Source organism: Thermobia domestica, chromosome 3 (genome assembly GCF_964235325.1).
Source record: "Thermobia domestica chromosome 3, izTheDome1.hap1.1, whole genome shotgun sequence".
Taxonomy (NCBI): Eukaryota; Metazoa; Arthropoda; class Insecta; order Zygentoma; family Lepismatidae; genus Thermobia; species Thermobia domestica.
Window position 1 is genome coordinate 69,559,801 of NC_137456.1, and position 144,179 is coordinate 69,703,979.

Consider the following 144,179-nt stretch of genomic DNA (forward strand, 5'->3'; position numbering starts at 1 on the left):
GGTTCCATCTATCAATCTTATGCCTCTGTTGATACTGGAAATAATAGATTTACCGTAGTTCCACAATTTGCAACGAAGCCTACTTGTTTGCATATTTCATTGTCAATTATGTTGATTTGCATGTTTTTATCAGGGCGGACACAAATCCACTTTCTCTTACGTAAAAGCGTTTTGTTTTGAGTAAAGCGACTTTGTGTCCATCCTGTATATAGCAACTTTATCTGGGAATACTATTTCCGTTAAGAGTCTTCATCCCGGCGAAATTAAAATACCGCTAATTTTACAGTAATTATGTGATATCTTCAAATAGATAAAAGATAATTGAAATATGGAACAAGAGCGCCCTAGACAATATTATTTTGCATAAGGCACCGTTACCACAAGTCACCTAGTAGCTTTCCGTTTTCAGCCGTTTAGAAACGCGAAAATAAATGCCGATTTTTAAAATGGCTCGAAATCGAAAGCAGATAAGTGAGTCGTAATAACGGTTTCTCATGTAAAATAATATTGTCTAGGGCGCCCTTGTTCCACATTTCGATTATCTTTTATCTATTTGAAGATATCACATAATTACTGTAAAATTAGCGGTATTTTAATTTCGCCGGGATGAAGACTCTTAAGACTTCCTCATGGGGAAATAGTATCGGTATTTCCAGCTTTGGTTGTTTAAGATTGAAGTTTGATTCATGTTGTTTGGATCTTGTATTGAGCTATGAGTTCACTTCTCGTGTAAGTCGCTGCTGAAACAGGACTTTGAACTATAAAAAATGACAACGCGATTAAACTAAGATATGTATTACGGGGTAAATTTTATACACTGTTTCAATTGTCATATCATTGTATGAGTTGCTTTCATTGGTTATTTCGTGATATGATATCTAAAATCAATGAATATTTTGAGTTATTCTAGCTTCAGGTGATCGAAAAATTCATGAAAGCAGTCACAAATTACTGAAGTGATCCAATATCATGTGTAGCGTACCCTTCTTAAGAAAAAGGAACAAATTATACTTGTCAACCACTCGGGTTAAGGAAGAAGAAATAATAATAATAATGGAGAAATGAGCAAATCTAGTAGCGTTATTCTGTTTTTGTTAAAGTGTTTGCAAGGATGTTGACTTTGTAAAACGCTACCAGCGTAACAAATTGATTCATGTGTCGTTCCCCGAGCGTAAGCATTCACATGCTTATTACCTTAATTTTGGAAGACTCACTTTCTCTAAATCCAGTTTTCGTTTAATAGCAAGCAGTATCTGTTTACTTAACGAACATGCTGCTATTGACAGGAAAACCATACTTACGACGACCCGTATCGTGGCATACATAAACTAGAAAATCCCTCTTTTGAAGCATATATATAGGGTTTGTCCGAAAAGTAACGAGCCTCATTTTTCTCTCACAATTTATTAATTTTACACATAGAAAAGCTTAATATTCCTCAAAGTACATGCCTTCCGCATCAATACACTTTTGCCAGCGTGATGCCCATGCTGTTTATGCCTTTTGAAAGTCCTCGGCCGGGATATCCTTTAGAAGAACCGTCGTGGTTGCTTGAATGTTCTCCACAGTGCCCAGATGGTGTCCTTTAAGCACCCATTTCAATCGAGGGAACACAAAGAAGTCCACTGGGGCCAGGTAGGACGTCGCAACAAAGGCATTGTGAGAGGGCACATTGTCATGATGCAGTTTTCATAACCCTTGGAGCTCCTTTCGGATTCTGGTGACCCTGGCGTTCAGTTTCTGAAGCGTTCCTTTGTAATATTGAGCAGCTGGCCAGTGGCGATAAACTCGTGGTGTACGATATCTTTTGTGTTAAAAAAAAAAAAAAAAAGACCATGGACATCACTTTGAATTTGCTCATTCGAACTTCCGTCTGGCACGGTGACGATAGCGTGTGCCATTCGGAGCTTTGCCTCTTGGATTCCGGATCATATTCAAAAATCCATGACTTATCACCAGTGATTACGTTGTTCAGGAAATTGGGGTTTATCTTCACAAAGCTCTTTCAGTTCCTGACACGTTTCCACGGAATTCACTTTTTGTGCGTCGGTCAAGACTTTCGGCACAAGTTTTGCACAAATTTTCCACATGCCAAATTCTTCCGATACTATTTCGTGGACAATGGTTTTTTGGCATGTTTAACGGTTCCGCCATCATACGAACACTAATGCGACGATCTGTGTTGAGCAATTCGCGCACACGGGTGACATTTTCTTCCGTGACTTGCTCACAGTCAAGTGGGCCTCGTTACTTCCCGGACAAACCCTATATAGTAGTTTGAGTTGAACCTAGTGATATTAGTGTAGATTTGTATCATTTTAAAACTATAGTTAAATGTATTATTGTAAAAGAAATTCAGATTTAGCACGTTCAAAAATCAAGATATAATTCGTAATATTAGCTTATTCTCACGTGTATAGGTTGGTTTTAAAAAGTCTGAAAACGTTTATTATAATTTTACGTCCAGGAGAAGTAAGTGAATTATTGTCAAAGGGTATCAACGAGAATATGGCCTGGCATCAAATCACAGACCTCTCGCACCAGAGATAAGCTTTGTTTATTGGAGTTAACGCCCTTTTTCAGTACCGAATAATAAATGTTTTATGAGAGGGGTATTTTCTCAGTTCAATATACAGTAACAAATAAGAAAGGTTAAAAGATTAGTCAATTCGAACAATTTTAAATTGAACAGGCGCAGTTGAATGATTAGTCTTGTCTCTTTAGATCAGGGGACACAGTGGCATAATGTAGAGCGCTTATCTCTTGAGCGAGGGTTTCCTGGTTCGATCCTAGGATATATAAGTTTGCGGTGAATAACATCGTGGTAGTAGGTCTTATTGGAGTTCTCTCGTTTCCTGATTTATTCTCATTCCATCAGTTCCTTTCATATCATTTTTTATTAATCATTCGTCTCCTTTAGCCTATAGTGCATAACCGTATGACGTAAAACTAAAATTCTTGCTTAAGAATCAGAATACCTCCGGTTCAGTTGATTCATTGATTGTTAGTTAATACATGTAATTCCTTTTCACTACTGAGATTATTAAGAGACAGGGCTAATTGCTTTAAGTGAGACCCGAATCACTATCCAGATTTGTATGCGAGACAAGCACTCTCACCAGGAATTCCCTAACCACATATACAGAAAGCATGCACGTTAACCATTTGAGCATGAAAAGGCACTTCCCGAATACAAATCGAAAGACGACCTTCCTGTTTTTAAAAAACCGGCTTTACAAGAAAGTTGTCGTTTTGACTCGTATGTTTGCACGAGGGAGGATCAGAAACTAAGGTTACAAGGCCGATATTTCTGGAGTTTCGTCTCTTATAGAGGAATGAAGAGAGTGGGGTAATTTTAATATATGGAGTTGGCAACTGTGCAGAATTTCAGCGACCGGCCATCTACGGCGCTATTTGTAAACACAAATGGGGACTCGTTTGGGAAACTAGACTCACAAAGAAGTCCGCTCAGTTATTCGATTTCTGAGGGCGAAACATGTAACCGCGGCTGAGATTCACCGGCACTGAATGAAACGGCCAGGACTTCTCACCGAAGGTGTCATCTTCCCTCACGGCAACGCGCGCCCGCATACAGCCCAGAAGACGACAACGCTGTTGAAGCAGTTTCCCTGGGATATCATTGATCACCCACCCTACAGTCAGGACCTTGCTACATGCAACTTTCACCTGTTCTCTTACTTAAAAGAGCATGAAGCGGAGGTCATCGTTTCGCTTCGGGCGAGGTGAAACACTTCGCGATAACGTGGCTGAATATTCAAGGACAGTATTTTTTACCAGGAGGGAATCTTTTAAACTCTTCCTTCGATGCGACAAGGGCCTCAGCCGATATGGAGACTATGTCGGAATATAACGTAATGTATGTACTGTCTGCTGTATTGGTTGTATGAAATAATATATACACGTTTTAGTACAGGCGGTGTAATTTTACGTTCTAATCACTCCTCGTATTTTTGTACGTAATAATATTCAGAACTGTTGGTCATATTGCGATGCGGAAATCAGGTAAGCTATTCCCAAGAAAAGTTCTTATGTGTAACATGTTTGAATAAAATTAATAGTTGATTTTAAAAATTCAAATAATTAATGCAACGCTTGATGAAAAAATATTATCCTAAAATATGTGGCAATTAGATATTAACAAAGAAAGGTGGGTTGCATATAATCAATGGGTTAAGAACATCTTTGTATCCAGCTTTCTCTAAATGGTTTAAACACTGTGGAGTGATGGATGTTAAGGTCATGGTCACACACTGCGAGTAATATCGTAGACTTCGAAATTTTCAGAACAGTTGTTTGGTGGGTTTTTGTTGCTTTTGATAACGCATCTTTCTCATAAACAATACAAATTTTCGGTATTAAAATAAAATTATAAAATGTAGTGAAGTTTTGCGGAAAGTTTACTTATCTTCACGATGCAGTACATTATAAGCATTCCAATACTTTTACATATCTACTAGCTTCAACTCTCAGCTGTGAAAAGATGTTAGGTCGTACCCGCTGCGAACCATATTCCCTGTGATTTGGAACACTAACGCTATCTTGTGTGGAAACGACTCGCTACTTTTTAGACTACGTGAGATTTTGATACGGTTTTCATTAATGTAATGAGCTATTCCCAAGGAGGTTTCTTAGCTATAGAGTGCACGATACCTTTACAATAGTAAAATATTTCGATAATTTTGACAATTATTACTTTTTTTTTTTTTTTTTTTTTTTTTGGCGTAGAGACTGATTTTATAGAAACTTAGGATTCTACCTTTAGTTTAGGTATCTAACTAAATTACTGGTGTAACGAAAATGAGAAAAGTTTAGAAATAAAAATAACTGACAAAAAACGCACTAGAAAGAAAATGAAGAAAATTTTATTTAAAGAAAAATAACCGGCTTTAAAAACACAATAAAATGCAAGAAATAAATAAATAAATTAAGAAAAAAATACAGACCGATTTCAGAAAAGTACTGAAAGGCAGAAAGTAATAAAAAAAACACTTAAAATAGGCTGTAAATAATTTGTTCGGCTTGACACGACTTCCAGATATTTTTACAGATAATAATAATAATAATAATAATTAATATTTCGTGTTTCCTATGTACTTTCTGTTTTTAGCACTTTTATTTTTCTGCTGTTAGTGTTTTTTTAAAAGTCGTTTCATATATTTTTAAAAGTTTTTACTCATTCAATATGCGTTCCTCCAAAAGAATGTTAGGATTGTGCTTCGAAATATTGATAATTTCGGAGGATTAATTTCATTTCTACTTTTATTTTTGTCTAAAATGGCTTTACAGTAGAGCTGTCCAATCAGTCGTTCGATATTTTTCAATTTATTCTATATTATCGATATTAAGATATTTCGATATTTTCCATTTTCTTATAAAAAATTGACTATTCCTGATACAAGAAACATTCCATTTCTCAGTGATTCAATAATTGATCAACATTTATGCTAGCTTGCTGGATCCTTTTTACTTTCGAGCGATTATAGGAGAGAATATAGTATATTGATTACGAAAGTAATCTAAGTCGAGATTTCAACAGATTCGCACATTTTATAGTTTTTATTTGTCAAAAGGTTATTGTCAGGTATTTGTCTGTTCGTTTTGATGTATTGAACTTCATTCGGGCTTTGCTATATTCAATACATCGATCGATAATTTTAAATATCAATTTTGTAAACTTAGTGATTGATGTATTGATCGTTCAGTATATCAATTCGCATAGTTTTATATCGATTTTCAGTATCCAAATTTAAATCTTTTAACCCTGTTTTACAACTATTCTAAACTTTTTAAATAAATAAAACTAGCTAAACCTGCACTCTCTACACAGCGCATCATTCACCTATGAGTATGAATCTCCTTGTAATTCCTCACAATATCTGTACAGACACAAGTGAAAGACGTCTTGATAAAAATCGGCAAGGAGTACCATAAAGGGGAGATTTTTTAAAAATATCTCGCAACGTTTGCAAGATTGAGCCTACTTGCGGTTGGAGTTCCTAATTCATGTATGATCAGTGGTTTCTTTCTTATTGCATTCAATATGTAATAAGTAAATACGTTACATACACAATTAATTATAATGTCAGTGATATATGGTGTTCATTGGACAAAACACTCCAAACAATAAAGATTCATCTTGGCCTGGAGAAATGGTTATCCTTCGTTTTTCATTATCATTTGGCCATGAATAAACACCTGAGAGGTATGCAACCACCTATACAATTATGTGGTGTTGGAATGTATATTGCGTAGGATAAGATGCTTTAGTTTTTTTTTTCTAATTTCGACACTTCAAGTGTACCCGTAAAAGTGTAATAAAGAAATAATGGCCATGTTTTTTTAAGTATTCAATAAGAACTGTACTATCTACATGGAAATTGCAATCGATCAGTGAAAACGTCATCTTTCTAGAGCCTGTAGTTTCCGAGGTGTCATTGTCGAAAGATTGGCCACAAACATATAAACATCCACAAACGTATAGTTTAAAAGAAATCCAAATATGGCAGCACAATTCATCTGCATTGATTTTGGAGCTTATTAAAATACAAAGGCTTTGAACAATAAATTAAAAAAGATACATTTTATGAAAAACGGGTCTATTTAAATAATGTATTTAAAGTACAAATACTTTAAAATATTTGTCTTTATTAAACGTGAAATCACAAATAACCGTAAATCAAAGGTTTAAAATACAAAGTCATAGGCTGGAGCTCAGGCGCCTTTGTTGCTATTGTAGCATTTTAATAGATAGAATAGATATCAATTTGTTTACTTCTCCGAGGACTACACTAAGGAGTTCATACATTTGAAACATTGAAACATTAATCAAAAGAAAATTAAGATAAATAATACGTTTCACACTCATAAAGATTTTGATTTTTACAAGAAAATGTCAATGTTAGTCTCGCGCAAAGCACTTTCGGAACTACACAGAAATTACTGAATTAAACGCAAATTAAGATAGTAAAGAGAGAAAATCCATTTTATTCATTCTCTAGTGTTGCCAATAGTTTTTCCACTAGGATTTTTTTTTAGCTCCACAATTGTGTTTTATTAGACAATGATCTTAATTGCGGTGCATCATAAAGCAAGTCTGAGGATGGATTTAATATTTCATTAAATGATGTGTTTATTGTTATTGCTCCTAAAATAAAGATATTTTCTTCCTCTGCTTGCATAGCTATAGCCAGTGTTTACATTTTCTGTGCGACTGATTCTACTCAAGAACGCATTTCGAAAGTTAATGTCTGTCTTGTGTTACACGCTTGTAGAATATTATTTTCATTTTTTTAAAAAAAATTAATTGATAAATGTGAATCATAACTCTTGCCTTCGTGGTATTGAATGTCACTATTTTTATTATCGCGAGGCAGGAGCAAACACTCCCCTCAACTGGAAAGAGCTAAGCTTTCACATTTTTAGTGTTTTGTTCCTTTTGGGAGTTGATTATCAGGGTAATCGTATGTTACGGCCTGTTGGCGTGGAGGGAAGAACGTTTTCGCACAAGATGATGTGAGTTTTAGGTCTGAGTCGGAAGGTAGAGGAATCATGGCACAGAGAACTCCTCTTGTAACATTTTCCGCATTGCTCGTTTCTTGTAAAGACGAATCCTAGCATGAAGGAAAAATGTTTTCTCAGTGCCATTTTTTGTTGTAACCTTCCGTTCTGAGTCATGTTTCTTTCGATTCAAAGAGCAACGGAATCATTCTTTTGTTCAAGACATCTTGATAGCAGGTGTGGTGTCTATTCATTGAACTAAATTGCAGTGACATCGACTGAGTGTGTTTGTTTATTTAGTATACGAATGGCATTTATTCTAAGCATGAATGTGAAACTTCTAGTAAACTTGGATTTTTATATTCGTCTTCAATCGTAGTTTATTACAAATTCGTTGTTGTATAAGAAGAATGGTGTACGAATCGGAGTTGACAAGTAAGTACAGCTAGTGGTAAAGTGATCCATGATAAATTCGTAAAATATTTCTTCGGCTCATGCTCTAGTTCTTGTAAATTGAGATTGACAAAGACGGGACACTCCTCATAACATCAAAGTGAGTAGTTCTTTCTCTGTGATGTATTATCGCGACTAACAGTGTGTCTGTCTATTTACCTCTCCAAGAACCGTTATTAAGTGTTAGATAAAGGTTTATGATTATGGGAGGTGTGAAATTCTTTCAGAGCCGGAATTAAAACCGGGATGAATAAAAAAAAAATTACGGCATGTAGTCTTGAATTACCAAATGTTGTTGCTAAGATCCATTTAATGATATTCCATTGAAGTCTGCCCAGTCTTTTTTTTTTTTTTTTTTTTTTAAAGGAATGTACACTTTTTCTCTAGTTAATGTATGTAAAGTATCCTTTCGAAGTGTCCATACTTTCTTTCTTCGGGTGGAGAGTGATGTTGGTGACTATGAATTAAGATATGTTTATCCATTGAACTTTATCACATTTATCAGAAGTTCTACTGTATATTCCCACGTAACGAAAATATGTCCAAATATAATAGATATGTGTGAATCATCATGCATAGTTTTCGAGAAAATCAAGAAAACAAATTTTTCGTAAACTTTAACGCCGTTTAGATGAAATTTATAGTGAAGTATACTCTCTAATGACATAGCAGGATGACAGTGTACCTTGTGGTTAATGAGATAATACAAAATTTTGATTAACTGTAAAAGTTTTATTTTTGTTTGGCTATAATATTGCCTAAGGATGAGACATTTATTTCAGTCGATAGATCACATGCTTGAAGGTTAATTCTTAAGCGCAGTTTTCGAGAAAGACAAATTTTTATGACGTGCTGAAACGTGTCATTTGTTGCCAAAAATAATTAGTACCGGTAGTTTGTATTCTACTGGAACATCGTTTATTAATGTACTGTATATGTAACAAAAGTATACTTTAACTAGCAGATTGTATCTGTTATTTGCCGTAAGTGACACACATGCTCCTAACAGTCACATGATATTACTTGTAAAAGAGACAAACAGTGCCCACCAATTTAATTTTAATGCGAAGCAGGTGATCGAGTACAGTTTCTTAATTTGCATTTACATATTAGTGCTGTGGAATCAGTTTCATTTCTGAATTAGTGATTTGTAAAGTTATTTTTGAAAAGTGAAGAGTATAGAGGTTTTATGTAGGACAATATAATGACGTTGATTTATTGTCACAAAGAATAATTACTGAAAAGGAGCTTACCTAAAACCTTAATATCAACTCAATTTGTGACTAACAGCATATCTGCAATCATGAGTCTATCCAACTGATGTGAGTTAAAGATACTTGATATTCGTGTTCATTTAATTTAAATGCGTTGTAATATATTGAAGATTGAACTTTCACTTGATTCGAACTCATGGCTACACATAGGCAAAGTAAGCATGCTAACCAGTCAATTACTCACAATCACAGGCTGTTGTTTGAGCTTTTTAGTCACATAGTTGGACTGATCAACCGAAGTCATTAGTAAGCTATTGCTGATTATCTTATGGAAGGTTAAATATTTGATTTCATTAGACGTTGAAAAACTTTAATGATTTTCATACATTTCAGTAAGTATATTATTGGCTCCTCTGCACTTGTAATTACACCCATCAGATAACTTCACTTTTTTTCTTCGTGATGATATTTACAAAGCATTGTGCGTGTAAGCATCGGTAAATGATATGACAGTTAGCTGGAGATCAGTCTTAAGAGTTCGCAAGTACTATCACAGTATGCACTGGGAGATATGTCGTTACTGTTGTTTGCAGTATGTGTATTAATTTCTAATGTAAGTTTAGTGTGCGCATCGTTCAGTATGGAATAACTGCCAGCAGCACCATAAATAAATAAATAAATTTTTAATCAGTAAATTCTAATTTTAATTAAGAAATTCATTTCCTGTATTCCAGTTCTAATATGATAGTTTGCTTACTACAACCGGATTGCTCACTCGAACAACTAGAGTACTTGAGATAATGGACGTACTCTCGGTCAGAGCAGAAAAAGATGTTTATAATAATAACTTTTAATAACAATCGCTGAGAAGTGTCATCAGTGACTATATAAGTAGAATCAGAAAAATCTTTATAATAAGCATTGTATTAAAATTAACTATTTTTTAGAATATGTTACTTTATAAATACTGGATCTCTGCACAATTAATCTTTTGTTGTAGTATTACATATATTTTCTGGCAAGTGTGAAGAAAGTTCGGTGCTATTAATATTTTTTTTTACTTGGTATAGTGAAGTTTTCAATGAATTGGTGAATCGGATGGATCTAGATAAAAATTGTATCATTCAAATCCTAATTTCTATAATCATAAATAGAATACTTACTGTTTCCTACACATTACAGAAGACTTCCAGTGAATTTCTCTTTCCTGAGATAGGTATCCCGTTAAAAATAATTCCTAAAATAATTTGTATCGTTTGGAAAACAAGTTCATAACAATTCCACCAAACGTGAAGTAAGTGAATGTTCCACCAAACGTGAAGTAAGTGAATGTTTTCAGAAGACATAGATGCAATCAATAAAAGAAAGCATGGTCGAATTCGCAAACAACGTAGACCAAGTATCATTTCAGTGATATTTCCCAAATATTTGGCGGGACCACTGTTAAGTCAATCAAGACATACCATTGCACCGGGCACACATTTTAGGAAACTGAGCTACGTGGATGATGTATTAATTTAAATGGAAAAGTGTTAGGTCAACTGCCCTTACGTAATTAGACGATCTTAGAGCTTAAAGTAATCGAATAGGATGTGATTATTTGCAAGTGTCCTTTACAGAGAGGTTGCATAAATATAGACTACTTACAGCTCATTGTAGTAATTGTGTACACCGAGCAGTAAATACATTAATATACAGGGTGTTAATGAACTACACCGACAAACTTTAAGAGGTGATTCCTCACATCAAAATAAGAGAAAAGTTCATATGGATCTATGGCGAAAAGTGCATAGTTTCAGAGCTAGGGCTGTCCAATGTCGCAAAAAATGCCAAATTTCAAGAGGCCCTATTTCGAATTCGAGAGACTGGATGGTGGTCTTTATCAGTGTAAAGGAAGTCACTCATACGCAATCCAAAAATGCATATTTAATTAATGTTCAATGAGTGTACAGAGTATTCCCTGCAGGGTGAAATTCCCAGACATGCCATCACCCGAATTTTGAGATATGCTCTGATTTTATGATTGGTCCAAAGTAGGCAAACGATAAGCCTTGTTAGCAGTGAACACGGAATCCTTTGGCGCGATGTGAGAAGTGTTAAAGATCGTCAGCAGCAGGGTCTCTCGTACTCGATAAAACGCATGGTGCGATGTTTTGTTTCACGGTTATAAGTGAAGAAAACGTGAAATATACCATGACGAAATACATATCATCACACGTTAATCCGAAAACAAAGAAACATGGAGCTGCCTGTTTCTAACACTTCTGCCTACCCTTCGAAGTATTGGATGTCTATTGTTGTCAAGGTTTACCTCCTGCCTACTTTGGACCCTCCTTGAAATCAGGGTATATCTGAAAACTATTGAAAACATATCTGAGAATCACACCCTGCAGGGAATACCCTCTACACCTATTGACAACTGATAAAATATGCACTTTTGGATTGTACATGCGTGGCTTCCTTTACGCTGATAAGAACCACCATCTACTGTTTCTGGAATTCGAAATAGGGCCTATTGAAATTCTGCTTTTTCGCGATTTTGGACAGCCTTAACTCTGAAACTATGCACTTTTCGCCATAGGTCCATATTAACTTTTTCTCTTATTTTGATGTGAGGAATCACCTCTTACAGTTTGTCGGTTTAGTTCATTAACACCATGTATAGATGTAAATATTAATCTAATATCAAAATACTGTTCTCAAGTGTTCAAATTACTAGGACGATGAGAGAAAAATGCACTTCTGTAAAGAAACGAAGGTATAACTGGGGGGGTGCTTTAAAATATATTGCATGTTAATTTTCTTCTCAAGTGCATGTCAACTCCCTCTAGGAAGAAAGAATTCAATTTCAGCGTATAGTTTGTATGTTCTGTGCAATGCTTCTTCAGAACGTTGACTTATGTCAGAGACACTTTATGGGAAAGGGATTTTCTTTCAATTATAGTATATCGCAGATTTGTTTTTAAATTGCAGAAAGTGTTTTCTGTGCTAAACAGTATGAACTGAGAATAATTCGCGTATGTGTCTATAAAATGGAGGGTTCTGTCCCGTAATAATACATATATTTTTGCCTTGACAATAATAATCATCATCATCTGTTATTAAGGAAGATTTCACTGTACTTCACTGAGAAAGAGGGTTAGAGAGAATATTCTAAATATGCAGACGTATAAATGTTGTTTATGTTTGATGTCTCGTAGAACGCTTGTGTTTTTAAGAAGCAGTCTTTTACATTGATTGTTAAAATGAGCTGCTAAACAGAGTGATAGTGCGAAACTGATGGGGTAAACACGAGTACGAGAAGTGAAAATGATCATATACCGTGATAACTTCCATACGGCGTTTTAGCATTATCATTATCAAACTTTCTCTATATTGCGTATAAGAGAAAGTCTTAATTAATGGAGGAAAGTGAAATAAATATATAGAAAGATCGGAGTTTGGTTTTGTTTCTCGTATATAAGAAATCCTTTTTTAAGAAATATTGACAGAATCATGTGTAATCACGAACCGATCAGTACCATCACGTACCTTATCGTTAGTTGATAATTACATGTTATTTATTACATCATAAGAATATGAATGAGGAATTTATGGTTGGCTTGTAGTATCTCGTAAATAATCTCAATAATCATGCTTTTAATACCAAATGGGTGAACAAACTGCTGCCTAATCTTATATCCTGGAGATCCACACTTGATGAACAGAGTTGGTTTTCCTTTACTCTGTCCCGCAGAATCTTGGAATAGTTTAATTCTGTGGCCTAGTGATAACTAGGGTTGTTAATGGTAACTGTCCGTAACCGATTTTCCCCAAAAAGCTATACTGATTTATTCTAAAGATTTCAGAATCGAATCAGCATTAATGATATTCATTGTTATGAATCCAAGTAGGGACCACGGTGATTTAGTGGTAGCTCATTTCTGGTGTGTTGGACCCCTCGTTCGTTCCCAGCTACCGCTAAGTGGGCTTTGTGGTAGATAAATACCGCGTCCGTGGGTTCTTCCGTTTCTTCTTACTTTCGTGATTACGCCATTATCATCCATGTCGTCATCATTGTCTCCCCTAGCCTTGATGCATAATTGAGGAACGTTAGCACTAGAACGAAAATGCCAAGTAGTTTCCTAATGATCTTTTGTGCTTTTTTTTTTTTTTTTTTTTTAAACGATGTTGCGTTTCTGTTTAAATATTCTACTAAAATGGTTAATATACGGTTTCTTAATCCTGGAAAAAAAAAAAAAAAAAAAAAAAAACGGAAGTCCAACATGTTCAGTGAAGTCAAACATAACGGGAGCATTGTAAAATGGTTGCAAGTAGTGTGTGTGTTACTGTTGAAAAAACACAATATGTTATTTAACAATGTATTTTTTACTTATACATTATATAAATAAATAATTTGCTACAGCAGAAAATAAAGTCAGTGTATCAGATTGGCAACGAACAGCACATCTTTTCACGCCGTAAGTATTAGTTTTTCCTCGATTTTCTCGGAAACTAAGTTTCAGAATTTACCCTTAGGCATGCCACTTCGTTTATATTGATGTGCTGTCGATTGATATTCTAACTCTATATATATATATATATATATATATATATATATATATATATATATATATATATATATATATATATATATATATATACAGGGGCGGATCCAGGATATGATCAAGGGAGGGGCTAAACCATATTTTGCCGTTTTATCCAGTGTAAAGCAGGATTGAAACCCATTTTATCCAGTGTATACCTCACCGTCAAGGGGAGGGGGGGCTATAGCCCCCCCTTAGATCCGCCACTGTATATATATATATATATATATATATATATATATATATATATATATATATATATATATATATATATAAATGATCGAAAATGACCGATATCGCAGAGCGTTTCAATAATAGTAAAAAGTGACTGACTAATGGAACATATTACTAATTGTTCTCATTTTAAGCCAGCGAAGCGGCTAAGTGACGCTGGCTTAAAATATAGTACTTGCTGATTATAAAATGTAAAGCTTGACTGTTATCGTTGGACAGTGTGATAGTTAAACAATAACTAAAGCTTCAGAGTTAATCGTAAATTTGAGTTATATCTCATTAACTATACTGTACTGTATACTATTGTCTTTCTATTCTCATAATAAAAAGCTTGATCGGAATATAATTCAATATCAGTTTCATCTTAATAACTGCCATGTTTATCATACAACATCAGTTTTTAGGTTTACAGAAATTAGCTTTTGGGTGATTTTCTTGACATCATGTACGAGAATTTGCATTCAGTCGCATCATTTTGTTCTTCGAACTTATTTTATTTTTCGTTAAACTCTAGTAATATTGTAAGATTTCATTACCTTTATGCTTAGCGTATGTTTGTTTACAATTTACTTTTTTTACTTTCTTCCTTTTCTGTATGTGAACGCATTCACTGACCTGAATGGAAGTTTTGCATGGATGCTTGCTTCATTCATGATGCGTTTCGAAATAAAATGTCGCGTTTCCTGATGAAACATCGTTTTTGTTCCATATTTGACCAGAACATCAATGTAGATAACGCTGTTTTATTTAGAGCAGTATGCCACAAATTTTTAATAAGCATAACTACTTTATATTTTAATGTTTTGGAAATGTATTCTTTTCTTTAAACGAAGACAAGAAAATAGTAATATAAACAACGTGATAATACATACATATATATTAAGATTCTCAGGGAGAGCATAACACTTTTATGGGTATTTATTTCCATATTAAAACAAATTGTCTTAAGAAGGTTCTGGTTGGCATGTGTTCATCATCAACATCATGGTAGCAAAAAAGTGCCCGTTCTTCGCATGGGAACAATAAGATTTATATTTAAAAAAATTAAACTGTATATAGTTTTTTTCGGCTCCAGGATACTAGTTGAAGCATATTCCTCACAGTAACGTATCCTATTTTCTTTCACTCTGCAATGATGAATTCACTTCATGAAATCGTAGCAAACTCCTATTTCATCCCCTTTTCCTTAGCAAACTCCTGTCTCATCCCCTTTTCCCTGAAACTTATTTATCTTGAGGTTCTCATAAATTAGTTTTCTCCAAAAGTAAAGCCAAGTAAAATTGGAATATTCAGTCTGTTTCGCAGTAGAAACTGGTACTCAAAATTCTTAGCTCCCAAAATAAATTTTCCGCAAGTCACTTCTAACGACTTTCTCCGGCCTCGAAGTTTTGTAAAATCGCCTTCTTGTGTGAAACATACGTGCACTTCATATCAAAAAATACCCTATTCAGATTTCCTGGCTTTACGCCAGGTGTTTCGAAAGAAATGCTTTAGTAATAATGGAAAACCTCTTTTTATCATCGTAACATAAGACCCTTCGAAGTTGAATTTCTAAAGACTCAGTTTTACCTAATAAGGAAAATATTTGTTCCAAATTTCAAATTTTTAGGCTGGATCGCTTCAGAAATATAAAGAGCGACAAAACGTTTAATCTCTACTTCCATCCTCTTAGGTGCTATTTCACAAATTCCAGTCTTGCCTATAAAGTTCGAGGAGAACTTTCGTACAGTTGCCGTATGCCCAACAGTTTTGCAGATCTTGTGACGGCAAATAAACGTTCAAGCCTTTCTTTCCCTTTTAGAGGTCACGCTTTGCAAAACCCATCGATGTACAGCATAGGTTCAAGAACAACATTTTACGAACTTTCAGTGTTCTTACCCCAACAGTTTCGGAGATTTGGTAAGCTTACAAAAAGCCTTTAAAGCAATCTTTCTCTATTGTGGGCCAACTTTCTCAAGACACTGTTTTATCACAGCCTACTGAAAAGAAGAACGAACCTATGTACGAAATTTCAGTTTTCTTCGCCCAACAGTTTTGGAGATCTAGCGAACGGCGAAACAGCGTTCCTATTCCCTCCTTATCCCCTTCTCTAGAAGTTCGGATTCACAAAACCGTATCCGCTGCTCGGGGTTCAAGAATATATTCTGTATACAAGATTTACAGTTCCTACTTGCAACGTTTTTCGGAGGTTTAGTTTGAAAACCTGTGATTTATTTGTTTACTCTGTACTGTTAAACGGATTAATATCCTAAGAGTATAACCGATTGAAACACAAGTTACTTGGGATGTTCCTTTTCTCAAAGTCCAGGACCTTCTAATGAAATCTGTCAAGTTAGTCGTAAGTTTTACTTTTTTCTTAAACCGTATAAAAATCCTAGTTTTGTGCTAATAATTTATTTTATCCCAATCATGCCACATGAATGGGTGAACTTGCACCGTAATGTGTTTCAATTAATCAGGGTAGTGGAACCAAGAAGTTCCAATAATTTGAGTGAATTCTTATTGAAAATAAAGGCTATAAGAATATATATATATATATATATATATATATATATATATATATATATATATATATATATATATATATATATATATATATATATTTGTTCTATTCAGCAGTGAATAAGTATACTCAAACAACTTGCCATTGTTCGTAGTACCGAGGTTTTTTGTAAATATTGAGAATTGCTTTGAAATTGAAAATGTGATTTTTTTGTGATGCTGGTATTCCGATATTGTGAAAAGTTAAGAAGAAGAAGAAGAAGAACAGTCCCAATCAAATATAATCATGCAATTTAGTAAATACTAGTAAATGTTCACGCAACAGATCACCTAAAAATGTATCTTTGTAGTAGGGGCGGCTCTACAAAATGGCTAGATGAGGTGTAGTTTCCTTCACCTAGAATTTTGCTACTCTATCTAGGTCAAATGTGTATGTTACTTGCTTGATTTTGTCTCAGGAGCCAGGACATTTATATTTGTCCCTACATTGCCATCAAAATTGATTTTCCTGGAATCTCCACTGCCTTGTAGTTGAGGGAATATTTGGTTCAATTACTGTGTATCTTATGGTTTATTGAAACCAATACATGATGACAGGTATAATATCAAGGTTATAGACTACAGTCGCTTAAAAAAAAAAAATCATACACACATAGCCTAGAGTTTCCATTAGGAAAATTATTTCGAGTATACGCAGTTGCAGGATGTTTACATTACCTGTATATGTAATCGAAAAAAAAAAGAAAGAAAGAAAGAAAGATAACTGTTCGAGTTTTGTGAGCAGGTGTTAATTACTCTTGTGGGTGGGTGGGTGTAATGAATGGATACATTTCATTCTTCTTGTTTTCAGTTCAAGGCTATGAAATGAAATTTCACTTCGTTTTTGCGTAGGCTACACGTATAAACAGTATAGACCTACATGGCAATTCACTCGATATTTACTATACTAGTACTACGTAGTGCATAAAAACTTATTCACTTTTAAGTAAATGTGTAGATAAACATAAAACATTCGACTATTGATATTCTGGTTCACGTGCGAGTTATTCATTAATTTCGTTTTAATTAATAATCGTTGAACACTTCAATGTTTTCAATACTAACATACGCAGAATCAGTCGACACGAAATATCCAATCATTAAGTTCGTAGATATTGAGTTAGTCGAGTTTATTTAAGCAATGAGTCATACTGAACTTCGTAAGCTGATATCAATAATTGGAAGTAGTTTTATCTAATGTCAAGTTCTGTTTATTAATGTATTATTTATATTTCTTGAAACGGAACTTTTTTTGTTGTTAAAGTTGTTTGAACTCTAATTATAAAGATTTTTACGACTATCTACGATTATACCATCTTCAGATAAATACTTTTAAAACAATGCGTGTAAACTCACTTCGTTCGAGTGAATAAATGTGCTTCGCATGCAGAAATAATTTTCTTCATATGATATTTCTTCTTTCAACAATTTGTGATTGTACTAACCACTGTGGCCATACTGTACGGCGCCTTAAATATGAGAATATGTGCTCTTTCATTTAGAGAAGATTATACCATTCATTCCGAAGTGTTGGGAAAGGAGTATAGTGTGAAAGAATTTACTGTTAAACACAACTACACTACAAAAGAAATCTTAAAAAATACAGTGTGCACATAAAATGTGTTATGTACTTTTGTCAGTTAATATATATTTAAATTTTGGACCATTGGACAGCAAGAGAATATCTTGTAACAGAAGAATCAGTAATTATGTAGGGTCTAATTGAGACGATTTGGGTTTAGCTTCTTAATTTTACTTTTGGGAATTACTCTCATATTCTTTTTGAAGTGTAAAAGATTGTTATGATATTTTCATATTGTAAAATAGTATTTCATGAATAAAATTATTTACTTAGTATTTTACAACTGTATGCAATAATTATACAGTGTGTTTCAAAACAACACCGACAACGTTTAGAAGGTGATTCCTAGCATCAAGATAAAACGAAAAGTAGAGACCAACCTGGATGTTGAAATGCTTCCTTTCATTGTTGTGACCAATCGAAAATTTGTCGAAAAAATGCAAAACCAGCCATAACTTGAACAAAATGTCGGGTCGGTCAACTTAAATTAAACCCATTTGGACATATGGACGTGGTGCAGGAGCGACGCAAAGTGCGCAAAGGTAAGCCCCAAAGAAACTGGAGAATTCAGTGTGATATTTTATGCAGTAAAGTTGAATGAGAAAAACAAGCAACAATCATGTATATTATTTCAACGAATACAAATCATTGTACATTATTCAAGTTAGAATAATTAACACTATCAAAATTCGAAAGATGTAGAGATACGCATTTTGGAAAAAATATGTAAGTGAAAAACTAGTGCTCACTGCAAATCAAAGTATTCTAAGTAGCGCTTTTGGAAATCACGGTTTCTAGCCCTATCATCAGCTTAAAACAGTTCGAAATGAATTTAAAAATATGTCACACACAACTTCTTGTCAAAGGTCAACACGTGTTACTAGCCATTTACTGATCACTGTTCATCGTTTTAGTGTTTCTTTCCAACCGGTGGAAATACATGATAAAAAGAACACTAAGATTGCATTTATGTGTCTTCTGTCTAAATTAAGTGCAGCCATCGGAAGGACAGTTCTTCCTTAGAGTTCATTTTTTACTGACACAAAGTAAATCAAACATATGCATCTCTACTTCTTTAGTTAAACAGTATTCTTCGAATTTGAACGATATACAATGATTTTTGTTCATCAAAACATTGCACTTGATTGTTGATTATTTTCCTCATTCAACTTTTAATTAAATACCCCAGGAATTTTCCAGTTTCTTTAAAGGTCAATCTTGTGTCGTCCTTACACCACGTCTAGTTATACATTAATGGAATCTACGACTAAAAATAATAGACATCCCCTTTTACCCGACTTTGATCCGACATTTTGTTCTCATGTAATGGCTGGTTTTACATTTTTTTCAACAAATTTTTCCCAGATTGAAAAATAGATCATAACCCAGATTGATCTATACTTTGTTGTCTTATCTTGACATCAGGAATCATCTCCCAAACGTAGTCGATGTTGTTTTGAAACACCTTGTATATAATGAGAAAAGTACTGAAAAATGAAATGTTGCTTATTAAATACATCATCTTGGAATCTGCTTTGATAAGCATTAGAACTTAATATGTGTGACCGGAAACACTCGATTCTTTGTTTTATCAGTTATTTATGCTCAGCATAGAATGAAATTTATTTAGTGTGTGACATGAAGGAATCCGTGATTATTTATTTTTATCTTATATATTATCAAATGCAAATAATTCATTGCTTATCTTATTTAAGGTGTGTTTCAAAAATAATCGGCCTGTGTCATTTTTAATATTTATCTTGGAAGTTATCGTTCTATCTATGTTTCATTGACTCGTTGATATAGTGAGGCTAAAGCGGTCATGAAACAGAGTCCTTGTTGTTTGTTGAATTTTAGCGTCTCTTTCCAGGTCCGCGGTTATATGAAACACGAACCTAAGTTTACGATGAAATTCGATCCACCACGGTGCGTTCAGATCTCAGTTCTCTCCTACCGGGAATCGAACCTTGGGCCCCGTGCTCCAAAGGCACTCACGCTAGGTAGACCAGCAGAAAGGGCTAAAGAGAGTGATGCTTAAAACATAGGATTTAAGGGTTTTAACTATATAACAGCATTCTATATTGAATTTTTCATCTAAATTTTGTGTTTGTTTTAATTCTGAAGTAAATTGGAGACGGAAGTAATGAGATTAGGGCAAAATAACACTTGCACTCACGGAATGTTCAAATATGTAGGATGCCTGAAGACATCTAAATTATATTCATGTTTCTGTTTCGTATATCAGTTTTGACAAAGCGATTTATTTTTAGTAGGATACGTTGATTACTTTTTTTTTTTTTTTTTGTCGGTACTTTTAGGCTGTTGATTTTTACATATCACTATTACGTTGAAATTGTAGTGGTTTCCAGGGTTGTTACACATCTGGTAACCGAGGAAATCCTGAAAATTCAGAGAAAACGAAATGATATGGAAAAAATCAAAGAAAATGATATTTAAACTGGAAATCAGAGAAAATTGGGGACTTCTGCTTAGCAAGTGAAACGTTTTTCCGTTTTGCTTATTTGTTGAAACGAGCCGATAGGATGACGTGAGGCAATTCTGGCAAGGTCCTGTAATTTCTGTGTATAATATTGAAAGGGGTATTAAGTTATTTGTCTGAAAAACGCAGTCTGGCTGTAATATTAGGCTTGGCTCAAAAGGATGATAACCTCTTGAAAGACATGAACCATATTGCTGTTAGGGAAATGATGTGACCTTTATGTGTGAAGCAGTCATATTCTATTATGCAGTCATCGTCTCAATTGCTTCAATTTTGTGTTCATTCCGCATAAGTTACTGAACTTTTTTTATGGCTACTGAAAGGAGAAGTGAAAAATAAGTTGTTTGTTTTTAATGTGAGTCATATTCATAATTTGATTTTGACGGTTATTCTTATTACGTATTTTGGTTAAAACCTTTAAGAAATTACCTAAGGTACTTTGTTATCTCGAAGCAAAGTATATCTTTAGTGGATCATGAAGTCAAATGGGAAATAAAATACTAGAATTGCAGTATTATGTATTTCGGGATTTTCAAAGGGAAGGCACGGTTGTTCAGTGATCACTCAGCAAAGTGTCTCTAAGTTTGTCCCTTGGTAATGTGAGTTGACGGTGAAAAAGATCCCCGTGGGCTCTCCTTCCGTTATTGATTACTTGTATCATCCATCCATCCATTATAGATTGCTTGTAAATATCATCTATCTCCTTTATCGTACAGAACATAACCATAAAACATTATGCTAAACATTTCATTTGTGTTCTGAGTGGGTAAAGTATTTTTTGACAATTTTCTAGAAACAAAATTATTCATTTTCGAAAAACACAAAAAGAATCAACCTTTACTCATTTGTGTGCTATTGTTTCTTAAGTTAAACTAAGTCTGCTTCACAAATAACGCACTAGAAAATTCGAGTACATCAAACTTATCATACTTCTGTATGTATTTCCCCATTTCAAATATGAATGACATTCTTTTTGCATTTATATATATCAAAATAGTAACTTGCATAATATGTATCGTCAGGTAATTCGTAGTAAGATTGCTTGTTCAGATATAATATTTTAAATCAGTTTGTGCAGGTTTCGCGCCAATCGTGGCTGAAACTTTGAAAGAAGTAAAGAATAGAGTAAATTAAATATGGATTTAATATAATGAATTAGGAAAATTCTATTAAAACTTTATATTTCGAAATTATGTACTTTGTATTTTTGTAATTTAAGACTGTTTTTTTCTGCCGAAGAAAATTGCTGAAGAAAGAAAATAAATACTGTTATTGTTATTTATCAGAAGTTAGCGGCTGAACGATGAACGCTATAGTAGATAACATTCAGTTGGAGATAGCGGTAAATACTAAAATCACTGTGGCGGAAAGTGGGCCATCCATCTTCATCAACAAAGAGAAGGCCCATGTCTCCTCAACCGTAAATACATCGAAGATCGGATTATTTCTCATGAGATTTGCATCTATAATAATATTCAAGCTGCAATAAAATACATAACATTTCGCTTTGTAAATAAATGTAAATAATATTGTGTTAGTGCTAATAAATTTCGTGGAAAGAGTACTCAGGGGATTTCTAATGTCTTCTTTTATTTGTAGTTAAGGCTTCAATTCAGTACAGATGATGCATGAGACGTCTTTACTTTAACATCTAATGACTTGTTGACTGAAAAGACGCCATTGTCTTTGTAATTTTCGGTGAAATGGTAAATAATATATCAGCTAAATTCTCAGCTCGGTGTGTTATGTATAGTTTCAAACAAATATAACATATTCATCTTTCAATGTACAGAAACTAAATACAACTTTCTTACAAGGCTGTCTATTATCTTTATTATAAATTAATTAGAAATTTATTTAGTTTGTGTTTAAGATGGACACAAGGCCTTTTCATCATAATAGCTTTCAATGTACTTTATTATTGTACTACTTTCAATGTACTTACGCTCTTTCGTAGCCAAACCTGGCTATTTGTATTTAGCATGTTTCATAATTGCTAAGTCATAATGTTCTCTGTTCACCAGGTGATATATAAGTGAAAGCTCGTAATATATATCATGTGAAATTATGGTGTCATGTATATACAGATGATGCATGAGAAAATCTTAATCATCCTCCTTTATTTAAAAATCTACATGCATGTCTAGTACAACAGAACTTCGAAGTCTACTAAGTCCGTTGTCCATTCTAATGTTAAAGTTAGCATCTTAAATCCATGTTTGTAACAATAGTTGTTACAGTGAGACCAGAGCTATCGTTCAGTCATTGATTAACGCTCTGAATTTGATGCATCTGATCCAGGCTTTAGTTCCCGAAGAGGACGCTTCTAGCCACCATCCTTCGTAGAAAGGCCAGTTAGATTGGACATATCTTGCGAAGAAATTGTCTTCTTCATAGCGCCATAGAAATAAAAGATGGAAGGAAATCGAGGAATAGGAAGATGAACACAAGTAATCGATGATTTGAAAAATAAAATAAAATATTTGGAGTTTAAAGAGGAAACTGAAAATCGAGAAACATGGAAGAAACATTTTCAGGCTCAAACTGAAAATTAAGAAGAAGAAGAAACATCCTCATCAGTCCCAGGATCTACCAAAAGGCAGAATATTTAATAATAATAATTTGGTCGCCTGATTCTAGCTTTAGTTCCGACGAAAGAATATTATATTGATAGCTCAAGAGCCAATTAGAAAGTTGCTTGAATAAAGAAGTAGCAAACTCGATCTTGAAAACTGGAAATAATAACAGTGAGGTCGATGTGCTGACCACACAATACCCGTCCTCCCCGCTGGTCTAGTCAGTAGTGCACGCACCTTTCGTTCACGGGATCCTGAGTTCGATTCCCGGTGGGAGAGCCTTGAAAAATGTTAATGAATTATGGTGGTTCGTTTTGGATTCCACCTTAAACTGTAGGTTCACGTCTCATGTAGCTTTCGTAGTGAAAGGGACGCAAAACTCCAATCCAACCGAACACACATCACCCAACTGAAAGGCATCCCCTAGCTATGGATTGGCGTTCGTTTTAATAATACCTGTCAATGTTTACGTACTACTAAGGCATTCAGATATGTCTTAGTGATTAGAGAAACCTTAGTTAATACGATTGAGGCAAAGATCGGGACACAAACTGATGAATAGTGTAAATATTTAAAAAGCCGTTTTGTATTTAGTGACTTAGCACTCCGGTATTAAGGAACTCCTTGGAATCAAGATGTAAAGATACTGGAGAAAGCTAGTTATTTCGCGCTGGTGTAAAATAATGCTATTATGGGAACACATTGTAATTATTTCCAACTGAAAGCCTTGATCTCAAACAGAACGTAATTTCCCTTGACACTGTAAACATTTAGAAGGCTTCTTCCTTTATTAACAACTTTTTATATAAAATTTGTAATGAACGTGTATTTTATGTGTGTCAAGTATTGCCAATTACTATATTCGGAACACAATTGCAGTTTTAAGCTTGCTATGAAAAGTTTTTCCTCGGTAAATTGCAATTATTACAAGATTAATCCACTGTCCGCATGAGATCGACCAAGGATTAAGAGGGCAAATTCAGCCGAAGTCGAACAAATTGTAATGAAACGTTTTGTTTGCATATTAGGTATTGTACTGTTTCCTCGTTTCCGTTCAAGCAAACAGCAATTTCAACAGAAGATCCAGTAAAATATCCATCGTCATAATTTTCTCAACTACCGGTCAGATTTTCAAGTCTTTAGATATTAAAAAGGAAAAGGGAAAGAAACGAAAATAAATTAGAATGCCGTTTTTTACTCTGTTTTTCCCACTTTCGACATTTTTGATCATTCATCTTGGTCGATCCCAAACATCATCCTCTTGTTAACCCTTTTCCTCTGTCCGTAGTCACACAGTCTTCCCACATTATTTTTGGCCTTCCTCTTCCGCCTTCTGTTTCAATTTTACATACTCTCTTGCCGACATAATTACAATTTCTTCTCATAACATGACCATGCCACTGTAATCATCTCTCTTGTACTGATAGTTTTTCAGGTGTATTTAGATACTTCTGACTCCTGACTTGGAATCATCATCAACTGCATGTCTTTTAAAAGTACCGTAGTTGTTTGTCAGCTTTCATGCTCTAAACGGAAATGAAAGTTCGTTTAACTTAAGTACTCGTACGTTGTCAAACAAGTAGATTGTATCTTGCGGATGAATGTTACATCGGGAATGAAGGCTTTACTCCGATTATTTCAGTTTCATTTATGTTCTGCTAACAAATGCACTTTTACTTTTTTTTGGAGGGAAGTGAACTCGGGAAGATTTTTTTTTTTTTTCAGTTCTTTCTTATGAGAAACTGTCTGTATATTGTGAAAGAGTTAGATGAGAATACATACATTGAAATGAAGGTCGTAAGAGATTTCATATTTCACATGTGGATGTTATGAGGGCACAGTATTTAAAGCTGTGGTGGCCTAGGCGGTAAGGCATCTACCTAGTAATTGAACAGCTCGAATTCGATCTCCAGTGGGCGGGATTTTTCTCGCTCTGTTCTCGTGTCAATGCGGTTTCTAGAACTGAGTAACTGGGAGAAGCAGCGGATCGGACAACACCTTGCTGTGCCTCTAGAAAATATATAACTTTATTTCCACTTAACCCATTATAAGTGATTCTGAAATTAAGCCTTTGATCTCTAGGTTTAGAAGCTGTCAATTTCTATATAACAAAAGTGATATACTCTACTTTTTCCTGGACAACTTGTATTCACTCCCCCACGCCGCCTGAGTTGAAGTACTGTGCATTTTATTTCGTATGTAGATGAAAGAAGAGCATAATATGAAAACAGTGAGAGCGTTATTATAGTAAATATTTACCGTAGAATAGATATTTTTATCGTGTAAATGGGGTCATGTAGAAATAGCTGAATTGTGAAATAATTTCCTCTTTCGAAAGGACTGAAGTTACAACCCTGATCTTCGCTTACGTGCATTATTTATACACAGGTGACCGATGAATTGAACTCTCCATTCTCCCTCCTTTGCTTGTCTGCTGTTAGGTGATTGCTGGTTGAGTGACGGAGAGAATGCTGTGTTGCCGTTATATCAGATATTGTAAAATAGCCGTTAGTTTGCCTCATCGATGTTGCAGTGTGCAATGTCCATTTCCCGCTTTATCATTATGAACTCCAATAGAATGGGAAATTTTAATGTGATATGTGCGGATGCAGGAGACAGACAGTTCATTCATATGTCTAATAAAGCTAATATTTAAACTTGTTCATGAGGTCCTTCGTGGCCGAGCGGTTAGCGTACGCGCCTTTGGCGTGGAAGACCCAGGTTCGATTCCTGGCGGGAGCTCATATGGTTCGGATTCCACGTTAATCCGTGGGTCCCGTCTCATATAGCTTCGCTGCTGAAAGGGACGTTAAACTCAAAAAATCAACTCTCATCAACCCAAACATGTTCATCTCTTTTGTGTCTATGTCGTTAGATTTATGACCCTTCAGCATGGCAGGCATAGGTTCGATTTCTGATGGAAGCTCATGTGGTTCAGATCGCACGTGAAATTATGGATTTACGTCTCACATAGCCTCGGTGCTAAAAAGGAAATTTACTGTAAATCAATCAACCATCCAATAAGGGTTGGAAAGTCACTATTTAAAAAGAAAAAATAATTTTTATTGATTTTGATATTTTTGTTTAACTCGGAATAGAATTTAAATTATATTCCTTTTTTTAGTTTGTAAACTATTGGGTTTTCGTTTTTTTTTTTTTTTTTATTACGTGACAGATTAAAAACGGAATCGACAATTTCCGGATATTTATGCTGCGTTTTTTTCAATACGCTTCCCACATGTGACAGTTACTCAGCAGCAGCACATTATTGTTCTTTGAACATATAAGTGGGCGATCACAGTGATCCTTAGAATTCACTTCACAGTAATTGTACGAAAAATGATAATTATGATAATCTTAGTAGTATGTATTTCTTTTTTAAGTATTTTAATGAGTAAAGAACCAAAATAAAGTATGCACATGTAGAGTATGCTACCATTTAAACTATTGCATCGCACAGCGAGTAGACCCTATATATCTTTTTAATCGTCGATAAATCGAATTTTTATTAATTCGAAGTAATGCAGTAAAAGATTTTTTTTAGTTGCAAACAGAAAATTAGTTTCAACTTTCAACTTTTTCCGTTATCCAGGGTCAGCCGTAGGGAAAAGAAGCTTCCGAAATGGTTGAAAATGTAAGAAATATGAGGTGCCACGAAATATTTGATAGTATGCTTACAGGAAATGTTAATTTTATTATACAAGTTGGTTGGTTTTAGGGGTTTTTGATTGCTTTTTTAAAAATTGATGTAGGATAAAAATTACATGCGCCTTTCGCGTGGGAGACCCGGATTCAATTCCTGGCGGGAGATCATGTGGTTCGATTCCCACGTTAAGCTGTACGTCCACATCTCATGTACCCTCGTGCTGAAAGGGACAGTAAACTGAAAATAGAATAGAAATACACCAAATCATACATACACCAAATCAGAACGGAATCTGAAATTGCGCATGCTAACTGCTTTGCCATATGAAAGTCCCGGTTCTCGTGATGAGGCATACTTCTGGGGGCCTCCCTCCTGAGAGAAAGCTAACTCTCGTTTCACTCTCCAAGAGCTAAAATAAATTAAATTGCTGTTACGTGACCCTCCTATGCAGATGTCTTTTAGCAAATAGTATCCCAGTGCATCCTCTTACATTTTGATTTCGCTCCCCCCTCCCCCTGACAAAATTTTCTTGGTGGAAGCCTGTATCTTTTCACTATTTCACTATTTAGCTGTCTCATTTAGTTCTTATTGCAACCAATAAAACAGTGTGTAAGGACATGCTTATTCTCTTTCTCTGAAAATACCACGTGACTCAACACGGAAACGGATGTTTATAGGTTGTTATTAATTCTTGCTTGGAGTAGGGGTGATTGGTGATTCATATTTCCGTATTTTCTTTAGGCCATTTCTGATACGTTTCCCAAGAATAAACATAGATAAAGGCAGCAAGATACGTGGTTGTTCTTTGTGTATTATCTTTAATGTTCTACGTAAGTAATATTAATGTAAGACGTACACTTCTACAAAAAATTTAGTAAATATTTATTTATCCCGTGCAAAATATACTAAATTATAATTTTACTGTATTTTAATTGATACATAAAAGTTTATTAAATTATTTTTTTATTTTTTAAAAGTATTTTACCTAAATCCACTCGATGCTACTGGAATCGTAGCTAAATAATAGATATCTCCCATTTATTTTCAAAAATAAGATCATATAATGCTAATATTCAATTTTAACGTGGCTATATGCTGTGTGTGAAACTGTATTAATATTATGTGACAGTTATTCAGTTTAGCTTCACTTTTTATGCTTTTTAATGTACTAATTCGGAGACCTTCCCAATTGAAATTCGAAACCTTTACCGAACTCGATTCTTAATCAAGTCTTACTATCGACAAGGAACACTATGCAAACTATTGGGCTGTTTGGTGTAAGATACCTCGCGGTGAATAATACATTCTGTTGTTCTCAAAGTAGGGTTCGCGGAGACTTGACAATAAGGAATTTCAATGAGAGAATTGGAAGAAAGAAAAAAAAAAGCTTAAAAGTGCTTAGCGTTGTTCGTTCAGAATCACTTCAGTTTAGAAAAAATAGTAATATTTCTATGCCATCATGTCGTCTATATATGAGTTCAGTATGTGTTTTTATTATTTGTTTTAGCACTTTCAGTACCGAGACTATATGATGCATTGACTAGCAATGAAAGATTGAATCCAAGCCATGGAAGTCATCGGAGATATGATCCGTTATACAGTTATTCATCCAAGCCCTCAATCACTTCCAGACTACTTAAGTATATACGAGATAAAAGAACATTTCAAGTCACTTATGTGTTTTAGACAATATTCCTCTCTCATTTTACTTTTTGAGCAACGATAGGGAAGAAAACGATCATGATGATCATAAAATAAATAAATAAAATTCCATAATTCATCAATTTCATAACCCTTACGAATGCCGAAAAAAATATTTATGGATGTATGTCTGTGTGCTCGTCCCAATATACAGGGTGTCTCAAAAGTCTTCTGACAGTGTAACCCTATTATTATCAGAGTTACAACAAAATGTAAGAGGGGAAACCGTCACAAATATGATGTTTTCAATCTAAAGTGAAGGAATGTTTTAAATCGGACGAGCCGTTTGGGCTGTACACTCTTTATGCGCCCAATGTTAAATGAAAATGCAATGTGGCCATTTACCTGGGCCCATAACACAAGTGAATGAAGTTACTGTCTTATACATTAGCATGTCAATGATAAGCCCACATTTCAAAAACTAACTTCATTCACTTAGGTTATGGGCCCAGGTAAATGGCAACGTTGCATTTTCATTTAACATTGGGAGCATAAAGAGTATATAATCCAAACGGCTCGTCCGATTTTTTTTTTTTTTTAATCGAAATTCGTTTACTTTAGATTGAAAATATAATATTTGGAGACGGTTTCCCTTCTTACATTTTGCTGCAACTGAGATAACAACAGAGTTATCCCTATGTCTAGGGACTTTTGCCATTTGTACAGTTACCTCAAGACCATATAAGTCAACATATCCATACTTACGTAAGGTTTCTCCAAGGAAGATTTCCGAATTTTCTCACTACCTCCGAAAATAAGGGAAGTTTGCTGGAAGGTGAAAAAAATTCGATTCTTTAGAAAACTGCTGTAATGATTTTGTATTAAGTATTTCATTAATAATCGTACAATGTAGCATAAGTAATTTCTCCTGAAAATATCAATAAAAAGTCATTTACTCTTGGTGGTAAGTTTCGGCAATTTTCTCAAAAGTTAGTGTTCGTTAGATGTTTCATTAAGGACTTTGTTATGTGGCGTAAGTCATTTGTCATGAAAAAAAAAGTTTCCTTTTTATTTTATTTTCATCTCTCTAAAAAACACATGCGATTTTCTGCAGAAACCCTAATAATATTCCGTTGTTCGTTTTTCATGAAAATGTTCACTAGGGTAGTTCACTAAACTAAAACGCATACCATAATTTTTGTCCATGTTTCATAGAGAAATGTTTCAATACTAATTGCATAATGATACAATTTAAGAAATAAGGAGTGAGAAACTTCAGTGCTATTGTCCATGTTTTTTTCTTTTCTTTCTTTTATGTAGTGTTCTTCCAATGCAGTTATTTTTTCCTTCCTGTGTGACCTTCCAGTGTCTATCATGTCATTCAGAATACAATTAGAATTTTAGAATTTAGATTTCTGGGCTTTCGACATCTAAATCCATTTACCCCGTCACGTTTGAGAGATTACGTCCCTCGGCGAGCACCTATCCGGGGAAAGGGAAGGAAGGAAGCGGCCTGGGACCTATAATTTAAGTACCATCCTGTCATTTGTCTGGTGTGAATGAGGAAAACCTCATTATGGATGACTGGCCTGAAAAAGCATTTTACACTTTTCGACCGAGTGCCCCCACCGGGAATCGAATCGGGACCGCTCGCACCGAAGGCGAGAGCGTTAGCGACTATACTTAGGTTTTATTTATATATTTAGGTTAACATATATTTAGGTGAGAAGAGCGTATATTTAGGTTAACATTTAAAAAAAAATGAGATATGAAAACTATATGTAATTACTCAAAACATGCATATTCGAATGAGATTAGTACATCTGGCTTCGGCTAAGTAAGTTCAAATATGTACACGGGGCTGCGGTGGCTCAGTGGTAGAGAGTTCACCTCTGGTGCTTGGGGTCCCGGGTTCGATCCCGCCAAGTAAACTTTGTGTTGGACAAACACTGTGTGTGGGGGTTTCTCGGGGTTCTCCCGTTTCCTCCCACTTTATTCATTCCACCATTTCATTCATTACTCATTATCACCGTCTCCTTTAGCCTAACCGGCATAAACGTGGGACGTAAAACTCAAAGATTTCATTTCAAATATGTACACATCTAAATGCTTTATTTAAGATATATGCATATCAAAAAGGCAAATTCGTTCAATTTTTAATATTACTAGTTGCTTTTGTTAGAGCATTATTTCGACGGATTCGGATTAAGACTTCCATCCCCCCACGTTTTTCAAGTGTTCTTTAACGGTAAAATAGTGATACACCATTTGCCAGAAGCATTCTCATTAAAGGAATCCGTTTTTTATTTATTTATTTATTTTACATATCTGTCTTACGTCATTATTATCTTTGCCTTCAATTCATGAATTAGTTCATTTAAAGGATGTCTTTAAAAAGTTGAGAATGAGACCCATTAGTTTTACATGAAGCATTTCCTGCTAATTTTCAGAGAAATGTGTGCGTATGCCTGTATATGTTGATTCATCAAAAATATTTCGTCAGTAATGTAATACTAGCGCTGTTTTAGTTTTACGCAAGATGAAGTATCACTTTCAAACACACACACAGGCGTTTCAATGTTGAGCCTGATGAGAGAGTGAGAGAGGGGGAGAAAACAATGAGAGATCATTGGGAAGTTGAATGCTGTAGGGCAGGTACTCGTATATCATTGCTGTACCTGATGATACAAAATTTGGCAACGTTGCAAGGAAGAAGTAGCGGAAGAAGCGATGCGTTTCGTGATGTGAAGGCAAAGTGTTGTCTTCAGATTCAGAGCCTTTTAAATTTCATCCCAGCTTCTTGCTAGAGATGTACTTTTTGGTTCCCGTGAAAACCCATTTCAAACATCATGGAAATGAAGAAAGGTAATGTTGCGTTTGTTGTAAACTGTATTTTCTAATATGCGTTAGTGTGTTGGAATTTCATTAAGGCATGTTTGATGATATAGAAAGTGTGTACATAGCGTGGAGGTGTTTGTGTTTTGGGGCATGCACATATAATGAGTATATAAAAAATGTATGAAATACTTTTCAGTGTATGTAAGGTGTAAAAGAAATTGTGAAGAGAGCATGACAACTAGGTTATTACACAGCGGCCGTTGAACTCAGGCATGAACAGTACAGTAAAGTAAGGTATTGTTTTTGAAAAGTTCTCCAGAGACACAAGTAATAGTGTTAGTGGTGGTGATTAACGTTTTGTGATGAGTTTTACTAATAAGCTCCCGTGGAGGCGTCGTACGCCCTTAATCAGGAACTCCAAGAAATCTCAAGATGACAAAGTTCGATGGTGGCATTTGTTCTTTGGAAAGTCGGAAGACAGAAAAAAAGCAGGTAATATTTAGCTGCCTGCTGCTCTTTCCTGATATTGAAGATGATTCTTGGAAGGTAATGGATATTCAGAAGCAATCACATCACAAGAATGTTAAAATACCAATGTAAAGTTTGATCGTAAGATTCCTTGATTATTTTGTAATTATCATATTCATTTGTGAAAGGATAATGCAGTGTAAGTGATATATGATAGTTGTGTGCTTTTTAATATATATTGCACTATATTAATATATATATATATATATATATATATATATATATATATATATATATATATATATATATATATATATATATATATATATATATATATATATATATATATATATATATATATATATATAATTGTAATCATAGTGCAAATAACCTACAATATTTTACGTTTAGTGTTTTTGTGTTGGTGCACTCGTGTTGTATGTTGTTCTATGAAATCTGTGATAACAGTGAGCGAGGCTTTTGCATTCTCCGCAGGAATTGAAGTTTCTCAAACATGGATTTTGTTCTGCAATACAATGAAATTTTCAGTATCATAATATGTATAACAAAGTGTCAAAGATACGTAGTTTCTTAACAACGATTAATGTCTACCAAAATGGGAAGAACAGTCTAGCAAGATATTGTTCCATGTATAGAGAATAACTATTTTAATTACAATGGAAAGTTAATATGCATAAATTAAGAAATTATGCATTAAAACTATTTCTAGGTCACCTTTGGGAATTGAAAATGTGTCAGATAACGCTCTTAGCTGTATTTTTCAGAGTTTATTGTTTCATGCAATTATCCATTAGACATAGTTCAGTACGACTATGTCGTAGTTCTATCTAGATTCTTAGCGGTGTCAAAAGGACAATTTTTTAGCCCCGCATAATGTAGTCGTTAACGCTTTCACCTTTGTGATACGAGCGGTCCTGGGTTCGATTCCCGGTGGGAGCACTCGGTCGGCAAGATGTAACAGCTTTTTCAGGCCAGCCATCCTGAGTGAGGCTTTTCCTCACTTAACATAATGGTCCCAGACCGTTTCCTTCCTTCTTCATTCCTTTCTTCCTCTCGAATTCCCCAGGTAGTGTGATCGCCAAGGGACGTCATTCTCATATGTGTGACGGGCCAATATGGCTGTAGATGCCGAAAGCCCAGAAATCTAATTCCTAATCCTAAGAGGACAATTTTAATACAGGAAATGATATAATACATCATACATCGATTCCAAAGTTAAGTAATACAGTACGCAATAGATGTGTCAAACTTTTCTTTGATACGTTTTGTATTCTGTGAGGAGGAAAGAGAGCTCGCTGTAACTATATGATAACGTTTCAAGACTTTATTGTATGTCATACGTCGTCATTTTCCCTCGTAACAAGTAATGACCTTAACAATGAACGAAGCCAAACAAAATTCCCACAGCATAAGGTGTTTGTATTGTCATGGTGTTACCTCGGAAAAAAGTCAGTTTTTTATAATCGTTCTTGGGATTATGTAAGGAACTTAGTGGAAAAGTAATAGTAATAATGAAGAGTGGCACGAACGAACGATATATCACAATTCGTAGGACGAATTTGTTGCTTTTGAAATGTGACTTTCAGTAAATTTATTGTGATATAAATTAATGTATATTAAGCCCGTAAAACACTTCATAGATGTATTTATTTTGGAGTCTTCCAGCTTGCGACCGTGCGATCTCCGTCCAAATTCTCTTGTAGTAAGATGACATTTCAAGGTACAGTCAGCTTTTTCAGCTGTAAGTTACGACCAGGCAGAATTTACTATAAAAATTTTAAGAACAAAATTTAAACTACGTTCACCAACAACAAAAAAAATACACAAACGCAGGACAACAATGCACATTGTACCTTCATGTACTAAAGTACACGGTCGCTCCTTACACTGTCATTTATTCTTTATTTTATTGTCAATGTATAGAACATAATCTACATTGAGATGGATAGAACGTCGGAAAAATTAACTAGCGGCTCTAAGGGAAGCATGAGAACTTTTTTTTTTTTTTTTTTTTTTTTAATGTGTTGGCAGAGTTCGGTATTGTGCTCAGTGCTAGTTTCAAAAAATTTGCGTAAGTAGAGACGTATTGGCGGTCTTATTTAATTACTTTTCTAAAGTGTTCCTATTTAATACGTTTACATTCAAGTGATAACGTTCGAACGAATTGCAACATTATATCTGAAAAGGATTCTCAATAACTGAATGGCAATCACTATCTAGGTTCAATCCATAGTGAGAGATTTTGTGGTTCGAATCGTTTTATTATTATTATATATATATATATATATATATATATATATATATATATTTGCATGTACCGTACATATCCGTACTGTTCACTGATTGCAATCCCAACAGCAGTAATTCTTTACCTTCTAAGAAAACACGCTTTGCTTCATACAAATCGGAATTATTATTATTATTATCTATGGCAATTACCTTGAAACATGCAGCCATAAGCAATAGATCTCATTGGGAAGCGTGAAAGATTTCTGATTTGATTTTTTTTTTTTTTTTTAGTTAAGCGCCCCTTTCAGCAGCGAGGCTGTATGTGAGTGGACCTACAGCTTAATGTGGAATCCAAACCACGTGCATTTCCGCTGGGAATCAAACCCGGGTCTCCCACACCATAGACGTGTACGCTAACTGCTTAGTCACGAGGGAGCTCAGGAAGGATGAAAGAAAGTATACTCAATGTTTAATGAAAATCATTAATGTACTTTCATAAGGTAGTATATGAAAGTACACCTCTTCCCTATAGTTAATTTCAACCCCAAACAATTGCAGTAAGCCTGTAATTTCAAACAAAACAGACTATTACCCGTAAAATTCCGTGGCTTGTTTTATGTTATTTTCGTAGACCCTGTTTTTAAATCGGGGAGGCAGGAAGGTATAATTCGCTTCCTCATTATTGTCCTATTTCAACTCCAAGCAGGGAGATTATTGCAAAGCTTGAGAAAAACATTGGGGATATTCCAATAAAAGTTTTCGTGGAGAATATTTTTATTTAAGAAGTTGAAATAAATTTGACCCTCATTCTTGACTTGATTTTCACCCTAAGCAGTAGGAATTGTAGAAAAGAGTCATTGTTTAATATTTATATTGTTAACATTTAAATTGTGTGTGTGAGAGAGAGAAAGAGAGGACGAGATATTTCACCTCCTTATTCTTGACTTTATTTTTAACGTAAATAATGATGGTTATAGAGTCTGAGGAAATACGTACGACATATTGCACAAAAATCAAATATATTTTTATGAAAGTTATTGTGGGGCCTTTTCTTAATGGGGGCACAAGGAGGAATGATTCAGCACTGTACTTAACATATTAATCCCAAGCAGAAAATCGTAATATATTATATTGCGTAAGAAGCGAAATTTCATGGGGCATATTTTTAAAATATCTGCAAAGGGATAAATACAGCCCCTTGCTTTTGGTTTATTTTACCTCCAGGCAGTGGTGGATGATTATGAAATCTCATAGAAAATGTGCACCATATATTATCAAAATTGAATAATTTTGACGAACGCTATCGAAAGAAATTATTTTCTTGTCATTATTTAAATAAGGAGCCTCCAACGTTTGTGATAACTTATCTCCCATTTTATCGGGAGCAACTGGATTGCGCACACGCTAGATCCCAAATTGCGCACAAATCTCTGTTGGCCTTTTTGAACAAAGAATTTTGTCCAACGTTGCCACAAAATGGTAGCTTTAAAATCTGTGCGCAAACAAGGTTTCCCTTCAAACTACGATAGAAACAAAAATTAGAAATAAAATACAATTATATTGCGAATTAACTAAAGTTAGTTAGCTGTTAGTTAGTTATCAGTAAATACAACAATAAATCAAGACACCTTCAAAACCAAGTTTTTGTATTTACAATCCACATGTTAAAATTTTCTTGGTTGCAATTGTAAGCCTACAATTTTTAGAAATTTAAGCCTCCTTTTCTCATACTCTGAATATGTATCACCGTTAAGCATCTTATACTGCTTCAATATGAAGTTATGTTTCTTCAAATCTTCCTTTCTTTATGTATTGGTATCTCTTTTCGCAATTTATCTTAATTTCAATTTTGTTTCTGATTGTATCTTCAACAAAGATGAAATCACCTGGTAAATATCTGGACTCGATGAACCAACTTTCTCAGTTCGATTTGTTTATTTATTTAAGATATCTCGTAGTATAACTCATATATATAAAATTGTTACTTAGTACGATGAGTAGCCTATTCAATGATTACACACTATTTTCAATCACTTAAATGCACTATATTTCAAAATAATTATTAATTGCTTCACAGCAATTCAGTACACTTCTATATTATATGGCGTCCTGTTAAATTATATAATATTATTGATAATTACTTATAAACAAATCTGGTAACAAAAGCTGTTACCATAACAACCGGCTCATTATCATAACGACGAATAAACAAACATTTACATCTAGCGACAGAAAAATAAAACCTTTACGAATCAACATTATTCATGACAACAATTATATATTTCTTCTTCTTCTTCTTCTAAAGTATAAATAGTACATACATTAAAGCACTTTTGCGCTGAATACTAAATAAAGTAAACGAGGTAAATACATGTTATCGTTGTATAGAATTGTTCATTGTCACACACATATACTGTACAAACATAACAGAAGATAAAATATTTTTCATTTGACACATTGCTTAATTTTTTGTGCGCAATCCTGTACATTATAATAGCTTGTCAACGGCTTATCAGATAAAACTGATAAAACCGGAAAAGTGTGCGCAATTTCATTGCAGCTGTCCGCTAATTGTTGACCAATTTCAACTGCAACTAATGACATTGATCGGAATGCCATAAAGAAAGTAAATATTATGCTTTATCAAACAAATAGCTTTTAGTAGATTATACTGAAAAGCTGTTTTGTATGCGTAAGTGCAAAAATTACAACATGGAATGGATGTTACATCGTTTTGTTCCCTTATTCTTGATGTAATGCGATCCCAAACAATAGGATTTTTTTTTTTTTTTTTTTTTTTTTTTGCAGTTTGAGAAAAGACACAATAGCAAGTTTCAATAAAATCGGATAAATTTTGTGTAAGTTATCGTTGAACAAATGGACGATAGACACACAAATGCCGATGGAGTTGAATGGTAGAAGCTTTGCTATTCTTGCTTCAATAATGAATCCTCACAAGACTAGTGAGCACAGACGAAAAGAAAAAAGAACAATATAAGGATATATTTTCACCCGACGAAGATAGACTGGAATATTTTCGGGAAAATTTTAAACTTCATTCCGTGATTTTGCTATTTATGCAAAATAATTAAATGAGTGAGTTGAAAAAGGAACACATTCCACAAACCTCAAGTTTCAAACACTGGGTGGAAGAATGAATACATTCCACAAATATGTTCGATTTTTCACTCATACGTTCCCGCAGACCCGAGTAAAGATGACCGAAAATTAATGAATGCGTAACTTGTTCCTCTCAAGCGATGTAGGTACATATGAAATGAATATAACCATCCCAGTTTAGCTTGCCTAATTTCTGGAATGTGAACTTTTTTCAACTCACTCATTCAATTATTGTTGGAAAATGAACGTTATTAGTAATTCAGTTTTCTCACACCATAAAGCTTTTAAATATCTGGTAATCTCTTATTGTTTTCTTCCTTGTTATTTACAATTCAACCCTCACTTTATCTCGTGTATTCTTACACTATCAAATCTTCTGTGTATCAACATTTGACTTTTAAGGTGGATCACTAGGTGTTCTCGGTGCTATGCTAAACACTGCTTGAATAGTGCGGCGGCGTTGCCAGGTAGTGTCGTGTGTGTAGTGGTGCCAGATAAAAAAGGAAGTAACCATGGAATTCTACGTGGATACTTACTGGAGAAATTAGTTTTCGACCCTTACTGCAATTCACAGCTAAGTTCCACTTCTCGAACGGCAACGCTTGAATCCAGGAATTAAACGTAAAAATTTGGCAACAACGCATTATGGCGTTCTGCGTAAGTTTCTTCTCAAAATCTATTTCCTTAAATATAAATTAATATTTAAATAAAATGTGAAAGATAACACGAAAAAAGGTCAAACAATATATCTATTTCATAATAAGATCGTTACTTTTAAAGTACTTAACACATTCAAATAAACATTTCGTAAAATTGAGCACTTTTAGTAAGATCTAACAAGAAGTCCCATCTTGTGTGCTCATTGTAAGACGAATTAAATATTTTCTTCCATTTGTTACCTTTTTCGATATCAAAGGACACAACCAAATGAATCAGTGTCTTGTGTTGTAGCTGAAACACAACTTTATCTTATAGTACAATATTTATAATATGCAACGTTTCATTGCACAGTGGTTAAGGGAATGAGCTAAAATATGTACTGACTTCAGGGTGATTATCAACCTTAACTCTTTGCGGACGGACTTTAAAATAACTTTTTTCCTGATGGGAGGATTTTTTTTTAATTCATAGAAAAATCGTTTTTATTTTAGACATTTCTGAAAACTAGAAATCTTGCTCTTTTAAACCATATAACTTGTTATACTTAGAATAATAGTTCTAAGAGGGGCACGGTGGCGCAGTGGTAGAGCGCTTGTGGTGCGTGTGGACCCAGGTTCGGCTCCCGGGCAAGTAAGTTTGTGGCGAACAACATCGTGTTCTTGGGTTTCTCGAGGTAGTCTCGTTTCCTCCCACATTCTCATTCCAACGATTCTTCCATCATCATTCACTTGCCTTAATCATCGTTTCCCTTATCCTAAAGGGAATAATCGTGGGACGTTAAAATGAAAGATTTCATTTATTTTCATTTCAGTAATTGTTCTGACATGTGAAAATCTTTTACGTCAATACTTTTATTTAAAGAAAAAATACGATATTGTATTAGAACTTATTGTACAGGTATTGAGTTGACAAATAATGTAGAAATAATTGATTAAATATATCTTAAAAATTGAGTTATCGTCAAGACTGGAATCCTCGTAAAGAAGTTCAAAAACTTAATCACTATCTAATTTGTTCGATTACATTCTCAACCGCGTGAACATGAACACGACACGTTCAAGTAAGTTCTCCTGTAACAAGAATGTAATTCCTCCTGTAGCGGCTCAAATTTGAATAAAATGGTACTAATAAATATGAACAGGAAACATGCTGGGAATACAACTCATGGTTCATTCGCAATAAAAACGTAATGCAAAGGGCGCTATGCCTGTCATTTGTCCTCTTACCAGACATTAATTTTTTAAAAGTATTTTCTTCTATCAGCAGAAACGTTTTTAATGCAGTAATGCAATAATGCAGATACAGTTGCTGTCGTTGGTTGTATGGTTATGCAATCTCGTATTTTGATACTCCCAAGAAAATTTTCAAAATATCAGAAGTATTACATATTTGAGGAAAACAATACAATTGGATTTCAGCCCAAAAGAACTTTCTAATGTTTCAAGATTTTCTAATTAAAAACTGAAAGAATAAAAGTGATTTGCGTCTGCGGTTTCAAGAACACTGCAACCAGACTTAATAACATTGCACATAAGGCAGGAACTTCTATTTCCTAACGTGAAAACCCGCACGTATATCTATCTTTTCGTATTGCCGACAAGTGGTTGCAGTCACTTGATAACCTTAAGTCTGTTTCCGTTACGAATTCTACTTAGCAGAGCCTGATTCAACCCTCTTTATAGCTATAGTCCAAGTAACAGATGAGGTGCTTGTAACAAGTTGGAAGTTATCAAAATCAAATATTTTTTTATGGAAATTACAGTGGAACTTTTTAAATCGAGAGCAGGAGAACATAATCCACCCTTTCCTTTTCAATGATCTTAGGTCCATCCAGAGGAGAAAATATATGCCATATTGCATCAAAATCAAACGTTTTTTTAAAAAAAATAAATAAAATAATCATAGAACATGGTTCTTACATTGATGGGTAGTTGAATTGGATTTTACCGTCCCCTTCAGTACCGAGGCTAATATAAGATGTGGGCCTACTGCTTAACATGGAATCTGAACCACATAAGCTCCCATCGGGAATCGAACCCGAGTTTAGTTCTTTAATTAAGGGGGATAATTTGACCCTTTAATATGAAGGGAATTTAACTTAGAGCTATGGGGATCATCGCAATCCTCTGGAAAAACTGTATAATATATTTTGTCGAAATTGAATAATTTTTACGTAGATTATCCTACAAAATGATTCGTATGCGTATGTACAAACTTATAACGAGGGGTTAATTTTACACCCCTTTGATTTCCGTATTCTTCATAGATTGGAGATACCTACATATGGTATTTCATTAAAAGTTGAAATTTTAGAGAGCTATCGTGGAACAAACAGACGAATAGATGCCGATCGAGTCGAATGGTAGATCACTAATGCTCGCTTCAGTTATGATCATGGGTGGCAATTAGGGGGGAGCAAAGGGAGGTAAATACCCCCCCTCACTTTTTTGAAATGACCCATTAATGTATATAGTTTCATTTGGAAGTATAAAGTTTTTGTATGTATTAATGGTTCATAAAATAAAAATTGAGCCATAAAATATTTGCCGTCCCGTGAGTACGTATTGGTTGTCTTCCCGTTCAGTTAAGAAAGGTACATGAATTGCGTTTTAATTGCCACGAAAAATGGCCCCAAAATTAACCTATTGGAGCGCCACAATTCAAGTGTACTTTCATTCTTCTTACAAGGGCTCAATATGTTAGTCAGCCGCTTTGGTACTAATTGAGATAACATTTCGTTGTATATATTTACAATTAAGTTTAGTGAATTCAACATAATTCTAGGTTTTAGGATTATTTTGTATAATTGGAGTGATTCTAAGTATTGTTGAATTTTGATGTATCCGAAGAAAGTGAAAACTGTACTTAATGGCAACGAACATGCTTCGGGAAATTGCAAAAGTACTTCTTTAAATGTCGCAGCATATGCTTCTAGTATTTACTATCTTTCTAAGAGTAATAACGTACATTTAATAGTATGTGTGGAATTAAAAATATAAGTTGTTCATTACTCATCGATTTCAATGTAACTTTACATTACTATTCGATTAATATTTTTTTCTGTTTATTTGTTTTGCAAATTTGTTATTAAATAGGCCCCTAATCTGAGATACAATTTTCCAGACAGAATTTTAAGATGTTTTTGAGCAAGAAATCAAATCTCTTCTTACACCTTCGTTGTTTAAGAGTAAAAAGGGCTAGTATCTACTTGCGTTGCTCTTGCCAATTTACTTAATAAAATATGAAACACGATGTATGGTATTTTCACTGGAAAAGACAGTATCCTAATAGTTATACAACCTTTCGTCAAACAAAATGTTAGAAGCAAGCAGGAAAACTAACACTGATATACAAATATTGAGATCATGTCTTGCTCCCCCCCCCCCCAACACACACACACTTTTAACGTCCAACCGTGGCCACTGGTTATGATATATAATCATGAAGCAAAAATGAAAGAGAAAAAAAAAACATATACTGTACAAGAAAAATTCTAAAGTGACATGTACGTCATTCTTGTATAATTATTGACATTGGAACTTGCAAATGATACAGAGTGAAAATTCAACTTTCTCGCATATAGCGGAAGCAGGTCAGCTTGCTATCTTTTCAAATAGTCTGGAAGCTTTAAAAGATTTCTGAACATTGAGCCTTGAGATAACATTTGTGGTTTTCATTAGTTTTGAAAATTACGTTTCTGTAATATATTTGACCTCTTTACTCTAACATTCAGAGATGCTAATGGTAAATATCAACAGCGAAAATTTCGATACGTGATAAAACATTATTTGTTCTTATTTCAAAACATACAAACACAGCTACTGTGAAAGTGTATGATACCTTAGTAGCTCAAGGTGTGTTCAAGCCATGATCGAATTGTTATTATTTTATTTATTTTTCATTGGCTTTATATGTTCGTGTTTACTTTCTGTTCCGTTATTTACGTCATATTAATTCGTTTTCGTTCATAATTAACTTCTTTAGCGTAAAGCATGTGAGACTTAAAATTTCCATTAGGAATTAGTCCCCTGAGTATGATCACGTTTCTCTGTACTTTCTCTATGGTAAAAATGCAAAATATTGGTCTGAATTCTGGTCCAAAGATAAATTTCATAAAATTGGTCATTTATACTGTGTCTTGTTACCCTGTAAGATTGGAGTTTTCGATATACATTCTGAACGATGTATGTTGCTTCATATTACCTGCGTTTTTTTTTTTTTGTTTGTTTGTTTGTTTGTTTGTTAGATACTTATTGACGTTACGCAATATACACGTCGCCACCAATAATTTAAAATGAGCGACTTGCACTAGTGATTCAAACTGTTTGTAGCAACTCTCTCATTCCAAGCTGTTCTCAAGATTTAGTCTTTTCTTAAGTTTGATATCTGTGTATGAGTATCAGTCTCTCTGGTACAAAGTAGTGTATAACTGTTAACATTAAATATGTATCATTTGACTCTACTGTTCAATTTTGACGAAGTTTATATAATTGAAAGTGTCAGGATATTCTGCTTCCTTGGAAGCCATGGTTGTTTCAGTTAAATCTGAGAACTCATTGAGATGAAAATTACGATAGTAATTAGTCAAATTCAAATTACTGGTAGTGTTGCCCACGAGGCGAATCAGTACTTTCAGGGCTTTGATTCGAAACTAGGTAGTCCCAGATCTCATCTAGTGGGCAGCACTAATTAATTACTGGCGTAGTAACATATATGAAATATATTGTTAATATAAATCCTAAATTTCCAGTTCTGCCAGCTTCTTTGAATCAGTAAGCACATCTTAAAGGCAAATTTTAGTATTATTTCAAGGCTTTTCCCTTTAAATAAAAAATGTTTGCTTGGCGATCACAATATACAATAATAATTTATGTTTTTTATTATTTTCAGGTAACCAATGCAAGGATTGTATGACGCGCATTCCATACGCCACTCTCATTGCAACCATAATGTGTTGCGTGGGAGTAGGCGTATTTTGTGGGACCATGTACAGAGGAACAACGTTAACTGATTTAATATTTAAAGAAGTTTTTCACATACAAATACCATGGTAAGTATTCAGAAAATTGTTTATATTCGTTTAACTACAAACTTTTTTTGCAACAGCTGCTCCGAAGTAAGGGGAATTTTAAAGCCATATGCTTGTAATACTTCTCTTATAGTGCATATCATACGTTCCACAATTACTTTGTAATAGACATGCTTTAAAAAATATGCAATAACTTTCGGGTGAGAAAATTTCAAAGCTATGGGGTGCTGTGGCTCGTTGATAGAGCTCTCACCTTTAGTACGAGGAGTCCCTGCTTCGAAGTTTAGTGTCAGTGTGTTTTCTCGGTGTTTTCCCGTTTCTTCCAATATTCTCACGGCACTCACTCTTTCATATTCATCCGCTTTCATCAATCATCTATCTTCTTTAGTATACAGAGTATAACCGTAGGACGTAAAATAAAGATTTTATTTCATTTTTTCAACTTTAAAGGTTGGTTCTTGTTTTTAGAGAGTAGCGCCCTTCAATTTCATGAAGACATGTGAGAAATTGATCTAAAGTTCAATGTGAAATTCAAACGACGTATGATCCTATTTCAGATTGAATCCTGGTCCATCATACAAAGAAAGCACGTGTATTAGTTGCTTGGTTGAAAATATATATATATATAAACAGAAAAGGTACTAGGTTAGTCATTTCCAGCTAGTCGATGTATGAGGTAGGAGCGCGGTTTTACAATCTGAGGAAAAGAGGGGAGGGGATGACGTAGAAGAACAAATGCTGTTAAAGTACGCTTAGCAATGGATTCACGAGTAGTGTGCCTTCAAAATTTTGACTACAGAATTGGTGTTCTTGTTTGCTGTCACCACTGTCTTTTATAAACTTCAGATTACCTTCCCCTCAAGAATAAAAGGCAAGAAGCAAACCTTACGTCACAACATTCAGTTGGAAATGACTGCATTAGATGCACGTAAGAGCAAATACATGTTGTTTCTTGCAACATTTCTATAAGACGAGAACAACTATTACTAGTGACAGCTTACCCTGTTCCTGGTAGTAAGCGCTGTTACTGTAGGATGACCAGATTTATAAATAATAATAATAAAAAAAACCCAGCAAACTGGTGTAATTTGATAATGTACACTCATGTCCAAAATTATTGTCGCATGTCTATAAATATATTATTGTAGGTAATTTGATAACGAATTCGCCCGGTATTTCTTATAATGTTAGTATGTGTATAATCGGCAAAGACATGTATGTAGCAAATTTCATGTCAAAAGAGCAGTAAATAAAAACAATAAAACGAAAATAAAATGTTCTTGTCCATTTAGCAACATTTTGTTTTACTCATTCTAATTTTCGTATTTATAATTCTTTTCCTATGAAATTTACACAAATATACATTTCCCGATTATACACATAATATCAGTATTAAAAGTACCCTGCAAAATCATTATCAAATTATATACTTAAAAGAAGACAGTTATTAATATGCGACAATCATTTTGGACATGAGTGTAACTAAGTATTGTTATAGTTATTTCGTTATTCATGCCAGTGAGAAAGAAGTCTCTTTGCTTTTCAAAATAAGAAGATTTTATTTGTTTAACCTTATTTTATTTTTTATATTGACTCGTTAATAGGAACCAGGGGTTAGGGACATCGATGTCTCTTAAAGTCATATATTTTTATTACTGAATTTCTTGTAGAAGGGTTGGTTTCTCCTTCAAGCCACTGTAGAAGTCCACTACGAGTCAAAAGCGAGACGCTGCCTATTTTTTAGGCGTCCTATTTGCCTTTTTCTCGGGACAGTGGATGATTTTCTGGAAAAAAAGGGACAATCCTTTTCCCTACTACATTACTATTAGTGCTGTTAAAATTCGAATATTGGAATAATATATTCTAATGAATATTTATTTGAACAATCAATCAGATACCAAATAATTATTTTGATAACGAATACTCGAACGACAGCAAAAAAGATATTCAAATAACGAATATTCAAAGAATTTTAAGAGCACTAATATGTATGTATTCACAAACATTTCCGCGGTTGGAAGATTTTCTAAATTCTGGTGCAATTTCTATCAATAACCACTGGATCACTTTTTACTAGGAACAGTGATATTTTTTTTACTTCTTCGCCTCACCACGCAAACTCACAGTCCACTTGGTTATTAAATCGCCAAGTGGTTTTTTCTAGACACTCGTCACATATTATCTTAAGAGAGACACTGTTAACTCCTTCCCTTCACGTAGAGGGCAGTGTTTATTAAAATGAATAAATTATACAAATTTAAAGTTCGTCTTAGTGTTTAATCTAATTTTGAATAGATTGAAAATTAAACCTCGAATAGAAGAAATCTTTCCTCATTGGGAAGCCACAGATCTCAAATAAGTCAGGGAAGTTTTATTTTGGTCAAGAAAAATGAGAAAAATGTATCAAGTAGTAGAATTAAGTGTTGAAAATCAATTAAAAAGAAAAGAGAGAAAAAAGTAGCCAGGAGAAGAGTTCACGCTTCGCATTTAACTCCTAAAATAGCTCTTTATTAAATTAATTAGATGAGACGTCAGTTTCTTTCAAACGTTAAATGTTGACCATGGTAGATCAAGTAAAACATGTAACTGAGTACAGATATTTTTACGTACGTTGATACGCTGGTATTTTATCAAATGGTAGATATTAGAAAATTTCTTAAGTTTGTTGTGGCTTTCCTTCATCAAGAATATTTTAAGCGTTAGATAGAAAGTATATTGAATTAATAGTTTGTGTATTTTATTATCGACTTTCGGCAACGGAGAAAAGGTCTTAGATATAAACATTCAAAAAAAAAAAAAAAAAAAAAAAACGTTTTTATTGAGAAATACAATATGTAGAACTATCAATCGCAAAAATATTACTCTCTTGTACAGTTGTTGTGCGCTACAATGCGCTCGGGTGTGCATCACAAGATTTTTTCTTATGATGATCCTATTAATTTATTTGGGATCTGGACTGGAGTGTTAAACTCATTTATAATATTTATTGCTGTTATTACTTCCATTCATATTATATGTTATAATGCAATCTTTTAAAGTGGACGGAAAACATTGCTACAAAATGTTATACGCCGGCACTGAAAGAAAAAGGAAATCGACGTTTAAATACATACAATACTTCGAAATAAATAATAATAATAATAATAATAATAATAATAAAAAGTAGAACTACAATACTTGTTGAATTTTTGTTTTATTGTTTTAAAATTGATTTAATACCAGGAAGAATGGAAGGAATCAAAATGCAATTCTTCAAACTTAGAACTGGGAAGGATCTCCTGTCCGAAGTCAATTCTTCCGACATGATACATTATACCTAACTTTATTTCGCTTATAAATATCAATCCAAACTTTCTGTAACATGCATTTGTGGTAAACAAGTTCCTTGTATCCCAGGATAGGATTATGAAACCTCAAGACCATAGTTCATAGAAAGTTAAATTAAATTAAATGCTGTGCACAGAAGTTAGTGAAGACGTCAAAGAACATAGACATAGACTGCTTACTCCATACTAGGAACGTGGTGTAATCGTGTATAAAGAACAGATTGTAGCTAAATGTGTTAATATTTGCTTTACTGAAGATAAAGTTTTAATTTTAAAAGAATATAGAAATATAGTATTGATGCTACGAGATTAATATATACATGTGAGAAATATATTAAAAATATAATTGATTTCTAATATAGGGGTGTAAATAATTTGATTATTATAATACAAAGGCCTTCGACGCATTACAATACTTAGCAGAGCTCTTATGTCATGACTACGCTAATAAGTCTCAAGTCATGCATATTTAAGCAAGTAGACAACATTACGTTTACGTGAACAGCAAGCATTTTGAGTATATAACCTACTTCCAACTAAACAACTAGCAACGATATCTACGAAATTAAATATCTAAAGAGAACAATAATAAACTAATATTTGAATACACTAGCACTACCACTACGAGTAATTACTTTTTACTTAATCTACTAACCTATGAAGTAACCACTTCAACCATTCCCTAACTTACAAAATTATACTCACCTTTGGTGGACATTTCACTCTGATCGTCTCGTCCGAGGATTTTCTTGTAGAATCCTGAGACGGAACGCTGAAAGACAGAAAATATGAATTAATTGTATTTTCAAGAATGTTGTAGTATTGAGTTGTATAAATACAATTGACACGTTGGTAGAAACAGGATATCATGAACCTCGAAATTTCTCTTTCTGCTCATTTTCTTATATTTCTATTATACTGAAAATTCTGAATTTCTTGTTTTTGTTATTTTCTTTTGTGACCAATGATTTGAAAATTCGGATAGTCAATAATCCACGGAGTCGTCTATCGGGAGAAACACACCAGAAAACCCAGAATCTTCCTCATAAAACTATATTTTTTTTCAGGTCGCTGATTTGAAGGGCAACTCTGAATCGGGCCAAATTGCTGATTAATATGCAGGTGCATCGACTCGAAAGAACATTTAGAAATGTTGCACTAGGAAAGAATCATATCCAAATATAATACCGTAACAAATCATAAAATCAATACGACAGAGGAAAAGGACAGTGCACAATTGCGTATACCTTCTCTTCTATATTCTATCTACATCTTTGGAATGGATAGACAGTTTTCATTGAGTAGAGAGGACGTAATGGTCAATATGTTTCAAAGTTGTTGATAAAAAGAGAGTATTAAGTGGAGATACGCCTTTTTACGGGTAATTGTGCTATTAGGAATACATCGGACACTTGATCATAGACTACATGAGAGGCCTAAAGTGTTCAATTTCTTGATATTGGAAAATAATTCTGTGATTCTGATAGGCCTCATAGCGAAGAATGTGTAGATATAGAGATTGCTATGAAAATGAGTGGTCTACTTTGTTGAGAACAATCAATTTATCCAAAAAGGATTAAACATTCCGATACCAAGACTAGAACAACAAATCAGTCCAATCAAAAAGTTATAATATCGAGGCATAAACCTCAGAATGTGGTTTAATAGCGTGGATTATCTCTTTTAATATTTAGTCCTATGGCTTATAAAAGTGAAATAAATATCACAAATAAAGCATTTTCAGGCGGTCTCCGTCCCAGTAGAATATATTTGGGAGACTTTTCACAAAATGCATCCATCTTGCTTAATAAGTGTATCCATGTTCACTGGTATTACAGCTCATTTATGCATAATTTACAGTTTTTTTTTTTTTTTTTTATGTGTGTGTGTGTGTGTGTGTATTGATGGTATTACGAATATTGCCTAATTATTATATACGTATATTCAAATCGTAAGACTTGTAACCTGTGCTCGGAGTGGAATACCTACGGAAGTGGTGTGTTTCAGTACAAATCAAAGTAAGCATACCCCCTTGTTATCCTGGAAATTTTCATACGTAATGGCTAACACGAGAAAAGCATTCAGAGATAGTGGTACTCTGATCGTAATTGCCATGAGGTAGACATATGTTATACTCTCGAATACAACCACGTCGAACACTGCTTGTAACCGCTGCTAAGTGATAATATAGTGACGTTGTGACCTGGCTCACTTGTTTGAATTCGCCAAATCATATTTTCTAATTGGATTTTTAGCTTTTCTCTGTATCTCGTAAATAATATCTGTTAATCGTTGTGAATAATTTTGGAGCTCGCTGGATCTTTTTTTAACACCTGCTACAGCTACAAACATTTTTTTTAATTATTTTTTTTTAACATTGTTGCCCTGTGAAAATTACAAAAGCGCAGAATGATCTGAGAAACAATAACATCTCCGTAATTTACCCATTATTTTCCTTAAAAAAAATCGTAAGCGAAAATTTTATCTACAGCTATCCGTTTATTAACGGATATCGGTGATTAATATTTATTGTTTATTTCCATAAAATCACTGTTGTTTTTCCACTTAAATGTTTAGAAACACATGTAAAGACTTGACATAACTAATTCACCTCTTCGAAAAACTGTCTTTTGAAATGAAAATATTTGATATGTAAATTTGATAACTTATTCCAATTTTTTGTAACGCCATATGGTATTGTGCTTCAGATAAGATCTCAGCAGAAATTAATGTCGTATAACCTTCAGCAGTACGTATGCGTACTTAGTTGTTTTCTTACAGAACTTTCTTGTAAAAACATGACAATACAATAGAGAATTATCTTGAAATGTTATAAAATAAAAACTGTAATTATTGTTTTATTTCAGGTTACAAGCAGTGCAGCTGGTGTTCGTAACTATTGGTGCTAGTATGGTAGCTCTTGGGTTAATGATACTATTTGTTGGATGCTTAGCTACCGGGGCAACAAGGCAAAAAGTTTACCGTGCTTGGCGGGCACGGGTTGGAGGACGGATCTCTTGTGCTGTAGTAAGTTATACATTATACCATCAATTATCTGTAATAATAGGTAGGATTCCTTCTGTTCTGAATCACTAAATTAAATTCACATATTACTAGTGGAATTAGTCGCATATAATGTGTATATACAGGGTGTTACAAAAATTTGTCATAATATTTTGAGAATATATTCCTTACATCAAAATAAGAAAAAATTCATTATGGACGTATGGTCGGAAGAGCATAGTTTCCAAGGATGTTATAAAATACAGAATCTGCCCATACGTATCTTTATCATATGAACTCAGTGAAGCCAAAAAACAACTGAGCATCGTCTGAGCCGGCACGTCTGATGGGTTACTCTCGTTTCCGCCATGATTGTTGGCTCGAAACATTGCGATCTTAGTGGCGCGGAGTGGGCAGAGTAGGTGTGGCGAAGCTGTGATGTATGGATTCACGATTTTGTTGTATGGGCAGATCCTCTATTTTATAACATCCTTGATAGTTTCGTAGTTATAGGGTGGCAAAAACATTAAAAAAAAAAAAAAAAAAAATGAAATTTAAAGATTCATAGTTCCACTACTATAGGAATGATCGTAGTCGGTTAAGACATCACTGAGGAACTAGTATGTGAACTATCCAAATATTCATCTTTCACAACCTCCGGTATTTGCACAATCATTTTTAAAGAGGCTCTTTGAGAGTACTTGATCACTTTCCACCTACCTTTCTAAAAATTGGTGTGCAAGTACTGGAGCATTCTTAAATATGGATATTTGGATAGTTCACATACCAGTTCCTCAGTGAGTCTTGACCCGACTACAAAATATCCCATATTAGTAAAGCTATGAACTTTCAAAGTTCACATATTCCGCGTTTTGGGCACCCTATAACTCCGAAACTATCCACTTTTGAACACAGGTCCATATGAACTTTTTTTTCTTATTCTGATGTGAGGAATCTGTTCCCAAAATATTGTGACACATTTTTGTAACACCCTGTATATTATACACGTAGTAAGTATGAGTTAATTTTGAAAATGGATGTCATACTGATGCTCAGTAATTATCATTGACCAGGTTAGTAGCGTACACAGAATTTCATTGAGGGAAAGTGGTTCAAGCCCCCAAATTCATATCTTTTCAGGTCTTTTGTATACATATCTTAATATGATATGTACATTTTTATAATATGTTGTTAAAGATGGAGTTGAAACTAGGAATCTCTCTGTGTACGCCACTGGACCAGATCATATATTTTGTAGCAGTTTTAAAGCTTTGCCATGCCACTTTCCCTCCATTCACCGATCAAATTTTCCTCTTTTTGTAAATTACAACTAGAACTGTTTCCTTATTTTTCTGTGTGTGGTGGAAACTTTCCAAGATATTTTCATATTGTTTCCTTTTAGAGAAAAATAATATTTTGAGTGGTATTTCGTGTATGTTTTTTTTGGGTACATACTTTTCTCATAACAATAGTTTTCCTAGATTCTTTTTCATTATCCTGTCTCAGTTTTGTACAATAATTAAAAAGCACACCATTGTTAACATGCAACAAGTTTGTAATGCATGTAAATACTAATATTGCAATGTATTCATCAGATCTATGTATGTTTCTTTCTCTGTCGTAACTTCAGTTGAGTATCTATAGGTGCAGAGCTAGATCCCAGTCATCTATATACGTTCGTTTGCAGAATATATAATAATGTAAGAAATAAAGGATGTGTGTTGATATTGCCTTATTGGTGGCTGTGCACTTAATATAGTTTTCTTCTTCTCTACCTCATTCAAGGTTTGATATTTTAAATGGTGTAGACAGGTCCAAATATTATTTCAGTAATCTCAGCAATATCACCAAATGTTATTTCGATAATTTTCATTATGTAATCGCATAAGTGAAAGTCTATACAAATGTCTTAACAACAGTTGTTATAAATTCTTTTCGTTACATCCTTAAATCATGTCGTATTGGAGATTGCTTCCCTTTTATAATTGTACTAGCTGAAATACACGTTCTTCACAAGAAGAATACGTTTATGATTGTTCTTCGCCAAGAATGTAAACCTTTTCCTCCCTTACATTACGCATTTCAAAATGAAATGATAACGACCTATGTCGGACCAAGTGCTAACTGTATTCAAAAATTCATTTCAAATAGTTTTTCGTGATGAAATTTCTTCAAAGATATTTTTATATACTGAGAGAAAAAAAATTGAAATTGCTCCTCTCCCGTTAAAAGCGAAATTTCCGGAAACCCAGTGGCACATGTCCACTTCTATTGAATAAGGAGTTTAAATACAAAATTTCACATTCCTAACGTGTCTCTAATCTTAAATGATTTCAAGGTATGACCATCTTAATGTAACATTGGCAACCCCACTCACTTTTCTTCCTATCTATGGGATATGTCAAAAACCGCAGAAAAAAATTAAACCTTCCAGTTTTACGTCCCACGTGTTTGCCGTGTACGCTAGGGGATACAGTGATTATGGAAATTAATGAAATGGAAATGGATAAAGCGGAACGAAACAGGAAAACCCCAAGAAAACTGACTCAGACGGTGTTTTTCCACCACAAAGCCCATCTGACGCGAGTTGAATGCGCCTACGTACTAGAGATGAACGCTTTACTACTGAGGCACGTGACGTCCCTTTAAAAAAAAAATCTGAAACACGTCTTTAATTATTTTAGATGAGAAGTCTAAATACCAAATTTCTTGTCTTTAAGCTTAAGGGACTTTAAGAGGTGGTCATCTTATTATAACAATTACAGGTTCCACTCTTTTTCCTTTCTTCTAGAGGAAATAGCAAAAAATGCTGAAACGAATCTTTACTTTAAATGAAAAGTCTAAATACCAAATTTCATGTCTCTAACTCTAAGGGATTTCGAGATATAGCCATCTTGTTATAAGTATTGAAAAATTAATTCTTATTTTTTACGCCTCTGGAAAACATCATGAAACGCCAAAACCTATTTTTAATTATTTTAAATAAAAAGTACAAATACCAAATTTCGTATCTCTAACCATAATAGTTTCCGATATATGGACTTTTAAAATAATAATTGCCCCTCCTGTTTTCCCCTTTTCATGCTAGATATATAAAAAAAAAAACTTTTTATGATATTTTATATCGCAAATATTATGTGCTGTTCAAATTTGAAGTTTCAAGCTCCTTGGGCGCCGATTAGTAAGACACTTAGGACTTCTTTTATATAGAGATACATTTTTTGCCCATCATCTTGAGAAGACCCAGCCAAGGGATAAGGATTTTTTTTTATTTTATTTTATTTTTTTTTTTTTATAAATATTAATAGCATTGTGTTCATATTAACTGTAGCATAGCATTGTTTGAAATTAGTGTATCAATCAGTCAAATCTTCTGGAAATTTCTTCCATATAGTAATTGTAGATAATTTCTTGTTTCATTTGCACTGTGTTGATTAATTATGTTTGTAATAGTTCATTGACATTTAAAACTGTAAAAATAACTAGGTTTGCTACTTATGAAATTCTGTTCTTTCTTTTAGTTCATGAGCATCACATATGTTCTTCAACTGGCTTGGTTATTGATTTTGTGCTTCCTTGTGATTGTGACATTGATATTCACCATCTTCTGGGCAATGTGTTCAAGCAATAGAGTACAAGTGGAGCAGAATTGCATCGATCTGACACAGTTTGGTAAGATACATCACTCTATTGTTATTGTAAGGAATGTTTGAAAAAGATTGGCATTGGCGCGGCGTTTCACTGCTCTTAACTGTAACTCACTGACGCTATCTCTCAACGCGAGAATCCTTGTATCAGAAGCCTTAATAGTTTTGTAATCATACAGGGTGGCCCGAAAGTAGGTATACATCCCTGCATTGATCAAGTATAACATTCTAGTTTATGGGTTAACCCTTTCACAGAGGAAGTCGACTTTTGTCGACAGAAAGAAAATTTCCTTAACATGCGAATGTCGACTATAGTCGACGTGTTGAAATTTGTTTGTCCGTATCTTGGCTTTGTCGAGAGTAGTCGCCAAACCTGTACCGTTCAATTTTTTGTGCTCTATTGTTTTCGATAAACAATATAAAAATCACACAGAAAACCTTTGGCGACTACAATCGACAAAACCAAGATACAGACAAATTTTAACACGTCGACTATAATCGACATTCGCAGGTTAGGGAAATTTTCTTTCCGTCGCCTTCCACAGTGAAAGGGTTAATTTGCTTCGGCCTTCCGAGCTTAAGATGTAAGTAAAAACACATTAAGAACAAATAATAAAGAAACTAAGTCTATCTGATGGATAACAATAAGAAATTACATTAAATGCAATAAGCTGATCAGTACGATACTGTATACCTACTTTTGGGCCACCTTGTAATGTGCACAGCTAAGCTTAGCAGTTGATGGAAGTGTGTGTGTATATTCGCTGTCTCGAAAGATTCACGATATCTGATTATCGTTAACAGCTTACGCCATTAATTTTTTTGTGTTTCTAAATAAGAACAGTTCGACTAACTGGCATTCGTGATATCTCGAGCTTGTTTCCAGTTACAGCATTAACTGTAGAAATTATCAATACTGTAGTGTCATTATTCCGTGCCCCATGTTTCACTGTACGATAGCTTCCACAAATATTTAAAATATCGATGAGGAGCACTCTTATTATTCATTGTGTTCCTCTACACGAAAGATGTTTGTCATGAGCAATATCACTCCGGGTGTATTGTTACAACTCGTAGGTAAAAACGGAGTGAGACAATCTATATGGAACCGAAACAAGATCAAAATCGATGCCAGTACAGAAGTCAGAAACAGAGGTCATTAGTTATCACCTTTTTCAATTGCAAGAGAATGATGTACATGCACGCAGAGGTGCAAGTTGTACTACAGATACATTTTACAACAGTTAGTGAAAAATCACACACCCAAACAAAGCATAGAACTTGTTGGAAAGTGGAAGCTTCATCACGACAATGCAAGGCCGCTTGTCTCGTTTATGTAGGAACTAAATTCCTGTATACAAAATGGCATCTCTGTGGTACCACATCCACCTTATAGCCCTGATTCTGAACTTTACCCATATTTTTTTCTATATTCTGTGATCAAGAAGGAAAAAAAAAGATAGCGAAAGTGTTCGAAGAGAGTGTCAAGCGACTGTCGACGAATGATTTCCTTTGCGCTTTTCAGGCGTTGGATTCGTGGATAAAATTTTTAACAAGTACGTGATTATTGCGCAATCTCAATTCCAGATAATGAATTTTAATATTTCTTTCCGAATCATAACAATTACAAGTCTCTTAAGATCTGTGCTGCTCTTTTCGCATTTTCTTTGTTGTCTGTTTACAACTCATTGACAATAAAGAATTAGATAATTTTGAAAACGTGAACTATTTAATACAAAAAATACTTACCTGGAAGAGTTGTTTCCTAGATTTTTTATGTTCTTTATTGTCATTGTTACTTTTTAAAAAATCGAAAGTGAATGACGAAACAACGAAAACAAAACATATTCACTAGTTTTTGCATTGACATTTGTAGTTGTTTTACATAATATATTACGGAGTTGGATTAAATAAAACGAAAAATACTGTACAAATTTAAAAATTTGGTTCGTTTGTGAATCTCTCCAGATTATATAGGAAGATTAAATGTGAAGAATTTGTTGTTTATTTATAAAACAAGTTCAATAAGGTTTGCACCTTCGATTGCCGCTAATGAAATTTTACAGTTTATTTACATCTGCCGTGTCCGTAGTCAAGGCTTTGAACATTGAGCGCTATTTTCATCTTAATTCCAGTTTCCTGTCATTCCGAAGATAGGTTTATTTTCACAGCTTTGAAAACTCTAGCTTCCTTACATTACCTGTTTCCCAGCATTGCATTGTAGCTAAATAGTTAGTATTCCTGTCTTTAGCTCTGGAGACCCCGTGTAGTACATGCGGTACCTGGTTCGGATCTCACGTTAAACTGTCTTGGTCCTGGAAACGACCATAAACTAAATTCTCGTGTTCTACTGCCTACAAAGGCTGGGTAGGTGACATGTAGTGGGTGAAATGTAACGAGCATATTAGTGTTTTTTTTTTTTTTTTTTTTTTTAATTAGAAGATTACTGCTTATTAACTTAAATAGCTCCACAATTGATGTTGGATCAACACCGAAGACTTTCGTGTCATCACATACGATCAAACCCGGGAGCATGTGAACATTCAGTTACATGCGAGCACTAAACGAAACTAATGATATTTTCCATTGTGAAAACTTTGCTTTTAACAGGCTTGAATCTAATTTAAACTACTCGCTGAGCAAAACAACACGTTTATTGTAAATATGAATGACGTGTAACAGTTTCGCCAACTATTCACTTGGCTATCTACAGTGGTTCTACAAAGATACTTTGTAATTTTTCAGCAATGTCATCTGACTTAAGATCCGATTAACACTACTCGCTGAACAAAACAATACGTTTATTCTAAATATTAATAACGTGTAACAGTTTCGCAAACTATCCACTTTGATTTCATCAGACACTATGAATACACAGGTAGTGACAGATTTAATATAAGAGACAGAAAAAAAAAAACTGATTCCTGATTGGCTACCATAGGCTACAACAACCAATTCCCTTTCACCAGAAACCAAAATATAAAATAGAAACAAACATCGGTAATTCCCTTTCCTTCCTATTTGTAAATTAGATTAGGCCTAGTTATAAGATAGGTATGTATACAGTACAAACAAGGGGGGAAAGGGAATGATCGATTTTTGTTTGTGTTTTATGTCTTGGTTTCTGGTGAAAGGGGATTGGCTGTTGTAGCCTGTGGTAGCCAATCAGGACTCAGGGAATTTTTTTTTCGCTGTCTCTTTCATAGTGTCTAATGAAGTCAAAATGGATAGTTGGCGGAACTGTTACAAGTCAATATTTTTTTTTTTTTTACAATAAACGTAGTGTTTTGCACAGCGGGTAGTTTAAATCAGAAAATAATAATATCAAAATTTTTCTGATGGCATGTTTTGTATTAAAATCTTTATGAGGAACGTGCTAGTGGGCCTTATAAGATTGTAATGTTAGCACGTATGCCTATCCGTCCGTCCGTTACTTTGAAAGATAATTCTTGAACGAAAACATTTTTTCAGTAGACAGAACGATTATCGGCCGAGTTCGTTAGTGGTGTGACTTTAACGGTGGCTATCTATATCTCATTCATTCATAAATGCATGTTTCGCGTCATGCTAAGATGCAAACCTCAAAACAAGTAAAGAGTCACACCTAGGCAAAAATATTTACATATTCTTAATCCTTATTGTAAACGCAAGCCCATTCCTTCGTAATTTTACGCTTCAGGTGATCCTCTTTAATGTCTTAAGCAGATTTTGTGTTGAAAATATTATCGCATCAACTGAAAATTGGTTTGATTTAATATTCGTAAGAAATGTGTTGGCACTATGATGTAAAGCGTGGGAAATAAAAATATTTCCGTATCGGAATGTGGATGTAGTTTACTGGTGTCACCGAAAATTTTTACCCGTCGTCATTTTAGGTTACTGTAAGAACCAAGTCACATACGAAGGGCTGTCAAAAAGTTGCCGGAATTCTGTTGTAGCCCTTTATTATCACAATATAAGTACACATTTACTTAATCGCTGTCAAAGTTGGCACCTTCGGAACACACACACACACACACACACACTTGTTCGACTATTCCTGCGATTGGTGGAAACACCGAGGGAAGGCCTCTTCTGGTATCTTCCGAAATTCAGCCATCGCGAAAGAGCCAAACATCCGATGGTGCTAAACTGTTTTTAAGGCTATCAAACTCTCTGAATCAGATTTTCTCAAATTTGCACATGAGTTTGATGTTTGCGCATTGCTCGATCTGTGAAATTGCGCCGACTGATCACGACACACTCCTCCGTTCAGCTACGTTACTAGGACCCTGCCTGTTATGACCTTTCCACACTTGTTAAATTCAGAATTATGCAACCTAGGAACTGTACTGTACAAGATCCATTGTGATGGCATCACAAATGCCAAAATTACAACAGCATTCCGGGAACTTTTTGACTGCTCCATGTATTACGATTTTGATTTATAGCATTTTATTTAACGTGGAAGGAGAGACTTAACTGTGACCAGTTTATCTCCTACCTAAATATTTAAAGGGTCTTCACTCGTTGGTTTGGGGTTGCTTTAAAGACAAACTCAAATGTGATGATACTAATACTGAGACCTAAGGGGACACTATCTTTTTGTTGTTACCTCCTCACGAAATAGAAGTAAGAATTACTTGGGAATTTGTTATCCGCTTGTCACTGTTCCTTTTCTTTCAAAACCAAAATCATATTCCAGGTTTTCCATTTAATAGCTCTTCATTGCGTCTCAAACGAGGACACTCACTGCCATACTATTTATCTCCTAGTCAAAATTTTGAGAAGGAATAATTTTTTAACTATTGTTACACCAATGTGTTTGCGTAGTTAAGAAAGAATACGAACTTCCTGAGATGTCCACTGTAAAAGGGTGCCAAAAGGGAAGTAAACAGGTAGTTGGATAAAGAAAAGTTGAAAAATAAAGAAATTCAAATTATAAGATTATTATACGTGGATTCCATCGATTTATCCGAAAATTAGAATGTGTAGGTTTAGTACGATACCACAAACAAAATAGGGCAAGAAGCTGTGGATTCTTGATAGATAAGTTCCAAGAAAATAAAAGAGAGAGTGAGATCTGGAAAGAGGATTTACCGAGGAAGACACATATTGAAAGCTTTAAATAGCGACTACAAAAGGAGATTAAATATGAAGCGGAATTTTTACTAAAGAAAATATGAGGATTTAGAAGAATTAGGAAAAGTATGAAAATAGGATCAAATATATATGAAGGCAAGTGAAATTCATAGGAAATAAGTCTTATTTTTATAATAGATTAGAAGGGGGTACGATGGTTCAGTGATAGAACGCTTACCTCTGGTACGTGGGGTCCCTGGTTCTATTCCCGGTTAAGCAAGTTTGTGGTGGACAATATCATGTCCGTGGATTTTCTCGGGGTAGTCCCGTTTCCTCCCACATTTCATTCCACCAGTTTTTCCTTCATTTTTCACGTGCAGTAATCATCCGTCTCCCTTGCCGTAAGGGCATAATCGTAGGACGTTAAACTGAAATATTTCATTTCATTTTGTAATAGGTCAGTGGAGGACAGGTTTTGTTGCCAAGCATGTTTACTGTTTTATCAGTCTCAAAGATCGTTATTCAACTGAAGTTAGTCTTTTGGTATTATTTTCCATTTTATCGTTGTGTGTGCGTTGAGATCTGAGTATTTTGCTTGATTTTTTAAAGAAACTTATATTAAAATCAGTCTTCACGAATCTAGAGTTATTATTATACTGATGCCCTATATTATTTAGATTACATGTTCATATTTGCATAAAAAGATGTATTTGATTTGGGATTATAGGGCATCAATATAGATATATTTGTTGTAATCGTATTTTTCTTTCTCCGTTTTCAATTTTAGATTTTCTGTTTCCAAACAATACAAACGTGAATGACATGAAAGTGTGTGGAATGCACGAAATCAAACTTTTTTGTAAGGATTATGTTGAAAAAGCAGAAGTGATGTTCATTTTAGCAACAGTTGCCTCTTTTCTAGTTATATTAAGTTTGGTAAGTATTTCTTTAGAAAGTAATATATACTTAGAGAAAATTGTTTCGTAATTTTGAGGTAGTAATGGAGAAGAGTGAGTTACAATGGGACTACTTCATACTCTTGTAAATACACTTCGTTGCTTTCAGTGGAAAAGGAATACACGTTCTTACTCTATTAATACATGTTCTTACTGTCTTCTAAATAATAATGATAATATAGTTATGTCAATGGGTAGTTCCCCCCTCTCTGGATTTTCAAAAGGAGTTTGGTTCTTTGAAATACATGTCAAACCATATTAGATTTTCTTACTTACCCCTATAGTATTTAATATTTTACTATAGTTAATAAAGTAATGCAATGTACGTCAATATTAATTGCATTAAATTAAATATTATGTCATCGTGATGTGTATATTCGCGACTTCGCATATGTGTCAGTCATTTGTACCCCCCTCCCCATTGGAAAAAAATCCAACGGGAGTTTCTGGTTTTATCTATACCCAGAGTACATTTAATATTAAAAGATATTCTTTCCTTAATTTTATTATTTAATTGTCATAGGTCTTTAAGGTTCAGTATAGTATCACTTGAAATCGAGCGAATCGAACACATAAATCAAACCTGATACTGATATAGAATGCTCTGAGGTAGTAGTAGTAAATAATACTTCCTATATTTCGAACAACGCGTTGTTCGTCATCTTTGTGAGGTGTGAAATTATTGCCTCTTGCCTTGACTATATTTTGAAGCCAAGTACTTGACCAATGTATTATATATCACACGATTTTATAGAATATATAAACACTTTTAAGTTAATCTTTTCGTGTGAAAATTAATGTTTATTCGAGGAATGTTTCCAAAGTTCTGGGAATCTTAATAACAATACAATGCGGACTAGCAATAACAATTATTAGTACTAGACAAATCCTGATACGTTTATCGAGCGATCTCACTCACAGCCAGTCAATACGATTCAACCGCTTCGGAAGTATAGACGTGTTTCTAAGGTGTTTACGCTGCCACAGTGGAAGATGCTGTAAAACCTTAAACATATATTATTTGCTTTTTGTGAAAAGAATAAAATTATCAAAGATTATTAGATGTTTGTGTGAAAGTTTGAAGGCTGCAGCATATAAAAGCACAATGTATCGCTGGGTTTATCAATTCAAAACTGGTAGAGCGAGTATAGACGAGCACGCGCGGACGACCTAACACTGCGATAATTGACACAAACATTACTGCTATAAAGAGATTTAATGAATGACACACGAGTTGCTATTCGTGAGATTAATGCAAGTGTGGACATTGGTACACGGCAAGTTATGAGGTCTGCACGATTAAAGCGTGACCAAGGTTCCAGTGTGTTGGACACCTTGACTGCGGGGTCAGAACATAAACTGAATAGATTTACCGTCATCTTTTAAGACCTTTTACAACTTACTGCCGACCAATTTTTGCTAGGTTAATGAGAACAGAATGAACCTGGATTTCATACTTTAATCTAAGAAATTATGCAGATTGATAATACCCCACCTGCTTTTAAACCTTGTGCAGTTTCTTCAGTTGACGAGGTAATAATTACTATGTTTTGAGATTGTGGTAGGGTAATCGTAATGTACTACTTACCGAACCATTAAAGTCAGGGAAATACTTCAGAATATACTGAATATACATTTTGCTGCATCTACAATATTTCAAAAACTGATTTTGCATCTCCTAGTATTCAAAAATAGAATGTTGAAGTTTTAAAACAACACTGAGTCATCGGTAAGCTACCTTTCGTATTTTATAGTCTGTCATTTGTATAATTTTGTACTAGAAGTGACGTTACAAGAGCAGCAATGAGCATTGAAGGTTCAATAAGATGTCATTAAACTCGTATACAGATATTGGTGAGACATTCAGACTGATGTTTCAAGATAATTCAATAGCCTCAACCTTTAAATTGGAGGCAGAAAAGTGTAAATATGTAATTATCTTGATCTCAAAACTCGATGAGATCAGTGTGATGTGATTTGTTTCGATGAGTCACTTAATAAGATTTGTCAGAGGGACCAGATGGACATATTTGTAAAATATTTTTATATTAGTAGAACTAGAGTGTATGCTCAGTATTTTCAACAGTCTCTCTTTCGGTAGAGCTACATTATAAATCAAACTTCATTGCATGACTCAAACCATTGCAAGAAATAACATTCTTTGAGTCTCAATGAGTGGCCCCAATGTGAATTTGAGTTTCGTGAGAAAATTAAAGATGTTGATCCTGGTGAGGAAAAAAAAAAAAAAAAAAAAAAAAAAACTGATTAAAAACAGTGTTTACAGCAGGCTTCATGTAGAGATTAAATCTGGGATAGAAGCTGCCAAATGAGATTGAGATAGTTTCTTGTGAGATACATATTTAATTTCCAATAATCCTCTAGTCCTGTGTGCTGAATTTACCACTCTGACTGAAAAAAAACGCATTTTCCTCAAGTAACTGTACAAAATGACTTGAAAATGTCCTTTCCATTAATAAAATTTTGACTATTTTCGAAGATATTAAGGAATTTATTAACAATCGGAAATCCTTCAACATCAAATCATTAAGAAATGTTTCAACTCGAATTAACCCCTTGCACTAAAATGACGAGTCTAGTTCGTCATGGCCTCTCGATGCCAAATCGCACAATGACGAGCTACACTTGTCATAAAATTTAAATTATTGTAGCATCACGTAGGGTTACTATATTGATATTTTGAAAGTTATATAATGATAAACCATCTATAATACACTTTTATAACTTATACTTCAATTATCAGAATTCAGAAAATAAATCGTAGTGGAAGGGGTTAAAGACGTCGTTATAAAGTGTAAATTGGTATTTTTCAATAGTATTTCTGTGGAATGCGGGCATTTTTGAGAAAATTTTAAATCTCTAAACCACTTCCCCATATTTATGTTCAGATGTGCAACTTGCTCTTCACAGTTTGTAGAAGAGATTCATAAAGTCAAACAAAAAAATACCACAACCAGTGAAATCTCTTTGAATTTTTATGACAAAGCAGATTTACGTAACTTGAAAAGTATCAATATGGGCTTTCAGATTAAAAGAATTCTTCAAGAAGTAACTTCAAATGAAACTGAGATTCAAAGATTCGAATTAAGAGTGTTAGATCATCCTCATCAAAATGCTGAAGTGAACTTCAAAACATTTGAACAACAGCGTGTTCATCTTGACTTGACAATTTTTATTATTCCATAATGCTAGTAAATAAACTTATTCCAAATTGTGGCAGATTGTTAAATTAGGCTTGATATTTTCATATGGGTATGCTGTTGTGGAGAGTATGTTTATGTAATTAAAAACTTACTTACAGAAAATTTACATGTATGTAATCTAGTCTCATAGAGAGCAGTGAAAATGCAGATTTCATGAATGTATTCAGAAAGTTCCTGTTAATCAAGCGATAGTAACAAACATTAGAGCTGCCTACAGAAGATATGAATAACATCTCAAAGAATCAAGGCAAATTTAGAAAGATGATAAGAAAAATGCTGGAAAAAAAGGTATTTTTGGAAATAAAGCTTGAGAAGCGCCGGAAGATGTTAAAACTTCAAGCTTTGAAAGAAGAGCAAATTAAATAAAAAAATAAAAATGGTCCAAAAGAAAATAAGTAGGTTTTGGTTGTGTATAATCGAAGAGATAGGCCAAATTATGATATATGTTCATGAGGTTATTCAGAATGCCAACATATTGCAGATATTATTAGTAAATAATTATCGTTCAGTATTAGTATTTTAATGTATTTAAAATACAAGAAGCTTGACCCTCAATAAGTATTCACAATAAGAAAGTAAGTTTATACTATGTTTTACAAAATGGAAAGGAGAGCATTAGACTGAAGAGAACGATTAAAAAGTGGATGTTTTTCTGAGTACAGCCATAAGTGATATTGTTCACGAGTCAGGGAAAATTTATTTTTTCAGTCTTGGAAATTAAGGGTAAATCAGGAAAATCAAGATTAGAATTTCAGTGTGAATACTGGGCAGTCGCTTGTCAAAAAATGTTCTGGAAAACTGCATGCGAGACTTTTACCGCAGCAAGACAATCAAGACCTCATACAGCTCGCGAAACAAATGTTTTAAGGCAACAATTACTTCCACATAGTCCCTACATGCGTTGCTTGACAACATATGTGTCTTTTTGAGTTGGAAAAAAAAACGTGGTTTGCTTTTCCAGAATTTAATGTAAAACAGGCTGAAAATATGTAAATAAAAGACCTCTTTTTTTTGTTTGTTTGTTTAATCTTGTTGTTGTTGAAGAATGCCTTAAGAAGGTACTTTCATACTGGGACACACGCATACAATTAAATGGACAACACATTGAAAATCTGTACTATAATATAAATGCAAACTAGTAACTAACTAACTAACTAAACAAACAAATTCTTAGATCATTGAAAACATCTTTCATATTTATAAGAAAAAGTGCTAGTACCGTTGCTCATTGAGTTTTTATCATTCAAAATAATACAAGATCTCTTGACAATGCATACTGAATTCTATTGCTATTACTACTAATAATAAATTTGTAAAAATGATACTAATAAAACTATAAATTCAAAATCACACGAGCTTTTTCCGCTAGTCTAGTGGGATGTGCGTCTTTGTACACAGGGTCCTGGATTCGATTCCTGGTGGGACAGCATTGAATGCATTGCAATGTTCCCATCCCACCTTATATTAAAGGTCCACGTCTCATATAGCCTCAGTGCTGAAAAGGGACGCTAAACTTCAATAAACAAACAAAAAATCTCATTTGATTGAACTCGCATAACTTTTTCGTTAGTTCATAGCAGGCACGTAGCCAAGGGGTTGGTCCGGACCCCCCTTCGAAACCATGAGTGGAAAAATTAAGGAAGGATGAAACAAAAAAGAAACGAGAAAAAGAAGAATCTGCGTTAAAAATACAAAGTTACAACAAGCGTTTGGTTACTCTTTCTTATGAGGAGCTTTGTGTGGAGGAAATGGGGGGAAGGATCAAGTTAAAAATGGGTATTATTTTAACGGAGCATTCCGAATACCATCTAGCTCTATGATAATCCGATGTACTACAAATGACAATCGATAAACCGGTTCGATCAGATAGACTCTTAGATAGAACTAAAGAAATGCCCACAATCACCAATTATACGAGCCTGGCAACAGATTCCAGTTACACTTGTTAAAGAAATTTTTCAATTTCGCAGCAACACTAATCTATTTTAAATGATGTTTTTACTGCTGAAAGAAATCTCATTGATATCTTTGACGGCATTAAAACGAAGATAAGAAAAAGAAGACAAGAAGAACCGAGTTTGAATGACCTCGGAAGATTATAACTTTTTCAATACTTTTTTAATATTCTTTTACTCGAGATTTCTTCAGAGTTTGTTATTAAAATACCATATTTATCCGTGTATGCCGCGCACCTTTTCTGCACAAAAACGAAGACAAGAAACAGGGTGCGCGGCATTCACGAGGAAATGTAGAATTGACTGAGCTACCAAGCATTTAATTTCACGGGGAGTTTTTATTAACCTAATATTGGAATATTGTGAGTAATTTTACAAGAGTAGAAAAGTTTTAATATAAAATGACAAGTTACAGCTCATCTTTCCTCTTTGCATCAACCGGCCTTTCAAGAACCACTTGTGGCGACTGTACACTGAATGGATGGCAACTGCAGTACACGAAATTACGCCAACTGGCCGAATTAAGAAACCTGCACTTCGCCTTTTGTGTGAATGGATTATTAAAGCATGGAATTCAATTCCAGAGGATCTTGTCGTCCGCAGCTTTAAAAAATGCTGCATTTCCAATGCCAGCGATGGGAGCGAAGACTTTATTTAGTCCGATGGTGATACGTGCTCCAGCTCCTCGGCGACGAAGAAAGCTAGGCACGGGAGTTATTTCTGTTAATAATCATAGTATTGTTGGATTGTCTCTGTGTATAACAATTTTAATGATTAAAAGTAGGATGAAAAATACATTGCACCTTTTTTTTTTTCCAGAAAATTGATGTGCGCTGCTTACACGAGTTTTTTTTTTTTTTTTTTTTTTTTTTTTTTTTTTTTTTTTTTTTTTTTTCACGTTCCAGAAATTGGCGCGCGGCAAACACGCGTAAATACGGTACTTACTAACATATCCTCATTTTATTGTCCTAACAAACCAATATACGTTACTAATGAAATAGTTTAGAATGATCGAGCCCCTGGTGTGAAAACCGCAGTATTTCTTCACGGACCCCCCTATTACCCATGCCTGGTTCACAGACAATTTTGAATTAAATATTTTTCTGGTTAAAGATATTCTTCAGAGATACCTTTAAATTTGACTCTCGATTCTTCCTTTTCTACTTAAACCATTTCATATTCTTTCCCTGTTTTCTTCTAGACTCTTTCTGTCGTGGTACTTACATTCATAGTAGTTGATGCTGCGTTTCCACATCTCGTTGAGAAAAATCTTGTAGTTTTCCATTTCTTAAGCAATTCATAGCATGAAATTGTTCAGACATCCAAAGTTGATCTGAAAAATAGGTTTATAAAGAAAAGAAACTAGCGATTCCTGTAGAGAAAGAGTGAATTAAGCAATTAAAGTTGTTAGTAAAGTTAAATTTAGCCTGAATGGTACATTCAAACTTAATCTAAAAATTGTAATAGCACTAATTATGTATTAATTATTGCAGGCCCATTACTTGATGTGCCTTGCAGCAAACTATGCTCATATTAGAGACCATGAGAAGTTCCAAGAATTGCAGGAGCTGCAGTATCTTCACGATCCAGACATGTCTACACATTCAAAAGACCGCTTCTAGGATACAGCCAAAGAAATCTTTAGAGAAGAAACCTGGGAGTCACAAGCATAGTTGTTTATAAACACCTGAACTAGGTAGTTGGTTGATCTCTAATGGGGAGGAAAGGTTGGGAGAACATACCTGAAACTTCGGATAAACTATACTTTCATTTGCTGTCATGGCAATGTCTTCGGGCTTATAATCTTAATTGGAACGCTCACTTATCTTATTTTGTATGTAATGCAAATCAAAGCAGGAAGGATAATTTTGATGTAAAGAACTTATTTTCTTATGTGTTCATTTTTGACGTATGACGTATGGTAGGATTGTAGATCGAATATTAATTTTAAAACTTTTTAGATTGCATATTTATAAACTTGCTGCGTCTATAATAATGTTTGCATTTTTTAATGTATGATTTTTTTTATATATATTAAGTTGGATTTAACTTAATGATTTTGTGTAGATATTTGTTTTGACTCTTGACATACAGCGTGTATAGCGATGAGTAGTGTACGAGTGTATACTAGAAATGTTCTTTTATATATATGTTTATATATGTAGGTGATGGTTTGAAAAGTATCTGGATATTTTTTAATATATAAAACAACGAAGGAATAATTTGTCAGTATGAAGATTGACTACAATTTGTCTAACACACAATTTTGAGAAGATCGATAAAATATAGAAGTCATGAAATTCGAAATTGCCATGCTTTCTGTCAAAATGTAGCATTTCAGACGTATTTTATGAGCACAGGTGAATCAACAGCTCGTAAGGAACGTAATTTCACTAACAGTTCCAAAAACTACTGCTACCTCAGAATATACTCGTATTTCATTTGGTAAACTTGCATTTGAGAATACCACGAGTTTCTATACCGCTTGTTGATTTTTTAATTTTACCAAAATACATCAAACACGTACGTATAATTGAATTACTAATGATCGAAAGATAATCATGTTTGGCTCAAATCCTTAAAATACGTTTGTGATTTTGGTAGCAAATTTATGGAACACTCTTCGATGATTATTATTATTTTTTTTTTCTATAAATGTTATCTGTGCTTTTGCTTTAGAAACCAGGACTACAGATTATTGTACAGAATTTAAAAGGTCAGTGAATGCTATTCGCCAGAGTATTCTAGTGTTTCTTCATAACTTTATAAACACTTCTTAATTGCACAAAAAGTGTGTTTGCATGTCGTGTTTCTTCAATTTTTTCTTTGTCTTACATATAATAAACTGTATAGTAATACATAAGAGTGCTTTCGTTTTACATTCCGTAACAGCAATCCAGTCGTATTTCGCAAGTATTCGTTTAAGGATAGTTGGGACCAAACTGGAGAAATAATAATAATAATAATAATAATAACACGTGTTAGAACAACATAATCTTGTGCTCATACCTGTGTAAGATCTTTTATATAGAAAACTACTGATATCTTGTACAATCCGCGGCAAAAAAAAAAAAAAAAAAAAAAAAAAAACTGCAACATGAGCATATAAGTTTATTGTGAAATGACGAAGTGTTTTGCTCCAAAATAAGTGTGCACGGGAGGAGACCGAGGTTTATCCTGGCATGATTCGTTCCACTTAAAAGTTATGTTGATTGCCTGTGCTGTTAGGCGTAGTTTCACAATAAACTTACATCCTCATGTTGCAGGTTTTTTGCCGCGGATTGTACCACATAGTTCTATGTCCGTTTAAATCAGTGTTCCGACAGAGCACAAATAACTGATTTAATTATATTACGATTTTGTGCCATGTTAAATATATTTTTCTCGGTCGGTTCTTAGTTACTACTGTAGGTGAGATGTGTTAATTAGGGCAGCAATTATGACAACGCACAATAATAAGTTTTCAAGGGATGGTCATTCCGAACTTGAGTCCCTTCACTACTGTTTGGCTTGTTTTTATTTCTCCATTACTTAATTTGCATACTGAATAGGAAGTTAAATTTTTGACAAAAAAAATTTCAATACTCATATTCAAAATTCAGATCTACCTCGAAATTTTCTTTCTCTAATAAGTAGTGATTTATGAATTCCAGTAGAAATTCTGTCACTTAAAAGATTCATAATAGGGAATTTGTACTCGTAAAATTGATAAAAGAAAATTTAGAAGAGGGAATCCATTTTTGAATATGTGTATGTGTGTGCGTGTACAAAGAGCAGGCCAGGTATATTCAAAAGCAGATGTAGATTGAACGAATAATCGGTCTTGATAGCGGTATTAATAAAGAATATTTGACATGTCTTTACGAAAATATTTGTTCGCATGCTGTATTTTATTGTAATTTGTAAAATTTTTAAAACTTAAATTCCAAATCGATAACTCTTCAAATTGTCCTCCAAAATATAAGGAAATAGAGCATCAACATAAATGTATGCTGTAACAAATAGTTATCATTTCCGTAGTACTGCAAGCACAAATGATCAAGCCAATATCAGCGTACTTTTTAAAGTATTATCGTTATTTTTAACTTCACGCAACATCAGTGTGCAATTACAGATTGTACTAAAGTAACATACAGTCTATAATGTCCTCCGTTGTATGAGTGATTTGTAACTAAGTCTTTTTAGTTGAAGATAAACTTCAGATGAGTTGTATTGAGCTTTGGTACGGTGCCTACTTTTCTGTACGGTGAATCAGCTAGTGTACATTCCTTGCTTTATGCTTTGCACTTATTATTCATAGATACTTTTCTGTCGTCTATCTGTAGCCTACAGTGCTTGGTTTCCAAATATCCATTATATTTTTCTCGTTTAGATGTTTACGAAAATTATGAACAACGAGACATGTTGTCTCCCAATTTTTCCTGTGAGAGGTGACTCGTGGAGTTCTTTTCTGGGGATTTCTTTGGTTAAGTATTTTTCATGGAAACTTCAGAAGAGTTATATATATATAATTCTTTTGTAGGATCCATGGGAAGTATTTACAAGGAAAGCAGCTATTTTTTACTATATATAAGTTAAGATTATAAATGTGTATATGATATATTTTTACTGTGAATTATTACATTACTTGTTGACTGACTGAAGTAGACATACCATGTAGAGCAATGATGAACGATTTATACATATATATTTATACTTATTCTTCTTCAACAGTTTGTTCTAGCTGTACATGTAGTGAAGATTTTGTAAGAAAATAAAGTTTATCATGTCTATAATTTTTATTCATGTGTTGTATTATTCATTTATTTATTTATTGTAAAATAAATCCTTAATTTTTAAAGTAAGCAACAGTTTGAAAGACAGAATTAAAACAACTCCTCCTTACAAAATAAATTGCAATAGCCCAGCGTTTCCCAACCTTTTTCAACTTGCGGCACACTACGGGTGTTACTTGGATTCTCGCGGCACACTTATAGATATTATTATTTGTCAATACAAAACACAGTGGTATTATTTCTGTGATTATTGATCTTACAGAGAAGAAAGCTCGATCACTGGTTTTTCCCCGTGGTAAATCATGCTTATTTTTCATTCTAATTTAAAAATAGAGAACAATTGCAATGAAATATTGGACTCAGGTTTTTCAAAATACACTTTCTTTTTGAAAACTGTATCCAACCTTTTACTAAGAAGGAAGATCAGTAAATAACGAACGAACGAACAAATCTCTTTTACTTTTAAAACACAAATGTAGGTAATTTGTCGAAAGGATTAAATGATATTTTAAATTTTCAAGTTACGAAATAGTCTGCAATAATAAAGAAGCAATAATGATTATAACAATGATAATCGTTTTTTTTTTCAACATTAGAAATGTACAGAACAATAACCTGGTATGAAACTTAAAATTGTAGATTCATAGTAGAGGTTCACAGTAATGTGAAATACAAATTTACATTTTCCCCTACGTTTTGCAATTTGATTGCTATGAAATTAATAATTTTGTTTCGATTCCTCGGGGCACACCAGCGGCCCATTCACGGCACACCGGTTGGGAAACGCTGCAATAGCCATTACCTCTAAATGTGTCGTTCTTATGGGAGAATTGATTTATAATCAACAGCCAAATAAAATCCGGACGTTGCGTCGTACACGTTGATGAGCTGATTCAAAGCAACAAGGTTTGTATTGTGAGTCGGTTATATCGCTACTATAATCGATATCAGTGATATGACAGTATATTAAATCATTCATCTTGTCAGTGGGGTACTCTCAGCCTCTCTTCAAAACAAAATATCGTTCGTCGTCAACGTCTACTATCTCGCTAGACAATCAATGTAACTGTAGACTCGCAGCAGTTGTGAAAAACGTGCATAAAAAATTGAAAACTTGATCCAGTGTTCGTAAATCATTCTGCTACACGACAACTCGAAGCTAAAGATCATCCGGGCACTATTATCTGATTGGGTTAGAAAATGTTGATGTATCGTATATTCCCCGATATTGCACCATCAGTGTATTATCACTTGTTCCATTCATTCGACAACCATTTAGAGGTAATAATTTGAAACCCTTGTCGAGAAGCTCATGCATTGAATGACACCTGGTGTACACTTTATATGCTGAGTTCTACTTTAGTGGAACCCATAGTCTGTTCGTACGTTGGAGACGGGTTAATGTACACGAACGTCTCAGGTGGGAGGACAGAGGGAACGTATCCTCCTCCACAATATTTTTTGTAGGGCAGCAAATGGATGAAGGCTAAAAGTACTTATATGGAAGAAGTATAGAAATAAAGAGAATAAGTGAGTGTTATATATGTTATTAAATAGTAACATTAGACCTACATTGTGTTTCTGCTTACATGAAAGTTGTCCTCTCGGTGCCGTTGTATGATGGAAGTAAAACTAGAGAGGTGAAGAAAGACTACAATTAATGGATAGTATTAAAGCATATAGTTGCTGTTAAGACATGGCCTTTGTGTATAGAAACTTCAAAATTTGCAGCAGGTTGCATATTGCAATACGAGAAATAGATAAAAGGAGCACAATTATCAATAAAACCAGCCAAATATCCGCCTATGCAGATGACATTGCCATCTTGGCGAGAATACGAACTCAGGAAGCTTTACAACGAACTAGAGGAACTTACGAATCCACTGAGGCTGCAAGTAAACATTTAAAAAAAACAAAATACATGCACATAACATCAGATAAAAATAAGAGAAGAAAGGGAAGGTTTGTAATGGGAAACAAAACATTTGAAGTAGATAGATTTAGATATTTAGGAATGACAATAGATAACAGGAATAACATGACAACTACAATCAAAGAAAGAATTCTAGCAGGAAACAAGGCGTATTATGCTAATGCACAAATACTCAAAAACAAAAGCATTGGAGGCAAACCAAGATGAAGATTTACGAAACAACAATTAGACCGATAGTCACAGCGCAGAAGTATGGACGTTATCTAAAGAAAACGAAGAAAAACTACGAATATTCGAAAGGAAAATAATTAGAAAGATTTTCGGGCCAATCAGAGAAAATAATGAATGGAGAAGCAGAACCAACAAAGACATAGAAGACATCTTAAGAGAAGAAGATATTGTACGGTTTATAAAAGCGCAATGGCTGCGCTGGACGGGACACACAGAAAAAATGGAAGGACGACGACTAGCAAAGAAGATATTTTCCACGAGAAGAAGAGGTAGACCAAAGCAAAGATGGTACGAGGATGTAAACAAGGATTTGAGAATATTGAAACTTAAGAACTGGAAAGGAAAAGCAAAGAACAGAGAAGAATGGAGACGCCTGGTCAATGAAGCCAAAGCCCACCCAGGGCTGTAGAGCTGTATGGTAAGGCAAGGTAAGTAACCTATTAGTATGATTACACAGGCCTACAGAAAAAAAATTTTTTCTTGGTGCCTAAAATTTTAGAGCTGATTTTAACTATGTGTGGGGCGCTGAATCCAATAATGTAAGCAGTTTTTTTCTATCAGCTCTACTTTGGTAGATACAGGCTACTGTACCAGTAGTGTTATTTACGTTACAATGTATGTGGAAGAAATATTACAATCCAAAATAAATATGTAAATTATAAATGATGTAACCACTATTTCTGCATGCTTCTTGCAATAGTATACAAAATAAGCAAAAGAAATACAAATATTCTCGTAATAACAAGTTTGAATATGATCTTATAAACTCTGCAACTCAAATAAATCCTACTGTGCTCTATAGAGATTTCTATTTGGAAGAACGGCGCTCTTTTCTCATTAGTGCTGCTATCTGTCGGTACTAAACGGAAACTGGTCATATAGTAGTTCCAGGAACGTCCACTAGATTGCATTGGTATTCTACTTGGCTAGTGGATCGTAGTTGTTGTCTTGCAGGTGGAGTGACATGTTGGGACATGTGAGTTTTGTTCTGAAATCATAACTTGTATCGCGTATACTAAGGCTTTATATTTAACATCCGTGTTAGTGGCCTGAACATAAAATGAGTTCAAGTCGAAGAAGTTGTGTTAACCATCCTGATGTGTTTTGCTACATATGTGGTGAGTACACATTTAAAGACAATAGAAAACATATCAGTGACTTTGTAAAAAAAAAAGCATATCATGCATATTTTGGTGTACGCCTAGGGGACCAAGATAAAACGTGGGCTCCACATATTGTGTGTAAAATGTGTACTGAACACTTGCGACAGTGGACAACTGGAAAAAGAAAAAGTCTTAAGTTTGGTGTTCCAATGGTTTGGAGGGAACCCACAAACCATGTTGATGACTGTTATTTCTGCCTGGTAAATGTTACGGGTATGAATAGAAATAACCGGAACAAGTGGACATATCCTGATCTGCCTTCAGCAAGACGTCCAGTTGTTCATTCCGATGAAATACCAATCCCAACGTTTCACCACTTGCCAGAGCTTTGTGAGACTGAAAACGAACGTAGTGAACATTCTTGTGACATGGATGATGGAAGTGACAGTGATTATGAGGGAATGTCAACAATTCCTCAACAGTTTAATCAAGATGAGCTAAATGATCTAGGTAGGGACCTTAATCTTTCAAAAGAATCGTCTGAATTACTTGCTTCCAGATTGAAGGAGAAAAACGTACTAGAACAAGGAACTAAAATCACATTCTACCGAACAAGGGAAAAGGAGTTTTTACCATTTTTCACTGAAGACACAAATCTCGTATTCTGTCACGATGTTAGAGGTCTCCTAGAACACATGGGTCTTCCAGAATACAATCCAGATGATTGGCGCCTGTTTATTGATAGCTCCAAGCGAAGTTTAAAATGCGTCCTTCTACACAATGGCAATAAATATGGCTCAATTCCAATCGCTCATTCAACACGACTGAAAGAAGAATATGAAGCAATTGCTTTGGTTATGGAAAAAAATAAATATCAGGACCATCAGTGGTGATTTGTGTGGATTTAAAGATGGTGAACTTTCTTCTTGGACAGCAAAGTGGCTACACAAAATATCCTTGTTTTCTATGTCTGTGGGATAGCAGAGACAAAGCAAACCATTGGTCAAAAAAAGAGTGGCCGCAGAGAGACGACATGGTTGTTGGTAAGAAAAATATTATTAACATGCCTATTGTTGAGTGTGACAAAATCATTTTGCCACCTCTACATCTCAAGCTCGGTTTGATGAAGCAGTTTGTAAAGGCGCTAAATAAGGACGGGCCGTGCTTTGCTTACATGGGAAACAAGCTACCTCAGATCAGCACAGAAAAATTAAAAGCTGGAATATTTGATGGTCCCCAAATAAGACAACTCATGAAAGATCCGGCTTTCGTGGAGTCCATGAATGAGACTGAACGTAGAGCTTGGACCTCATTTGTAGAAGTTATCAAGAATTTCCTTGGCAGTAATAAAGCTGATAACTATGTTGAGCTAGTGAACCAGATGCTTAATGCATTCCAAAAGCTTGGATGTAATATGAGTATCAAAATTCATTACCTGCACAGCCATTTGGACCGTTTCCCAGACAACGTAGGCAGTCTGAGTGAAGAACAAGGTGAAAGATTTCACCAAGATATTAAAACAATGGAGGACCGCTACCAAGGAAGATGGGATGCCCATATGATGGCAGATTACTGCTGGAACCTAAAAAGAGACTGTGCAAAGAAACATTCAAGGATGTCACGAAAACGAAGCTTCCGAAGTGTTGAATAGATCGTTTTGAACAAATTATTTGATTTTTTATTCATAAAAACTGTTATAAAATGTAGTTACAGAGTTATTATGTACTTGATGTTTGTGTTTATGTGGTTTTCATTATTTTCAAAGTGTTCCAAATAACAGATTTAAATGTCATAGTTTTCTTTTCACTTACAGTAAAACAGCACCTATGCAATTTTCAACGTTGTAGCAGGTCAGTCTTGCAATTCCTATATCTCAAAAACTAAAGCTGTTAGGGGAAAACTAACGCCATATTTGGATTCAGCGTCCCAATTCTACTTCAAATCAGCTAAGAAACACCCGGCACCAAAACCACTGTAAGCCAGAGTTATAGATATATATAAGTTGTCAGATCACTATCTTGTGTGCTGACTGAAATTTAATATCCTGCTGAAAAATATAGCCAGGAAGGAAGTACGAGACAAATTAGGCCCTGGAAAGTTTAGATTAGGGAGTAAAAATTGCTTCGTGTGAAATTTCGAAGAAAAGTAAATGAGTAGAGAAGTAGACACTAGTATCTATAACTTCGAACTTGGCGAGTAAAGGTATGGTATCACGGAGGTAGCACAGCTAAGAAACATGTGTTATAGAAGAAACTTTGTAATCTAGAGAAAAGTGTTGGGAGAATAGGAAGATGTGTTAATGTATTAATTGCATTAATAAGTACCGGCCCATGGCTACATGAGAATTTAAATTAAAAGAAAGAAAGAATTGTATTCAATGTGGATTATTATGTTCGTTTATATGACTTCTTCAGGATTATATTAATATATCCTGATTATATTGCCTAAGTTTTATGATGTGTTTATATTAATGTCATTTTCAGTAGAAATCGTATTCGGTATTAAAGTACATATTTAGTGGTATATCTTGATAATTTGTTTACAGTATGGATATATAATTTATTTATATATGAAGATGTTTATGTGTAGTTAGGTCTATCTGGTAAACCTAATGTTATATGCAAAGTTGTTGTTGAACTATCTACTGCAGCACCCACAAGAAATTTGATACATGTAACAATGGTACAGTCTTACTTGAACCGAACCAGTTACGCTTTCTAAAATTTTATGATTCGGCTCATGACAATTGCTATGATGGTGCAAAAAAAAAAAAAATGGTAAAGGGCTTAAGTAAAGGTACAGATGGAGATAAGAAGAAAAATCTGTGTATAGATTGCAGCTTGTGCTGAGATGGAAAAGTGTACTGGAGATTTGTGCTCAAATGAAAGGAGCTGTGTGCTCAGGGAGCCTCGTGCTCAACAGGAGCTGTGTGCTCAGAAACGAGACGAACCTTGTGCTTAAGCGACTCTTCTGCTCAGAAGTTTAGAAGAAGCTGTGTGCTCACATATTCATTCAGAGGGAGCTTAGTGCTCAAAATTAGTATAGCAAAGTATTTGATCAAGAAAGAAGACAGTGCAGAGGTCGACGATCAATTTGATCCAGGAAGGAATGAAAGAAGAAGGTACAAAATATTGTCTTACGGAGACTGAAGGAAGGTGTTGGTAGATTAGGAAGATGTGTTAATTACATTAATGCCGACTCATGGCAATATGAGACCTTAGATTAAAAGAAGAAAGAATTGTATTCAATGTGGATTATTATATTCGTTTATATTACTTCTGAGGATTATATTAAGTTTTCGATTCTGTTGCCTAAATTTTATGTATGTGTTTATATTAATGTCATTTTCAGTGGAAATCGTATTTGCTATTAAAGTACATATCTAGTGGTATATTTTGATAATAATTTGTTTGCAGTATGGATATATATATATATATATATATATATATATATATATATATATATATATGAGAATGTTTATATGTAGTTAGACCTATCTAGTAAACCTAACGTCATATGCAAAGTTCTTGTTGAACTATCTACTGCAGCACCTACAAGAAATTTGATACATGTAACAAAAGGAAAGTATGGGAACAAAGTTGTGTCAAAGAATGTACAACAAGGTATAGAAAGTTGAAGTACAAATTAAGAAGAGAAGTCGAGACAGGCATGGAAATACACAATAAACGGAAAGGTAACAGGATAAATTTTTGGATAGAGAAATTTGAATGTATATGGAAGTAAATTCAATGGAAAGAGATAGGTAGCAGAGGGAAACTACTACGCCAATACGGAAACTAACGATAGAAAAGAGTCTTTAACGAATGGAATACAGATTGAAGCCAGATTGACAGGATACTTTAAGATGTATGACGGCAGGAATGAACTGTATTTTGGGCATTAAAAAAGAAAACGAATCAATAAAAAATGTTACGTCGATTACTTCGGGGATCTCGTTTGGCATCCGCCACTGGTTTAGGTGTAGGTCCTTGAACTAATCCCGGTAGCTTATGCATAGTGCGATAAAGAATATGCACCGCATAAGGTAGGCTTTATACGGGTAACGAGCAGCAAGTTCGGATGAGTGGTACAATCCACGGAGAGCAACTAAAGAGTTGGTCAGGATGTAAATACCACAATGGCCTTCAGAAATTTAAGTATAACCCTCCAGAAGATGAGAATCTTCTGTCAGACTCCTAAGTAGAGTATCTGTACTGACCTCCCAAGCACGTCTGCAATACTTGATCACTGCTTGGTACAGTAATTAACTACAAGAGGAGTTGGGTTCAAAGTATGAATAGCACGGTCACGGTCACGGTAATGCTGTAGTTTTGTATAGAGGATCGGGCCGCAGCCCCTGACTCCATGAGTAGGACTGTAGAAAAAAAAATATATATATATAAAGATGTGTTGATAGTTAGTTGGAAATTACTATTGTTTTGTGATGGATGCAAGTCTACATCTGCAACTGTCGCAGAGTAGCTGATTATGGTTTCATTACGAGCTCTGGAAAGGTATTAAAGACGTGGCATGCGATGGACGTTCCGGAGAGTGCATTCAGGGCCGATGTTAGCTATGGCTTGATTAATCTGTCTGGGTAAAGTACGCCAGAACTTACTGTGCAAATGCCGTAGAACTTGTCTAACAGTGGGTAACTAAATCTTCCAGAATCTGACAGTTTCGTGTGTATCTGTCGTGACCAGTGATTATACGACCAGCTCGAGTTTGTACACTTTCGAGTGTTTGTATATGACTGGGTGAAGCATGTTGCCAGGCAGGGCATGCATAAGAGATTGTAGACAGGACTATCATCTTGAAGATGTGAACTCGAACCTCATGGGAAAGTGAACTGCAGCGAATGATGGGGTATAACGCTGAAATTTTTCGTAAGGCCCTTTGTTTTATGTTCCTGATGTGAGCGGCGAACGTTAAACCACGGTCTAAGGTTACACCCAAATATTTGGCGTGCATAGCGTGAGGAATACGAGCATTCTCATAGGTTAAATTTCGTGGAGCACGGATGCGTCTCTTACTGTGAATGACAGCACAGCTTTTGCCTGCATTGATTTTAATCCTCCAACGTCTTGCCCATTTCTGAAAACTGTTTAGTTGTCGTTGCATGTAGATGTAACATTGCGCAAGTGAGCTGCTGGTCATGAAAAAGGCAGTATCATCAGCATATGTTGCGAAAAAGCAATGCGGTAAGGTCGGGAGATCTGCCGTGTATAGATTATATAAGAACGGTGAAAGTACAGATTATATAAGAGCGGAACACCTGCTTTGATAGATCTAGACGTGGATTTGACACCGTCAAGAGACACATGAAATTTTCTGCCAATGAGTTATGAATGAAGTAAGAGTAGAAGACGATCCGGAAAATCTTGAGTGTATATCTTATATAATAGTCCTGATAACCAGACTTTATCAAAGGCTTTTGAGACATCTAGGTAGACTCCAAGAATGTGTTGTTTCCTGTTAAAAGCCGCTGTTAAGTGGTCCACCACTCGTACGAGTTGTGTAGTAGTGCTATGTTGGGCACAAAACCAAAACTGATGGAAAGGTAGGAGGTCTCTATTAACTACATGTTCTTTCAGCCTCGAGAGTACCACACGTTTAAAGAGTTTACTCAAGTGCGACAGAAGACTTATCGGTCTATAGTTTTCCGGGAGCAGTGGATTCTTTCCAGGTTTGGGGATGGTGATGACACGAGCTTCCTTCCAGGTCTTGGGGTAGTAACATAATTGAAATATGGCGTTAAATAAATAGGTTAAAAAGACCAGTAGTTTTCTAGTTAGATGTTTCAGGATCTCAGATCGAATCCCATCAGGCCCAGATGCTGTCTTTCCTGGCAGACATTTTAGGTGTCTTTCTATTTCCCGAGGTGTTACTATGGTGATGTCATGTGTTGGGTTTTGTGTCCTTATGCTATATAGTGTGGTTCGGATGTGCTGTTTGAGGTAGGGATTGAGGCGTGCTCTGTTAGGCTGGAACTGTTCTTCCAGAGAGTCAGCGAAAATGTTCGCTTGCGACTGAGGATCTTGTGTCAGTCCTTGAGGTCCTTGTATGACTCTTGCTTTGGAAGCATTTGTAGCACGTTGGAATGATTTGCAGTATGTTCAAATTTTACGGTCATTTACTGTGACATTTTGAAAAGTGTTTTCCCAATATTGTTGATTTTGTCGCGTTGTCAGCAACTTGAGCTTTGCACGCAGTTTGTTCCACAGCGTTTTGTATGCTGGATGTAGTGTATGCTGCCATCGACGTCTAGCCCAACGTTTTAGATGAATATAGAGTTGTAGGTGGAAACTGTCACATTGACTGGTTTGCGTTGGAAAGATTATGGAGGTGGAGCTCGCTGCCTCTGCTGTGCAAAGTGCTAACGTGACGTGAGAGACCGCTTGGTCGATGTCCTCAATGGTGGCGGGCCGATCTCGCAGATCGATCATAGTGTTTAGTTCTTGTTTGAAAAGATGCCAGTCATTTCTATTTGCTTGAAGATAGGGGCAGAATGAGCGATGCTGCGGTGCGAGACGTGAAAAATGACTGGATCGTGGTCAGAATCTAAATCCGAAATGACATAAGGATGAACACTAAATGATACATCTTTGCAAAGAGCAACGGCAAGAACATCGGGTTGTCCGCCGAATTTTGGATAATGAGTTGGGTCAGGTGGAGCACTGATGATGAAATTGGAGGTAAGTGGATATTCATGTAAATCATCTCCAGCAGTGTTTGGAGTAATCGAGTTCCATTCTCCATGTTTAGCATTGAGATCTCCAGCTAAGATGACTTTTGGCCCTAAGTTAGAAATGACATCGAAGTCTGTGGGCTCTAGTTGTGTGGCCGGGGACCTATACCCGGTAACCAATATTAATGGAACACCTGGAGTTATTAATTGAAGCAAGTGCCTCCAAAGTAAGTAGGGGTGGTATTGTAATCAACTTGACTGGGAATGCCTTTTTGATTATAAGTAGTAATCCTCCTTTCTGTCTGCCCACTCTATCCTGTCGGTACACAATGTAATTTGGTAGTCTCCAAGTAGTGATCCGAGCTGTAAAGTGTGTTTCTTGTATAAACATGACATCAACTCTGTGTTGTGTGAGAAATCTAATCAGCATTTGTTTCTGCCCCTCGAGACCATCTGCATTCCACGTAGCGAGGACAAGTGTGTGTTGTAGGACGCTGGAGTTAGAAACAGCCATCGTCAACCATTTCCGCTATTGTTTCGATGACTGCTGCAGCCTTGGAAGCTGAGTCTGCAGCTTGTCGGAAACGTGTAATACCACGTTTTATGTGTGTTAGTATTTTGCGGAAATGCAAGCCCTTGAGGAATGAAAGAACGGACTTTATATCCAGGTCTTCGTTAGGGCTCTCCTGTTGTTGAGTAGAAGCTGAATCGGTGTGGGATGAAGTGGAAGCTTTAGCATCGTCACCATCCGTAGCCACAGGTTGGACATTGACAATAGTGGGAATGGAAATTTCCTGATTTGATGGATCTTGGGAACTTTAGTTTTTGGTTTTATCTGGATGTTTCTTCGGCTGCTGTGCCGGCAATTTTAGAGCCTCGGAGTAAGATTTAAATACCGGGCAACCGCGGTAATTTGCCGGGTGATCCCCCTGACAGTTTGCACAAGTGGCGGGTGTGGATGTATCTGGTTTACTGCAAGACTGTGTGAAATGCAGTTGCCCACATTTGAGACACCGCGGGTGGGCTTGGCAGGTATCTTGCGAATGCCCCAAACGTTGGCACCTATAACATTGTAGCACTGAGGGAGGCTTATAGGGTTCGATTTGGATCTTGTAATGTAGTAAGTTGTTAATTGCATAGATCTCTTTAACAGCTGCAGTTCTCTCCAAAGTAACCAAGAATAATGGCATTAGTATTTTCTGGCCATCCGTCTTACTTTTGGGGGACATTTGATGGATGCTTGTCGGTTTGTAGCCCAATCTGATAAGATCTTCTTTCAGGTCATCTAATTCTGTATCAATAGGCAGTTTTCGGACAACTACCTTAATGAGCCTTTCAGTTTTTGCTACTCCTGTGGAATATTGAGTCTTCGTTTGTTCACAATAAGTCTTAATAGAGTTATAATCGTCTTAGTTAGCCGCTTGAAGTCGAATGCGCTCTTTGTTGGGCTGTGCTAAGGGAGGCTCCTTCAATGCACGTGACAGGGTCTTTATAAATGTATACGTGTTGGTAATCCCGTATATGAAAATCGGAGGCGGCTTGAAACTGGAGGGCTTGTTAGTCGGTGGAGTGTTGTTACTAGAACTAGGATTATCCATTTGTTCCGATGACAGAACATCGAACTTGTTACTAGTGGGAAGAGGTGGAAATTCTGGGGTTTTATTGATTAGTTTTTCTGCCTTGTTGAGATTATCCAAAGAAGACCTACGTCGTTTTAGTGTTCCTACTACTGTGAAGTCCATATCTTCAGCGTTATTCGACGTTGATGGTTGTGATGCACTTGTCTGTTTAAGTGTAGGAATTTTCAATTTTAACTTCGATGGAACGGTCATTTGCTTGGTTTTACCTAAAGGCAGAAGAAAGTCTTCAGGTTTATAAGTTGCTCGTGTTATTTTGCCCCTGATACTAGGATTCTTGGTTGATTGTGCCTTCTTCTCAGATTTAACTGGTGTCTTCTGAGAAGCCATCTTTATTGTTAAAGTGGGAGACGGCGCCAGCTTACCACAATGGAGGGTAGTGACGCTCCTTGTATATAGTGTGTTCTTAGAGCAGAGCTCTAAGTTTGAAGTTGATTAGCGTGCCTACTCCTCCGAAGAGAAAGCACTGATATAAATCGTTATCCGGTGGAGGTGCCAAAGTCGTCAACTAGCTTCGGTGATATCAGCCTCCGAAGAGGAAAATATCAAAAACAAATCGTTAACCCAAGAGAATAGCAAGTTCGTCAACAGTAAAAATCAATCAGGTGTGTTTAGCCTCCATGGAGGCTTAAAAACAATTCGACGGTTGTTTCCTTAATCCTCAGAGAGGTGAGTAATCCAACCGTATTAATGAAGTTCGCAATTCAATCAATGGGGATGGACACACTAAATGACTTGCTTATTTTTCTCCGCCAGCTACGGATAACCTATTTTTTTTTACCTGGTTAGAGATTCCAGGTGGCCAGTTCCGAATAGCAGATTTTTTTTTATTTTATTTATTTATTTATTTATTTAAGGCTAGCCATCGGCTAGCAACCTTTCAGAGGGCTACACCCTCTTTTAGGGAAGGGTAGTTAAAGCTATAGGAGAAGTGAGGAATTGATGGATGGGCTATGGGCTGTTTTATTATTATCTTTATTTAATCATCTTTTATTTTGAGGTCTTTATGATCTTTTCGATCATAAACATACAACAAGGTATAGGGAAAAAACATATGGTTATATAAATGTTAACATAACGAAAAATAATATAGTAAATGTAAGAATACAAAACAACATGATAAAAAAGAAAGAAACTATCGAATTTAAGTGAATATAGCAACGGAGAAAATAGTGAATAAATGAACTCATAACAATAAGCAATAAAGGAAAACTAACGAAATTTAGAATATAAACTAACGCTCACTTTGAAATCATAGGCACTGATGGAGATGAGAGATGAAGTGAGGTGCACTTGACGCCACAACACATTATGAGGACTGTTAGAAGGACAAATGCGGTTATCTTCCGCCTAGGGGCTACTCTAGGCTAATGAAGACGTGGTGAGCCCTGTTAGTAATGATGGAATCACTGTGCACAAAATGATGGAAAAATATGAGGGAGATGAACATGCAGGCGATATTCTTCTAGGAGTTGACGATCCATGTGGTCTGGTGGTACAGTGTAGCAGTATAATGTAAACAGAAGGTGAAGTGGAGTATAATGGTATCGTGCGGGAGAGGAGTGAAGTGCAAGATGATGCATGGTTTCAAAGAGGAGAGGTTGATGATGTATGTAACGCTGAGTGATGAACTTTAAACGAAGTGCTTCAAGGTGATAGCGGAGAGTAGGAAATGAGATCAAGGAATAGAGATCACGAGTCGGACTTGGCAGAGAGATTCGGAAGGCAATGCGAAAAGCATGTCTTTCAAAAATGGCTAGTTTGTCATAATAGGAGGATGAAGCGGAAATCCAAGCCGGAAAGCCATACGTAAGAACTGGCCTGAGAAAGACTTTGTAGGTGTTCAATATGACGTTAGCTGTAAGGCCCCAGGTAGTACCGGTTAGCCGTTTTAGCAAGTTTAGACGGTTGTAGGCTTTAGTTCTGATACTTTGTAGGTGTGGTTTCCAGGTGAGATGGTTATCGAAGATAATGCCTAAGTATGTGACAGTGCGTGTTGGAGTGATGAATGTATCGTGGACAGTGAGCTTTAGAAGGGATGGATTGCGATGAACTTTGGTACGTTTACGGGGTGGAACGAAAACGATGGCTTGAGTTTTGGAGGCATTAATTTTAAGTTTCCATTTAGAACACCAGTGGGTGAAACCATCTATAGCTGCTTGTAATGATATATTTATGGCTTGGATGGTTTTGCCAAGAGCAAGGAAAGCAGTGTCGTCAGCATACTGGAAGAGGTGAACGTCAGTCGGCAGCTGCGGAAGATCTGCAACAAACAGGATGTATAAGAGAGGGGAAAGTGCAGAACCTTGAGGTACCCCACACATAAGAAAAATAGGATGTGAAAGCTGCTCATTTATTGCAATGTATGAAATGCGACATGCTAGGAAGTGATAAATAAGGCGAATATAGGTTATCGGAAACTTAAATTTAATGAGCTTGTATATGAGTGCTAGGTGCCAAACCTTGTCAAATGCCTTCTCAAGATCGAGGAGGAGAAGACAGGAGGGTTTAATGGAGTTGTAATGATTGGTGATCAGAGTTGTGAGACGGAGTACCTGATCGTTGATTGAAAAGGATGGTCGAAAACCGGCTTGGTGTGTAGGTAGTAGTTGGCGGTCGAGTAAATAAGGATGTAGGCGTTTTACAAGTATTCGTTCGAAAATTTTGCTGAATGTAGAAGTTAACTGTATGGGGCGATAGGAAGAGAGATTCGATGGAGGTTTATTAGGTTTGGGAAACATAAGTGTTTTAGACACTTTCCAGTCAGTAGGAAAAAATCCCGTTCGGAGTATAAATGTATATATAAATGCCAAAAGGGTAAGTAGTGTTATAGGACTTTCTTTAATGTGTCTGTAAGTAATAGAATCGAGGCCAGGTGGAGTGTTTCTTTTGCGCTGGATGACGGATGTAATCTCGGGAACTGTGATAGGACTCGTAAGAACATGGTCGGGAAGTACATGAGTGATGTTTGGTTGCAAAGACCTAGAGTGAAGATTCACTTGATCGACTGGATGAGGTATGTCCGTGTTGTCCGACTCGGATGGAGTGAATATGCCCTGCAGATAGTCAGCAAAAGCGTTTGCTTTATCTGTCTGAATGAAGGGGGGCATCATGTAGTAGAAGGGGATATGGGGTCCTGGTGTGTTTGCCACAGAGTGCATTGAAGCGCTTCCAGTATAGGGTAGGATGTGCTGTGTCGGAAAGATGATTGCAGGTTTTCACCCACTGGCGTAATTTATAAGCCGAAATGTAGTTATGAACTGTTCTTTGGAGTTGACGATGAAGGCGGAGTGCTTCGGGATTCCGGGTGCGCAGGAATTCCCGATATGTCTGGCGTGAGCGACGGACAAGAGCTAGATATTGCGGTGGGAGTTTCGGCCGGTACGGGATGGATTCAGACTGTGGAATGTATCTAGAAGAAGCCTGTTGAATGGTGGTAGTGATAGTATCGACCTGGTGCATTAGTTCGTCTTGCGTAGTTGGGGATTCGTAGGCTGCTAGTGCGTTTGATATATAGGAGCGATATGAGGGCCAATCTGCTTTATCGTAACGTGGTGATATTCGTGGCGAGGGTGATGATGATGGAGAAGTAAGACCGGAATGATAAGTGAGCTTAATGGGCGCATGGTCGCTCCCAATTAAGTCCAAAACAGTTACCGTACAACGACTGATGATAGTGTTGGAAACTAATGCTATATCGGGTGTAGTATTACTGATAGGACGAGTTGGGGACGGTAGTAGAAGCAAAGAGCCGGTGGTATGAACAGTAATGAAGTCCATAAAGTCATCTCGCTCTGTTTGAGAACGACTATGAAGGTTGATGTCGGCGAGAATAATGAAGTGTTTATATGATTGAGAGATGTGTGAAAAAAAGTCGTGAGGAATGGGAAGACCGGGGCGGATGTAGATTGTTGCGAGAGTAAGAGCAATATTTTTGAAATACAAGGTAGTGATGACGTATTCGGGGATGTGTAAGAGAGGACATTGGTGTGATCGGTATGGAAGTGAATGACGGAATCCTATCGCAACTCCTCCGTTGGCTCTAAGTGCTGGGATGTGACTATCATGACGGAGTAAGGTGTATCGAGGGATAGTGCAAGAGGTAGTGTGCTTTAGAAAGGTTTCGTTTAACAGAAATGCTGTAACGTTTTCTTCCAGCAAGAGAGTCTCAAACAGTACTTTGTTTTTAAGAAGAGAGCGGATATTGAGAAATAAAAATATTATATCCATAGTTGAGAAATTTATACTGCAGTTTCGAGTTTAGTGGTATGGAAGTGGACATAGTTGTTGGAGTATGTAGCGTATAATGATACATGAAAAGTGGATTTGGCGGAAGCAATGATATGTTGAAGAACATGTTGACGTTGGAATGGATGGATATTTTGTAATGTCAGAGCAATGAATTCGAGTAGTTTGCTAATGGTGACAGGATCGTCAACTGTGCGGTTGGTAGAAACTGTCGGTTCTGCAGCCCGCAAAGGAACAACAAGCTCTGGATGAGATTCTTGGGCTGTAGGTTTGCCTTTACATTTATAACTATATGCGGGGTGTTGATCATTGCACGTGGGGCATTTTGGTGGTTGTTGCATGTTTGGGCAGATACGAGTTTGATGAGGCCCAGAACAGTATCCGCACACAGTAGAGTTGGTGCACTGAGAAGTGTGATGGGAGTTGTATACCTGGCACTTTTCACACCGGAGAGGCAAAGGTGGAGAAGAACGCGATGGTTCGACACGATGTTTACGTTTATATATAAGTGCCCCTGCAGTGAGGAGGTTATCGATGGTGTCTTGTGATGAGGTGAGGACACGTACCATGTAAGTGGGACCAGCATTATTTCTAATACGAATGACTTTGCTGATGGTATGTCCTTCATATTGAAGTTCTTCATGAATTTCCTCATCACTGTAAGTTGGTTCGACTCCTCGAATCACTACGGAAAGTAGTGGAGGTCGTCTCGGTGGGGGTGCTTGTTTGCGTCGACTAGAGCTGAGTGATGTCATGGTAGCCTGTTTGCCGAATATTTCAAATGAAGCCTTATTCCGAACTGTAGTGGCAATCTCTGGGTCTGGCGATTTGAAGATGTACCCGTTTCTGGTTTTTATTACTTCTGTTAGAGGTATGCTCGGTAGATATTTTCGAAGTTGAATTGTTACGAACTTTTCGTTGCTGAACTTCGTGTCGTATTGTTGAAGGAGAAATGAGTGAAGAGAGGGTTTATCCGATATGTGATTGTCCATGAGAGATGATTGATTATGACTGGCGGCGTTAGCAGTGTGGTCATCGGCTGCATCCATATCCGAAGTGTCTGACGGTTTATCTCTATGTTGCTTTTTCGCCTGATGGCGAGACTGCGTTACGGTATCAGAATACAACTGTTTGCTTCTTGGTGATCTGGACCGCGTGGAGACGTTTGATGTAGTTGAGGCAGTTGAACTGCCCGACTGGGTTCGCTGTCTGTTCCCCGTATCCTTCCGCTTGACCACCTTCGTGGCCGAAGCAGAGGGAGGCAAGAAAACAGGTGGTAAATTTGCGTGTCGGCCATCCCCTATGGGTCCACCAGAAGCATTGGGGTCCGCCATCTTGCAGACCGGAAGTGTAATAAGCCGTGACTCTGATCGATGTAATTCTGATGAAAGATGAGTGAGATGATGAAGGTAGGACAACCCGTTTGGATAGCTGTCCAGGTGGAGCAGCCCCTCTGGCTCGATCCGTAGATCCGACCGCCCTTGACTGGATGAGTCTGACGAGAGGATCTCAAGAAAGAGACAGACAAGAAGCTCAGGATTTGGAACAGGAAGGCTCGTTCAAAACTCGTTATCATGCACTTGATAACGCTTCAGAGCAAGCTCTGGAATAGTATGCGAATAGCAGAGACATCACCTTCGAAGTATATCACAAGTAACTAATAATTGTCAGTGAGAATTTTATTTTGGAGTTTATTATTTACAACGAGAAAAGCTTTAGGTAGTATCTTTCACATGCTTGCCAAGTAACAAATAACGCAATATATTCTGCTGTAAGCGGTCACGAAAATAATTTTGTAAACCTATTAACTGTCTGACAGTAGTTACATCAGTACAGTGCTACCACCTGTTGATCTTGTATCCTAGCTCAGCGGACGTTATGGAGATTTTACAATCATTCAGCTGTTATTCGTCGAAAAGTCTATATCACACCGCCTGGAGGAAAAACGACACCTACCAAAAATGGAGGTTACTTTATATTGTTGATGAAAATGAGAGTAAAAGAATGAAAGTAAAAGTATATACTTGCACGGTATTATGGACGTCTCATACACACGTGCAGTAGCCGTGCAAATGCCTATGTGCACACAACGGCTTAAGCACCGGTAATTTGCATTCATGCATTCTTTTATTCACCCATGTCGTACATTATTGGTCAGAGACCAGTACATAGGACTTGTCAAATAATAAGAAGACATTTCAATATAATTGATATTACATTATTTTACAAACTAGCACCCAAGTATTCATTAATATCGTAATACACTTTGTTACACAAAAAATTAAATAGTTCATTTTTGAAATTCCGTATGTTTTTGATATCCTTCAAATAACTTGGGAGCTTATTAAACAACTTAGCGAACATAGGAAGAACACTTCTTTTGGTGCACGCATAGTTTTGGTATGCTGTGAATATGTTATTCTTTTGTCGTGTGTTGTATGAACGTACATGGTCAACATGGAGAAAACTACTTTCATTTTTCTTTACATATATGATACTTTTGTATATGTACAGACACGGCACAGTTAAAATTTTATTTGACTGAAAGACCCTTTTGCATGAGGACCTTGGTGATAGATAAAAAATAGATCTTATTGCCTTTTTTGTAGACGAAAAGTAGTAACACTGAAATAGGAGGCTCCCCAGAAAATTATTCCATAATTTAACAAGGATTGAAACTTACCATAGTACAATAACAGCAAAGTTTCTTTTGACACTGAACCAGGTAGTCTATAAATGACAAAACAGATACGGCTTAATTTGCTGTTTAGCTCAGTGATATGTGCATCCCATGTAAGCCTATTGCTTATTGTTACATCTAAAAATTTAGTGGATTTTGAATAGTTTACATCAGTTGAATTTGTCACAATGGGAGGTACTGTTCGAGGTGTATATGAGTAATGAAAATTTAGTGCTTTTGTTTTCTTTGCATTTATCAGCAGTTTATTCTGACATGTCCATTTTATCAAACGCTCCACAGTTTGTTTTAATTTACTTTCTAATTCAATTGTATTGTCCGCAGTTACAAGGACATTTACATCATCAGCATATAGTACATGTTGGGGATACATATATTGAACAAGATCATTTATGTAAAATAAAAAAAGAATTGGCCCAAGAATTGAGCCTTGAGGAACACCAGCAGAAATAGTAGCAGTTTTGGATGAAAATGTGACTTGCTTATTGTTAATTATTTTTTGTATTTTTACTATTTGTTTTCTGTTTATCAGGTACGAGCGAAACCATTCATGTACTACACCCCTAATACCATATTTCTGGAGTTTTGCCAGTAGAAGAGAATGTTGAACACTGTCGAATGCCTTGGAGAAATCAACAAATAAACCTACTGCATATTTTCCCTTACCAAGTACTGTAGAAACCTCTTTAATAAAGTTAAACAACGCTGTATCAATTGATTTGTATTTTGGAATCCATGTTGAGAAGACGAGATTAGGTTATGGCAGGATATAAAATTTCTCAAACGCGATAACATTAGTGATTCAAAAATCTTCGAGAAAACAGACAAAATAGAAACAGGCCTATAGTTGTGAACATCATAAGTATTTCCTTTTTTGTGCAAAGGTATAACTTTTGCAGTCTTCAATCTGTCGGGGAAAACGCCTGATTCAAATGATACATTTACCAGAAAGCATAGTTGTTTCTCTATTAAATGCACACTCTTTTTTATAATTAGGGATGGGACTTCATCTATACCTGCAGAACGGGTACTAGAAAGCTTTTTGATACAGTCCAAACAATTCTTCTTCAGTTACCGGAGTTACATACATACTATGCTTGTTGCATGGAATATTTGGCTCTACAGCGAGATCCGACTTTCCAGGTGGTAAATTCGTATTAAGAAAATACTGATTAAAGACTTCAGTAATGGCAGCAGGATCAGCGAAAGAATTATTTCTATAATTAACTTGTGATATTTCGCGCATTGGAACAGTCTTTGATGAATTGTTTATTACGTTCCACGCACCTTTCATTTTGTTTTTGTATCCGTGTATTATAGTGTCATTGTGGTTTCTTTTGGCTGTTCGAATAACATTCTGATATATTCTTTTGTATGCTTTATATGGGAAATAACTTTAGCTGGTAAATTAACACAGGTTTTCTTAAGTTTATTGTAATATATAAGCTTTTGCTTTGAAATTTTTATTCCTTGCGTGACCCACTTTTTCATATTATTAAGACCTTTCCGTAACTGTAATGGAAATGCTATGTTAAAATTATGTAAGAAAACATCAACAAAATAATTGAATTTGTCATTAGCACTAGGTAAGTCGTACAAGGAGTTCCAAGATTCACGAGATAATAGATAACAAAAATAATTTATATTTTCCGTTGAAAATAATCTGGTTGTTCTCGTTATCGGTTTCGGACTTTCCTTCACTAGTTTCTCGGTAGGTATTCGACAATAAATGTCTTCATGATCAGAAAATCTAAGTTCAATAACTTCAAACAAACATTTAAGATTACTTTTTGGAATAATAATTTGGTCGATAGCTGTCTTTCCTTGACGAGTAGGCACGTTAATAATAGTTTGTAGTTCATATAAATTTAACTCATCTTGAAACTTAGATTTATCAGTTGAGTTCTTTAACCAATCTATGTTTATATCCCCACAGATAACTACACTACTAAATTTTCTACGTAAGTTCGCTAGAAGTTTCTCAAAATTTTTAAAGAAAATTCCTGAATCACCAGAAGGGGTCCTATAGATACACACAACACAAATATTTAACTCTTGAAGTTTTGATGCGACTACCTCACAATGCATTTCGACGCAAAAATTCCGAACGTCAATCTCAGTTGCATGTATATAAGAGCGAGCAAAAATTGCGACACCTCCTCGACTTCTGACTGTACGAGAGTAGTGAGTAATAATGTTAAAACCGTTTAAACTAACCATATTAACGATATTTGCATCTAACCAGTGCTCACATATACAAAGAAGCTGTATATTTGAGAAGTCGCTTTCCAACAATACCTCCAGAAGATCAATTTTGTTCCCTAAACCTTGCACATTATGAAAAAGAAGGTGTAAAGAGTCAGTATTTCCTACCATAAAAATCATCGGATAACATCTTACGGATTCTCTTCCGTCGTTGTATCTTTTGAGCATTTTCAGTTATGTTATTACAATCTTCTGCTTTATAGATTGAACTATTTGGCCTTTTTATTAAGCTAATCCTATCAGTACGATCTACTACACTACCACATTACGTTAACATTGGAGTATGTATCAAGGGTCTTGCATACGTTATTGCTACTGTCTCTTACTGTAGCTATTTAAATGTGCTTCATCCACGCAAATGCACATGTGCACATGCACGGCTCAAACATGGGTTATGTACGTGCGCTGCATCCAGGCAAATGCACATGTGTACATAACAGCTACAGCACGGGTTATATAAATGTGTTCTTCATCCATGCAAATGCACATGTGCATATAACGGCTTAAACACGGGTTACATACGTGCGCTGCATCCACGCAAATGCACATGTGTACATAACGGCTTAAGTACGGGTTATATAAATGTGTGTTTCATCCATGCAAATGCACATGTGCACTTAACGGCTTAAGTACGGGTTCTGTACGTGTGATTCATCCACGCAAATGCACATGTACATGTAACGGCTTAGGCATGGGTTATATAAATGTGTGCTTTATCCATGCAAATGCACATGTGCACATGCACTACTTAGTCACTGGTTATGCACGTGTGCATAACCCACGTAAATGCACATGTGCACACACACACACATGTTATGTATGTGTGCTTCATCCACGCAAATTCACGTGTACGGCTTATGCACGGGTTATGTATGTGTTCACCATCCACACAAATGCACATGTGCACATGTACGGCTTATGCATGGATAGTGCACTGCACATGTGTCGTACACGTACGTGTTGTCTTGACTACTACTATTCCAACTCCTCCAACTCCTACTACTTATACTATGGATCCGTATAGTAAACAGTAATGCCAATTTGGCCTATTTTTGGCTACATCTAGCATATTTGGAGAGACACTTAGCCAAACAAATCTACAAAATGCTTATAGCCTTAAATATAGCTTATTTTATGAAACTCTTTTGCCGTTTTTGGCCTTTTCTATTAGCCATTAAATAAATTCTCAAAATACCTTTTTCTTTCAAAATAAAGTGTAAAGTAAAAAAGTGAGTGTATCTGTCATTATATGCATTCGTGTTGATTTCTGAAGACAGAGGATGCTTTTTATTACGCAACAAACCCTTTTTCTAAATTATTCTTTTTTCTCCACTCCACAGATTTACAGCTACTCAACAATATTTCTCAACATACAAGGGAGCCCATCAGAGGGTAAAGTGAGGCTCTCGCCCCCTAGAGGAAATTGCACTTCAGAATATCGAAAATCCAATAGAAGTTTTACATTAGCTACAGCAAAATTTGGAACTATTTTTGAAACGTCGCTTATACTTGCCCCCCTTGGAAACCACAACATGGGCGCCCTTGTCAACATAGAAATAATTTTACGCTACGAGAGTGGTTCTCAACCTAATTCCAATCAGGACCCCCATTTTGTCACATCCACTTACCAGCGAACCACATTTTATCACATCCTCTTGCCAGCGACCCCTTATAATTTCTGGTTCGTAATAAGTTTGTGTGGGATTTTTAATATATCACGATATCTATCTATTTTTGTAATAGTTTTTCTTGTATATAGCGGATGCAGTAACTTCTCTAAAAGCGAAAGGATTAAAACCGAATTTGGTCAGTTCATTCATATTGCAAATATTGAATCCGATCTGTCATACATTTTATTTATTTATTTATTTATTTATTTCAATTTCCGCCGAAAGAACTTAGCGTTCATGGCTTCGTCAAGAGATACAGTTAGGCGGGCTATACACTATAGGATAGGTCCTAGGAAATCTCTTACGATTTGTCCTAGAGTCAAAATCTCAACGTGTATGGCATTAGATCGCATGTCATTTCCTGTGTTCTGAACGATCCTATGAGATTTCTCTTGTTTAGAGCACGCTCTATTTCGGAAAGAAATTTCGTGAGATTTCGATTTAAGCGACATCAAGTGAGAGAAAGTGAAAACAAAACAAGTGAAAACACAACTGATGAGGTATCTTCTGATCGTGCAGGTTTACTTTAGGTGTACCACTCGAAATAATTGTTGAAAAATTATAATTTATCACTGTTTCCTAAATGATTTGCGTTCACCGACATGAAAATTATTCACATAACATAGATAAAATTCCTCAAGGGGACCATGAAAAGCAATTGTTGTTAAACTACAATTCTTCTACGATTTGCGTACAAATACGGGGTCCGGATATATAGTATAAAAACTATAGTGCTAAAAACGCAAACCAAGTTGTGCTAGGTGGCCTCTGGAAAGTACGAATGCTATCTAACCCGAGTCTGTACAGGGCGAAGCCGGAGCCCGAGCGTCAGTCAAGGGATGCTAGCGAAGGAAGCAGGCGCATCAATGAATGTAGTGAAAACGAGTGGGTTTCGGCAATGATACGAGTTTGAATAGCAATTGTCAAGGTATCGTGGTAGTAGCGCTCCACTTGTAAACATAAACTATAGCTTCTGTACACTTTACACAAATAAACCGATCTTGGAAAATAGTATCACCGGTGATCTTTCATATGCACTCGGTTAGGTAAATGTTTCGCAGAAGGTGTCCAGAAGTAGGCAAACATACAAAATTTACAGGAAAAATGGAAGATGCAAGTAATAAACCTATAACAACCTAACCAAATCTAACCTGATGAAATTAACAAACTTAAACTAACCTAATATCAATAGAAGTAAGCGAAATTATATTACTTTTTGAAAATTAGCTGGAGCCATATACTAATATACTCTAACGTAACATAACCGAAACTAACCTGAACCAGCCTAAACTAAACTAATGTAAATAGAATCTACCGAAATTGTAACATTTCGTAGAAAAATTAGCTGGACCCTTTCTGCTAAACATTGTCTCTAACCTATTTTATCCGTCGTTAAAACATTTATAATGATTTTACACTAGTAACCCTACAATTGTAAACATAAAATACAGCTGTATTACTTTGTATTTAATTATGTTGTTTGCAGAAATTTGAACCTTATAAATATGTCTTTTCATGCAAAGTATTAAATTGTATTTGTAAATCTCCTAAATTTTATTTGTAAACGTGGTGCGCCAAAAGTATACCAGCACCCTTCTGACATTTTTTTAGAGGTATCCCATATAACAATATAGCGCATATTATTAATATTAGTTGGATGTGCAGTATGGTTAGCATAGTATTTTTTTCAACTTTGTACTTTTATTAAATAGAACTATTTCACAATGTTGATAAACGTCATTCGGTCAGACAGGAAAACTTTTCACGTGTATGGCACAAAAGGTAGGGTTTCCTACAAGATATGTCATAACATTTTTCCGAAGATAAATCCTAAGATATTTCCTAGGATTGATCTCGTAGTGTATAGAGCGCCTTAGTATTACAATTAATAATAATAATAATTACAAGAGAAACGCTACAATTAATAATACAATTACTTAAAAATTATATATAATAATTCAATATATATAATAATAATACAAAATATATACGTAACAATAAAACTTAAACTAAAAGTGTATTTTTAGAGAAAATATAAATTGTATCTTGTTTTATATATTTCAAAATTCAAATAAATCTTAACATTTACATTACAAAGAAAGATCACACTGAAGATATTCATCTAAACCATAGAAAAGATGTTTAAGTAACAGTAACTTGAGGTGTCTTTTAAACTGCAAGTTTGGCATTCGTTTGACACGATCTGGTAATTTATTATAAAGTTTTATTCCTATGTGGTGTAACGAATTTTGAGTTCATGTTAGGCGGAAATTTTGTATATGAATATGATTGGTTGTTCTTGTGTTGTATTGGTGTACGTCCGAATTGAGTTGAAAGTTTCTTTTATTCATATGTATGAATGATGTTTCGAGAATGTATATACACGACAATGGTAATATTTTAAGTTTCTGAAACAGAGGTCTACTTGCCCCATCAGGATCCTGCCGCCTATAGTCGGACAATTTGTGCATGCCGACCAGATGCCGCGGTCGGATTGCCGGCGCCGGACACCGGCGTCTTTCCGCTCGATTTTCGACCGCGACGAGCAAAAAGAGATTCGTTCACCAACAGAAAACAAAGAGAGTTAGAAGGTAATTTGTTGCTTTAAAATATGAATTAGGGCTTATATTTCCCTCGTATAAAGCTTTCTCGAAACAGTCGGCAGACAGTCGGACGACGACTGCAAAAAGAGACTGCCGGCAATTTCTTGAAAAGCGACGTCGGCACGACGTCGGCGAAAGTTACAATAACGCGTACCAGCGGCAAAGAGTCGAATTTTGGAAAATGAATAGAGCCTGTATCTTCTTTAATGATGAAGTAAAAATTGAAACTGTCCGAAGGTTTTTCTTGTGGGTGGGCACTAATTCCATAAAATATGTCTTGTGAAAACGGAGTCGGCAGAAAGTCGGCATACAGCGGACGGAACGACGGCGTCAAAGGATGGTTGTAAAGACGTCGAAACGTTGACGGCGTGCCGACCACGAAAAAGGTAAATGCATGAAAAGAAATGTAGTAAAGGGACTGCACGTAAAGGGTATATGAGAAGTAAATACTTAAAATAAATTACAAGTACGAGAGGATCCTTGACAAACATTTTGCAAGGAGACGGCAAACAGCGGACGGCGACCGCGGCAAATATTGTCGGAAAGACGCCGAAACGTTGGCGGCGTGCCGACAAGTAAAGGAGCCGAAAGAAGGTCGGCAAACAGCGGATGGACCGACCTTGAAAAGATGCTCGGACAGGCGCCGAGCCGCCTTTGCCGCTGAAGAGCCTGATTGCAGAAATCGTAGTCTGATTGCGCTGCCTGTATGTTCGGTTCGCGTTCTTCATTTGTCACATTGTGATGCAGTGTGGGTAAAGTCCTTCAAAAAAAATTCGTTGAGATAAGTTTACAAATGCGGAAAATGATGTTTATCATAAAAATATACATTCATTGGAACTATACGCAGTTGCTGGTTAAGCAAATACCACGAAAACATGAAGTGAGAGAGTGGTGAGTTAATTTAATATTATTCATATACATTTGCATATATTATTGTACTTATTATGCATATACATGGGGTGAGTTAATTTAATATTATGCATATACATTTCAAATTGTCATGAATTTTATATGTTGTGTTACATATGTTAATTGCTGCTGCGCATGAAAAAGATTCGGTTATAGTATGTTCCCGCGCACTGGCGTTTCTGGCATATAAAATTTTTTGGAGGCGGGTATCAAAGAAAGTAATTTAAATGGTACTACCTAGCCCAACCTGTGTATTACCTTCGATTCTATTGGTTGCCTTGCTGCTTACCTTCACGAACCCCCTAAGGTATATCGGCAAGTCATTACTTTAGGCAAGGCAGTGACAATAACCAAGTCATCTGAACTGGTTCCCGCAATTATAGTTACAGTTCCCAAGAAGGAAAGACAGAAAACAAAGTGCCCTGCGGGGCTCTAACCCGCCTTCACTCGCTAACGCTCGTTCGGCAATACTATGTACTGACAGGATATCATTGCTTTGCCCAAAGTAAAGAGTTACCGGTATATCAAGAACTCGCTTACAATTGTAGGGTCCGCGCTGACTCAGTGGTAGAACGTTCACCTCTGGTACTTGGGGTCCCGGGTTCGATCCCAGCCATCGCCATGTGAACTTTGTGATGGACAAACACTGTCTGCGTGGGTTTCCTCGGGGTTCTCCCGTTTATTTACACTTTCTCCATTCCACCATTTCATTCATTACTCATCATCACCGTCTTCTTTAGCCTAACCGGCATAACCGTTGGACAAAAAACTTAAAGGTTTCACTTAATTTTTATTTACAAAACGAGGGACAGTTAAGAAACTGTAGTACATTATTTTCTTCTTGAAATTGCAAAAGTTTACATGTCTTAGTTTTTAAGATAAGTGTCTTCTAACTCAACGCCAATGTATTTCTGCACAGTGTACGAAAGCTGTATTTTATGTTTACAACTGAAGCGTTACTAGTATGAAACCATAAAAAGTGATATTGAAAAATGTATGATTACCAAAGCCCATATGTTTTCACTACCCTCGCTTACGCGTATACCCACCAGTCGCTGACGCACTTGTTCCCTTCGGACACACCCCCGCGCTACCGCGCGGGCCCATCAGCGTTGCCCTGCTCTGACTCAGTTATATAGAATTCGTGCTCTTTAGTGGCCAACTAGCACCTGGTGCTAAATTATCTTAGAGAAACGTGGACAATTTCTCATAATGCTTGTGCCATGACAAGGTTTGTGTTCCTTTAGTATTCTCTAGTATTTAGTGTATCTTTAGTAACCTAATAAGATCCACTAGATTATATACTGCAGGACTTGTTTCACATGTGAGCGAAAACTTCCAATTAAAAAAAAAAAAAAAAAAAAAAAAAAAAAAAAACAGGAGAAATGAGGTAGTGGTTAAACGCTCTTGTGTACAGGTTTACTTGTGGCGCAATACTTAAAAAAAAAAGAAAGGAAAAATTATAATTCTTTCACCAGTTTCTTTTTTATTGTCCCCTAGTCGGTTTCAAATGGGCGGAATATATTTTACTTGGCATAAATATAATTCAAGGGGACCTCTAGAAGTAATTGTTGAAAAATTATAATTCTTTTACGATTTGCGTATAAATAAGGCTTCCAGATGTCTAGCATAAAAACAGCGCAAAAAAGCACAAAACAATCTGTGCTGGGTGGCCACTAAATAGCACGAATGCTATCGAACCGAGTCAGATAGGGCGAAGCTGGTGGGCCCGCACTGGAATACGTCCGAAGGGAGCAGGCACGTCTACGATAGTGTGTATGCGGAGAAGTGAGGGTAGTGGAAGGTAGTGCGTTTTGAGAATAATACAAGTTTCAACAACACTTGTTGTTGTTTCATACTAGTAACTCTCCACTTGTAAACAAAATACAGGTTCTGCACGCTGTGCAAAAATATGATGCCGGTGTACTCGGTGCAAAAATAAGCCGCCCGTGGAAAATAACATCTAATAGAGCCATTTTTCATATGCACTCATTTGTTTTATTCGTCGTAAAGCACTTGTAATGGTTTAACATTAGTAAACGTAAGATACAGTTGTATTACATTGTATGTAATTAAGTTACCTGTAGAAATTCGTTCCTTATAAACATGTCTTTTCATGGAAAGTATTGAATTTTACCTGTAAATCTTCCAAAATGTAGTGCACCAAAACCACACCTGCACCAGACTGTCTTATTTTGATTTTTTGCTGGCCGCGGTGGCTCAGTGGTAGAGCGTTCATCTCTGGTGCATGGGATTCCTGGTTCAAACCCTGCTCCTGTCAAGTGAACTTTGTGGTGGACAAACCGTGTGCGTGGGTTTTCTCTGGATTCTCCCGTTTCCTCCCACTTTCTTCATTCCACCATTTTCATTTATCTCTCATCATCACCGTCTCCTTTAGCCTAACCGGCATAACCGTGGGACGTAAAACTCAAATATTTCATTTTCAGTTTTCCGAGTGTTAACCCTTTCTCCTGACACTGTTTCACGATGTGTAGGTACAAAAACTTGGACATCGGAAGTTTGAAAAAATTTAACAATTTAACATTAACATCTGTAGAAAACCATTAGCGACTACTATTAAAACTTTTTGGAGGAGAAAAGCTCATCATGAACGAGGGTTTGAAAAAACCCGGGCTTTTTTGAAAAAGCCAAACCCACCTGGGCCCATTTTTTCGGGTGTTTTTCGAGTTTAATTGGGTTTTTTCGGGTTTAATCGTTTTTTTTTCGAAATATTTCAATGTCTTTGGGGTAAAAGTGTTAAAATGTGATTTATATTTCAATATTGTCATTGTCACAACTTGCAACAATTTTCTACTCACTGCCATTTTGAAAAAATGGCCGCCATTTTGATTATTTTTTTTTTACATTGGACCGCCGAGAAAATCTACACAGCAAATTTAGCATATCTTGTGCTTCTACCGTCAAAATTTCAACTTAAAAGACTGAAAATTGCGCTTCGTAGCGTACATACTCGTTCATTTGACAAAATGGCCGCCATTTTGATATATTACGTTGGTATGCCGCCAAAATCTAAACAGGGAATTTAGAGTGTCTTGTGCTTGTACTCTGAAAATTTTAACTTAAAAGGCCGAAAGTTGAATTGATTTTGTGTTTAACGTCCCTTTCAGCAGCGAGGCTATATAAGACGGGACCTACTGATTAAGGTGGAATCCGAACCACGTGAGCTCTCTCCGGGAAGCAAACCCGGTCACCCACGCCTAAGACGCGTACACTAACCGCTCAGCCATAAAGGAGCTCGGCAGACAAACGAACAAATGTAAAGTTATAGTTTTGTGATTTTTTTTTTTTTATAGCGTTTCTCAAAGTTATGTTCATTCGATTGAATTCTTATTACAGATGGTTTGTGTTTTAGATATGTTCCTCAAATTGACTCCTAGGAGAACATAAAATGTATTTGTTTTGAAACTTATATCATTTTTGCCCACCTGATCGATTTTACCTGTAGTTTATTTAAGTATATGTGCATTTTATTTGTTCCATTAACAAGGTTTTATTTTAAGATGTAATATTTTGTATTCAGCCGAATACAAAATTCTCAATTGCCAATACAATAGTGTCGCAAAACCCTGACGCGTATCGAAGTTCTATTTCAAAGTAATATAATGCTATCTTCACTAAATATAATATTCTATTTTAATACATCTTTTTGTCTGGTGAGGGACTTAGGGATTTATTGTTTAACTTGCAGCTTCAAGGTAATGTTTCAAAGATTTCTCAAGAAACTCAAATTCCTACCATTGAATATACGGCAGGATTTCTTTTCTTTTCTGATTCTCGTTTGGGGTGGCGACCGTACTGTTGTAATAAAGATTAACCTTTTGTCACTCGCGCCAAATTTACTACTCGCGCGTTTGCTTTTTTCCAACATTGACATTTTGAGATACAAACAATATATTTAGTAAACTTATTTGAAGTAATGCATGCAATTGTTGAGTAAATACTTAGGATATTTGGAATTGTTGCTATAGTGCTGTCAAAATGTCTTGATCCGTGGCAAAAATGCGAACTAAAGTTCAAACCATCGACACATCCACGCGTTGAGCCAATAAGGGTTCAGCTGTTGCTAAACGAGAGAGCCTTGGCGAAAGGGAGTGAATTCCTTCAGCCGATAGCAACGCTTGGAACAGAAAACTAGGTGTCAAGTCAATGTGGTATATCTATAGCTTGTCAATATCTCTTCTCTGAGATCGGCTTTCGAAATAATCGAATCTAATGCCCTGAGTAGCAGTAAAAAGCTCGTGTAACTCATTGCTGCTCTTACGATTAGAATTCCTGTTCCGTCACATGTCCACAGTGATCGTACGTCATCACGTGCTCCTTTCTTTTGGCAATCAAATAAAGACGTCGAAATAAAGTCATTAATTTTGCTCTTGAAGTTGCTGTACAGTTGCAGTGCGTTCTTCGCCGAAACTTGTTCGTAATTTATCCAAATAATTGTTAGTACATTTTACAATTTCATCAATCACGGCTATATCGATAAATTAAAAAAAAAAAAAAAAAAAAAAAAAAACCTGTTTACTCAGTAATACCCTTAGCAGTAATACCCTAGAACTTCGGTTCTAGCATCTTTTTCACAATGTTTTTACACTTTGTCTTTGCTGATGCTGCCAGTTACTATTTACATTTTGTTTTCCTGTCTTTCCCAATGAAACAATATTTTCACTGTAACTGTAATTCACATCCATATCGTTTGCATCTGAATCTGCATCTACACTGTTCTTATCTGCTTCACTATCATGATCAATATCATCTTCATTCACTTTTTCATTACTTCAATTCGCATCACTTTCAGCAGCCACTAATTTTCGATAATTAACATCAGACTCATCATTAATATTGTCAAGCCACTTCTCTATCTCACTTCTATTCAAGAAGCGAGACGTTGCTTAGAAAAACAAAACTTCACTCATAAACAATAATTATCACATTAACGATCGCGCGTTGGAAAATTTCAAACTCCATAAAAATATATGTTTGCTAGTGTTATCACGGAACTACTCGCGCGTTTGAAAAAAGCAAACGCAGACGAAACTATTTCCTCAACCTGTACTGGAAGCTACTACAATTGCAGCACGTCAGCGAGCTTTAGGGTGAAAGAGGGGAAGGAGCCACTTGAGGAATAGCAGTGAGGGTGACTCCGCTAATGCGACCCCATTCGTAAAAATCATTAGTTTTTACTCACCTGTTTGCTTTTTTCCAACAGCGCGAGTGACAAAAGGTTAAGTAAAAGTTAACTGTTTCGACGTAATTGAATTCTTCATCAGTGACTATAGTTTTCATTACTCTTACAGGTTTTCTTGTAACATATAGCGTCTAACATATAGCGTTGAAGCCGGTTCATTGCAACAAGGTCTATTACACTGTGTAGTTTGGTTTGGTTTTGGTGTGATGAAGTATATTTTCGATTATAATAAATATACGTGATGTGCCAACGCCGTACACATTGAAGAGTATATTTTACAAAGCATTATATTTGTTCTATTTTAGATAGTTCATTTATTTCTGGAAGCAAGGGGAAATGTTGCTCAAGAAATACAGAAGTGTTGCAATGGAAGAAGACCCACAGAGAGCAGTAGCGTAGCCAGGATGTGTGTTTGGTGGGGCAAGTGCTGTTATAGGTACATATGGAACAATTCCAAACAAAAAATATATAAACATAAAAATATATAAAAAATTACAAACATCAAACTACATTGTCGGACCTCTTTGGGGGCCCGCCCTCTCTGGGCCCCCTTCCCTACGCCACTAACGGAGAGTATTGACAAAAATCATATGTACTAACATCCTTAAAGATATTTTTGAAGAGTGGTAGGATATATGTGGGACTACAGTTTTTTTTTTTTTTTTTTCCTTTTAGAACGGGTGAATTTCATTCAATCATAACATTTGTAAAACATTTCCCATTTTAATGCGGTTTATTTCAAATCACACGGGAATTATGGTCATCACTTACCTTTGAAGCGAATATTGAGAATTACGGCTTTGAAATTGATTTTTGTTTTGCCAATATTACCTTAGTCTCCCTATCCCAGTTTTTGTCGTTAAATTCTTTTTTTATTATTACTTCATCTTTTCTATGCAGTGTTGTAAAATTTTCTGTATCTCTCTATATTCTCACAATCCTGATTCTGAGCTATTTAAATTCTACATTACTATTTCATAGGTTTGAAGTTTTCTTCAATTATAAAGACAACTGTTGTTTGATATTGTTCTTAACTTTTTTTTTTTTTTTTTTTTTTTGCGTGGAATCAGTTAAGAGAGAAAGTGTAATTATATTTCTCAGAGTACAAGCTCCTTAACGGTGAGGTTCAGTACCATCGCCTCCTTTCTTTTCTATCCCATTGATTTGTAGGGGAAGTATTCTTCCTTTTCTTTGAAATGAATAAAATTTTTGATGTTCTGATTTTACTGATTTCTTCTGAATATCTATTTAAATGTCCCTTGCTTTGTCAAAATGATCTTTTAGTATATATAAGTATATTATTATTTAAATTAGATGTCATTTATGAATATTAAAAACATACAACACAGAATTTTATTTCCACAAAGTAAGAGACATTTAAATAGACCTGAAGAAAAATAATAAAAAGTAAAACCCTTAAAATCTCAAAGAAACAGAGGAAGATTTCCTCGTATATATCAATGGGCTAAAAAAGAAAAATGGCTGAGTTATTCAAGACATAATATGGATAGCAGGAATTCTTTAGAATAATATAGTGCTTTTTTGAACATTGTAATCACTTCATATATATTTGCTTTTCTGATTTTACATACTGTATGAAGGCTATCTGTGTTAAAACTCAATGTTATGGAATGCTACAAATTTCTTTTTTTTTTCTTTTTTTTTTTTTAAAAAAAAGTAGTAGTACATCCGAAGGTATATTACATATAACTTCTAAATGATGATAAGGTTCATTACATAGGCTAATGTATATAAGTTAATACGATGTACATTGTATTTTGTTAATACAATTTGGTGTGTTTTTAGTGCTAATATAGACCAGAAAAAATTGTGATCTTCCCTTCATTTATTCTCTTAAAGAATTCCTTTAAAACAAAGGATCTTTGCAAAGTATTATGTTAAAACACTTCATTTTTTATGTAAATGACTTCATTAATCTTTTTTCTCTATATAATGGGTATGCACTATGAGTATACTGTACATGTGGCTGTTTCATTTACGATATAAATTATTTTCTCACATTTTTCTGTTTCATTGTATACAATTAATGTATAAATCATATAGGAACGCATTAAATGAACAATTAGTTACCTACTTAATTGTTATTTTATCTTAATATGATTTCCACTTTTAAAGTGTATTTAAATAAATATTTAAGGCATAGAGTTAGAACTGACAGCTTAGTCGTTAGAACTTGTGTTTAATGCATTTCAGTGTTTGGTTTCTGCGAATATAGTCATGGGTGTAAGCAGACAAGTGATCGCTCCGGCCACTTTTTTTTTTTTTTTTTTTTTTTTTAATACCAAAGTTACAACAAATGCAGAGACATTTTGGCTTGGCTGCTTGGATACACGTCTCTGTTTTCCATATATTGACAAACTAACATGGTTACTGTCCACCTTTTTCTTGTTTACTTTAACCTTTTTTTTTTTTTTTTTTTTTTTTGCGTGTAGGCTCGGTTTGAATCTCTCCGCCACCACATACCTTTTATTACAGTATTTTTATTTATAATTTTTACTTCATTAATTTTTATTTAAATCTCATTTTCCATTGGGAGTGTAACCCCTGTACTTTAAAAAAATTTAGAAAATCATTGACGTTTAAAATCCTTTTCCAATAGTTGATGGGAAAACGACAACCTAAAAAGACCGTATTTCCGACGGATTCCTGCGGCTTTTTTTTTTTCCCGAAGAAAGCGTTTGCAACTAGCAAATTTTGATTGCATACAACAGTGTTGTTCCTAGTGGTCGTGATAGTGAAAGATGTGCTTTCAGGGGGAAAATGTACTGACTGTTATAAGTTTTTCACATTAGGCGCACAGACATGTTAATTGAATTATTCTTAACGTTCATTATTAGCTGCTCATTTGTTCTTTTTAGTTCGCTTTTAAGCATTTGTAAGTCATTCCCAGATACTTTTCCTCTATATAGCACTTAAATCGTACTGAGAATTGTAGAAATGTACTGCGTATGTACCGAGTGCAATATTACTGGTGGTGTGGAGGGGCGCGGTGGCTCAGTGGTAGAGCGTTCACCTCTGGTGTTAGGGGTCTCGGGTTCAAACCCTACTCCCGCCAAGTGAACCTTGTGGTGGACAAACACCGTATGCGTGGGTTTTCTCGGGGTTCCCCCGTTTCCTCCCACTTTCTTCATTACACCATTTCATTCATTATTCATCATCACCGTCTCCTTTAGCCTAACCGGCATAACCGTGGGACGTAAAATTAAAGATTTCATTTCATTTTTATTACTGGTGGGAATCCGCCATGATTTTCATTGCAGTGCTACGCATCTTTTCTGCTGTCTGTCGACTGGTCGGAAAGGCAACTTTCCACCGGCGGCGCTGGCGCATTTTATGCGCCTTTCCGGTTGTTTGCCGACTGCTCGAAAGGACCTCTTTTCGATGTCAGCTTCTCAATTCTCCCACAGGCGGCATTCGACCTCTTGCCGCAGTCGAAAAGTAGCCCTTTGCCGACTGGATATCAACCCTTCAGGAAGGCAAAATTTTCACCACTTTTTAGAGTAGCTTTGCCTAAGTTTGCCTCCGTGCTATGATTTCTCATGAAGGGCACAATTACTAGTTCTGAAAGTATATAATACTTCCATGTCCCATTCAATTTCTTGTTTTTTGACTGAAAGTGCTGCAAAAAAGCAAAAACAACAAATTTTGTACTGGGACACACAAAAAAATGCAAGTATTATACTTCAAGAACTTCCAAGGGTGCTCCTTGGCGAGAAATCATAGCATGGAGGAAGACTTAGGCAAGACTAATGTAAAAGCTGATGAAAATTTTGCCTTCCTGAAGCGTAGATTTCCAGTCGGCAAAGGGCCACTTTTCGACGGCGGCAAGAAGTCGGATGCCGCCAGTGGGAGAATCGGGAAGCCGACATCGAAAAGAGGTCCTTTCGAGCAGTCGGCAAACAGCCGGAAAGGCGCATAAAATGCGCCGGCGCCGCCGTCGAACAGTTGACTTGCCGAGCAGTCGGCAAACAGCCGTAAATGAGCATTAAATGCGCCGGCGCCGCCGTCGGAAAGTTGCCTTGCCGAGCAGTCGGCAAACAGCCGGTAATTAGCATTAAATGCGCCGGCGCCGCCGTCGAGAAGTTGACTGGCCGAGCAGTCGGCAAACAGCCGGAAATGAGCATTAAATGCGCCGGCGCCGCCGTCGGAAAGTTGCCTTGCCGAGCAGTCGGCAAACAGCCGTAAAGGTGCAGTAAATGCGCCGGCGCCGCCGTCGAAAAGAGGCCGGCATAAGGAGTCGGCAGAGGGTCGGGAAGAGGTCTTTCCGACTGTTTTGCCGACTCTAGCGGTCGGCAAAGGGCATTATTTTTTACGATTTTCGACCGCTTGCCGCCTCGGCAAAAGGTCGGCAATTTTGAACAAGTAGATCGTCGTGCCGCCGCGGACGGGTGCCGGCTGCCTACCGGCGGCCTGCCACCGTCGACGGCGGCAATCCCTCTTGCCGACCGCGGCATCCTGATGGGGTGGTGTATGAAACGGAACTGATAACATTATTTGTAACATTTTCTTCTGTATTGTAAATACTTTCTTCGCATAACAAGTATTACCCCAGAAAATGATTCCATACGATAGAATTGACTGGATCAATCCGAAATAAATTGTTTTCAATGTTTCTGTAGTTAGAATCTTACTAACTTTACGTATAAGATATATTTTTGCGCTTAGTTTCCTCAACAAATCATTCACGTGATCATCCCATGTTAACTTAGAGTCTAATTTTAACCCTAAAAATTTACAAGTGTCAGATACCTGCATGAGTTCCCCTTCTATATGTATTTGATGTATATTTAGAGAGTTCAGTTTTCCTTCATTGAAACTAATTATAGTTGTTTTCGCTGTATTTAAGTTAAGTTGGTTTGCTTTTATCCATTCCGTAATTTTATCTGTCGTGTCCTTAAATATGAAATCCTCGGAGCAAATGTTATTTAGAATTTCAACTAAAATGTTTGTATCATCCGCAAAATGGACGCTTTTATTTGGAACTATATAATAGGGAAGATCGTTAATGTATATAAGGAAAAGTATAGGACCTAATATTGATCCTTGTGAAACTCCGTACCTAATGTGTCTTACCTCTGACTTGGTTGCACCTATTTCTACATATTGCATGCGGTCAGTCAAATAGGATTGGAACCATAAATTAGCATGACCTCTAATACCATAACTACGCAATTTACTCAATAAAATGTTGTGACTAACAAGGTCAAAAGCTTCTGTGAGATCCAGAAAAATTCCATATATTTTATTTCTTCTCGTATATCACTTAGAAAAACAACTACAGCGTTGTTAATTGATTTGCACTTTCTAAACCCGAATTGGCTCTTCGTGAAGATATTATTCTTTTCCAAAAAGGTCACCAATCTGTTATACATAACTTTTTCTAAAATTTTGGAGAAAATAGAAAGAATAGAAATAGGATGATAATTTCCTGGGTCAGTAGTTGATCCTTTTTGGTGTATAGGTCTTATTTTTTGCAAATTTAAGATCTTCTGAAAATGTTCCCGTTTCAAGAGAGGAATTGCATGTATCAGTGAATGGAACAAGAAAATATTCGGCACACATTTTAAGCAAATAATAAGGAGTATCGTCGGGCCTAGAAGATCTTTTCATCTTCATTTTTTTAATAATCGATCTTATTTCTAACTCTGTGGTAGGTATTAAGTATATAGATACAGAATTACTAGATAATTTTATGTTGTTCGTCTTTTCAGACTCAGAATTTGAGTATGTTTTCACAATGTTGGAAAAAAAATCATTAAGTAGGTTTGCAATATGGTGTTTATTGGTTATTTCTTGGCCATCAAAATGGAGACGTTCAGAAATTTTAAAACTTCATAACTCCCTTAATTTTGGGTCGCATGATAGAAATATAAAGCGATTTATAATGTAATTTTAAAAAAAAACTTGGACAATTGTCTAAAAAGTTATCGATTATTTAAGTGCTTGATAATGTGAGTCACGAGGATTGAACCGGACATTGTCGCACTAGTGAAATTACACCATGCTCTGGTATCTCATTAGCTTTCAGTTTTAATTGTATTTCAATATGCAGTTTTTGTTGCATTCCTATTTTTCTGGTATTTAAATATATAGTTCTCATTAGTTTCATTTCGTACTTCTTTCATTTAAACTGACTTCTAAACAACACTGTAATTGTTGAAAATGTTAATAGATCTATTTTTTGTTGTTCTTAACAGTATGTACAAAAATTTAAAAGTGTCTATCAGAACAAAATTCAAAATAATATTTTTTAAAAATTCCGGTGTTAGATTCTAATTATATTTCTCCCTTCGGCTTATCTTCGCAACTCCCAGGTTGAGAAAACTTGCGCTACAGTTACGGCCCCGTTTGCTACTTTCTAATATTATTTTAATTTCGCATTTCATAAGCAAGAATAGCAAGAATGAGAATTTTCTAATACAAATTTAATAACTTCGGTTCTTCAAGTTACGTAGATTGTTTCAGTTTATTAAAGAAAACAAATTGGAGATAGAATTGAAGACCTGAATTGCATAGCATCCCAAGTCGACTCGTTTTCTTCATATTTTGCGCGTGGAAGACCCGGGTTAGATTCCCGGCGGGAGCTCATGTGGTTCGGATTCCACGTTAATCAGTAGGTACACGTCTCATATAGCCTCGCTGCTGAACGGGACGCTAAACTAAAATCACCTCACCTCTTCATATTTTGCGTTTTTGTTTTCTATGTTAGTATCTATGTTGTAAGGGCTATTCATTTGCATAATACGTAAATCAAAATCAAAAACTTTTTTTAAAAAAATACAAAAGAAATCTCAGCTAGACAGAATAGCATGTCAAATATAATCTTGTCTTTCTTCTAAAGTCACAAAAGTACTCTAGCCCTTTGGGGATAGTATGGGTCTTTTTGACCCATACGCGTTTTTCATGGTACATTGCGTTATTTCTCTTCTATTTGAGCTTTTTCGTCCGGTTTTTCTTTTTGTTTTTCAAGTCCAGAGGCATTGTAGAAGACATTACGTATGGTTTCAGACCTTCCTGCGTCCAGACATAGGAGGTGATGACGTCAAAAGTCTAAAATGTATTTTTTCATTTACTAAGCCTATGTTCAATATTTTTGGCGGGCTTATTTTTGCACGTAGAAGATTGAAATTTTGCACAAACATTCAGTCCACCGAGTAGTATTTACCAGATTTTTTTCTTCAGATTTGTGAGTTGAAACAGGGGGAGAACCAGAGGGGCAAAGGGTTGAAAAAAGAGATATTTTTACCCCCAAAATCCCGTTATTTAGGATTTTCCCGCCTCACATACATGATGGGGACACGTGAGTCATACCATCTGAATGGCAGTTCCATTCTGAAGAGAATGACGGTCGAATCATTATCCTAGGGTAATTAGGGACGTCTCAGGGACTTTTTGAAAAATATACTTCTATATAGGGAAAATGGAACATGGTCGGTATATTTTTTTTGCGGGCTTACTTTTGCACCTAGAAGATTGAAATTGTGCACAAACATTCAGCCCAACTAGTAGTATTTATCAGATTTTTTCAGATCTCTGCATTAAAACAGGGGGATCCAGGGGGGAATTGAAAAAAGGGATTTTTAGACCCAAAAATCCCGTTTTTCACGATTTTCCCGCCTCACATACATGATGGAGACACGTGAGTCATACCGTCTGAAAGGCAGTTCCATTCTGAAGAGAATGACGGTCGAATTATTATTCTAGGGTAATTAGGGACGTCTCAGTGAATTTTTTCAAAAGATACTTCTGTATAGGGTAATATGGGGCATTTTCTGAATTTTTTTTGGTGGGCTTATTTTTGCACCTAGAAGATTGAGATTGTGCACAAACATTCAGTCTACCGAGTAGTATTTTACAGATTTTTTTTCAGACTTCTGCGTTAAAACAAGGGGGTCCAGAGGGGCTAAAAGTTGAAAAAAGGGATATTTAGACCAACAAATTGCCTTTTTTCGGGAATTTCCCGTCTTAGATACATGATGGAGACATGTGAATGGTACCGCCTGAAAGGCAGTTCTATTCTAAAGAGAATGATTGGCGGATTATAGTCCTAGGGTAAATAGAGATGTCTCAGGAAATTTTTTTACCTGAGATCATGGTGTTTTGCGGTAATTTGGGGCATTGTGGGAATTCTTGATAAAATTTCTCCCGCCCTTAGTATTCAAGATAGAAACTTGAAATTTGGCACACACATTCAGCATACCAAGTACTATTCATCATATTTTTTTTAGATCTGTACGTTCACACAGGGGTGTTCCAGAGGGGCCCAAAGTGTGTAAAAATTTTCCCTTCGAAATTTTCCCTTTGACATCATTTTTCCCTCTCCTGGTATATGGTATGAGCATGTGAACCATTTGAAAGCCGGTTCCATTCTGAAGAGAATGATGTATGAACCATGATCCTAGGATAAATAGTGACGATGCAGTAGCTGCTTGACTGAAAGTCTAAAAAATAGCCCAAAAAGGGCTAGTGGACTTAGGATGTTCTGCAATTCAGATCTTCGATTATAAATTTTATAATGACTTCAAAGAATTGTCACTATCCACCTATGTTGTTTTACCGCCTGGAAATGGAAATTAAATATGAATTTTATTTTCTGTAAATTTTCAACACATGAGCTTGAACACTCAATGTAATCATAATGATTCATGCGGGTTTAGGGATAAATGAGATGTGTTGTAAGGACTATTCCCTACCGAAAGAAGTACTACTGAAAATTGGGACAATGGCAGCCTACACAGTCAATCCAAGCATGTTGTATCCAATTCTAGCTCTTCGGCTAGCTGCGACGATGTCAATGATGACTTATTTCATTTCGACTGATAATTATGGCTGTTGATTTTCCCAAATCAGGTGAGTAGTTGATTAATTTTATCGTACTGTAAAGTCATACATGTTATTCGTAAGTCTTAAGTAAATAAAATTCAGCATTTCAAATTTTACTATAACTTACTTATACTTCTGCACACAATAAACGGGGTTTATAATCTACAATCTGAGTTATAAGTTAGCATTCCAAAATTTAGCTATTTTTTGCGTGAAAATACTTATTTCTGAGGGTCATCTAGCCTTTTTTCTTGAGAGGTTGTTGGCAACACTGATAGTAAAGCTACACGCAACTTTCTTCCCCGTTACAAGGAGACAATACAATACTTTTTGTCAGCGGCTTTCCACTCAAACACTCTGTTCGAGACGAGCAAATTATTCTTTCCTGCCCGATATATTTTCAAAATGTTTATAGGAAGTGGCAGGCCCGTATCTGGCCCCCCCTAGAAGTTTCACGGTAGGCTTGCGAATAAACTATAATATGGTGATGAAGTATAATATGATTGGATCCCCCCCCTTAACGTAAACTTCTAACCCCCTACATTTTTGGAATGGCTACGGGCCTGGGAAGTGCAGAGGTTATCCTGTAGTAGCTCCAATTATAATTTATGTACCGATAATTGCAAAAAGAAAAGCACATTTTGCGTTGCGTTTAATCAAACTAGTACGGAAATAAACCTTACTTTTCTTTTCAGAAGTTTTAATTCACAAACAAAGAATACATGTACATACAATTCTTTCTCCGTTATTAATGAATTAAGGTGACGTGCAAAACAGCGGGGCGATACAGACCGAAATCATACAAATTTATAAACCACACACGTACTCCATTAACCTTGCGTATATATGTAAAAAGCTGCTAATCAGTAGTAAAAAGTTTCCAACCTTGCAAGAACTTCCACTAGAAATTGCCGCCTTGTAAAAGTAAAGAATGGTGGATGTTTGCCTTCTAACCTTTTACAAGTATAAATATTTAAAGTAAAATAATTCATGGAACACGCTGTAAGAAAATAGGTAATTTACGTAGATGTATTATGTAGATGTTTATTCTATGATGTGTTGTTTATAAAGTGTAAAGGAAACAAATATTCAATAATGTTATATGCGGTACAGCTGAAGTTCCGTTGCGCAAGGTGTTACAAATTTTACAATTAATTATACGTTTATCGGAAAGTATATGATGTGAACTAATTAAATATTACAACAAGATGTGTCAATATTTAGAAAATTCAGAACAGAAATATATCAATGTAAAAGTATTGAGTAACGAAGAAACCTGCATAGCAGGGTAAAGTGGAGCATTGTTCGCTGCTAAGAATGAGTGCGTTCTATTTTCGCGAATACTGATGTGTCATCAGACTACAGGAATATGTATATACTTAGTTTCTCCCCCAAAATACTTGGTTGCGACCCTGGCTTGGTAGCGATTAGGCATATATTCCGAAGTTGGGCGTCCGCTTTCCTCAAGTTTTTTCACTGTTATCTCCTTTCCACACTTTCTGCAATTTGTTATTAGGTTCATTAATCCGTGCTCTTCACAAACTTTTAAAAGATTTTGCTCGTTATCAATGTATTCCTTCACAAATGTTAAAACTGCTAGTTTATTGCCCTTGTACATTCGCCATATTGGTAACATAAATGCTCGTTTCTTTCCCACAATGCAACTGTTCGGTTACCTTGCGCCAAGTAGTTCCCTCCGCTCGCCACATAGTCCCATGTTTATAACCACTTATATAACAAATAAACAGATTTTTCGAGACTCTTATATATTATCAAGCACACAAACGATCAAATTATCCATATATTTCCTGTAAATTTTAAAAATTTCTCTGGAAACGGACGCCCTACTTTGGAATTTAACCCAGTGATTATTATCTGAATTACAATGTGGACGTATGGCATAAAAATTAGTGCATAAAACACTAACCAACTTGTGCTACATGGTCACGAAAATCCACGAATGCTACGTAACCGAGTCAGGGCAGGAAAGCGTCAGAGGAGTCCGCGCGGTTGCGACGGAGTGCGTCCGTATGGAGCAGACGCGTTAGTGGAGCTGAGTATACGCATAAACAAGGATAGTGGAAAAGCACTTTGTATGTCATGAAATGCATGGCTTGTGTGTTAGACAGCTTTGGGAGAGATACTAAATGACATCCAAAAAAAAGTACCAAAATGTACTAAATTAGGTTAGGTTTGGTTCGGTGATAGGCTGAGTTCTTGCCCTTGTACTTAGGGTGTTTAGGTAGTGCAACAGTAAGATGTATCCTCGTGCACGGGAGATGAGAAGTAGCTGTTCTTAACTATTACCACGCACTATTTCCACACTACCTTTCCCATAAATCATTACAAATATACCTCTCCGCCAAATAGTAGGCCTACCTTCCACCTCCATATATAGTGCCGCTTACAACATCAAAAAACATTAACAACAACAATAGAGTAGGGTAGCGTAGAGTGGAGTAAGGTAAGGGTAAGTAGGGTAGGATCACGTTAGCTTAGGTTTAAAATCCATTTTGTTAAAATTATCAAGTTCACTTTTGTTTAGGGATATTAACTGGAGTGTTTATTTACACCTGTAGTCATGTTCAGAATAGAAATGCTAGTTACTTTTTCACAATCCAACCATATATTAACATTGCGCTAAGTAATTCCGTCCGCTTGACTATTAATTTCATGACTATAATCGTTTATTAAAAAATAAACCCAGATTCAGCTCTCACATATTATGAAGTACACGAACAAGCAAATTATCCATCTCTTCCCGGTAAATTTTCAAAATTTTGTTTTGGGACTTAACCTTTTTCAAGTGTGTACCAGTAGTGAAAGACTATGTAAAGTGTGACAACTGAGAATATATGTTTTAACATAAAAGAAATTGCTATACTGTACCGTGTTATTTTTAAAGAAGGTTAATTTCTCCATCGCCGGACGAATTTTAGGAAATTTACCGGATCAATTGCAGAATTTTGGTTTATAAGAAAGGGTGAGTGAAAGGTGAGTTATGAAAATGGAGGTGGTTGTTGGTTGTCTTTAGCAGCACTATATGTGGAGGCGGAAGGGACTGTTTGGTGGAGAGGTACACTTGTTATGATTTAGTCGCGGAAATAGCGTGTATATTTCTACACGATTTTCTGCTTGAAATTGGAAAAGTTTGCACGTCTCTGTTTTGAAGATATAGTGTAACCTAACCCAATTTAGGTTTTTTTGACGGCATTTAGTATCTCCCCAAAATACACACATAAGGTGTTTGATGCCATAAACTGTGTTTTGCGCTGTCCTCGTTTATGTGTATACCCACCGTCACTGACGCGCCCCGCCCTTCAGCTGGGGTCCCCTTGCTACGTTCCTGCTTGACTCGGTTCAATAGCATTAGTTTTCTCCGGCATGGATTTCGGACCGCATTCACAAATTTACCTCGGCGCGCCAGTTTTCTGCAAACACTATTTTATCTTTTGATGGCATTACATAGTCGATAATTAGTTGCTGGGATTGCTTGCACCTACTAACATGTATATTAATAAGTACATGTTAATATAAACAATATTAACAAACATGTACCTATTGTAATAGATAGATTACAATCTGATTCATGCCTTCAGCAAATATTTTCTCAATGTCTAAGATCAAACAATATTAGACAGTACATTTTGTAGTATCTGCATGATTGGCAGATTAAAATATGTAACTGCGAACGTATAATTTTCAAAAAACAAAAAGCTCATCAAGAACTTAATTTTTGAAATAAAATTGATATGTTTACTTTTACTGTCCATCATTATATGTAACGTGTGAAGTTCGTAATCGTATTGAATATACAACATTTGTTTACAAAAGCTTTCCTCATATCTTCCTTTCGTTCTGTAAAATTAATGTACTTGTAATTTCATTTCAGAAGTTATTCCTGGAATTCATCCTGAGCTATTGATTCTTTAGTGTCTGACGTAGAAGGCTTCCTAGAACTATGAACAAAAGAATAGCAAAATGGATTCGAAAGTGAACAGTACAATAAAAACTGAGAAATTAGAAACCACTGGCGTAAATGACGATCCGAAAGTGAATATTAAAGTAGAAACTGAGGTCAAAATCGAAGAATCAGATACCAATATAACAACGACTGGCGTAATTAACGATTCGAAAGTGAATAGTACAGTAGTGACTGAAGTCGGAACAGAGGAACCAGATACCAGTGTAACAACCAGTGGCGTTATTAACGAAGAGGATGGTTTCCATTTTTTGCTGCGGAATAGTGGTAGTAATTTAGTACGGAGTGACTCTGAGGCCGGTGAATTTTATACCTGTGAAGTAAATCCATTCTATGACACAATTGCAGCAACTGAAGTTGTTCCCTTTGACGATCATTCATCTAATTCTAGTAATGGTTTCAGGAATGATGGAGGAAAAGTATCTCGAAGCAGTTACAACAGAAGAAGACCAGTAAACTCGGTAGATACAAATATCAAAGAGCAGCAGGGATTAGGAAAAAAGAAGTCTCCACGAAGGTAAATTGCCTCCTTACTATGTACTAGCATAGAATTTAATTTATTTGGTAAAAGTTCCGTTATACCGTTAATAGAGAACTATAGAAAATCTCTTTTAAGTTTTACGTCCCGCTATTATGCCAGCTAGGCTAAAGGAGACGATGATGATGAACAATGAAGGAAATGGTGGAATGAAGAAAGTGGGAGGAAACAGAACACCAAGGAAACCCACGCACACGGTGTTTGTCCACCACAAAGTTCACTTGGCGCGAGCTCACATCGAACCAAGGACTCCATGTACCAGAGGTGTACGCTCTGCTACTGAGCCACCGCGACCCTAGAGAACTATACAATCTATCAATAAGACAGGGCAGCAATTCCCAGTCTTCTAAGTCGTGAAGGATTATTATTATTAGTATCAGGTTATCTAAAAAGAATTGAGCATTTTGAGAATACATTTATTGTAATTTGAAAATAACTTTATGAAACAACATATGCACTATTTTGTTTGACCCTCTGTCATTTTTCCGCCGACACCATAATCCCGTTGGTATAGAACAGCGTTTCCCAACCGGTGTGCCGCGGCACAGTGGTGTGCAGCGAATGGGTCGCTGGTGTGCCGCGAGGAAATCGAAACAAAATTATTAATTCTATAGCAATCAAATTGCAAGACATAGAGAAAAAAGGTATATTTGTATTTCACATTACTACTATGAATCTAAAATTTGAAGTTTCATACTGTGTTACTTTTCTGTAGAACATTTTTCTGTACATTTCTAATTTTGAAAAAAAGTATTTGTTATCATTGTTATGACCATTATTTCTTCTTTATTGTTGCAGACTATTTCGTAACTTGAAATTTTAAAATATTATTCAATCCTTCCGACAAAGTAAACATGCATACGAATTATCTACATTTGTGTTTTAAAAAGAGATTTGTTTGTTCGTTCGTTGTTTAATGATCCTACTTCTTAATGAAAGGTTGGATACAGTTTTCGAAAAAGAAAGTGTATTTTTTAACAACTTGAGCCCTATATCTGATTGCAGTTGCTTTCTATTTTTAAATTAAAATGAAAAATAAGCATAATGACTTACCACGGGAGAAAAACAGTGGTCGAGCTTGCTTCTCTGTGAGAAGGGTGTCAGTAATCAGAAAAAAAATACTACAGTATTTTATATTTTCAAATAATAATAATATGTGTGCCGCGAGAATCCAAGTTACCCTGAAGTGTGCCGCAAGTTGAAAAAGGTTGGGAAACGCTGGTATAGAACCTAAGTGATTTCTAGTCAAGAAGTCCTGACACGTGGTTTTCACAGTCTTTTAAAACTAACAAAATATAATAAATACGCAGAAACTGAAACAAATCATCCTCTGACGTTGCCAGGTCCAGACTATATAGTGAATGCGTTAAAACCTCCCAGCCAAGTTCTCTAAATCTCTGACGGGTCGTTGAAGATGTATGCTGTCTGGCGTTGTCAGCGTGTATATGACACCATTCGATATTCGATCGAGTAAATGTTGACTAGTTTGATGTCATTTCTTTTGAGTTGCTAGCAAGTTTGGAATTTTTCCCAATTCCAAAATTCTCAGTTTTTGTGGATGAAACCCACAATAAAACCCCAAAACAGATCACCTCCAAAAATATATTTCAAAACTTGAATTAAAATGTGTGTTTATAAATAATTTCTTCAGTCGTGTTTATTAGTACACGCCTAGTTTCAGAATTGACATAAGATATATATATTTCTCAAGATATTATCACCAGAACAGAATACTATTAAAAAAAAAAAAATATTTGGGAATCATGCATAACGAATTTCAGTTGTAATCTTTTATATAAAAATAAAAAGGATCTTGTTTGTGGTCGCATCACGGGAAAGGACTTAACGTTTGGAATGAAGTTTTTGAATGTAGTTATTATGTACTTCGAACTGAGTTTTATCATGTTACTGTGATCAAAATGCATAATCTAAGCGGGAGAGTGAAAAATTGAGCATCTCATGATCCTGCCAAGTAAAGATGATGGATTTGGTATATAAGCTCCTCATTAAAAAGAGGTGGACCCGTGTCACAGTGTTTTTGACAATTCCTGTTTTAAAGGGTGAAGACGGCATCATCTATAATTTCTTTCTTCATATTGAAAGCGATGTAGCCTGTTGATTGTGATTGCATCACGAGGAAACGGTTGAACAATTTGAAGGGAATTTTTAAGCTGGGCTTTTATCATGCTACTTTGATTCAAGGGCGCATATCCTAGGGGGATAGAAAGGGTTCAAAATTTAAGTAAAAATGGAATATCAGGGTTTCTAACGGTCACGAAATCAGAAAACGGGTCATGAAAGTCAAGAAAAAGTCGCGAAATTTATCTTTCGGGTCACGATTTTTTTTTAATTATTATTATTATTATTATTATTATTGTTATTATTATTATTATCGTACAAATATAAGTACAGACTGGAAAATCTTGTTCTCTAAACCATCAAAATACACCACCAAAGATGGCTATGGTCGGCTTTAGACGCTACCAAATTGCTAGCAAAGCACGCTTCTATCGCATGCATGATATTCGGCCTAATTCGCATCCGAATTCCCTCTTGAGAATGTTCCGAAATTTTATGGTTTGCTGAAGAAAAAGTCATGAAATTTCATTTTGGAATTTTAGTAGACACCTTGAATATGTTACGAGCTCACCAAGATAGAAAGATGGAACTCGTTATACAACTCTTCATTAAAAATAAATGGTTATGTGTTACAGCGTTTTTGAAAATTTTTGTTTAAAGGAAGGGGTGTCATTGTCTATAATCCATTTCTTCACATTGAAGCGATATTGCCTCTTGTTTGTGACCGTATCACGGGGAAACGGTTGAACAGTTTGAAATGAATTTTGAAAGATAGTGCCTTGAGCTGGTATTAATATGTTACTTTGATTAAAGGTTACATTCTAATGGAAGCAGAAGGCGTTTCAAATTTCAACCAAAGATACAGTATCTCATGAGCCCGTCAACTTAGAAAGATGAAATTCGGTATAAGCCCGTATAAATTCCTCATTAAAAATAATTGGACATGTCTTCCCGTTTCTGAAAATTTCAGTTTTAAGAGGAGATGGAGGGCATTTTCTGTCATTTATTTCTTTACATTTAAAGCAGTTTGTTTGTAATCGCATCGCAGAAAAACGTATGAACAGTTTGAAATGATTTTTTGAATATGGCTAGTACTTGCCTCAGGCTGGGATTTTATCATGTAGCTTTGCTTAAAATGCGCATCCTACGGGACAACAGGGTTTAAAATTTATGCCAAAAATAAAATAATTTATGGAGGTTTTATGGTGGTGTCATTGATATGCATAATCAGTCATCGGAGCGAGTCTCTTTTTCATTTTTTTTTTTTTTTTTTTTTTTTTTTTTTTTTTTGTGGCCAGAGTCTCTATCAGTCTCTATTTTTGAAACATCAGACAACTAAGTCTCTTCTTTTTATCTTTACCTAGTCATATTGTTTGGATTGTGGCCAATGTACTAGAAAATGTCAGTAATTAAATAAAAGAAAATAATAATGATAATGAATAGAAAATGACATAAATACAAAGTAATAAATATGTGAAAGATGATTTGAACAGTGGACTGGTGTACAACGGTACTTCTTGAAGTATATTCTATCTGCAAAGAAAAGTATTGTTTTGAATAAGCAGTCTGTGAGTAAAATTGTAGATCTACTCTAAAAGCCTGGTATGTTAGCTCAGTTGCACTTTACATTGTCTTCTGCCAAGTTATATGAGAAATTTACACATTGTTTTCAGAGTGAAGTTCTGCTGGTTCATATTTTATTACATGCAGAGTTATTAGACGTCATTGAAACTATCGCAAGCAATGTGTCTAAATGTGCTGCTCTTAATGAAGTGAAGTCAGCGTCATATGATTGGACCAGTTGTAGGTTGTTTGAATCCGATAATTTACTGTCTTTAAAACAAATTGTCATTTCATAGGAAACAAGAAGAGAATTAACTAAACTACCAGAGGTGGATGCTCAACAGTCCTTGAAGAGTGTACAAGCACATTATATTTCACATGTAAATAAATAAAAGCTTTGTTCTGTTGAAGAAGACTACAATTTAGTTGTCCCTCAGCTTTCTTTATATATGTTCGAAAATTAAAAATGTCTAATCATTTGTGAACCGGCATCTTGGTTCTAACTTATGACTGAAAGTTGATTTGTGAAGTTCCTTATCAGAGGCAAGTTTGTCTGCAAAGTCTCCTTTTTTGCTTTATTTAGTCTACGGAGGCTCCTTGTGTGCTTCATTTGTTCCACAAAGTAGCTATTTTCAATGCCATTAGACGCTCCGATGCCTGATAGCGTAAGGGGGAGAAAAGGCTAAAATTGCAAGGAACGGGCATTTCAGGTAGTCTGAAATAAAAGGCAATGCGACTAAATTCCCTTTGGTTTTGCAGTACATACTTGTGTCTTAGAATAAACAAATAATTAAATATCTTTTTCCGTGTGTCAGTTAAGTACGAATCGCAAACATTTCACTTAAACAAAAAGAAAGAAAGAAATTATCAAAAAAAAAACCTCTACGTTTTCAACACTGACGGCAATTAGATCGTGAAACCGCGGAATTCTTCTCGTGTATCTGGTCAGTATGTGACGTATAGCACAATTACCGTATGTTACAAAGGCTCTTTAATCGTAAATCAATAGTAAGGAAACAAATTGGTAACTGGAAATGAGAATTGAAAGGAAGAAAAAAATATGTAACATTTCAGTTCTTCCAAAAAACTCTTTTTATTTCTTTTTTAAAACATTATTTAGTTGTAATGGACCGGTTTGATCCATTACAGCGTTTTGTGTTATTTCTCTGTTTGTACCCTTATTCTTACCAAACTGATCTTCAAAGTAAAGGATGACATGAAATTTATCTGCACCATTGAAATGTTGGCAAAATTGGTAGTGAAATTAATGCCTGTTTTTATTCTTCTTCTTTGACAGTTGAAGTTTGATCTTGTTATGTTGGAAAGTATAGTTCCGGTATATAGAGAAATAGGTGGTTGATGTGTTCCCTTCTAAAGTGGCAATTTTTATACATTGTTTCAGGACGTAATATAGCTTAAATAATGTCCAGCTAAATTTAAACGTCCGGAATCCGTAAGGATTCCGTGAATGGAATATATTCCTTCTCTCTTATAATCACGTTTGATGCATGTCATATCAGGAACTTTATACCAAATTGTGAATTAGCTCAAACGTATGGCGGTAGCAGTCTGTAATGTCGATTCTCAGGTGCGGATTCTATTGTACGAGTATAATGCGGAGACTTTAAATTTATATCTGATGCGCTTTATGTTGTCAACGGAGATCATCTATGAGATATTATGCGACGAAGATTATTAATTATAATTGATGTAAATATTTGATGAAGTGGATCAATGAATAAAGATATGAAATAGTAGTTATAATAATTATATGTATTGAATACGTAAAATGATGATTCTCCTTAGGCACTTGATGGCTAATGACGAATGTAAACTTGATGGCTAATGGCGAGTTGTATGTCACGCATTTTCTTTAGTGTATCTTAAGCGCCTCACCTGTTATTATTTAATCATAATTCGTATTAGAAACTGCACACGCCCCTTAACATAATTGGAGCTAAATAAAAAGTGATCCGTTGTGTCAAAAGTTGGTTGAAATATTTTATTTTCATCTTTAGTAGATTTGCAACCATAAGTATTCCTGATATGCTATAGTGCTTTCTGTTTTCTTCTCCTGGTGTGGCTTTCCTGCGTGGTGCAAGGTATCTGCAGTCTACAGTCCGATGCTTGCAGCTGATGAATTTAATCACTTTGTGATCTGGCATATCATCAGCCAACAAATATAAGCAGTCCAGAAAGAGAGGACATTACATAGCCGATTTTTTACCTTTGGGTCCTGAACTTGAGATAATATCCCAATATTTGCCTGGCATGTTTTGAGGGAAACTAAAAGAATCTTCAGTAAGGATGACTGGCATAGGCATTTGAACCCTGAGTGTGGTGGAATTTTATTCGGATTGTATGATATATAGAATTACTCACCGTTTGTTACTCTACAAAATTGTCTACTTTATTCTTTCTAGAAATCGAAATATAAGCGAGTGTCAGTAGTACAAAATGTGTCCTACAAAACGCGAACGGGCTTCACGGATTCCATTGTGCGACTTTAAAAAAAAAAAAAAATGTGTTTTAAGTTTAATTCAGTGACTGACGATTATGTCCCTTTTCTAGGGGAAATGGTAATGATGAGATGAATGAAAATTGTGGAGTGAAGAAAGTGAGAGGGAACGGGAGGACCCCGAGAAAACCTCTGCACACGATATTTGTCCATCACAAAGCTCATCTGGCGGAAGCTGGGATCGAATCAGGAACCCGCGCCAAAAGTGAGCCGGTACAGCCCTAAAAGGGAATTTCTGTTTCGTGTGTACAATAGAACATGAATGTTTAAATGATATTTTAAGTAGGAATATGGCTTTAATTGTACGTAAAAAAATTGAAACATATTTTGCACAAAGGACCCAATATTGCCCAATAAAACTAAATTTTACCCAATAAAACCCAACTGAACTTTTTTAAAAAGAAAAATCTCATTGCTAGAGTCACTTGCGCTAATACAGATTCGAGTCTACCCTTCTGCCTGTCGGCAGCAGATCGTGATGCACGATCCCATCAAACGCATAGCATAACCTTCCTGAGCATGAGTGTTGGGTTTGCCACAGATGGTAAAGATTTTCCTCGCTTCGACCACGATCTTTTTGCACAGTGTTGTTGTAAGTTATCCACTTTTCATCACTTGACTAACCGTTTCTTGAGTGGGCTCAGGTTTGTTACGTTTCAGTAGATATTCGCAGATAGCAGTTCGATCGTGTAAATGGTTTTGTCAGATCATGTGTCACTCAAACACCTAACTCCTTTTTCTAGCCAACTTTCTCTCAATGGTTTAACACTGGTGAGAATGTATAGGTCGTTTGCGATGTCATGACTACTTACATGCCAGTCTTACTCACCTTCTGTCAGATTATCATCTACTATTTCTGTGATTTGTCCCCCACTGTGAGCAGTATCTTGAACATAGAAATTTCCAGAACGAAACCAACTGAACCAATTTTTGGCTGTTGGTTTACTAACGTACTTTGCTCATAAACAGCACAAATTCCTTCACGCACCTGTACCATTTGCGACTTTATCGAAATAAAATTATAAAATCTAGCATAGGTTCTAGGAAAAGGCGGTGACTTCAACTTTCACCTAATAACCTCAAGCAACGGAATTTACAGATATTAACTCAAGAGAAAGTGTAGGCGAATCTTCAATTCAAGACACAAAAATGAGTAGTTTCAAAATTTTTTAAAAAAATATATATGTATATATAGCTATATGTAAAATGTACATATTAAAACAGTATAAGCACAATTACAGTATATGAATAATGAATAGACAGTATACGCTTGGCATCGAACTGTGATATTCAAGTATAGATTCCCTGCTCTCGTTTATTTTGGAGTGTCATGCTTCCACTCGATTAGTTGTCCTGTCTCCATTGTTATCGTAGGTTTCTATCCATTGATAGAGTAGGTTGTGTCAATTAATCCTGTATCTGTTTGTTTCAAGCGTATTTTCTGATTTTTAAAACCTCTTTCATAAAGAAAGCAGATTTCATCAACCAACCAAAATGTTTAAATGCGTGAAAATACAGGAGGAAACTTAGATGATGTTATACTACTTCTACATGGATTTTCAGCAAGTGACACGATATTGTCTCTGTTCGAGAAAGGGAAGAAAACTTGTTAGAAACTAGTCGAGAGATAGAAAGTTAATTGCAACAGGTTGTAAGTACATTTAACAAATCTACTACGAATCCTAAAGAACTAGTAAAAGTTGGATAACATTTCCAATTACACTTTTATGCATCGCATGATCGTGAGTCACTGGCTTTCTGTCGATATTTGTCATACAGAAGAGTTATTTCATACTAGTCACTCATCCCTCACTTTTACCCATAAGAGCAAGTGCAAGCAGACGATACGTATTGAAGATGTACCATTAGGCGCAAATTTGGCTGGAGGAAGATATTCCAGCAATTGATTGGGGATCGGAGGAGAATATAACGAATGCTACCCAATTACTTGTTTGGACATGGTAGCACCAAACTCTTTTTATGAAACTGGTGTATTGCAAACGTAAAAAACTCTCATGTACTTAGTCCAACTCTTCATGTCCGAGATTGTTTTACTCAGACATGTGCATTAATTGTAGGGAAACCACATTTTGGGAATCAAAACACAACAGGATGAGAGTGACATGTTGACGTTATCTTAGTGTTGAATTATACGTTATCTTTTGAAGTTCTTTCTTTCTTTTTCTTTTTAGATTTTCAGTGTAATAGGTACTTTTCCTGTTCTGAAAGAAGTAGACTATTATATGAAATCTAAATTACTAATATATAAACGCTTTCCTTAAAACTTGTTGTTTCAACGACTTTCATTCATCTGAAACAGCAGCGGATATGATCCAACCCAACCGTTTTGTTTATGTCCCAACAGTGCACCGTACTAGGGATGGGTTAATTTTTGTGTTTTTTATGTACTATAAATTATTTCTATCATTTATTTGAAAAGTGAATTTAGTTTAAATAATTTTCTCTACAAACTATTTTGCTAAATAAGTTTACAGAAACTTCCGTATAATGCCCCATTATTCTCAAATGTACCATATTTTATGTATCAATTGTAATTATGGCATGTTGACATATTTTCTTTAATTTTTTTTTTTTTTTTTTTTTACTTATATAAATAATATATGTATGAAAAAACAAGGAAATCAGAAAAATACACTTGAAAAAATACGGGTACAAGATTAAACAATACAAGTCTACTCTATCATTTGTAACTATATCTACCTGACCTACAGAGAGAAATTATATATCAAACAAAGGGAATTTTATTTGCAAAATATTTTGTTTAAGTTCCAAGACTGTAGAATTGAACCTAAGGTAAGACATCAAGGAAAACATGAATGTTCTATAGACGGTGGCTGCCAAATTGGATATGGTAGCCATATTGGATGAAGCCCAAGAGGGATGTTCCAGGATTTCCTTTTAGGATATTACTATATTTGATAAAAGGACACTATCCTGCAGGTTTAATTAAGCTACTAATTTTTGCTGGGTTTGTCAAAATTTTCCCCTACATATTGGACTATTTCCTAAGAGCGCGAAAATAGTTTTATATTAACTATTAACGAGGTGCAGGACTACCAACGTATGCGAGCTGAACCAAGGTTTAAGAAAAATTCAACTTTCGCCTAATAGGAAAATTAACTGTGCCATCGCTTTGATTGACGTTTGCATAGCTAGGAGGTATTAGGCGAAACTTGAAGCCCCGGGAAAAGGCAGGGAATTTTCTGTATTTTCTAGAATTAGGTTTTTTGATTTTATTTAAAGTAAGGTGCACAATGGTGGCTTGCTCTCGAATAGATCTTAGAAATCATTGGTGGTGGCTTCTAGAGGTCTATAGGTTGTCTCAAATTAATTATACACTTTTTAAAACAAATACCTCGTTAATTAAAGTAGTTAGGAATTGTGGTGTTCGGTACCTTAAGGACGTAAATGTTTAATTTTCCACGTAAAATTCAGCGACATTTCGATTATATTGTTTCTAATGGTATAGCATCACAGGCCTGCTCAGTTCATTCTCTTAAGTGTTCCATTCTTTCTGGCTTTTCGGCGTACATTCCCAGTTCCCCAAAGAAATTTAGGGGGGGGGGGTTAAACCCAGAGATCGAGATGAGTACTCTGTAGCATTTCCTCCGTCTTATCCATTTCTCAGGGAATATGTAATCGAGGAATTCCTTTACATCGAGATGAAAGTGGGATGACACTTCATCCTGTTGAAGGTAGTATCCATGTTTATTGTCAGAAAACAGTCATGTTTCTTTAGGTACATGACATAAAATTGTATATCTATTGCTTTAAATAATGAGATATTCTGTTTTAAAGAATATATACATTAATTTGAGACACGCTGTATAAAGACCAAATGAATTTCTAGTTCAATATTCCGCGGCTGTGCACTAAGACTAAAGGAGACTGATGATAATGAGAGAATAAAGAAAGTAGGAGGAAGGGGAGAGCACCGAGGAACACACACTATTTTTTTAATATATCACAAAGTCCACTTGGCATGAGCTAGGATCGAGCCAGAGACTCCACACACCAGAGGTGAGCGCTCTACTACTGAGCCACCGCTGCCTTCCAGTCACCCTATATAATTGATACAGTTGGAAAGTTGGTATATATGCTTCTCTATTTAGATTCTTTTACTATAAAACAGCCTGCTAATACTATCGCGTTATTCTGCATTCCAACATGGTGCCTATCTGGATGCTTTTCAGTCGTTTCTCTCCTTCACATTTTTTTTTCCTTCTTTATTTAAAGAAGCGCTCATAGTGTATTTTTAGTGCGTTTTTTCTCGTTATTTTGTGGTAAGTAACTTATTTTCTATTTCACTTCCTTATTCCGTTGTTCCAATGGAAGTGATATCTATAGGATCAATACATATCATAAGATCTGATAAAGCCAATGTAGGCGACTTATAAATACAGATTTTTCAATTTTCTTTCTTCGAAGGTAGACGATAAATCTACCGTATTATATTTTAGCAGAAAATTAATTGTATGAATATGAATATGAGTATGTCCTATATCGGACGTATAACATCAGAACATCAATTTCATTTTAACATTATGGCTTTTTAAAGGTTTCATCTTCAATTTGACGCTTAAATAAAGTGTAAATGTCAAATGCTGAATAATATCGAATTTAAGAACAATGTGTCAGCATCTGGTAGATACGTGTTAGGTAGGGACACTTTTAGGCTTAATGTTTTCTCAACATAAAAAACAAAAGTTGAAAATAAATATCGTGGAAGGATGTACTGCGAACGCGAAACAAACAGGGGTTAAGCACTTACGTGGAGAATTGATAGAAACAGTTTCCAAAGGTAGCCATTTTCAGTTGTGTTTTGTTAGACATATTAGCCCACAAAGTATCAGAATAAAATCCCAAATTGCTTCCTCCTCCAGATACTTGAAATAGTATAAGATTTTATAAATAAACAGTAAACTTTAAGGGAAGAATGGATAAGTCAGATTGAATAATTAATGCTTACTCTCTTTTAGGTTGCCTGTCAAAAGGAAAACTAAATTCGTAGGTAACAGATCATCGAGTAATGCCAACATGGAGCCTGGTCCGGTGGCAAGTTCTTCAAATGATGTTTCAGTTATAAATGAGAATACTTCAATGGAAGATAATGATTATTATGATGATGCTGAAGAAAATGGCATAGAATGCTCATTGGAAGACTTGAGCAAAGCGTCTACGAACTGTAGTATAAACAATGAATATGACGAAATAATATGCGACCAACCGGAGGAGGAACAGGCTTCTGCTTATGTGAAATTAGTGTATCTGCCGAGTAAAAGCGCAATATATTGCTGTAGCGAATGTAATAAACAATTTAATGCTATGGACGAAGCCGAAAAGCATTTGCCCTTTCACTCGAACGATAATGTGGATTTATATTATAGGTGTGCGGTGTGCAACGAGGGATTTTCTGAAATGCGTAGCTTGTCTTCGCATGTAAAGTGTCATTTCTGGAAAGAGTCATTAGAGTGTACTGTATGTTCCAAAAAATTTGAAACGCAGTCAGATCTCGAAAGCCATAAACAAAAACATCAAGTGAAAAAATCGTATAAATGCACGATATGCAAAAGAAGTTTTGATAGTGAAAGAGAAGTTATCTTACATAAGAAAACTCATTCGAAAACAAAACCATTTATGTGTTCAGTTTGTTGTAAGACATTTAAGGAAGGTGGAAGTCTTTCACAGCACGCAAAAAGTCACTCACAAGAAGTGAGTTTGGAGTGTGGCATTTGCGCGGAAACTTTTCTTCGTCTGGCTTCGTTAACCTGCCACATAAAAGCCCATGCTACTGAAAAGCGTTTGGTGTGTTCCAGGTGCCAGGAATCATTTGATGTTGTGAAAAAACTAAGAGAACATTTAAAAACTCACGAAAAGGAGAAATCGTTTTCTTGCATGTTGTGTAGCAAAGATTTTGAGTCCCGGGAAACTCTCAGCTTGCATATAAAATCTCACGACAAACGGTTTAGTTGCAGCCAATGTGGTAAGTCTTACGCCTTTCGTCCACAGTTGCTGAAACACACAAAAACACACAAAACGGACACGTCACTCAAGTGCAATATCTGCGGAAGGGCCTTTAGTTATCACAGTACTCTTTTGTTTCACAAGAAAACTCATGAAGAAAGTTGAAAGTAGTATCTATTTCATACATATTGGAGTAGTGTGTGACAGGATAAAGGGAACTGAAGATCTTGCAAACCCTCATTTGCATTGAGGGGACTCACCCGTATTTGTTAGAAGTATTGAATTTCTTTATTATTCATTATTATGACGAAATGTGGCAACGTGCAAATTAACAAAAATTGGCGAATCTTATGTATAATTAAAAAATGATGGTATAATGTTAACAGCGTATTGATTTTTTGAACTTTTTTTTTTTTTTTAAATATGGATTAGATAAATTTCATGTTGGAAAAAAAACTTCAGATTTTGAGAATGGTCAAATTCAACAAGAAAATGTGTGGTTAAGATCAGGAGATAAATAATGTCCATATAGTTTCTTTGTGAAAATAAGGTTTCCAAGACGGAATAAAATGATTTACGTTGACGTTTGAGCAATTTTGCGGTATTCAAGTAAGTTATAGAATAGGACGGAAGCGGACCTATGTTTATTTTATATACTTGCCTTATAGAAAGTTCAAAAATCGTAGATATTTTTTGCCTTTAAAAAGAAAACTTGCGTTAATTTTAGTGTGAGAGCAGTTCAATAATAATAAATGACGTTGTGATTGTAATTACTGTTATTATTAATAATAAATATAATCTGCATTTAATAACTTTTAGTGTTGTGGGTTATGTTTGAAGACATTTGTTATGTAATTTCACTCTTGTGGATTTAAAGTGTAATAAAATGTTTAGATATTGTGTATTTTTGAATTCGTTTTGTTTTGTTTATAGTGACAGCGTTTAATAAGTAGTCTGACGGTTTATTTAATGTCTATCCGTTTGTGTAGAGGCCTAAAAACGTATTATAAAGTCAACATTTTATGAGATTAGATAGAATTTTTAACGTATTTTGCCTCATACCCAAACGTAAAAATACTTTAATGAAGTGTAAAACTAAAAATTACAAATTTTCTCAAATAATTGTACTGTTTTATTATTATTATTATTATTATTATTATTATTATTATTATTATTATTATTATTATTATTATTAACTAGCTGAACCTGCGCTATTTACACAACGTACAGTTCTACGAGCATAAATCTCCTTCCCACTTCTTACTATATCTGCGCAAGTCCCTTTACGGACACAAGTAAAGGACAGGAAAAGACTCAAAGGGAATGAATTGCTATAGACAAACATATAAATGTAATTTTTTAATATATAGAATGTTGGGGTAAGTTTGTCGCAAACTTGGACAAGTGATAGATAATACCAAATGCAAATATTTTTTTCCTTATAATTCCATATCCGAGTAAGCCTCACTGTGGGTCCACAAGCCTTCGAAGTTGCCAGCTTGCAATAGGTTTTGTCATTCAGATTAAAGCAAAGCGCCTGAAATGTCCATCAACCCGCTATACGTAGCTCCTCTGCTGGTTCCCTTTCACAAGGGTATCAACCTTAACACCCTAGTGGCAATATTAAACTAATAGTGTCAAAAACGACGTCTAAAATGTGGAATAGAAAAATAAACACAAGGTTTTTGAAAAATTAAATGAGAGTTGGTAAATCTACAGGAAATTTGGAATCGACCAGCGAAAATGGCGTTTCTAACACTTTTGGTTTTCGAGATCTCATTATGCAAAAGAATTGGCCATAGCACTTTAATATGCAGATTGACCACACACATATAAACGTAGCATTTTAATATATAGATACTAAATTATTAGTTGTTCGTTGGAGTTTAGCGTCCCTTTTCAGCACCGACGCTATATGAGACTCAGATTTACAATTTCAGGTGGAATCCGAACGACTGTAAAGCGTTAAAATTTTTAATTCCTTTCTACCGGAAATCAAACCTCGGTTCACATGTATTAAAGGGACACGGTAGTCACACTAGACCAGACAGATACTTATAAATGATAGTTCATTGGTCACAGTAGGTCTATTCGGACTGTTTATGGATTTTTTTCATATTTTAAAATACAGGCCTTTCACTATGACGTACTTTTCTTCCGGAAAATCCAGACAAGGTACTTATTGAAGGGGTGATCTGGAAAGAAAAAAAAAATCATAAGTAGTAGTTTACTGATTAAAGTAAGGTTTTGATGGATGTTTTACTCAAAAACGATATTCATCATATCCAATGATCGAAGTGGAATAAAAGCAGAGGTGGTATTTTTATTACGATTTTGACTCGACATACCGGCTACCTAAATGTTAAAATACAATGAGGGTATGTTGGCTAAAAGATTGCATTTCTATTTACATACTGACTGAAAACAATTGGAGAGGAGCTCTATTGAAAGCCTTTTATGTAATTGGATAAGGTACACTCATGTCCAAAATGATTGTCGCATATCTATAACTGTCTTCTTGTAAGAATATAATTTGCTAATGATTTTGCAGATTACTTTTAATACTGATACTATGTGTCTAAGCGGGAAATGTATATTTGTGGTAAATTTCATAGGAAAAGAATTATTAATACGAAAATTAGAATGAGTAAAACAAAATGTTGCTAAATGGACAAGAAAGTTTTATTTTCGTTTTATTGTTCTTATTTACTGCTCTTTTGACATGGAATTAGCCATATACATGTCTCTGCCGATTATATACATACTAACATTATAAGAAATACCGGGCGAATTCGTTATCAAATTATATTCCTACAACAACATATTTATAGACATGCGACAATAATTTCGGACATGAGTGTACTTATTTAAGCAGAATTTCGAAATAAAGACTTTGGAAAAAAGTCAAATTTTCAGTTAGTTGTAATTTCGTTCCTATTCATTCTAAATCCGTCAAAACATCATAATATTAGACACTGAAGTACGAGGGCGGGGTGAAAAGTTCTCGGCCTGACCCGGAGATGGCACTCCAATCAGCAAAATATTATTGTTCTTGGCTGGGGGCGCTTTTCAGTTGTTCGTATAAAAGTGTCAACTTGTTCTTTCAATTAGTTTATGTGCAGCCATTGTTGCAGTTAGACGTCTTGCGTGTTAGTTGTGAAAAATGGATAAACTTGAATATCGTGCAGTAATCAATTTTTTTTTCGTTTTGGATGGATTAACCCCTACGGAAATTCATCCAAGTTTACAAAAGTTTATGGGGACTCTGCTCCTTCCATGTCAACCGTTAAAAAGTGGGCAGTTAAATTTAAAGTGGTCGCACATCCATCGAAGACGACCCATGTGAAGGAAGGCCGAAAACCGCAACCACACCGGAAACAATCGAAAAGGTGCATTACATCGTGTTGGACGACAGGCGAGTGAAGGTGAGTGAGATAGCTGAGAGTGTGGGGATATCGGAGAAACGGGTGCGAAACATCTTGCACAAAGAACTAGGGATGCGAAAGCTCTGCGCAAGATGGGTGCCGCATTTGCTGACTACTGACCAAAAGCAAATGCCAAAACGATTTTCGCAGCAATCTTTGGATCGATTCAAAAGGGATCTGCCTATTTTGTGCGGCGATTTGTGACAACGGATGAGACATGGGTTCACTACTACACGCCAGAAATGAAACAGCAGTCCAAGCAGTGGGTGGAAGCCGATGGTGCAGCGCCTAAGAAAGCGAAGACGATCATATCGGCCGGAAAGGTCATGACCAGTATGTTTTGGGATACGAAAGAGATCGTGTTAATTGATTACCTTGCAAAAGGGAGAACAATTACATACAAATATTACTCCAATCTTCTTGACCAGCTGAATGCCAAAATTCGCGAGAAGAGGCCTGGCTTGAAGAAGAAAATAATCATCTTTCACCAGGACAACGCACCTGTGTACAAGGCTGCGTTGGCGATGGGAAAACTGCGGGATTTGGGGTACGATTTGCTCGGCCATCCCCCATATTCTCTTGATTTGGCACCATCGGACTTCTATCTGTTCCCAAACTTGAAGAAATTTCTTTCTGGGAAACGCTTCACATTGAATGAAGAAGTTGAGAGGGTCGTGGATGACTATTTTCACAACCTTCCAGACTCACTTCCGGGAAGGAATACTGATGTTGGAGAAACGCTGGACCAAGTGTATTAAAGTTAGGGGAGATTATGTGGAAAAATAAAGCCATTTTTGAACTGAAATTCGCAGTCTTTCATTGTCAGGCCGAGAACATTTCACCCCGCCCTCGTAAACGCTCTGCCACTGCTGAATATTGCTGAAACTGTACCACATACTATTAATAATAAGTGTTGACTTTCGTCAATTTTATTTTTTACTTAAGTTACACATGGTTCGAAAGCTAGACTGAGCAACGTTTATTTTTTCTTAATGCGAGAAACAAACGAATAAAGAACTTGTTGTTTACTATTACCCATATATTAGAAATAATTTCATAATAATGCTATATGAAACCTTCCTCTTTATTCATATCGTAAAATTAAGTGTAATAGAAAAGACAAAGCCAAATAAATAAAGCTAGATGCGATAAATTGTGAGAAAAAATATAACAACTCTATACATAAATACATACCATAATATATTCTGAAGAGAAGATACAGAATCAAAGCAAATCCTGGTCACACTTATTTATTTAAAAACAAGTAAAATTACAAAATTGCAAATTAAGAAGTTTTGAGTTCGGAATAATGAGAAGTAACAATATGCCTTTGAAGGTTATGTTTCAATGTGAAATCACGATTACACAATTTACATGTAAACTGTTTATGAGATTCATGCACTACTAAGTGGGTTTTTAGATGAGTCTTCTGTCGAAATGACTTGTAACAAATTTTACACTGAAATGGCCTGGCTCCTGTATGTGATATCATGTGCCTTCTGAGATTTCCTTTTGTATTAAAACATTTCTTGCATATCTTGCAAATATAACTATCCTTGTCAGTTACTATCCTTATCGTTGCTAAGCTAAAAGAATTCGAATCATTTTCTTCTATTATATTTGTTTGCTGTAAACTATGATCTTTGTTTTTAGAATAAGTAGCAATTTTCTCACATAAAGTCGAAATTTGTGGACTCTCAGGCTTTGATTTTGTCACCTTCTTTCGACCATAATTCTCGTATACAGGATTCATCAACCTGCTGAATGGGCTTTTTATTTGTTCTGCTGAACTGTTGTGTAAGATACATCTGAAAGAAAGACAAAAAAACTTGAATTAAATACTGTTCAGTATAATAATGGTGGAGGTATTTCGCGAATTAATTGTATATAATATACAGGGTGGCCCAAAAGTAGATATACATCCCTGCATTGATCAAATATAACATTCTAGCTTATGGGTTTATTTGCTTCGACTGTTCCGGGGTTAAGTTATAACTAAAAACACATTAAGAACAAATAATAAAGAAACTAGGTCTACCTGTTTGATAAAAATAAGAAATGATATGAAATACAGTGAGTACGAAACTGTATACCTACTTTTGGGCCACCTTGTCTTGCTTGGATATCAGTGATATTTGGAATATTTGAATCTGTGTAATTGTTCTCTACGTTTGAATATGTATGTTACTTTTATGGTTTGTTTCCATTCTCTATTACTTTTCGTCCATCATTTCATCTTTCCTTGTGAAAAGCAATTAGAAAGACACTATATATATATATATATATATATATATATATATATATATATATATATATCGTACGAGTTATGTCTAATTCATCCGATCTGAATCAAACTTGGCGTGATAGTAGACCTTGACCTGTTATACAGCTTGTGAAATATGATTTGTTTCTAAGTTCTAGTAAAATAAAACATATAGAGATGCCTCACCAATATCGAACTGGTGGCCAGGCAGTACATCGTGCAATATATCAAAAGAGGAAGCAGCATGAGTTCTTCAGTTACATAAGGAATCCAGCTAGTCTGGGAATATGAGTTACATAAACCCATCTAACTTGAAAGAAAATAATAAAAGCACCTTGCCCCAGTTCCCTTTATTCATCAGAATTCTATTTTTCTCAATTTTCATTTATACGAAGGATGATCGGAAAGTAAGGTTACAAAGCCTGGAGTATTATTTCATACAACCAATACAGCCAACACATAATACATACATTAAGTTATTTTTCGACTTCATATCGGCTGAGGTACTTGTCGCATCGTGGGATAAGTTTGAAGATTCCCTCCTAGTAAAAATACTGTTCTTGCGTGTTCAGCCACGTTGTCATCTAGTGTTTCACCTCCTCGTCTCAAGCGAAGCGACGGCCTCCTAGGTGCTCCTTCAAGTGCAGGAACAGGTGAAAGTCGCTTGGAGCGAGGCCCGTGCTGGAGGGCCCACACAATGTTAGTAGTAGCTACCTGCATTCGGAAGTAATTAATTATACAAGGAAGTGTATGGGAGAGATTGACAATTTTAAAACAAAAAGAAACCTACTTCCAAAGGTTCTGGATATACTATGTATCAACTAGTTTAAAATTTCTGCATATCCACTCACTCATTTAACTACCTGTACCATATATTTCTCGTGAGTTCAATATTTACTTCCTATAACGCATTTAGGAAGCTAACGACATATGAAAAACAGGGAATCTTTCATGACAATATATACCTACAAAGGGAGACATGTACATCAAACAGGCAGTGACTACTATACTCACCATTACCGCAATATCAGGATGAATCTGGATACTAAGAATGATCACCGTGGTGGAATGAACTTTTATTTCCCAACAACAAAAACAGAAAAATAATTGTTTCACCATCATTCAACGCTTTCCACAGTGAACAGAGAATAATATATTACTGAATATTTACAGTTCATTTACAAGAGAAAAATATATTGAATTATTTATTTCCAAACTTTTCTCTGTGATAGCTTAAACTTTTATTATGTGCTTAATAACACACTTTAGTACACTTGACGTAAACAAGTCTCTATCGAACGATCCACAGTTACGTAATGCTTCCTGCGACACTACTACTTGGAACATGTAAACATCATTCTCTTCCCATAGAGTAGAGTAGGTTGGAATCAGGAGATGAACATCTCAGTTGAATAAATGGTTTTCTTGCAGCATCTACCGGAAAAGGTAGCCATAATAACATTTGATATATATATTTCCTAACAAAGAAAACAATGGATTTCCCACAGCTAGACATCCTAGTTAGCAGAAAAAAATTTAAATTGAGAACTACATGTCTATCAGCGAAGGAATAAACCTCGTCTGTTTTTGCCACGCAGTTTTCAGCTAATATAATAAATTACATATTTTTTAACCACCACTTTATATGATACGCGATTTCGCTTCTTTAGAATAGAAATTTAATTCACATAAATATTTCCGATGTGTACTGAGATTCTTTCGTCGGTAAGCATCTATTGCCAAGGGAATTTTACATAAATAATCCATTCCTCTATTGGCAACTTATTATTTCTTTACCAGATGGCACAAAACTAAAATTTTCAATCCTTACAAAGTACGATTTTTTAATATGGATGATAACACTGTAAAAAGCAAGATGTCAAATAGGTAGCAGTAATTCAAACTGATTTCTCTTGGGAGAGAATAGCATTCAATGAAAAGATTTTTCTCTATTACACTGAACCTTTAAGTTCATTAGGGCGTGAAATTAGTTCGTTATTAACAGGAAGTGAATGCTACACTATTTACCAAATATTAATCGAGAATATAATTGACCGATTTTCAAAGTATACTTACTTTATGAAAAGCTATGTCACCACCGCTGCTTGTGGTTGTGGAGGAACATCAGCATTATGGACTGTCGCTTTATATAACAAACTGTGTTGGAGCACAGGCATAGAAATTCAACCCCATTCCTCCCTGCAGGTTTTCCATATGTAAGTGAGGATACGTTGTACAGCGGGGGACACTTCTAAATGGTACACCTTAGCCGTAAATCTCCATATGGCTGTACCATTTAGAAGTGTCCCCCGCTGTGCAAGATGAGTCATAAATTTTTGCAATATTTCTACAACCTAAACAGCAGGCGTGTGTATACGCCGCGATCGACCGTAACTACAAGGTAAAACTGACCCAAGAGGTAGTGTGGCAAGTGGACTATTTAACAAGGAGGCCGTCAGTTTTTAATAGCAATAACGATAAGTACTCAACAATATCTGATATATGAACTGTTACTGTTAAGTTCGAACTCGGGAAAACGGTGTGGAAGCAATCCAAAACATTTATCATGCGAAACGGGAAGGTGTAGTGAACCACAGTACAACAACTCATCGGCTCAAGAAATTTCGTGCAGATCGTAAAAATGTCAAGGATCAGCCAAGATCCGGCGATCCCAAGTAACAGGTTCTGATGTCATATGACACGTCACTGAGGAAAATCCATCCATGCACCAACTCTCGGGAAAACCATAAGGAGGTGCCGCATTGTGCCCATGAGTTGACCCCAGCTTAGGCCCAGATGAGAGTGGATGTGTGCTTACAACTGCTACAAACTCCACGTGATGTGTTTCCTGAATCGGATTGCCACATACAATGAAAAGTGGATGTTTTTCCGAAATCCGAATGTGCAAAAATAGTGGATGTATGCTGCACTACGTCAAAAATATCCTGCATTGGTGAACCGAAGCGCGATCTGCTGCAACAGGATTTAAAAAAAAAAAAAAAAAAAAAAAAAAAAAAAAAAAAACCGGTTCGAAAAGCGCAACAAGAAATTCAGAAACTTAATGACATCGTTGACGTGATGCCACATCCGGTACATAGTCCTGATCTTGTCTCTTCGGAATATTACCTGTTCCAGTCCATGGCACATTTCCTGAAATTACGATGTTTCAGCAACCAGCACGAGATGGAAACAGCAGTAACTAATTTCTTTGTCTCTAAGGACAAGACGTAGTATTGAGAAACTGGTAGGAAGATGGCGCTTATTCTGACACGAATCGAGGACCCATAGAAAAATTGTACAAGACAAAATATTTAGAATTTTAAAATTATTATTGTATTAATATTGATATAATTTAGTGGTTGTCTTCTTACATAATGATACTCCTTGCGCGAAATACTGAAGAACTTGTTATTAAGATGAACATCTTTCTATATTGCTTTCTATTCAAAAGGTACATTAGAGACAAAAGGAGAAAGAGTTGTGATTTTGCTTAGTAATAAATATTTTAAGAGCTGTGATATAATTACTTGTACATTTTTCTTACATTCGTGTTTGTATGTTCTTTGTCAGTAAATGCACTTCTTTATATAAAAGAAAAATAGAATAATTTTTGGCTAGAATTGGAACCCATACTACACATTTGCATACAGATTCATGAAGCTATTTACTACCCCACTAAGAAAAAACTTTGAACTTTTTCCGTCTTGGTGATATTGCACACTCTATAGGCGTGAATCACCTATTCTCTAGTATTCCAGTTTTCACTTTTATCTTTTTTTTTTTTTTTTTTTTTTTAACTCATAAGACCGTTTCCTACATGCCAATTTTATATTTACTTGATAGCAATGTCCAGGTGGTCTATTTTTGTTATACCTACACATATTAGCCTGTGACAGAATAGAGGGAAAGTACATATAGGGTTATTCAAAAAACGTGCCGGATTTGTTACATCAAATTATGAACTTGACTTTTTCAAAACACACTAACAAAATTCATAAACATATTCATCACACATTCCGATTTCAGGTATGGTGAATGACGTCGGGCATATGATCACCTCTACTACGCTGGCATGCAATAACTGTTCGTGAAGTTCGCTATGACTGCTTAACAGCCACACTGTCACGAACCACCGCAATGGTTTGCTCAGAACGACGACTACGAGGACGCCCAGGACATTTAATATTCACTGTTGAACCCATTTCAATGAACATTTCATATATCTGCGAACTGTTGATTCATTCGGTGCCTCATTTTGCCCCAGAACTGCGCGAAGTCGCTTGACAGTTGTTGCGTAACTTTCTCAGTTCTGATAAAAAGTTTTCACAATTAGCACACGTTGCGCTATAATGAACTGCTCCTTGGCTAGACACAGACTGAAGAAATGCGAGAAATTCAGACTAAGGCGACAATCGGAATGTTTGTGGACAATACAGAGCAATGTCGGCAACCGAGAAACAAAAATTTGCCAGACGATCCAAAATCGGCGCGCTTTTTGAATAACCCTTTAGATTCTCCTGTAAGAAAAACCAAGGGACCCAGATGTAGGACTTCTTCGTAATATAGGACTAATCTCAGCTGTCAGCAATTACTATTTAAAAATTTAACTAACTTAATATGTGATGCCTTGTGACATTTCCTTTTACCTAATGTTCGTTTTCAGAATAAATAACTTATATATTTAAATGTGAAAAATGTTTCATAGGTTTTTAACTTGCCATTTGGATTTCGTATTTGTTGTGCTACTCTGTTGTACCTGGATATCAAAATAAATTGTCTTCGAAAAATAATATAGAAGGTTTTGGGAGCTAAATGCAAGTAATACATATCAATGTTATTCGGATATTTAAATCTATGATACTGTTAAGGACATTTAGTATGTATCTATGAATAAAACTGTACACATCAAACTGAAACTCAAATTTATTTTAGACTGGAACGTAAAAAAATACGGACTAAAATTTTCAGTTGTATTAGAGATTGCCAACAAACGAAATTCTTTTATTGTTCATATTTGATTAACGTGACCACAGAATAAAATATTTAAAAGATTAGATAGATCAAGGCTATTTGTATGCAAAGAAGTGAAGCTGTTTCTTTCAATCCAGATCGCTGAAAGTATATCAAGCAACAAGTGCAAATATAAAATTTTTAACTACCGAAAGACGATAAAAATATACAAATTTACCAAATCTTTATATCAATTTTCAAGACCAGTATCTCTAAACGTCCTTTCATAATCCTTAAGACAATTTTCCTTACTACTAATGGTCGAGAGGACTTCCAATAATTTGTATTTTTGTAAGCATTATCACGGAAAGAATTATCAATTTTCACTTCCAACATATGGTTACCAAAATTTAAACCATGCAACTAAAAACTAAATTTGTGCTTCATTTGGTTTGACTCTAAATCCTAAACATGACGGAAGCTTCCTTAAGAGCCGGCGGGACTCAAGTGACCTTGACAAATCGAAGATAGAGTCTCCTTGCAGTTCAAAGTGTTTCCTTATTTTGGCAACAGATGGGGTTGTCGCTGAAATACCGTCAAAGCAAATGCATCCGTCCTTTTCCTTCGTTTTCCCCTGCATGTGGTCAAAGTTGGACAGCGTAGGAGGGGGATGGTTACGGCTGTAAATGGGACAGAAGAGTGAAATTCTTTTCTTTTGGCTAAAAGAGAAACAGAACTGAAGAAACAAATAAATAAGAGGGACCAACATGATATCAGCCGTCAGCTCCGTGTCAGAGAGCCACTCAAATATCTACAACGGTCACAAACATACCATAGAGAACTAAAGCACTTGTCGCCTGTCTCTTTCTCAAAGGATTCTACCTATGGTAAATAACAGAATAGTGCGGGAAGAATCTGATATAAAATGAAGAACCATGCCAATATTAAAAAAAAAAAAAAAAAAAAAAAAAAGAGAGAGAGAGAGAGAGTCGATATTCTAATTTATTTAGGGCCTTCGTGGTTTAAAAAAGAAAAAAAACTTGGAATTGAAAGGCAGAAAACCCAGACAAAGATTTGAAATGTATTGACAATGTGAATTATTTTTTTAGTGGAATCCATTTCCTTATTTTTTTTTCAAAATATGACTACCAGATTTACCCTCTCTCTCGCCTTCACATTCGGTGGTCCTGGGTTCGATACCAGTTGCTGACCATCCTGAGTTTTTCCTATTATAACAGGAAAAAGCCGCAATGTTACATTCAGCCTTGGGGGCCGGCTTAGAAGGACAGGAGGGAGCACATGCCCTGCTTGATGTTGGTTTTTATTGGGGGAAATAGACCACTTCATTAACAATAGAATTAAAAGATGTGTCACTCATGTCCAAAATTATTGTCGCATGTCTATAAATATGTTATTGTAGGAATATAATTTGATAACGAATTCACCCGGTATTTCTTATAATGTTAGATGCGTGCAATCGGCAAAGACATGTATGTGGAAAATTTCATGTCAAAAGAGCAGTAAATAAGAACAATAAAACGAAAACAAAACTTTCGTGTCCATTTAGCAACATTTTATTTTACTCATTCTAATCTTCGTATTTATAATTACTGTATTTTCCAATGAAATTTACCACATATATTTCCCGATTGTACACATAGTATCAGTATTAAAAGTCTCCTGCAAAATCATTATTACATGATATTTTTACAAGAAGACAGTTATAGATATGCGACAATCATTTTGGACATGAGTGTACAAGGATGTAACAGGTGTTTGTTTCAAACATTAAATAAGTGTTCGTATAAATTGAACTTATTTCCTGACGTCATAGAACTAAGAACTGTTGCAGAGCGATGTAAGTCCGGTGACAATACAATATTTCACTCTTACTTTCATACTTTGTAATATATCTATTTATTTTAAAAGCAAATTTTAATATGTTTTTATTTTCAACTTCCTTATCCTAAAATAAATACTAGCCTTTAACCAGCCCTGGTATCCCTGGTTGCATATCACTTTAGGATTTGGAAAAGGTGTCCAACGAATTAAAAAAATGATAAGACACCTTTTAAAGACATTCTTTTGTTAATAAATTCCCACTAAAAAGTTAAAAATAATTTTGTTTATGCAAGACTAAATAAAAAGAATGGAGCGCGTCATTTTAAGAATTTATAAAGTAACTGTAAGCCTATATGAGAGCGCATCCCTTTTTTTTTTAGTCACGCATAAACATTTTTTTTTAACTTTTAAGTGCGACTTGATTAATGAAAGAATGTCTTTAAAATGTTTATTATTATCTTTTTTTTTATTATTGTTAATGTTTGCGTCCTTGGCATAGGGTGTTTATTTTGGTAAGGTACCGTATGGTACGTTTCTATACTACTAGGTTATATTAAAATTTAGTTTCCTATGCGTTACTACATACATTAAAAAGCATTTTTTTTTTTTTTAAGAATTACTACCGAATATTACTACCGCTCCGCTAATAAGAGGGAGACAGATTGAGGATACCAAACACCCCTACCGTTGATTGAGAAATATTTAGGTGTCGACACTGATGAGCAACATCTACATATGAATTTGAATGTTTTATGGGCGTTAGACAATTGATTCAGACCGGGAAACATGGGGGACAAAATGTTGGAAGCAAGTAGTCCAGTCCCTAGTTTGAATGCCTGGAATGAGTAAGGACTCTTCCCCCCTTGGTAAAACCTGCCGGAATTGGAAGCAATATCAAAGAAACACTGCTTCGAAAAAATAGGGAGCAAACATGCATAAATAGTCAGAGTCGGATTTAGGTTTAGTGGGGCCCCAAGCTGTTGAAGGTAATGGGGTCCTTTATGTGTCCAGATGAACATAGGCACCCTACATACAGCAATGAAGAAACTAGAGATAATTTAGGAAGCAGACTGGTAGAAGGAGCCCTATTAATTACACGAACGTAGGCTACACAGCAGGAAGCACTGTTGCTACGTATATATAAATTTTATTTTATTTTTTTAAATTTTCTTATATTTTAGGAATCCAGTTTTTCTTTAGATTTTGGGGCCCCCAAGAGAGCGGGGCCCTAAGCTATAGCTTGTTTAGCTTACACGTAACTCCGGCACTGTAAATAGTATACATATACAGGCGCGGATCCAAGGGTGGCTATAGAGGCTATAGCCCCCCCCCCCCCCTTGACGCTCAGGTATACACTGGATAAAATGGGCTTCAATCCTGTTTACTCTGGATAAAGAGGCAAACTATGGTTTAGCTCCTCCCTTGATCATATCCTGGATCCGATATATATATGTACATGTATGTATGTATATAAATGTGTGTGTCTAGTATGTTGTACGATGGAAGCTGATGAAAGAGCTTTATACCATATTATTCTTGATTTTTTGAAAGGTAAACAAAGGATATTTCGGGAATTAATCTATCCTAAAGATTATAATAATGTATCTTATTTTTTCTCTTGCATGTATATTCTTAGTCCTGCAGGAAGTTTTCATTTCTTTCTTGGAATAGATAAACGAAGACTTTGGTTCGGCTTCTCCTTCACAAATTTTTGTCGAAAGGTTGACTTTATCGCTACAAACATAAATTACTTCTCACAGAAACCATCTACAAACACACTGTACTGCTGAAACAGAAACCATCAACCAAAGAGGTCATAAATTTTGCCATTCCTCGTGTTTGAAGTTCCCGTTCTTCACAATGATTTCCTTCCTCCCGCCCCTGTTAAGAAGTTCAAAGTAGATTTTCAAAAGGACTGGCTTCGGCTAAGAAGGAAAGTGGGATGAGGAATGACTATAGTGCCATCTAGCAGTTATACGGCCAAGTACGTGAACACGAAAAAATCTGATTTCTGATTTCTGTAGATTCAATTATGAAGGATATAATTTCTCATCGATTGTGAAATGGATGTCTTTGGAAACAGCGAAAAAATAGTACAGTAGCGCACAAATACAAAGATTGTACTCCATTCTCAAAAAAGTCCGGAGTTTTTAGCTCTTTTCCTTACTGTAAAAAAACAGAAGACTTTTCCGTCTGATTTTGATCATTTTCTTATGGGAATTTGGATTATAATTATCTGTATTTATAAGAAGAAAATATCACGCACAGCGTTCAAATTGCACCTTTAAAATGAGATGCATCATATTTAGTGCGCTACTGAAACATTTTTGCGAAAGAACGAAATGAAACCGTGATTTGCCTAAAAATGGTTGAGATCCCATGTTAAATTGAACACCAATATTCCGGCCGCTGTGGCGCACTCCTTCTCCCTCTTAAAGGTAGTGTTACACTTTGTTGGAAAGTAAGAAATGTTGTAAATTCACAATTCGATAAACGGAAGGCTACAGCACATTTGAATGTGATTATTGTATTAAACAATGTTAACAACTTGTTCATGTTAACAACCACTAAGAACGTCTGATTTTTTCAGTAAACCAATGTGATATATTTAATTGATTTCTCATACTATCTTCTGTAATGAACGACCAACTGATAAAATTTGATAAAGAAAAACACACCAACTGTACACGCGTTAGTAAATGTATGCAATACTGATTAAAGAAAATTGTTCTTAATATTCAATCATGGTAGTATACGAAATCGAAGACACCTGGATATACCGGGAAACAAAAATATTCTTGAAGAAAAAGCTTTATCTTCGGGCGCTAGTATGGGCGGCACTCACCCCACCTTTTAGGAAAAATACAAGCCTGCTCCCAATACGTTGGGTTACATTGGCGGAATCGTCAGGTTTTTTCTAGTTAACTATTAAGACAATTGACAGGACTGGGACATTATTTTTGTATTTTCATCATATTAAATGAAATGAAATCTTTCAGTTTTACGTCTCACGATTATGCTCACTAGGTTAAAGGAGACGATGATAATGAGAAATGAATGGAATAGTTGAATGAATAAAGTGGGAGGAAACGGGAGAATCCCGAGAAAACCCACGCACTTGTCCACCACAAAGTTCATGTGGCGCGATCTGGAATCAAACCAGGGACCCTTTGCGCCAAAGGTGATTCATGATGTTAAGTTCGCCAGAATAATTATCGTTTCAATAATTACGAATAGTATCGTTTGAATAATTACTAAAAATTCGTAGGTGGTGGAAATGCTGCCACACGAGCGTCCGAAGGTTATGTATATGAGTATGAAACGAATTGACAAAAAGTACAGAAATCGTAAAGAGAACAAAAAGATTCAACAAAGTCATATGAATGCCACAAAAAGGTATGCGTTCCATTCATATAATAAAGTTTATGATGTTTTAGAATCGTTAAAGTAAAAGTGATAACTTTAATGTGCAAATTGACATAATGAAAAATACAAATACTGGCAGAAACACAAAATTATTAGAAACATGCGCTAAATAATAATAATAATAATAATAATAATAATAATAGCAGTAAAAATATAGAAAATAACTCAAATTATCAGTTCTGAAAAAAATGTAACTATTGGTCACAAATGTATATTTTTTAAAAGGAAAATAGTAATTTAAATATAGAAAAAAAGAAATTCCTTAAGGACGTACTCAAGGACGATCAATAAAATACAGTACGTTAAGGACTACACACTCATTCAAATTCTAGAAACATGCGCTAAATAATAATAATAATAATAATAATAATAATAATAATAGCAGTAAAAGAATATAGAAAATAACTCAAATTATTAGTTCTGAAAAAAATGTAACTATTGGTCACAAATGTATATTTTTTAAAAAGAAAATAGTAATTTAAATATAGAAAAAAAGAAATTCCTTAAGGACGTACTCAAGGACGATCAATAAAATACAGTACGTTAAGGACTACACACTCATTCAAATTCTAACAAATACCCAATCTACTGATGTTTAACTTAGAAATGAAAAATTAGATTCAATGAAAGCAATTTATTAGAAATTAATAATAATAAATGTTAACTTCTAAGGTATTTTCTATGTAATTGTTTCTTTTTATTGCTGAGAATTCTAACAATTGCCTTTTTTTTTTTAAATATCACCATCGAAAGTTTTAAAATAATTTACAAAAGAAACTCCATCTCTGAGTTTATATCAATAAAAGTAATTCACATGCCTAGCAAACTAAACACTAATACTACTACATCAATATTATTCAAATCCAAGTATGAGATTTCAGTTAAAATTCAACTAAAAAAAAATCTGAAACTGAAACAAAAGTAAAATGAAAACATATAGGTTATTTAACATAAGGCATTGATTTACAGCATTTAGCACATGTCGAGTTATTTCACAATATATTGTAGAGCAAAATGTATTTAGTGGAAGCATAACTTTATGTATTGTATAAATTAAATTCTTAATGGGCTTAATATTGATTGAGTTTCTTATTCTAATATTCTAGTCCATACATTAAACTTTTTCTTGTTTTTTTCATTGCAATCGAAGACTAAAATTTCTTTGCTGTGCCAAGAGGTTCCTTCTTTAGAAATACTAGGCACCCCTCCTAATGAAATACAATGAAATTACGAAACACATATTACATAATTTTAATTACTGAAAAAGTAGTACTTTTATACGTATCTTAGGTACGGATTTGTTAATAGTGTTTGGAGCGGTAATGTTTCATCATACTTTGTTTAGAGCAGAATGTTTGAGAGCACACTTTGCATAAGAAAGGTTTTTCCGATTTGTGCACTCCCATGTGGATGCCCAAATGCGAACTGGTACGAAATGCTTTGGAACATATTCGACATACATATGGTTTTTCTCCAGTGTGAATTCGTGCATGCACTATAAGATGACATTTCTGCTTAAATTGTTTGCGACAAACGGAACACACATACTTTACTATGGATGGAAGCACCTTAAAGCTAGAAGACTGACTTGAATCCGTACTGTTTGCATTTCGAAACTTGTCTTGCATCTTTGTTTCACTGAGCGAACAAACGACAGAACTGCTGGTTCTTGAATTTTTATCTTCTTGATTCTCGATGAAGTGGTGTAATAGCTCTGGAAGGTTGTTTGCCTGAGAATTTTTCGTGTGGTACCTATAAAGAAGAAATAACATTTACAAGAAGAAACGGATAAGCAAGATTAAAGTAACACTAGCAAAGAAAACTACACTTATATGGGTATTGGCGTCGCTGTTTCTCATGAACTTTTCAAAACATATTTAACGGATTGTAGTATAATTCAAAATGTTTATTTAAACAAAACGTTTGAAACGAAATGAGATCTTTTTCGATTTAAACGTCCCTAGTTTATGCCATGTAGGCTAAAGCAGACGGTGATGATGAGAAATGAATGAAGTGAAGGAATGAAGAAAGAGAAGAAAACGGGAGAATCTCAAGAAAACTCAAGCACGCGGTCTTTATCCATCACAAAAGCCCACTTTGAGCGAGCGGGGATCGAACGAGAGACTCCATGGACCAGAGGTGAACGCTGTACCACTCAGCCACAGCAGCCTCTAAATAAAATGTTTGTTTGTTGTTATCGTTTCAGTATTTAATGATCCAGAAAGAAAGTCTTAACTCAATACTAAATAATCAAAATCTGTTGCTATTCAAACATACCACAATATATAGATTTTAACCAAGACACTGCATAGATATTAAAAGAAAAGTTCATGCACTTGTGTTCGTACGTGTGAAGCCCTAATTGAAGGAAGAATTGAAAATGAAACCTTTCAGTTTAATGTCCTATGATTACGCCCTGTAGACTGAGGGAGACAGATGATTAAGAATTGGAAGAATGATAATGTGAGAGGAAACAGAAGAACCCCCAAGTAAACCCATGTACACGATGTTCCACACCACAAACATACTTAGCCGGGAATCGAACCAGGGACCCCACGCACCATTGGAAAGCTTTCTATCACTGAGCCACCATGCCCACCTAAAGCAAGAATTCAAAATCTACGATAATGTACGAACACAAAAACTTGCGTAATGTAATAATAGCAGACGGTGTTATGCAATAATGAATTGCGAATCACACTTTTTTTCAGATTGGTATGTGCGTTTACATCAAGGGATACATGAAATAGTATGCAAACATCTGGTTTCATGGATA

At 35.4% G+C, this 144,179-nt stretch overlaps 2 protein-coding genes across 5 annotated transcripts; both read left to right on the plus strand.

Moving 5' to 3' along the window:
- The first annotated feature begins 7,913 nt into the window (after positions 1–7,913).
- Positions 7,914–68,810, plus strand: M6 (neuronal membrane glycoprotein M6). Of its 3 annotated transcripts, none has more exons than XM_081751058.1 (6): positions 7,914–7,953; positions 42,718–42,877; positions 49,050–49,209; positions 52,707–52,857; positions 58,681–58,829; positions 65,519–68,810. In XM_081751058.1, the coding sequence occupies exons 1-6, from the start codon at positions 7,929–7,931 to the stop codon at positions 65,645–65,647; spliced, it is 774 nt and encodes a 257-aa protein (XP_081607184.1). In that variant the 5' UTR covers positions 7,914–7,928; the 3' UTR covers positions 65,648–68,810. The 3 variants fall into 3 exon arrangements, with proteins under 3 accessions (XP_081607184.1, XP_081607185.1, XP_081607183.1); XM_081751059.1 differs by lacking the exon at positions 7,914–7,953 and adding an exon at positions 31,203–31,356; XM_081751057.1 differs by lacking the exon at positions 7,914–7,953 and adding an exon at positions 31,677–31,821.
- A 40,879-nt stretch (positions 68,811–109,689) lies between these two features.
- Positions 109,690–126,401, plus strand: LOC145680485 (uncharacterized). 2 transcript variants are annotated; one of them, XM_081751060.1, is made up of 3 exons: positions 109,690–109,846; positions 112,725–113,331; positions 124,513–126,401. In XM_081751060.1, the coding sequence occupies exons 2-3, from the start codon at positions 112,814–112,816 to the stop codon at positions 125,660–125,662; spliced, it is 1,668 nt and encodes a 555-aa protein (XP_081607186.1). In that variant the 5' UTR covers positions 109,690–109,846; positions 112,725–112,813; the 3' UTR covers positions 125,663–126,401. The 2 variants fall into 2 exon arrangements, with proteins under 2 accessions (XP_081607186.1, XP_081607187.1); XM_081751061.1 differs by having other exon boundaries at positions 109,693–109,834.
- Positions 126,402–144,179: the final 17,778 nt, after the last annotated feature.

What these genes read in the sequence shown, in the direction of transcription:
- M6 (XM_081751057.1), top strand. Translation starts at nt 31,692, where the DNA reads ATGAGTTTTACTAATAAGCTCCCGTGGAGGCGTCGTACGCCCTTAATC. An exon ending in GGAAGACAGAAAAAAAGCAG is followed by an intron (nt 31,822 to 42,717) that starts GTAATATTTAGC and finishes TATTATTTTCAG; the next exon opens with GTAACCAATGCAAGGATTGT. An exon ending in TTCTAGTTATATTAAGTTTG is followed by an intron (nt 58,830 to 65,518) that starts GTAAGTATTTCT and finishes TAATTATTGCAG; the next exon opens with GCCCATTACTTGATGTGCCT.
- LOC145680485 (XM_081751060.1), top strand. Translation starts at nt 112,814, where the DNA reads ATGGATTCGAAAGTGAACAGTACAATAAAAACTGAGAAATTAGAAACC. An exon ending in AAAAAGAAGTCTCCACGAAG is followed by an intron (nt 113,332 to 124,512) that starts GTAAATTGCCTC and finishes ACTCTCTTTTAG; the next exon opens with GTTGCCTGTCAAAAGGAAAA.